Here is a 144,179-nt window from a genome sequence, read left to right as displayed (position 1 = left end):
GAAGTTTAGATATTTTCGAAGACTATACAATGTTTCCCTTGGTTTGCCGTGTTTCCTGATAACTCGGAAACACTGAAAACTGGGAAATTTAAAAGCTTCCAGCGGGGACTTGAATCGTAATCACCACTTTAAGGATGAGAATGGAGCCAGTTGAGGCCACCAGAAGAAAAAGAAGAGATGGCAGAACAAAGTAGGAGCGGAGTGGACACTCTGGGGAGCCTGGGGATGAGATTCTTGTACCTATGAATAGTGCAAAAAACCAATGTCCTCACAAAGGGAAACACATGTCCTTTCCACCCACCCTGCCTACATTCAGTTGGCTTTATTCTGTCAGGAGAAGCTTCATGTTTCCATTGCTTTACAGATAGTACTGTTGTTCCAGTTTAATCCTGAAGGGTGAACCTGGGCAAGGCAGCTAGATGCTTTCCACACACAAAACTCATGTATTTCCTTGTAAGGTTACAGAATGATGTCAGTGGAGTATAGATCAGCACACCATGAAAATTTCCACCACAGAGCCTTAAGTATAGCTTAGTAAATAAATATTCCCTTCTTGAAGAACTAACAATAATTTAAAATCCGGATGTTTCAAGGGAACCTCTGGGAAAAAATTCATGATGTTTTCTAATATGATTAAAAATAGCCATGAAGAAAACAGAAAGATCTTTTTTTTTTTTTTACTGTTGTGGATTAAGTTTTATGTTGTTAGGGTCTTTGAATGGTCGCCATGTCTTACTCTTATCTAAGGTTTTGTGAAAGTCCAGGTGACAACGTTGCTGCAGTGCTCATGGACAATAGCATCTGTCTCCTTAAGGTGCCTCCAGAACAGCTGCCTAGGAAAGCTCACAGCATCAGGCTTCAGCGGCCCTCTGGCCACGGTACCACAGAAGGACATAAGGTTTATAAGTTCCTGTCTCCATAGGATGAGGACCTGAACGTGAGTAAAAGACACTTTAACCATCCTGCATCCTGGGGACACTCGGGATTTGGAGGGCACTCAGAGTGTTTGCTGAGTTGCTGCCATGCAGGATGCTGGCCATGTTGCTCCTTCCCAGGGCTCTGGGGAGAGGCAGCAGGCACTCCTCGGAGATTCAACCCCACCCTGAGGGCCATTCAAATGCTAATTGAGGCTAATTAACAACCAGCATCTGCCCCACCCTAGGGAAATCCCCTTATGCTGAGCACTTGAGGGACTTTTTCAATCAATTTACAACCCAAAACTCTTCAAGTAACCTGGACTGCTAGCATCCAGGCAAAAAGCTAGAGGATAACAGTACCTTTCTGGGCTAGCAACTTAACCCAGAAAGTAAGACTTGACAGTGGCATTTAACATGGGTCCTCCCTCGTTCATCGAAACCCAGAAGAGGGAGCCACAAACAGCAAAACACCAACACCCACAGGGAAAACAGACAGGCTCCAAAGCCCACCGTGATAGCCAAAATGGGAAAACACAGAAAGAAAAGCCAAATGAAAGAACAAGAGACCTCCACCGAAGATGAAATCAATGTAGAGCAGTTAGGCAGGTTAACAGAGCTCGAATTCAGAGCTATGATCTTGAGGAAGCTGAACAGAATGAATAAGGACATAGAGATGCTGAAAATAAACCAAATGGAAATTAAAAACCACCAAGAAGAGATAAAAAATGACATATCAGAAATAAAGAACACACTGGAAGGTCTAAAAAGCAGAGTAGAGGAAGCTGAGGACCGGATCAGTGAATTAGAAGACAGGGTAGAAAAAATCAACCAATCAGAAAAATAAAAGGAAAAAACGATTAAAAAACAGGAAAACAGCTTAAGAGAACTGAGGGACAACTGGAAACATAATAATATTTGCATCATAGGAGTCCCCAAAGAAGAAGAAAATGAGCAAGGGATAGAGAATATATTCAAAGAAATAGTGAGAGAAAACTTCCCTAAATTGGTGAAAGAAGAAGGCATTCAAGTTCAAGAAGCACAGAGAGTCCCAAGTAAGAAGAACCCGAACAGGTCCACACCAAGACACATAGTAATTAAAAGGCCAAAAATTTAAGACAAAGACAGAATCCTAAAAGCAGCAAGAGATAAGCAACAGGTTACCTACAAAGGAAATCCATAAGGCTCTCAGCTGACTTCTCACAAGAAACACTACAGGCATGAAGTAATTAAGGTCATGAAAAACAAGGATCTGAATTCAAGACTACTCTACCCAGCAAGATTATCATTCAAATAGAAGGTCAAATAAAGAGCTTCCCAGAAAAAAAAAGCTAAGGGAATACGTTACCACCAAACAACCACTGCAAGAAATGTTAAAAGGACTACTGTAATTAGTAGTAGAAATAGGAAAAAATATATCACCCCACTAAACAAAAATGGCAATAAACAAGTACATATCAAAAATCACCTTAAATGTAAATGGACTGAATGCTCTGATAACAAGACACAGAGTAGCTGATTGGATAAGAAAGCATGACTCATCTATATTTGATTACAAGAGACCCACCTCAAAACAGAAGACCCACATAGGTTGAAAGTAAAGGGATGGAAAAAAAATCTTCCAAGCAAATGGAAAGCAAAAAAAAAGCTGGGGTAGCAATATTCATATCTGATAAAATAGATTTCAAAATGAAGGCCATAACTAGAGACAAAGAAGGCCACTACATAATATTGAAAGGATCTATTCAATAGGAAGATATAACCTTGATAAACATATATGCACCCAATATAGGAGCAACAAAATATATTAAAAATCTTTTGGAGGATATCCAAGGAGAAATCGACAGCAATACAATCATAGCAAGGGACTTCAAAACACTGTTGACACCACTGGATAGATACTCTAGACAAAAAATTAGCAAGGAAACAGAGACTATAAATGAAGCACTAGACCGAATGAATTTAATAGATATCTACAGAGAATTACACCGCAAAACTACAGAATTTACGTTCTTCTCAAGTGCACATGGGACATTCTCAAAGATACACCACATGAGAAGGCATAAATTAAATCTCTACAAGTTCAAGAAGACTGATATCATATCAAGCATCTTCTCAGATCACAATGGCATGAAATCAATTGCAACAAGAACAAGCAAAGACAATACAACACATGGAGGCTAAATACCATGTTATTAAACAATGAATGGGTTACCAAGGAAACCAAGAAAGAAATTAAAAACTTCCTGGAAACCAATGAAAATGAACACACAACAACACAAATTAATGGGATGCAGCAAAAGCAGTTCTGAAGGGAAGTTCATAGCACTACAGCCCTACCTCAAGATACAAGAAAAATATCTAATTGACTGTCTAACCTCACAACTTAAAGAACTAGAAAGAAAACAGAAAGAAAACCCCATAGCAAGTGAAAGGAAGGAAATAGTAAAGATCTGAGCAGAAATAAATGACACAGAGACCCAAAAAACAATTCAAAGGGTCAATGAAGCAAAGAGCTGGTTTTTCAAAAAAAATAAACAAGATTGATGAACCCTTAGCTACACTCACCAAGAAACAAAGAGAGAGAACCCAAATACACAAAATCAGAAATAAAAGAGGAAAAATAACCGACACAACAGAAATACAAAAGATCGTTAACAGCTACTATGAACAACTATATGGCAACAAATTAGACAATCTAAGCAAAATGGACAAATTTCTAGAAATACAGAGTCTCCCAAAACTAGACCGGGAAGAGATAGAAAACTTGAACAGACCAATAACAACTAAAGAAATTGAAGAGATAATCAAGACTCTCCCAGCAAACAAAAGCCCAGCCCCAGATGGCTTCACGGGGGAGTTTTACTGATCATTCAAAAAAGAACTAACACCCATTCTCCACAAACTATTTCAAAAAATTCAAGAAGAAGGAAGACTTCCAAACTCGTTCTATGAGGCCAGCATAATTCTAATTCCAAAACCAGAAAAAAGACACTACAAAGAAAGAAAATTACAGGCCAATATTCCTGATGAACATAGACGCCAAAATCCTGAACAAAATACTAGCAAATCGGATCCAGCAATGCATCAAAAAAATTATTCACCATGACCAAGTGTATTCTTTCCAGGGATGCAAATCTGGTACAATATTTGCAAATCAATAAATGTGATACACCACATAAACAAAATAAAAGATAAAAATCATATGATTATATCAATAAATACTGAAAAAGCATTTGACAAAATACAGCATCCATTTCTGATAAAAACGCTCAGCAATGTGGGAATAGAGGGATCATATCTCGACATAATAAAGGCCATGTACGAAAGACCTACAGCCAGCATCATACCCAATGGGCAGAAATTGAAAACATTTCCATTAAGAACAGGAACAAGACAGGGATATCCACTTTTGCCACTCTTATTCAACATAGTACTAGAAGTCTTAGCCTCAGCAATCAGACATGAGGAAAAAATAAAAGGAATCCAAATTGGAAAACAGGAAGTAAAACTGTCATTATTTGCAGATAACATGATATTATACATATAAAACCCTAAAGACTCCATCAAAAATCTACTTGACTTTATAAATGAATTAGGCAAAGAGCAGGATAAAAATTTATGTCCAGAAATTGATGGCGTTCGTATACACCAATGATGAACTCACAAAAAGAGAAACCGAAAAAACAATCCCATTTTCCATCTCAGCAAAAAAAATTAAGATACCTAGGAATAAACTTAACCAAAGAAGTAAAGGACCTATTTGTAGAAAACTACAGGACATTGAAAAAAGAAATAGAGGAAGATATAAAAAAGTGGAAGCACATACCCTGTTCATGGATTGGAAGAATTAACATCATTAAAATGTCCATACTACCCAAAGCAATCTATAGATTCAAAGCAATCCCCATCAAAATACCAATGACATATTTCACAGAACTAGAACAAATACTTCAAAAGTTCATATGGAACCAAAAAAGTCCCCAAATAGCCACACCAGTTTTGAAAAAGAAGGACAAAGGAGGTGGGATCACCATACCAGATATTAGGTTATACTACAAAGCGACTGTAATCCAAACAGCCTGGTACTGGCACAAGAACAGGCATATGGACCAGTGGAACAGAACAGAGAATCCAGAAATGGACCCAAGGCAATATGCTCAATTAATATTTGACAAAGTTGGCAAGAGCATGCAGTGGAGTCAAGACAGCCTCTTTAATAAGTGGTGTTTGGAAAATTGGACAGCTACATGCAAAAAAATGAAACTAGACCATCAACTTACACCATACACTAAAATAAACTCAAATGGATAAAAGACTTAAATATGACCCGTGAATCCATAAAAATTCTAGAAGAAAACGTAGGCATCAAAATTTGGACATGATCTGCAGCATAATTTTCTGTGATACATCATCTAAGGCAATAGAAACAAAGGAGAAAATGAACACATGGGACTACATCAAACTCAAAAGCTTCTGCAGAGCAAAAGAAACAATCATCAAAATGGAAAGGCAACCCACTGTATGGGAGAACATCATTGCCAATGATATATCAGATAAGGGATTAATTTCCAATACATATAGAGTGCTCATACAACTTAACAAAAGGAAGACAAAGAACCCAATTAAAAAATGGGCAGAGGAACTAAATAGACACCTCTCCAAACAGGATATACAAATGACCAAGAGACATTTGAAGAAATGCTCAACATCACCAATCATCAGAGAGATGCAAATTAAAACGACAATGAGGTATAACCTCACAACTGTCAGAATGGCCCCCATCCGCAAATCATCAAACAAGTGTTGGGGAGGGTGTGGAGAAAAGGGGACTCTAGTGCACTGCTGGTTGGAGTGCAGACTGGTGCAGCCACTATGGAAAACAATATGGTGTTACCTCAAAAAATTAAAAATTGAACTTCCATTTGACCCAGTGATTCCACTTCTAGGAATATACCCTAAGAAGCCTGATACACAAATCAGGAAGAATATATGTACCCCCATGTTAATAGCAGCACTATTTACAATAGCTAAGATCTGGAAACAGCCCAAGTGTCCCTCAGTAGATGAATGGATGAAATGCAGTGGTACATATACACAACGGAGTACTATGCAGCTGTAAGAAAGAAAGGTCTCTTATCCTTTGAGACGATATGGAGGGACTTGGAAAGTACTATCCTAAGTGAAATAAACCAAGCAGAAAAAGACAAATCCACTTGATCTCACTTATATACGGAATAAAATGAACATAACAGTCTGAGGAATAGGGTAGATCCAGAAACATGGAAGTAGGGCACAGACTGACAACCCTCAGAAGAGGGGGTGGAGGGTGGGAAGAGATAAACCACAGAACTTATATGCATGTATGCATGACCAATGGGCATGGACTACAAAGCCGGGGATGGTGTCCGGGGGATGTGGAGGTGGTGCCAATGGGGTAAAAAAGGAGAAACATCTGTAACAAAAAAAAAAAATTAAAAATTAAAAATAAAGAAAATATATATATATATTTTATTTTGTTTATTCTTCTCTTTATTTCCACATCTTTTATCTGGTTTTACATTATTTCCAATCTGAGAGGTACAAAATAGTTTAATTTTTAGTTTATCTGTTTTGTCTCTCTACTTCTGACTATTTTGTTATGCTAAGCAAAGGTGTTTAGTTGCTAAGTGGTAACTGTAATAGATGAACATTATCCTTCCATGTCCCCTCCAACATCCTTAATGTTTTATCAGAGGGTAGGATCCCATAATTTGTGTTTTCTCCTCACTTTGTATAAATGGGGAAAGGTAGGTTACATAAAAACATCTTAAGATTCATCAGATACTGGAACAATGACCTCACTCTTACCAAAAATTATCCTTCAAATATGCTATGTTTGTAGTTTTCCTCAGAGAATGGAAAACTCAAAATATCTGCCAAATTTAAACAATTACAGTAACAAAAAAATCTAACATAGCTGATGTGTTGATGAAAAGATAACCAAAGCGATAATAATCTGCTTTGGATGTGTATTCAGATATTATATTGTCAGGATATTCTTTCTTCAGATAGACACGTGCACACTTAAGATAATTACATACTCAGTGAAGCACATGTATGTTGAACCAAAGGCCCTTAGCTGAGGGCCATCATCAAAATGTATTGGTTGACCCTGGCCAAGTAGTGCAGTTGGTGAGAGCGTCATTTCCATAGGCCAAGGTAACAGGCTAATTCTCAGTCAGGGTACATACAAGAATCAACCAGTGAATGCATAAATAAGTGGAACAAGTCGATGTCTCTCTCTCTCTCTTTCAAATCGAGTAATCAATACATTTTTTAAATGACTTGGCTATATTTCCCAGTGTGAGGCCCAAAGACAGAAGTGTCTTTGCCTTCACTCAAGTAAACTCAGTCAAAGAGGTTCTAACTGAAGAGAAATGAAAAATAGTGCTCCTGTCACCCAACATCATCAAAAGGGTTTGCCGAACCCGCAGCCCTGTGCACAAAGTGGAGTGGATGGGACAGCTTTCCTTATCACAGTCACTGTCCTTACCACAGCACCCACTGTGGACATAACTTCCTGAGCTGCCACGGTTCATAGTTCACTTCTTGTTACTTATAACTGGGTATTTAATGACATTTAGTCATTGGCTTTCCAATATTTTCTCTCCACTAGCTTTATTCCACTTTGAGAACTTCTTATGATTTGAACATTCACCATGAAACTAAAGGTTCTAAGGCTGTATCTCCAGGTCCGAACTCTCTACCAGCTTCAAATGGGTTCAAAGACGCTCCTGACTTAGAATTTCCTTGGTAAATGCAAATGAACATTTGCACAAGTTAGATCCATACGCTTATAGTCTAAGTCCCTTACCTTAGATCAATTTGTTACATTGATAGTCATACAATCTCAGTATTTGAATTAATTTTTATCTTTACTGCATCACTCAAATAAAATGCATCATAAGACCTTGCTGGTGTTTACCTTGAAATGTGTCTCAGAAGCATTCTGCCTTCAGACTCTGATCATCATTCCTTGCAAGCTAATACTTGTACAGTATACTGTACTCCTACATGTTATTCATGATTCTTCTGCTCTCATTTTTGTATTGCCAAAGAGGACACAGGGTGCTTAGGACTGTGACTCTAAGGAAAGATGCCGGATTTCTACACAGCTTCACTTTTACAAATCTGTAGAGATTTGAACAAGTTAGTTAACATTTTAGCAGCTCAGTTTCTTTATTAAAACAGGGATGATGTTTTAGCTCATAAAATTATTTGAGAGTCTATCCACATAACTCACATATAGCAAAGCATAAAGCACAGACTTCTCTAGGAGTGATGGAAATGATAGGTATGTGATTCTAAAAAAAAACATAGAACAAAGTGCCATCTGATTTCCCTCAAAACCTGACATGGTTCCCTCTGCCAGCTGCCCAGACCTTCTATAAATTGGCTCCGTCTTACATTCAACTTCAAAAGTCAATGTTCTTGTCTCTGAGTTAATTAACTAAATTATTAAAAATCTAAAATAATTCTAACATTCTTATAGTGTGTTACATTAGCCAGCCTGCTTTTCATGTGTTCGTTTGTTTTTTGCGTAGTTTGTCTCATTTAACTCTCACTACAACATGAGCTCATGTTCAGAGAGGAAAAGGAGTTACGTATTATATCTAGTAAAGGAAAATTTAAGTTTAAATACAGAAACCCTAAGTGTTTGAGTTATTTTCTCTTATAAGGGCACTCTTTTTAGCCAAAGATTTTTAAAAAACACTATTATAAATTTTGAAACAAACGTATCATTAATAAAAACTTTCCTGGAGGCCCTATCAGGGTGTCGAAAAATAAATGAGGGTTGGAGTTTGAGTTTCATTAACTTTATAGTAAATCCCTTTTTGTTCTTTGCTGAAACACACTAATATAATTCTTAAGAACATGAGATGATACCTCTTTAAGGGAAAGAGGTGAGGTGCTTTCAAAATTTCAAAACAAGAAGAAGTCTAAAGGGAAACAGGAATAAATGGGAGAGGCTATTTCTGTATTCTAGGTTGAGAAGAATAAAAAAAATATGCACCCAAATAAGATAATTTTAACATGATATATTTATTAGTGACCATGTCACACACATATAAAATGTTTTTTTCCATTTGTTTGGCTATATACTCTTTGATTGCCTCTTTATATGACAGCTATTTGTAATTTATTTTCTATAGGGAGAATGGAAATGAAATTCAGTTTTCAACAATGATTTCCCTCAATTTATTTTTCAAATTTTAACTGCAAAAGTTTGGTGAAATTTTAATGTAAAATTGATGAAATAATTATATAAGTTTTCAGAGAAACTGCATCATTAAAAATTTTTAAATAAATAGGAAAAAAAGATGGGACCTTCTAGAAAATAGATTATATTTAGGATTTCTTTATCATCTAAAACATAATACAGTTTTCTGGAAGGATAGATCATAAAAATAATAGTTCAAAATTAGACTTCATTATGTATAAATAAATATAATGAAAGAAGCACCTCTAATAATGCAAAGTGCAACATTAGGCAAACAATTCTCTTTCAGGTAAAGTGATTTGAAAAAAATAGTTAAGTTAGACTCTCAATTTGCCTGGTAAATAAAAAGATATTACAGCTAAATTTGAATTAATTCTTATAAAAATATTGAAAAGCTATATAAAAGATCCTTCTAGAAACCATAAAGAAAATAAAAGAATCGATGATGAAAAGAGAAAAAGGAAGTCATGTCCAAATATATTTTACACAATCATAAGCAAAACAGAAAAACAAAGAACATATTGGAATGGCTACCTATAATGCAATCATGATAAAGATTTATTATTTTTATTGCAAAAAAATCAGGACTTTTGAGGTAAGCACAGTAGACTGAACACTTGTTCCAATGCTGCTCAGTCTATATACCCCACTAAATTGCAAAAATGCCTATAAGGGAATCAAAAAGAGTATAAAACCATAAGGGCAAAGTAGACAAAAGAGCACATTAAAAAAATACAAAAGAAGATAATAAAACTTAGCAACATGTGAAGTGGAGAGGTGACTCACAAGGAACTAATAGTTGGCTTACAGCGAGAGTAGGTAGAGAATGTGAACATTTTATTGAGAAAGAGTGTGGGAGAGATAGTGATAGACAAAGCACCAACTGAAGTGCCAGCAGAGTCCAGTCACCTGGTAGTTGTCTGCTTCCTGGATCCCACACCATTCTTTTCACAATATAATCCCTACATTTTGTGTGGTGCATACTCCAAATCCCCCTGAGGTACCAGCCTCCAAATCAAGGTTGAATGCTGTTGTTATATTTGTGTTCAAGCTCTGGTCCATACTATACATGCTGGTGTGTAATTTGGGGGCAGTCCTACTCAGTGGTATCTGAATGTTTGTAATACACTAGAAAAATATTACATATTTATTGTTTAAGTTTTCATTTTACCAGATGCCAAAAGTTAAAATAAATTAAAATTTTTTCTAAGAAAACATCTTCTAGGAGGCCAACATTGTGCTCTGAATTACGATGTCTTCTAAAACTAGAAATAGAATGCACGATCTTTGCTTTTATGAACACACATTTATCAGAAACAACTTGTATCCTGAGGGAGACTAAGTACTGAGAGATGAAGTCTAATTCTTAGATTTAATTCATGTTGACACTTTGTTCTCATATATATTTTTAACTCAAAGAAACATCATGTGAAATTTTAAACTAAAACTAAAATCAGATTATTCCAATTAATTTATACCTTTTGAATGTATCAGATAATATATGAAGTAAATTCCTATTCCCCAAACTGCGACAGCTGAGCAAGATGGACATTTCAGGAAAATAAAGTAGATAGGCAGAGATCACACGACATGAAAATCCTGCCTCAAGACAGATAAAAGCTAGAGAGATGTTAATTAACTTTAATAAAATGACATTAAGTGCTTTCCGTGATACATTCATTTAAACATACACCATTGAAAACATTTTTACCTGTCTTGTCTTGTTAAACAATAAATGCCAAAGAAAGGCCCCTTTCAAACTGACCTGTTACCAGTAACTCTGACTCAGTGGGGAGCACAAAATAACAAAAGAAAATTTTATTTCCCAAATGCTAAACAGAACACCTAGCAGTGAATGACTGTACACATCCATACAATTCAAAAATGAGAAGAAGAAATAAAAGTACTGTTATGGTGCTCCGAGTCACCCTCATCATGTGCCGTGGAATATGGCTTGCCCCAGTCCCAGACCGCGGCTGTGCCGTTAGTGTTTCTTTCAGGACAGCGATGGCTGAATTCTGAGCCTCCTGGAGGCCTGTGGATTGAGACACCTAAGAGCATCATTTACTCTCTCGTGGCTCCCAGACAAGGCTTCATAATTGGCCCTGAGTTCATTCCTTTGTACTTTGTATTCTCTTTCTCTCTGTCTCTCTGTCTCTCTGTCTCTCTTCCCTCCAGAAATTGGCTAGCTTCACAAGCTGTCATAATTTCATTTCTGGTTTGATCTCAAGGGGAGAAATGGCCTCATCACATCCTAACTTGTTTCCTGAGCATCAGATGGATAGAAGCAATAAGCAAGGCTATTTACCCCAAGGCTCCTCCTGGGAACTTTAGTCATTCTTAAAAAAATGTTATTTCAGAGCCCATTCAGACCTTGTTGTAGATAAACAAGCCAATCCTCTCGGTTTCCCTCTTAGTAAAGCCATGTGAACTCCACACTATGCCAACAGTTAACACTGAAAGTCTAAAACCACATTCAGTGTGGGAAAGTACATAAAAGTGCTTAACTTTGGTGGAAGAAGTGTCTTCTACTGCTCCCCGGAGTACACCTGGAGAATACCCTTCTCAATATTTATCATACACAATGACACATCGTGTTACAGAAAATGGTGTCTATAACTTGCTGTGTTTTAAAAAGCAATTTTATTCCCAGATTCATCTTTAAAGCTTAGTTTTTTGTTTTTGGGTTTTTGTTTTTTTTTTTTTTGCTTAAAATATTTCTGTGATTTCTCTTCTTTCTTAAGCAGGTTTCTGCATGTTTCTAGAAAACATTCATTATATCTGTAATACAGTGCTATAAATTATATATATTTATGACAAGCAAACAAAACAAAGTTTATTGTAACACATTATAATTTTACTATGCTTTCTTGCAATGTTTTCTACCATATAATCTTCAGTCATAACCTGATATTTTATAGAATTTTATACTTGAAAACAATCTGAAAGTTTAAAGTACATTGTTTTTTCTAAACTAATTTGAAGTACGTTTTTACTTTCTTTTATAAATTTCTTTTCAGAATTGATCCCAAGTTCAGTTGCTCTTTCACTGTTCCTTAACTTCCAACTTCACAGTATCTACAGTTGACCTTATAGGGGCAAGAATCTTACTATCCCACCTGAAGGACATTAACATGTGCCATAAACAACTTAATTGTATGTTATTTATTTATTTTCGCTATCCTCACCTAAGGATATTTTTTCAATGATGTCTTTTAGAGAATGGAAGGGAGGGAGGGAGCAAGAGAAACATTGATGTGAGAGAGACACATTGATTGGTTGCCTCCCACAGGGCTCTGATGGGTGTGGGAGATTGAACCTGCAACCCAGGTCCATGTCCTTGACCAGGAATCAAACTTACAACCCTTCAGTGTGTAGGCTGACCCACTAACCACTGAGCCAAACTGGCCAGGGCTAAACACCTTAATTTAGATCTTAAGCTTGAATGTCAAGGAGAATTAGTGAATTAACTTTGTTTCCTACTTGAAAGCTCTCTGCTAAAACCCTGGAGATTTATGTGGGACTGGTTATTATACTTCACTTACTAATCAGAACTCTTGTTCCCTTGGTAACCTGCATACTTTGTTTCCCCCACACTAGCATTCCTGAATCTCCTACCCCACCCCCATCCCCAAATGATTTATTTTCCTATTGCTACAGCCTATGGGCACATTACATATTTTAAAACAACACATTAATCTGTAGCTTTGCAACCCAGACAGCAGACACCGCCATCCTTCTTGATAACCACCTCTGGCTATTACAAAGAAAGCATTCCTGATTTCAGCTACAGTCAAGAAATCGGAGGGGATGACGTGTCTTGCACTGGTCTCCAAACTTACGTTTAGGCAAACTGCCAGGTGAAAGCCAAAGTCACAGCTGCAAATTTTCATTGAAAATGCCCTGCACAAGTTTCTGACGCCTAATTTGGACTACTTATGACTGACCTCCTTGAGGATAAATAAAAAAATAAAAGAACCAAAATGCATAATGGGCCGTGTTTATTAGCTGGAGAGATGGTATGATTTAATGATTGTCCCTCCCTTCCTCCCTCACTTCAGGTAGCATCAGTGAAGGAGATCTCTTATATTAATCTTCATAGCCTCACACCCCATTTATACTCACGGTACACCTCACGCTAAAAACTTAGAATTTACTTTCTAATTTCTATACATAAATTTGGAAAAAACAACTTTGCCAGCATAAGGGCAAATACAGCTGGCCTGCCCCAGAAGAAAAGCAGAGCCAGTCAGAGCTCAGAGTACTTCTATGCTTAAATCCTTCTTTGACCTGTTTTCCTCCGAATCATCCCAGTCCTAGAACATAAGATATATATTGAACAGGGTACACAATCCTCATTAAGCAGTGATTTATATTTGATTACAAGAATACAAAGCACTAAAAGAAGAAAACAAATTATTTTCACCTGTAAGATTTGTTCTCATCCAAATACAATGGCATGGACAATGAGTAAAAGTAGTGTATAAGTTCCATGATGCATTGCTTTCATTCTATTTTCATATATATCTATATTCTTTTAAGATTTCGGCAATGTGGCTCACTGGTCTTCTTATTTTTTATATATTTACATGTACATAGAGATATCTTTTAAGTGAAAAGTCACAATAAATAGCTAAAATGACATTGCTCATCTCTTTCACCTTTTCCTCCCTCTACCTGGAAATAATTACTATCCTAAAATTATTCTGAATATTTTCCTTTTTATTTTATGTTTGATATAGATAAATATACATATTTATACATATATATGTATATATGCATTTGCATTACATATATTTAATTTAAATGTTTTATTTGATATACTTTTTTTTGTTATTTTTCATGAAACACTAATTTTTTGTAAATTAAGCATTTAAATCAAAATGCATTTATTTTAATTTCTAAATAAGTGGTCCCAATGTCTGCCTCTGTAATCTTCATAAATAAAATTAATTTCAACAATTATCTAAAACTAAAACCCTAAAATGTTGGAGCTGACCTACTTTGGAAGATTAAGGGTTTTTAACCAGGCATCTAGAACTTCCAAGTTCTAATCATGTAAATCTAAATGTAATCCAATTAATTTAAATGCTCATGTAACCTAGATTGATGATCTAACACTAACCATTAACTCTAGGTGGCTGATTGTAAATGTTTAAGAAAAATGAGACACATAATTCACTTAAAATGTGTAATACTAGACCAGAAGGAATTTTCTTTCTGACCACACATACCCTAATTTTTCACAAAGCGTAAAGTGTGGGAACTTTCCTAGCAGTTCAAGACGGGGGCAACAATTGACTTAGATATTTTAGTGTTTAAGTCACTGCACGATAGTCATAGTTTTACTCTTACTATAATTTTCTTTATATAACTAAATTGCCCTTATACAAAATGGGCTTGTGTTAGTTTCTCGATACTTTCATCAGTTATGACCCATCTAAGAAATTTATAAAACTAATACTGTTTTAAAAGACCTAGACTCTGCAGCAAAAGTGCAATAACAGAGAAAATACCTTACACCAAATAACTGAAAAATGTTATCTCTGAAATGTGGGCTTTGCATAGTTTTCTCAAATTCTTCAGGTTGAATATGTTTGTAATTCCCTTTCCATTGAGAAATTGCTCACATAAACAAATATGCAAATTTATAAACACACAGACATCCCACATACTGCATGACATTAGAAAAACTGGGTTCGTAACAGGCTTACTGGTGAGTCATTGTGCGTGTGTGTATGTTTGTAGGTTCTACTCATTGGGAAACCAGCAAAAAAATCTTCCATGTGAACAATTAAATTTATTCATAATTTGATCTATTTCTAAACTTTGAACATTTATGATGTTTCACATCGATCCTACCTTAGGCTTCACGGTGAAGTATCAAATCCATGAAACCTTCCAAGGTTGGCTTCCAGCTCCACCTGATTTACCATTTTCTTTTTGAATGGTGCCCAGCAAAACATTTACCAAGTTTTTCTAATATCAATCCCTGTTCAGCCTCATTCCATCAAATGGCTTTATCATCAATGTGTTCCTCAGGCCAAAAAGAACATCTTTGATTCTGCTCCTTCCCCCCTCCAGCACCTGAAATTCATCTGGTAGGTCCCCTTCCAGTCCATTCATCTCTCTTCATGTCCTCTGCTAAAACCATGGCCTCAGACATGCTCATTTTTTACTTGGACTATTAAAATCTTCCTGACTCATCTCTGCTCTTCTTTCCTCAACCAAACACACACACACACACACACACACACACACACACACACACACACACACACACAGACTATATCCTGTAGACAGTGAGCTTTCACATCAGACCATATTAATTTCCTTCTGAAGAACTTCCAGCATTTTCCCATTGGGTTTAGAATAAAAATCCAACTTCCTTACATGGCCCATGTGATCAGGTTTCTACTGATATCTCTGGTGTTCACTCCCTTTCTCCTTTCTAACCACCAGTAATGCCATTTTTGCTGTTTGCTTAAACCTGATAGTTTGTTCTCCTTTGAGAATCTTTTATTTCCCTCCCGCTATAATCATCCGAAAGCAGAAGTTCACATTGTTGGTTCTTTTCATTCATGTCTTTTTACTGAGAGTCAAAAAAGAGTTTCCTAATGATTTAAAGAACTTCTTTCTGTTGTGACACAAACATATTACTCAGCTTTTTGCTCTCTGTAACCTTAGGACTCTGGAATATTGTCCTTTATGTATTGATTATATTTGTTTTTATATTCATTATTGTATACTGATATATCTCCCCCATCTACCTGGTATATATCATAGTTATATATTATTTATGTTATATGTCCTACCCCATTAAACTCCATGAGTGCAGTTACTTCACACTGTTTCCCTAGGGCCAGAGTATAGTAATCATTGACATATTTATTGTATGAATGCATTTTTTGAGTCTTGATGCCTTCATTTGTAAAATGTGGCATAATGCCCTTTATATTACAGTATGATTTATAAGAATTAGTCCTATCCCAGAAGCACCTACTACAATGAGAGATGCTACAGAAACTGGAACTATTATTTCTTATTCGTCTAGGTTCAGCACTCACCTTTAAAATGTATTTTGATCCCTGATCTTACCATCAATGTCTTTCTTTTTTTGAAGGACACAAAAATTTTGCAAATCAGATAAAATTTTAACAACATCAATTGTTATACAAATGATCAAATTAATATATAGGCAACTACAAAGACATTGATTTCTCTTGCCTCTGTCTTTGTAAAAGAAAAGAATTACAGGAACTACACATGGGTAATCATGATTAATTCTGAAAAAAAGAAAAGAACCTGACAGTTTTTCTAAATTTCTAAATTACTACATAATAGCAATGCCATATTTGTAAAAGCAACTTCCAATTTTTAAAGTCCTTTCCCATATAAGTCACAAGACACTGTGCGCAAGTAATGCCAAAGGATGTTATCCCCGTTGGGCTCCTGGGAGTATTCTACTTCACCTTGAGAAGAAGCTTTCTCAGGGTCTCCAGGTCTAGGGGGCTGGGACGTTCTGAGTAGATGCCCTGTTTGGTGAGGTCTACTTCAGTCCTTGCCCATTGCCCCAGACTGCATCAGGGCTGCCTTTTCTAGTCTCGATCATTCTCTTAATTCAATGTTTTTAGTGAGCTGCCCATTGCCTTTTCTCAGCATTTTTCTTTCTCATTTTTTTTCTTATAGCTACTATTTGATTAGTGGATTTACTGCCTTCTTCCAGGAGCTTTTGTCTTAGTTATTTGAGTTTGTTTTATTGCTATTCTTGATTTTCCTATAATTTTTGTACATTTCTTTTCTTTCCCCTGGTGGCATTAATAAGAGATTTGGAAATGGGGTAATCTTTCCCAAATGAAAGCCTGTTTAGTTTGCTAGCCATGTGAGCTTGACATCTATCTTATTTTTAAAAAAATATTTTATATAAATTTAATAATTTAATATGTGGAATTAAAGAAGCTGTTCACCTCAAACAATCACAATTATTGATTAGAAAATTCAAGCTTTATCACTGACAGATGGACTGTCAGCCTCTCAGCTGTTTAGGACAAATTACCAGGTGAGTGAATCCAATTTACCCTTGGGTCTCTTCATTCCTGGTCCATGCTGCTGTAAAAAGATGGGAACACAGAGTGCTTTGGGCTAGTTACTCCTGGGACGTGAGCAGGACACATTAAGAATAGCAAGTATTTACTCAACTTTTTTTCTGTTTTTGTGTACAGTATGTGTGAGACATACTTGTGTGCACTAGAGATATAATAGTAAACAGAATACATAAATTTCTACATTCATGGACATTTCATTCCAATAGAAGATGGAAAAGCAAATGAACCATATGCCAGAGGGACGACAGTTTGGGAATGATGCTGATGAAAGTAGGTACAAAACTGGATCAAATATCTTCAAATATCAGACTCAAACCCAAGGGGTTGTATATGCAAGAAGCTTAGAGCGTCTGCACAAGTACTAAATGTGAACAGAAAACTCTGTGGGAGTTAAGAGGGAGAGAAGCTAATTCTGACTTCAGTAGTCAAAGGAGAGTTAGATGTCAAAAGAAAGAGGCAAATTTCAGGTGGTCCTGTAAAAGATAAGTGGAGAGTTTTCTCAAATCTGAACTTTTCTTGTTCAGGCATCAGCTTTTTCTTACAATAACTTTTAATTACCTTTGCAAATGGCTGTGGATTTGAAAAGAAAGTTACATAGGCAAGAATATGCAAGATGTATTTGATGGGGAAAAAAAAATGGGTACATTGGCTGAGTAAAAGAAGATAATGTTCGTAAAGAGCATGAGTGTTAGAAAACATCTTCACATTTATCAGGCAGTCCATTTTCACAACAATCTTCTGAGACAGAAGATATCTGATGTGAAATGTTAGTAGATGAGATTATGTGCTTATTTGTTAATCAATAAAACACAACAGGGAAATGGTATCTTTACGTTGACATATGTCTAGACCTTCATTCTTACACAAGCCCCATTCTCTACCTCCAGTGTCTCTTCTCTGTACTCCTGGGTTCCACAGTCTTTAGCATAACATCTTTTACCAGAGGTCGAAAGAAATTGCCTAGTATTCCACAGGTTGAATTCGGTCTCCAGTTACGATTTCTGCATTTTGTCACCTCTGAGCTTTTTCTCATGGTTTCCTCAAAGACTTCCTCCTTGCCTCTCTTCTCCTCTTTTCTTAATCTGAGTTACTTTTTCTTATCCTATTTCTGTTTTATTTTTATTTACTGAACCTTACCTGATCATTATATTTCTTACACTGCATGATGAGCATATATGATTTGAGTGACAAAATTCAGACTATATTCCAGGTTTCTATTATTTTTGGTGTATTTTTTATTTATTTTTATCTCCCAGACTTAGCTCTAGGTTAACCTCACTGGTAGATGCCATAATTAATGTTGCCTAACACTTTTATTTTTACAGTCGAATGGAAAGTAAATTTTAAAAAATAAACATTTGCTTAATTTTTGAGAAAAAATACATGTATAAAACAAAAATTTGACATATGAAAAATTTTACCACAAGATTGTTTTAAAAGCCAGTTTTATTAGACTTGTTACTGTGAAAATATAGCAATGTAGTGATTCTTTAAACAAGATATATTTCTACTAAAATTTCCAACATAGATACTAGGTTCTTAGGAAACCAAGCTAAAAAGATTGTTGGACCATCAACAGGGCAGTTCAATCACTTAGAAACAAAATGGAAGTAATAAGTATGCACATTTCCTAAGGATTGAGAAGATTTAATCCAATAATTTATGTACAGTGCTTAGCATAGTGCTAGCTCATGGTAAGAAACCATAAATCCAGCAAGGTAATTAAATGAAATGAAAACCACCAAACAAATTAAATGCACATGTATGTGCATATATAAATGCTGTGATGATATTTTCTTGTGTTAACAAAATTTGATCTTCCATTTCTTCCTTGCACCCACCATTGTCTTTTACTCTTTTCAGATAGTACAGAAGCATTCCGTGTCTATTACTCCATGGAAAACAAAACAAAAGGTAATTGAGAATAAATATTTACATTTTGTTTTGTTTGTACATTAGGTGAATATTCCAAGTGACCATTAAAACTCATAACAAAGGCAGTACAAGCATTCTTGATGTGACAGATAAATTTGTGTTAGAGATCAGTCAGTTTCTCACTATATTTATCTCTCTTTTCTCCTGGGCACAGAGAGACAATTTTTTTCTTGCCTCCCTTGTTATTAAGCATGGCCAGGTGAGCGCTATGAACCACGTAGAAGCCTGTCCCATATATCCATCTCCACCCCATATCATGCAGTGAGCTGGATGCTGAATCCTGGGACAAACATGGAAATCACATGTTGAAGAAGGCAAAGCATCTGACAGCTGAGATCCTTGACTGTCTCCATGGTGTAGAGGCTACTTTTCTCTCACACCTCCCCACCCATCCTGATTAAACATGATATCAATTAGAAATAACTTTCTCTTTAAGTCATTGGGGTTTCTGGCTTTGATTGTCACTGGTGTTAGTGTTACCTTTGCAATGGGATATACAAAATAAGTTGTTGTTTGTTTGTTTATTTCCTGAGATAGCCAAGAATTTTGGAATGCAAACAGCAAAACCTGGAGCACACAGAGGAAGATGATGTTAGTAGGATGGGAAATTATGTGACTAGAACTCAAATACCAGTTGGATGAGAAAGACATAGTTTAGTTTTTCAACCTGAAGACTCGAGTTCAGAAAGGGGATAAGAATAAAATTACAGCAAATTTGGGTGATTCTAGAGCATAGAAAAACATTTGTTGACTTCTTAGGGTACAGTCTAAAGACACTGCAAGTGACTTCTAGGTGACTTGTTTCAGCATAGTCCTGAATGGTAGAGCATCAGTGACTGAGAACAAACTTTAGGCAGACCGGTCCTACCTGGAGCAGCTTCTCTGGGCCTCATGTCCTCCAGAACAGTGGGAGAAAGTGGTTGGAAGCATCCTGTGTCTTGAAAGAGGTGTGAAGGAAGAAGCATTGGCCAGAAATGGCCTTGCAGGAGGGATGGACAGAATGAAAAATTACTTTGGTGGAAGGATGGGGGTTGAATACTCCGCAGTACTTAGAAAATAAAGAAGGGCAGAAACTCCCTTTCAGATAAAGGAAAGAGTAGACTCGCACTGACATGAAGTGAGTAAATATTTAGCGTGTTTTAATTAAGCTAGTTAGGTAAGCTTTTTTGTATGATTTTCTTCTGATAGGCCAAACAATTGGAATAACCAAATTGTCATGCCCCCTTTTATTTGAATGTTTAATTAAGGCAGTGTCAGATTATTTTTTGTTTTATTTAAAAATCAGAGAACATCCGAGTGTCCTTTTATACCACATGTGTTTTTTACTTAACAGTTAATGGTGCACCTCTCACCCATTCACCTGAATGTCTATCATCACAGAAACATAAACTCAAGTATTCAGTCCCTTACTAAATAAACCACAGGCTTGAGCACACTGACATGGGAAACAGAGAGGCCCTAAATTAATCCAATATCTGTGGAACAGAAATCTTGTACCAAGCCCTAAGCTTGCACAATGTAGGCTCCTGCATATTGCCAGAAGGAAGAGTTGACATAATGTTGGGCCTTAGTCAAAGATACCTTTATCTTAATTTAGTAACTCTTGGCAAGTCTGAGTCAGTAGTTACTGGAAAAAATTCCCAGTGTAAGGCAGAGGTTTGTACATAAAAATTAGCTCTAAACCAAACAGTCACAGTCTCTTTCTCTACTGTTTATTTGTTGTTATCAATCTATCGTGAACTAGGTTTTCTAAGTAATTTAGAGGTAAATTTACCTCATTTAAAAAAAAATTCAAAAGTCCTTTTGTTTGTTGTTATGAGTGCATTTGAAAATATCTTTACTTAGTAAGAGTCTAAATTACATGGAGGCTTCTTTTTTATTGAAGTCATCTCAAAAATGAGATCCAAAAGAGTGGGGATACACATTGCTAGGAATAAGCACACGCAGACGGGTCGGTCTGATGGGTCAGTTGGCTGACCAGAGAAACTGGAGAGACATGTGGAAGACACTCATTAGAATAAATGATGGGTGAGAAAGGAGACGAATATGTATGCCTGGATTTTGAAGACAAAGAAGATATTTCTCATGAGAGAAATAAGAGACAAAATAGTGATTTGCTACCAAAGAAAATAAACTACATATGTAGTCACTTTGTTTTTAAGGCCAAAACATAAATGTCCTTTGTGTGAGTACCTCTTGGAGAGAGAAGATAATTCCTTTTTCATATTGAAAGAAGCAATATTTTGCATACTTCTAATAAAAATGTATATGTGCTGGCTTTTAAAGTTTAATTTACTTACAAGTTCTATGTTGATTCTTTACTGTGACTTCCTAAATAGTAATAGCAGGTTATCATAGTGAAAATAAAGGTGATAAATGAAATATATAAACTGGGTAGAGTTGTGTCTGGCACAGAGTCGATGATAAATTAATGGTTGCTTTCTTCTCTCCACTAGGTGATGTGTTTGTAATTCTTGATAAATATACCAATAGCAATTTTCCAACAGGCCAAATCAAAATTTAAAGTTCACTTATTTCATGTGGTCAAGAAATTATATAAAGACTTTTCTAAACTACACTTGATGTTAGCCACTTAGGTTTACTGAGTCTTGTCTAAATTGAAGCCTGCTGTATTAAAACTTGATGAAATGAAAAGAACAGTTCATCTATAGGTTGAGTGAGTCACTCTTCCTCATTGAAGAAGTTACTATGTGGGAGTTGTTAAGCTTTTGGGGAAATTTTATCTACCACCTACCTTAAGATTTTAATAATACAATGTACTAATTTCTTTTTTAAATATGCAGCAAATCTGAGAAATTTGGGTAGAATTTTTAACAAGATTGTAAGGATGTATTTAATCTGATATTAAAGGGTGAGAGTAAGCTCCATAATATATTTTAAATGATTGACTCCCCAATTGTTAATTAAAGCAACAAATTCTAACCAACATAATAAAATAAGGTCAATTTTTACTAAATCTGGAAAAGACCCCTAGACTTCTCCAAACACCTCCTTAATCCCTGAAAATGTCCATAGATCTCACATAGCCAATGACTGCAGAAATAATACTTCTAGGAGGTTTTTTCCTGATGAATTCATTTTTTTTTCTGAGTATCAAAAATTAAATATTTACAGAGCTTAGAGTTTAATCAAAGGACAATGAGGCCAAATCAGATGTATAACAACGGAGATAGATCCCTGAATCGTACTATGTTTCTCTCTTTATATAGATTTGAATATATCCAAAGTAATTTGTGTAATGGTTTCTGGAGAATTTTTGTTTTTATTTTCAAAATTTTATTATGATTATTATTATTATTATTAATTTTGTTAATCCTCACCTGAGAATATTTTTCCATTGATTTTTAAGTAGAGTAGACAGGAGGAAAGGTGGCAGGGAGAGAGAGAGAAACATCGATGTGAGAGAGACACATCAATTGGTTGCCTCCCACATGACTCTGACCAGGGCCTGGGATCAAACCTGCAACCCAGGGATGTGCTGTGACTGGAATCAAACCTACCACCCTTCATTCTGTGGGCCGATGCTCCAACTGCTGAGCCAAACCAGCCAGGGCAAGAATTTTTGTTTTTAAATAAATAACAAAGGACAAAGCGGTGAAAGAAGAGGTCTTGAAATAGTTCATTGTCTTTATGTTAGCTACATAACTGAATCAGAAGACTGTTTGATAAAAATTCAGTGTGTACCATATTAATAGTAACCAGAAAAATGTTGATAAAATTATTTGTTTATTTTGAATATTTTTCAAAATCTTGTTGCATTTTACACATGCCTTTTTCTTTATTTGCAGTCTTAGCTGATCATTCTGGATATTTTTATATCATAAAAAAAAAAAAAGAGGAGGGAGAGAATTTAAAGTGCTCGGCAGGCAGGGAGTTCACACAGCGATGTCTCGCTTCATCCACTTCTTTACGTAATTTTTAAGTTAGTCTCCTGCTGATCCCATAAGTGTTTCTACTTTAGAATTCTTGCCAACACAGACAGACTATTGACAAGGAAATGTAAGAGCATTGCTTTTTAGTTTATTTTCTGATAACTGGATTCAGTATAAAGGCTGGACAAGGGGGAGAGAGAGAAAGAGAAAGAGAAATAGTGTCCAGTAGAAAAAGAAATGAAAGAAAACTTTTTTTTTTTTTGCTGTTCTCTAGCTTTCTTTCATTATACATGTAGCCTTTTTAGGCATATCCTGGCTATATTTGGCAAATGTGGACCTGTTGATCATAGCAGGAAGATACTAAGATGGAGTTTGTCTTTATATCTTCCTGGGAAATTCCCTAACTTGGTTTTTACTATTGAAACAATGGGGTTATTTATTTACTCCATGGGGGTGCGGTAGGCATTATTAGGTATACCTGCAAGGCATTGTATAGTTATTATTCTAAAATCCTTCATTAATTCCCAAAGTTAAACCAAAAGCGTAATGGAATACTATTTTTTATCCCCTGATATTTAATACACTATAGTTCTTTCTACTCTTAAGTCTAAAATTGATATGACAGCAAATTAAAAGTAAGGTCATTTGAGAACATACACACATGAAAGGGCATTTCTAATTTGCCAGCAGTTTGGGTTCTGTAGCTCAATTATTTGGAAGTTGGAACATACAATTTTGAAATGCAGTAATGATATTTTATAAGAATTTATCTTTTCTCTCATAAATTGAAGTATATACCCAAAAGGGAATCTAATAAAAAAAATGTTTTTAAATGTTAACTCAGAAATACCCTATGCCATTTCAGTGTGGAAATGGGGCCCCAGTCTGACATAAACCTCTGTGACAGGTTCTGGGTGATGCGATGAGGCATTTCGGTGCTCTGTGGATGGGAACCAGAGCTGCCCGCTGGTGGGAGTTGGAGAAAATCCACACCTGTTCTGTGGAGGAAGGGGCAGCACGGCCTTGCCTGGTGACTCCCTTCTCTTTCCTTCCTCCTTTCTCTTTTATGCTTAAACAAAGGTTCACTAGTTTTCTATTGCTGTTGCAACAAATAACCACAAATTCAGGGCTTAAGACAACACCCGTTTATAGTCTTGCAGTCTGCAGGTCAGAAGTCCAGAACAGTGTGCCCGGGTTCTGCGCGGAGGACCTCAGGAGGCTGAAAGCAAGGGCCAGCTGGCTGTCTCCCACCTGGAGCTCCCAGTCCTCATCTAGATTAGCCCTGTCACTGGTGGAACTCAGTTTCATACAATTAAAGAATTGAGATGCCTGTATCCTTGCTGGTTGTCAGCCGGGGCTGCTCCGCATTTCTGAGATCACCTGTTATACTGGGAGACAAGTAAGTCCTCAGGTCAAATCTCCTCACCCTTCCAATCCCTCTGACCTCTGCAACCAGCTTGTGAAAATCTCTACTAGTCAAGGGCTCACCTGACTGGACCATGTTCCCAAGGGTAGTCTCCACACCTTAAAGTGAGCTCCCTTGGGACATTACTCACTTCTGTAAAATCTCCGCCTAGCAGTAACTAGATTGGTGTTTGATTGAATAATCGTGGTGAGAATCTTGGAGGCCATCTTGGGAATCTTCCTACCACAGAAGATTAGTGCCCCCCTGTGGGCAATAGTTGCTTTAACTGCTGACCTTTCAATTGTCCCTCCTTGTTATTTTCCTTTGACCTCCTGTTAAACATTAAATTAAATTAAGTAAACATTATTTTCTTTCTCCTCTAAATAAAAAAATATTAAATATATATACTTGTCTTAGTGATATCTTCAAGATTATTTTTGAAAAAAGTATAAAAGCATGTGAAAAAATTAATGTCTCCTAAGAAAGGTTGTTGTTGATATATTTTAGGATGTATAGGCTCCTCTTCCAATGACTAGAACTCGCAGTTTCTCCGAGAGCAGCTCCTCTTATTTCATTTTGCATTGTCTTTCCTTTTTTTTTTCTCCAAAATACCTTGTATTCAATAGGCTGGGCCCAAAATCTCTATTTTTATTTTTTTTTTTATCATAGCTTTTCTAATTATTTCTTGTTACGTTTCAGGGTTTCTCCTGGGAGTGCATGTGGGAGAAGGGACACAGAAATAGTTTTTCAAGCCATGTAGCAGCTGGACAGATTGTGTAACTACTCTCCGCCTATCTTTTTCTCTTGGACTTTCATTTGCAGACTCCTCCCCTTTTCTCTTGCTGAAACTGAGAATTCAAACAAGAAGAAAAGGCCCAATTCCTGCAGGGACCAATGCAGCAATGATTACATAGGCATGCACAGACTTTGTGTGGAGGGTAGATGGATGCATTTTTTTTTTTTTAATTGTCAAATATGATTTTTTTAAATTAATTAATTTTTTTACAGATGTTTCTTCTTTTTCCTCCACTGATTTGATCCTCCCCCTCCCTCCCGCCCTGTCCCCAGCTTTGTTGTCCATGTCCATTGGTCATGCATACATGCATATAAGTTCTGTGGTTTATCTCTCTTTCACCACCCCCTCTTCTGGGGATTGTCAGACTGTACCTCATTTCCACGTCTCTGGGACTACCACATTCCTCAGACTGTTATGTTCATTATATTCCACAAATAAGTGAGATCATATGATACTTGTCTTTCTCTTTTTGGCTTGTTTCGCTTAGGATAATACTTTCCAGGTCCCTCCATGTCATCTCAAAGGATAAGAGATCTTTCTTTCTTACAGATGCGTAGTACTCCATTGTGTATATGTACCACTGCTTTTTTATCCATTTGTCTACTGATGGATCTTTGGGCTGTTTCCAGATCTTAGCTATTGTAAATAGTGCTGTTACAAACATGGGGGTACATATATTCTTTCTGATTGGTGTTTCAGGTTTCTTAGGGTATATTCTTAGAAGTGAGATCAATAGGTCAAATGGCAGTTCAATTTTTAATTTTTTGAGGTAACACCATACTGTTTTCCATAGTGGCTGCACCAGTCTGCATTCCCACCAGCAGTGTACCAGAGTCCCCTTCTCTCCACACCCTCGCCAACACTTGCTGTTTGATGATTTGCAGATGGTGGCCATTCTGACAGGTGTGAGGTGATACCTCATTGTCGTTTTAATTTGCATCTCTCTGATGATTAGTGATGTTGAGCATTTCTTCATATGTCTCTTAGCCATTTGTATGTCCTGTTTGGAGAGGTGTCTATTTAGTTCCTCTGCCCAGTTTTTAATGGGATTCTCTGTCTTCAAAAGGAAGACAATGGACGCATTTGATTGCAGTTTTGGCCCCTGGGTTGCCCACCGTCATTTTGGAGGCTTCTCATTGGCAGCTGTTTATTAATCCGGGTATTTTACTCAGTACTCTTTGTATTCAAACATGAGGCATGTTCACGGCTTGAGGAATCATACATCCCCACCTACACCCCACCAAAAGCAACACAACCTCTTCCAGCACATTCCCCTGCACGCACACCCAGCACGAGGGCAGGACAATAAAGGGAGTTACTGCAATCGTCACACAACCACTGGAGCCAAATGCAACACAGCCGATGATATTCCTTCAAAAAGTGAACTACACTGGTTTAACAGTTTTTAAATGACGGCATATTATTATTCCATACACTCATGTTTTTTCTTTGATTTTGAATTCCTTTATTTCCTTCCTGTTCTAAGTAAAAAAAAAAAAAAAGCCCTGTGAATTCTGATATTTGTGTACAGTTTGAGGAGACAAGCTTCTTGAACTAGAAAAGGATGGAAGATACAGGGAAAAACAGTCTTTCTAACATGAAGAATGAAGAAGGGGTGTGTGGGCCTTTGAGTGGCCTCGATCTGCATAAAACCTTCTGGGAGAGCTTCTGTAGCTCTAAAGAGCAAGGGCCAGTTTGGAGGAGTTTGAGGAAGACCTTTTAGTTAGCTTTGTGTGTATTTGTCTCAGGAGACTGTCATTATCACGGACCCTGCTCTGCTCCTTTTGTTGGCAATAACAACACCTTCTGAATGTTTTCTCTGCTTCTTTTAATGCTTTAAAATCACATAGGGCACACACACACACACACACACACACACACACACACAGCGCACAAACCTTCTGCATTCTGCAGACATCTGCACAGTCACGTCCCTTCAGATATTCATTGTACGGTAGGTTGACTCTGGGAAAGAACTAGGTAAGGAGCTCCCACTGGTGGTGGAGGACACTTCATCATGCATGGGACATGTCTTTCCTTATTAGTACTCTGAGTCACAGATAAAAAGTGTGCCAATATTGCTCTTACCATGAAACAAAAAAATGCCATTGTTCTTTCTCTTCAGTGCTTATGGGCATTAGTCACAGCCAATAATAACAGGAGGTGTGCGCTGTGTTGCCAGGACCGTGATAATAGTTACAAGTCTGGGTGGGCTCCACATGCACCATTGTCAAGTAGCTTGGTGCCTTTGCAGGGTTGTTGTTTGCGTTCAAGCATTCAAACTTTGAGGGATTCCAAAGCTAATGGCACAAACCCTGCCTTCTCTCAGTCTAGAAGGAAGTTCATTGCCTTTATTGCTAGTTTTACATTTAACCAGAGAAAGCATGGCTTTTCCAATTTAAGCGTCTCTGAACTGCTTTTGAGGAAGAACAGAGATTCTTTGCATCCATGGGAAATAAACTGTCAGATACTCAGTTTCACAATGGAGATGAGTCACATGAGTTGGCAGTGTGTCACCAAGGCTGACATCCGTGCCTCCTTTGTTAGAGGTTCCTCCCTCTGGATCATACAGTCCCACAAAAAATATTTCAGCAACCATGCTACATGTGACCATCTTTTATCAAAATCACCAAGAATGTTAACAAATTTAGTGTCTGTTGAAATGTAACAGATGGGGAAAATGTTGGATTTATGTGGGAGAAAAACATAGGTTCTTCTCTTAGCTGGTGTCTTAGAGTACGATATTTTGATATACCTGTTGAAACAAATATTATTGAGAAAGGAAAATATGTGGCTGGTATAGATTCAAAGTAACAGGAGCAGTTTCAAAGAAAGGAGCAAGGTTTTCGGGTAATAAAGCTAATACTGAATATTTCTATACATTGAATTTACTTATAAATCCTGAGCTTAGGTTTTTTTGTAATCAGAACTCAATACAAAATTTTAGTTGGATATCCTATGGGTTAGATAAACCTCCTGGCATTTTACAAACAACTGAATGACTTGAATTCTACCCTGTAGGTCACACCTTGTCAGCATATGATGGCACCTACAATTAAATGTACAAGAGAGTCTTGCTCTGAGAATCTAAAAGTTATAGAACTAAATTGCATAGTTATGGCTTAATTAAATTAAGGTATAGGTTTAAGAGAAACTTCATCATGCCTGGCCGGTGTGGCTCAGTGTTTGAGAGTCGACCCATGCACTTAGAGGTCCCCAGTTTGATTCCTGGTCAGGGCACATGCCCAGGGTGGGCCTAATCCCCAGTGAGGAGCACACAAGAGCTGGCCAATCTTTCCCTCTCCCTTCCTCTCTCTCTACAATCAATAAAGAAAAAAAAAAGATGCACTGCACCAGCCTCCTTAATGATCACTAGTAATTTGAGTTCCCACATCCAGTACCCATTTTTATCAACACACTGTCTATATCCTTAAATTACTTAAATTCAAAAGGGAAAATCAGGAAGACAGGAAGGGCATTGAATGTCATGGCTGGAAAAGAGCTGTTGGGAAGACTTAATTTTAAAAATAACTTGTTTTCTGAGCATATAAGTTAGTACTGCCTAGAGTTCTAAAAACACCAACGTATGAGCTTGACGCCCTTCTCTCTTCTTCACTTGGCTCGTTTGTTCATTGCTTAGTTCAGACTTCATGTGATAAGTACAATGCTAAGAGTGTACCTGCTCATGCTCATCATGCACCGCACGCAACTGACAAGGCAATTCTGAAGAAGATCCCGCAGGACTGGATATGGAGCCTATAAAGGATCACAGGGGACAAAAATAATAATTTCATAGTCTTGAAACTTGGTGTATTTCATGAAGGAGAAAGCAAACAACAGCCCTGCAAAGGCACCAACATCTTTTCCCTGGTGGACCTGCTGCTAGTGTGGTAACTGTCAGCACAGCCCTCCCCAGGGTTCTTCCTGCAGGTGAAATATGGGACTGAAGCATACAGTCTGGGGAAGAGGCTCGCAGTGCAGGCTGGCTTTCCCGTGCACCTAGCTTCGCTCATAAGAGTGTCTTCTGTGAGCCCCAACGTTGGCATGGCGGCAACTTCAGTGAAAACTGCTTATTGTGATGGAGGGCCATGATTACAGGTGCCTTTTTATAGAATGCCACATTTTCCAAAGAGTTCACAATATACTAAAACTTAATTAAACAGAAATTGATGCTCCTGCACACACATGTACACATTCACACACATAACTTGTATATATGCTATTTTAATAGCTGTCCTTGTTTAGGCAAATGCGTTGCCAAGCACTTAGAATTTAGAAAGAGTGATTCTAAAGTGAAGGGCTTATGGGAGACAACAGAGATAGTTAAATTGAACAGAAATGAGGTGGAGCCAGAGAGAGAAGTCAGAAAATGTGGTAGGCGATACGGCAGGGGACTGGAATCCCACAGCCCGGTGCCCAGAAATGATGTCCCCATAGGGGAACAGGGAGTGGGGTTTATGAACAGTGAACTCTGCTACATCCACACATGACTTGTACAGAATGTTGCATGCAAACAAGTTTATAATGTTATCAAATTTCCAAATTGGTTTGAAAGGACTTATTTGTTCTGCCTTTGAGGCAATGGAGAGAAAGAGGCTAACTTGGGTTGCTGGGCTCTGAAAGACAAGAAAAGCATTGGAGAGAAACTTGGAACCAGAGGTCACCTCGCATGCGTCAGCTTCCAGGAAATGACAGAATTCTTGGGCAAGGCAATGAACTTTTTCCAAAAATTGAAGTAGTAGCTGGTTGAATTTTAATTTGAAGGACCAGGAAGCCACTGCTAATATCTGGATGATTAGTGATTTACAAATACAGACAGTATAAATTTTTCATTTATTTTTAATTTTTTAATTTTATATTTAGAGAGAGAGGAAGGGGGAGAGAGCGATAGAAACATCAATGAGAGAAACATTGGTCAGCTGCTTCCTGCACAACCCCCACTGGGGATCAAGCCTATAACCTGGGCATGTGTCTTGACCAGGAATCGAACCAGCGACTTCTTTGTGCATGGGTCAACACTCAACCACTGAGCCACTACTGGCTGGGCATTTTTAAAAATATTTTTAATAAAATCAGAAACCAATTTATCATTTTATTGATCATAAAAGCCATTCCTATCTTCCTTCAAAGAAAACCTCACACAACTCTACACTAAGCTGACGGAGAGCGGGGTGCTCCTCCCACCTGGGATAGGGATGAGATGGCCCATATGGGGTTTCTCCTTTGCTTCCTGCTGGAGCCCAGGACCGGGCAGATCCTGGGACACCGCAGTGTCAGAACCAGCAAGCGGGTTGCCAGAGAGGAATGGTCTCTACACAGCACTTGGAAATTTGTTTCCAAAGAATTCTGTGAGATGGGGAAAGTCTCTGTAACACCTTTTTCTGTTTTACTGGAGAGGACCAACATATTATTTTCCTGAAGTTCTTGTTATACATAGCCAAACACGTCAAGAAAAATGGAAACGTACTTAAGAAATCATGTGGCCCAACCTCCTCACTTCAAACAAAAGAAAGCAAAGGCCCAGAGAAGTCGCCTTAACCAGTCTGTACACGTTTGAGAGTTTGACGTGATTGTAAAGTTAGACACATGGCTTGCTTTAAATGGATCGTGATTTGTCATTTTTCTGCTTTAAATTAGTTTGTGAAATACAATGTAGACATTTAACATTAAACTTATTTGAAATTGCAGATGAAATGGAATGATTTCTCACTAATGTGTAGATGTTGATGTGAACAAAATGGACTCCATCTTTGTCTCCCTGCTGTTGTTTCTCTGCAAGTTTCCCAGATAAGGACTGTAACTTAAACAGTCTCGTCTCAGCATCAGAATCTCATAGTTAATGATTAGCTGTGCCCTATTAGCTTTCACAATGCAACCACAAAGATTCCGGTCAGTAAATGGCCAGAGTGGTATAGCAACCGAGATAAGTATCAAACTGGGTGTTAGCATCAGTTCTGTGCGATTACCAGTCAGAAGACCACTGTGAGGTGTGGTCCTTGCCTCACACTGCATTCTTTGTCTCTCTGTCTTGTCAAGCATTTATAGTTCAGCTCTACTATAAAACATTAACTTTGACAATTATTTAGCCATAGAAAATATTCTGCACGGACAGCTGTACTACCTTTTGCAATCCAACACAATCTTCCTATAAATAAATTACCCTAAAATAAATTGTTTTAAATTCAAATAATTTACTGCTTCATTTTTCAGTCTTAAGATACCTTTATCATTTGGGGGTCACCATACCTCTGCTCCACCATATGAGAATTGTTTACCTTTCAGTAGGTTCTGTTCTCTAAGTAATGTAGGGAACGAGCATTTATATGAGCTCACACCTACCCACAACACACCTGTATTCCATCTCCCCTGTCCAAGTAGCATCATCTCATCAGAGTAACATCAAAAGAACAACTTAGAGAAGATTGCAGTCGGGGCAGGTAGGAGGGACATTTTTTCTGCCAAAGGCCATTTAGATATTTAATAACATCATTTGTGGGCTATACAAAATTGTCAAGTTAAAAACTAGCCTGCTGTATTTGGTCAGGCTAATTTGGTGAGGCGAATGATGTTGGCCGCTATTGATTTCATTGGCCTTATATGGCCCGGGGGCTGGATGTTCTGTTCCCTACCCCTGTGAGATAAATTGTGATAGATAAAATTTCAAGGACCTACAAAATAACTGGAAAAAAAATAACTAAAAGCTTTGTGAAAGTATTCTAGAGTTTTAGTAGTAAATAAAACCAAAGGTAACTTTTACTATTTCCCATTTTAATGTGTCCTCTTTCCATTGACCTTGCTTTTGTTCACGCCACCATGATTTTTACAAGAGCTGGTCTTTAAACTCCTATGTCTGTCCTTTGTATTTCCCCCATACTAACTTCCTATGTAAATCATTTGTCAAATACTGTTATTTCTATAAAACCAAACAAACAAACAAAAACCCAAAACTAAACAAAGCCCTCGTTCTTTTTTTAAACCAAGCCCTCCTTCTTTAAACCTGGACCATCACAGCAGATTTCTCACCGGAACATTGACCTCTAGATTCTTCTTTTCTTAGCTATTCTATTTGTGCATAGGGATCCTGTTGTCTTATTCACTAGTAGTTTCTGGGCTAAGTACAGAATCTGGAACAAAGAACAAATAATTCTTTTCCTAGCATGATTTTGCATGCAATCTCCTGGTTAAATCACCTAAATTTCCACAATATCACCTTGGTGCTTAAAAATCTTTCATGGTTTCCCATCATGGTTATCATAAACTACAACTATTTTTATCTTATTTCACTGTCCTCTCCCCTGTTCTGTCAATATGGTCTCAACTTACTTTTGTTGTTTTCCCTAATCTTACACATGCCCTTAATCCTTGTTTGCATTTATCCCTTTGCTGGTGTCACCTTTGTGGATGAGGAATGCACTCCTATGCTCTGGGTGCCTTGGCCAAGGTCTGGTGACACCAGCTCCATCAACCCTTTCTTATCCATGGCACCCTTACTCTCTCCCTCACATCCTTTTGTGCCCACCCCCTTCCTCAGTCATGGCACCACTCCTTCCCACCACAGCCTGTGAGGGCACCTGCTCCTTGCATTTCTCCTCCTCAGCCCAAGTCTCCAATGCTGCTTATGCTAGGTGTGCTGCCTTCACCATCCCTTTCTAAATGCTTACATCAATGCCTCTCTAACTCAGGGACTCATCCTGTGCTACCTGAAACATCAGACTATATTTAAGCTTTGCTCACCCAGAGCCCTTTCCCTCTTGGCTGCTTGGCACTAGGAAACAAAGGGAAGAAAGAAAAGCATGGCTCTGCCCATCAGCATCATAGCAGCTTTCATCAGAGAAGAGAGTCAAGCCTGGAGTGGACGTTGTTAATAACCTGTTCAACACCATCTGCTCTGATGTACCTCCTATCCTAGCAGAGTCTTGATTCCCCTCCATCAATAGTCTCTGAATGATAAATGTGTCATTCTCTGCAGAAGTGGTGGAGGGTGGATAGTCACCATTTTACAGTATGATATCTAATTCAAACTAGATCATAATGGATGCATTTTTAAATCAATAATTCTTATGTGGATAATCATTACAATTTTGACACCTAGAGGCAAAGATTTTATAATATAATGCAAAAACAAGACTTGGAAATGCCTCCCCTGCCTCAGGGAAATTTTAGTTAGATTATACACCCCAAAGGTGTGTTCCTCACAAAAAAGCTTCAGTGACTTATAAAAATTAGACAGGACTTGTACATTCTTTAATCCTGAAATTGTTTTAAAACAATCATTAATATAATTATTGCCATTTGTTTTATTCTCTTCTTATTACACAATGAAATACTATGCAGCTGTAAAAAAGAAGGATCTATCACCCTTTGAGACAGCATGGAGGAACCTGGAGATGCTTATGCTAAGTGAAATAAGCCAGACAGAGAAAAACAAATATTACATTATCTCACTTATATGTGGAATCTAATAAACAAAATAAACTGATGAATAATATAGAACCAGAGGCATGGAAACATGGAATAGATTGACATATCTCAGAGGGGAGGGATGGGACAAGACGAAATTAACCAAAGAATGTATATGCATATATTCTGCCCATGGACATAGACAATAGGATGGTGAAGGCTTTGGACAGGATGGGAAATGGGTGGAGGGGAGCAATGGGGGAAAAGCGGGGGACATATGTAATACTCTCAATAATAAAGATTTTTTTAAAAACTGTTTCATTAAAATATGCTTTTTCATACTTTCAGGAAAAAATCTAAAAGATGCAAACATGATTTACTTTTATTTGATCCAATATCTCTCCTGGAAAGGTATGGCTAGGAATCTATATCAACTGACAGAATTCTTTTTAAAATATAAAAGAAAATGGGAATGAGAGGAGGAATGACATGATATCTCAGGTCAAGAGTTCAGGCACAGGGCTCTGCAGCCTTACACCAGGAGTTTAAATATGAGAAGACTCACAGTGTGGAATGCGCTCAAAAACGTGCCAATACGAACAAACAAAACTTTGTATTTCTTGATCCTGAAAGGGCACAGAGGTTATACTTAATCAATATGCTCTGAACTGCTGTGATTTACCAAATATTTAGATCCCACTTGAAGCTATTAAAAGACAAACAAAACCTGGTCAGTGGGTGTAAAACCAGAACTAGAAGGCAGTGAAGAAGCTTTTATTTGTCAAATGAAACATTTTTCTAGTAGAGGTTTTGCAATTTTGGATACCGAGGTTGACCAAAACATGAATATATATGTAGGATATTCTTCTATTCTCCTTTAGTTAAAAAAAAAAAAAAAAAAAAAAAGACTTTCTCATATATGCAAACTAAAGCACTAGCTCCTGTGTGTGGGGAGGGAAATTTTAACAATAGACGAATGCTTCAGAAACAGATTTTATCTAGGAGCAAAAGCTTAGTAAAAATAGATCACTGATTACCACAAGAAAGGATACTCTATAGTAACCAAGACAAAAACAGAAATAAGTTGATCTGCAAGCCCAAGAGGAAGAGGATCAGACTGGCCTGGCTATGGTTGCAGACAAGGTCCACAGTGTCACTAGGTGTTGCTTTGCCATGAACTCAGCCCCGTGTCTGTAACTTCTGTCTGATCTCATGGCTAGCGCTACAGAAGTTTGGGGGAAGGGGATAGGACTAACTGACTCTTTTCAACACCTTGGAACCCCCTTCCATGCCCGTTTTTAATACGCCACCATTTCACTGGCACTGAATCCCATGAAAAGAAAGGGAAGGTTGAAGGAGAAATAAGGAAAGATCCAGGGACCTTGGCTCCAGCCTCAATTTGATCAAATATTAACTATGTAACAATATAACTTTTATGGAATCATAGCATTTTAAAACTCATCATGTCTATGAGATAATCGCTTCTATCTGACGTCAATATTTCACAGGTAAGCACTGGATACGGATGAGGGTGTGGAGACAGCCCAGCTCACCCAGCCAGTGTACACTGGAACTGGACTGTCTCCCAGCTCGGTGAGTTGGATGTGCACCTGACTGACCTGGCTCTGGGTCCCTGTCCCAGGAGCTGTGAAAGTCACATGTGTCAATCTATACCTACAGGTAGAAACATGTAGCAGAGCTCCTTTGAGAGCTCCCATCCAAGTAAGCAGGTATAAAAAGCAACGAGTACACATGATCTCACTTATTTGTGGAATAGAATGAACATAACTGTCTGAGGAACAGGGTAGACCCAGAGACGTGGAAGTAGGGTACAGACTGACAACCTTCAGAAGAGGGGGAAAGGGGAAGGGAAGAGAAAAACCACAGAACTTATATGCATGTTCGCATAAGCGATGGACATGGACAACAAAGCTGGGGATGGGGTGGAGGAATGAGGAGGAGGGTGTCAATGGGAATAAAAGGAGAAACATCTGTAATAAAAATAAATGAATAAAAAATAAAATAAAAATAAGAGTAAAAAAAAAAAGCAGACTGGTTTGAGGCATCAAGTTGATGGCACAAATAAAAATTAAAACCCGATTAAAAATTCAAGGAGTCAGCAGTAAAAAGCACTTATATACAATGGAAATTACAATACTTGTATTTGGATATGTCACCCACTTATTGTGAGATCAAATCCAATCCAGTCACACCTAAGGAGAAATTTCTGAAGCTTAAAAATATACTGAGGATAAAGCAATGCTGTTAACTCTGAAACAACTAGTAATAATTGTCACATCCCCTTAAATTTGGTAAAATTTGAAACAGAGTCACATTGTTCTGTATGAAAATGTTACATTTTATCTTATCCTTTTATTCAAGCCTAACATCCTTAAAGGAAAGAGGCCCCCAGGAAACTCATAATATATAGGAATTTTATATCAGAAAATACAATATAACAGAAAAATTGGCTTTATGTATTACATAGTATTTTTATATTATTTCTCTATTTCAGGAGGATTTTTTAAATCAACATTTCTCTAACACAGCATTCTCTATGTGGAATTTTCTCATGTAAAAACAGGGTCCAAATACACTTCCAGTCACATCTTTCTATTTTTAATGTGTGTAACAGAGGCAGTACTTGAAAGCCATAAAAATATAGTCAAAGAAAAATATTTGTAAAAGTTTTAACAGAAAAGAAAGAGATTAACACCTGAAGTTTGATAAATAGGAAAGGAAAGGAAGTTTGTTTTAATGAAATCAGCTGGAACATTGGAGTGCTCCAGCACGCTTATTGATTCCCTGACCTAGAATAAATACCAGGCTCTTTGGATGTTGTTTTTTTAAAACAGAGACAATGGCAGTAAAATGACTTCCTGCTCTCCTTCCTGTTGCTTTTTCCCTTTAGTAATGGTAGGAGTTAGCTCAGTATGGATTAACTGCTTAAAGAACGTGATGCACTTGAATCCAGTCTTCCGATTTTCCTCTGAGACCTCTTGTCACTTAAATATCTGCTACCGTGAAATAAAAGCGAAAAGTAAGTAGATAATTCTTCATGCTGATTCGAAATAAATCATAATTTTCTCCCTATTTTATGAATGAATTCATGTGAAGATAAGATTATTATATGTAAGAGGAAGTTTAGTCTAGAAAGAAGATGATAAATCTAACAATAGATTTGCCACTACTTGCAGAAGTTGGCATTTCCCCTGGTTGTAGTGGTTGGCAGTATGGAGTGGTTCCAGGGCGGAGGATAGAAAACTACAGGGAATTATTTCAGGTCCTATGATAACAGTCTTATATCCTCTGGTTATTTTTCAATAAAAAAGAGTAGGTACCTTTTAATATTATGTAAACTATCCATTCTATTTGAGGATGCAAATGAATTGTCACTATTTAAATAACATTATCTAATATTGTACTGAGTCTTAAATAAATAATAATATAATCTCAAATTATTAAATAAGCACCACGTGTCAACCACTGAGCTATCTATGTGTGCTGCACAAACCTTCTCACTTCTTTTGCAAAAGAAACCTGAGTGCCAGGCAATCTTGTCATCCTCTTTATACAAATGCACAAATTGATATTTAGAGAGTTCATTAGCTGGAGAAGCCAGAGAGCCAGAATTTTAACAGAGGCCGTCTAAATCTGAAGCCCACCCAACTAGCCATTAGACACAGTATTGTAATTTATTTTCAGTCTTTTGCTTCAAGTGTAAATTGGTGTTAATGAGAGGTGCACTACAAGGCAAACTTGAGATGTATAAAAGACTTCATTTACAGTTTTACTTAAATTTACAGTGACAAACATATTTAAGGGTAGTGTAAGAGAAAAGCACAAAAGATGTCCTTTTGTGGGGGACATTCTATAATATGGATACTTCCTAAAACATCCATTTTAAGCAGGCTGATTTGGTATTTCATTCATTGAGTGGGTGATACTTAAGTGATTATTTCAGTTGATTAAAGCAGTGTTATAAGAAATTCAGGTTGTCAATATCTAGACTCTGATTATGTCTGCCCAAATGTAAGCGATGAGTTACACAGAACTGTTGTGTCTGCTTGTACAGCTGTGCACAGCGCAAGGGCTCTTGACCTATAGAGCTAGCAGGGCTGAAATCTAGTCATCTCTTTGCTCACCAAGCCTATGACTAAGATTCTACATCCATCCCCAAAAGGTGCCTTTTGTTGTGGCAAGAGAACTGGTTTTGCTATTAGCCTCCTCAAGTCACAAAACAGCAAGGCTAAGGCTCAGTGGCAAGATATAGGGATAGTGATAACATACAAGAAAGGTCTCCAGTGAGCCCATTGGTGGGTCAGCCAGAAATAGATTTTAAGACTACCAAGCATAAGAAAATGCACAAATATGAGCAGAGTCAAAGAGATTGGGTTAGCAAATTTAGAGAACACTGTGTCAAATTGAAGCAAGGGTATTCCACAGTTAGATTCAGAGACTAGTTGGAACAGAACATTGCCTACGGTTCAGCCTACCTACCGCAGAGTTGCATTATTGGAATAGCTTTCTCAGAAGCCAAAACTGGAGAAAAATTGGGTTTTATTATGTGTATATACATATATATATATATTCTCATAGCATTAAATTAACAGCCTTAAATATTGAAATTCATTTATGAAGTCATCTCTGTTTCCTCAAATTGAATTTGTAGGTTAAAAAAAGTGCTCTAGATGCATTTATAGTGATTTTCTACACTTAAATGTAGTCTTTATAGTCATATTTAAATAAATCCTTACTAGCTCTATAAAAAGGACAATACAGAAGCAGCCAGTAACATAAGATAATAATACTTTCATCTCCTAATTTTCCACCTTAAGTCAAGTCGAGAAAAAAGTATTATATAGCAAGGGTAGAGAATAAAATTATTCAAATACCTTTCCAAATCCTCTGTTTAAAATAAAGGATTATGACTATTCCTTAAATTAAATAATAATAACTGATAGGCTCCAAGGGGACTTCAATTTGAAAATGTGCACAAGGTAAATAATTGTCCATTAATTTTTATTACAGTGACTTCCCAGTGGACTGGTGGCTAGGATTTCTTCTTATTATTAAAAACTACAGGATATTTGAGTTCCAAAACATGACTCTCACCAAATAACAGTAGTTGTATGGAGAAGCAAAACCAGTGATCTTAAAAAGTTAAGCACGTTGTGTTTGTGCTTCACTTTGAGCAATATCGCTATGCATATAATTTTTTCCTTTGATCTTATTACAAAATCAGCTTAGTTTCTTTAATGAAATTGGTACTATTTGGGTTCCCATAGGGAAGGTTACTTTTCTCTCTAAATTTTCATGATTCTTTTTCCTGTAAAGAGAGAAACAACAGAGTTTTGGATATATATTTACACTAATTATGGCTTACAGATTCAATTCCAACTGTGGCCCAGCTGAATTGGAAACAATGTGTGATTTTGTTAGATTATAGTTGGCATTTCCACATTACTTCCATGTAAAGCCAAGTATCATCGTACTTGGTTCCACATGGATGTTTTCATTAAATGAATAAGCAGATACAGGTCATTAGGAAGTTACCAACTCAACTATTTTATGCATTTTAATAGCTAAAGAGTTCATCAGCTTCAAAGGGTTACTTTTTTTATTAACACTAACCTTTGTATAAACATCAATAAAGCCTAGATTTCCTTGACTTGAAAAAAAAAAGTGTATAATCTGGAATAAAAAGTCCCATTAACCTTTTTACAAGTCATATCATGTATCTTAAAAGAAAAATAGTCAGCTATATAAAACTTCTAATATTAACTAAGAACTTAAATATATATTCTTTAAATATGCTAAATTTCTAATAATAACTAATATAAATGGGAAATTTAATATTAATAGGGCTCATTTAATGTAGTTTTATGCTTTAAGTCATTTCTTATAAGAATCTCCTGAGATAGTGGGTTTTTTAAAATATAATTTTAGTCAGTGGATTAGGATACTGAGTCACAGGTAAACCAAGGGAGTCATTCAAATTACACAATTAGTCAATGATTGAACTGGATTTAGTTCACAATCCACCTGAGTCTGGAAGAGAAACCCTTATTCACTGTACCTCGACAGCCTCTCATAAGGCAAAGGTTTTTCAACAAACTTTAGAGAAGTCAAATTCCAGTCCTTTATGGTTTTGGCAGCATGAATAACATTAAATAGTAAAAAACTGATCCCCCAAAAATGTAAACACCAAATGTATGAACAGAGAGAAAACATAAATTATTTATTTATTTACAGAGCATTCAACATTTATTGAACAAATCTGAAAAGAGTGATTCCACTTAAATTCTAGTAGAAAGACATAAAATAATCAGTCAATCACTCAATCCATGACAAGTGCAACGTAGAAAATAAGGGAGTTGGAGATCTAAGGGAGAGACCTTAGAGATGGGATAGTGATGAGATGGAATTAATTAGGGTAGGGAATTTCAACATCGTGCCATCTGAGTTTAGAATTGATAAAAAGCAGAACCTCAAGGCCCCGAGTGGGGTACATGCACTTGAGCAGTGGGAAGAAGAAGAAGCTTGGAGTATTACAGGACAAGGCATGTGTGATAGGAATAAGTTGGAAAGGAGCTCTAGGTCAGATCGTCTGGACCTTGTAGATTATGGCTAAGGGGAGATATAGGCTGGGAAGGAGCTCAATGGTTTGATGCTTTTAAATACTACCCTGGTTGCTGGTTATGAAATGGGCGGGGCTGGGGCAAGATCAAAGAGCCAGGCTGGGAGCCAGTGCAGAGGAAGAGAAGCAATGGAGTCAGCACACATTGGGATGCAGAATACAGCATCTGGACAGCACTTGGCAATTTTTAAAGAACACTTACATCTTATGAGGCCAGCAGTAGAGCCAACAATTAAGCTGTAAGAAAAAGAAAAGTTTCATTGACTTTTTAAAAGTGCGAGACAACACACTGAATATGTCTGATTGAATCCAAACACTACCTAAATATGACAAGCAAACATTGCCTAGATTTTGATTTATAGTGGAGTGGAAGCATAATGGAGTAGGTGCATTGCTGTTTTTCAGTGCTCAACCTCTGAAACCAGAGAGTCCGAGTCCAGGAAAAGTGATGCACCCATAAGGACAGCTTTTGCTACAGAGCACACTTTATTTTCCTCTTTGTAAACAGCAGGTCACTGTTACAGTGGCCTTTTGAGCATATGAAGAAAATCAAGGCTCTGAAGCTTCTCCCCAGGTTAAAGTATGGACCAGACTATGTAGCCTGCACCATAAATGAACAGAGAAGGGAAAAATCACAGTGTACTTTGCCAGGACGTGGACGTGATCTTCCCTATTAAGCCCAACCTGCACCTTAAAACATTTATCTTCATTGCCTCCTAGTTCTTTGATTTCTGGCAATAAATGTTATCAATTTATTTTTTGCCTCCCTATTATAAACAACGTCATATGTTAAGTAGGCTCTAGATATAGAAAAGGTAATGATAACAAAGGTAGTGCCTTCAAAGATGTGATAGAATGTTGCATGGCAGATACGGAAAGAAAAAAATACATATATATGACCAAGAAGAAAGTTTTATAAGGGTGGTGCTTACAAATGCTATCAATATTCTAAACAACAAAACCCAAGCTGGAAAAAGAATCAATAATTTTTTTGAAAGGTCTTTGAAGGATAGGTTGGATTTTAGGAGACGTTTGGAGAAACCAGATAATCTAGGTAATGAGAGCATCTACCTTGCTCCTCTTGTGAAATTCTCTTATTGAAAATGTATCTTCAGATTAATCAGGTAAAAACACACAGAAGAAGTAGAAGTAATCCCTTATCACTTCTATGCCTATATGCAAATACCTTACCATATTTGTTGGTTTTCAACTTTAAGCAGCTTGTTTAAAGACACATCAGTAGATGTTATGATCAATCTTTCTCTTAGCTTTTATTGCATGGTGCTTTAAATGTCCCTGTTCTGCCAATGTCCCTTCCTTCCTTATCAAATGCTACTCTATCCATAAACATCACTTCCATTTCCTCAGATGAAATCTGGTCTCTTCTTTTATACATTCATACATTTTGGTTGAAGTGTTACTTAAATTTGTGTTTTAATACAGTTCTCATACTAGATTGCAAGTCTGTTCCCTACAACCACTAAAAAACCTGTTATCATATTGTTCACAAGATTATTCCTCGATAGATGTCTGTTAAATCAGTGCTTAACTCAGCGTCCATCACTTCAGTAAGGGATACCTATTATTATTGAATGAATTGATGGTTGGCTGGATAAATATTTTGTAGAGAAATGTGTTTCATGTATATTTAATAAAACAAGAATCCTTGCTTTGACCAGCAATAACCTGTGAAAGAAACACACAATATAGAAAGAGGGCTTTTGCCTGTTTGGTGTGGCTCAGGTATTAAACATCCACCCATGCACCAGGAGGTCCCTGGTTCCATTCCTGGTTAGGGTACATGCCTGGGTAAAAGGGTTTTTGACTTCAAGATTCTACCAGGGACACTGGTGTTGTAACTGCAAGAGAACTAGAAAAGAGAGAGTTGTTCCCTGGGAAAGAGACTTGGATAGGAGACTGAGACTGGAAGGGTGGATATAAAAAACACTGGTCTGTGCTTGGCAAAAAAAAAAAAATGGTTGTAAGGAAACTCTTGTCAATTGAAATTTTTCTCTGCACTTAGAAGAATTTCTCTGCACTTCATTGAATTTTATTAAATTGTGAGGTTTTTCCGAGTTGTAGAAACCATGTGTTTACACATTATAGGGAAAAATAAAAAGCCTTTCTTTTAAACATGAGTTTGGGACTACTTGCTCAGAGTATAGGTCGAGTGGGCATAGAGCTAAAATAAAAGGAACAAGACTCGAGCAGCTGGATGGGTTATGCCTTGGACTAGTCAGTACTTCACTCTGCACTTTTAATTTGGCCATTTGATTGAGGGTATTACACTATAATTCTGACATTAGAGTAAAATAGTTTACAGGACTCTCTTAATGTTTATTTAAGTCATGCAGTGTGAACAAATAATTGAGGAGACGCTAGGGGTCAGGTCTGTGTTCCCAAGGCAGGAGTTGCTATTATAGAAAATCCCTAATAGGACCCACACTCTATGCTTATTTTTAGTCTTTTTGTCTTTATTGATTTTAGCAAGAGGAAGGGGGGGGGGGAGACGGAAACATCGATAAGAGAGAACATCGATTGGCTGCCTCCTGTATGCCCCCCACTGGGTATTGGATCCACAACCTAGGCACGTGCCCTGACTAGGAATCGAACCAGCAACCTCCTGGTGCATGGGTCAATGCTCACCACTGAGCCACACTGGCCAGGCCACACTGTACACTTGACATACATTTAATAAAACCCTTGAAAGTTTGCTATATGGCAACCATTGATGTCAATGGCCGTCCTGTGGTGAAATGTGCACGTGTTGCTTTGAAAATCCACAGGAGCACCCTAAATGCTGTATTCTAGCTTTGAGATGTCAGGTGCTGATTTCACGGACCTGGAGTAAACAATTTCAGGAAGAAACCATTTCTGTTTCAAGCCCTCCATTTCATATATCAAGGATTAATGCCAACAGAAGATTGTGGTGAACTTGGCATTCTGAAAGAATTCTCACCTTCAAATTTGGAAAGCCACAATATATTTCCTTTAGAAGCCTTCATAACCTCTACAAGAACTTCTGAAACACCAAAACCCCTCAAGTCCCTACACATTGCAAAGGAATATGTGCCTTCCAGCAGTAGTTAGGTTTTGCCAGGACTGTAAATATGATAGGCTTTAGAGCTATCCCACATTTTAATTCAAATTCAAATAAAGTCTATGTCTAGGCTTCTCTGTAAATAGAACTTTCTCACAGGGGAATACAAAATAGAAGTTATTGGAAAAGAAACCTTTGTTATTTTTGAAAATCGACTCTTGAAGTAAAATTGAACACCAGGATCTTATTTTCTCACCTAAGCTCTGGATCCTAAGCAAAAATTTAAAACCAGTCATGTAACAGGTGGTTGTTACTATTGCTGATCGTGGTGGTTTCTTCAGCTTGGCTTATCTTTAACCTAAATTGACTGGTTGTTGGAGCTGGCTGAACCTACCACATATTTTATTGTCGTTTAGTTCCAGCTTTTCCAAATTGACCCAAATGACAGGCTAACTTTGTGGAAAATAATTCTAAGGAAGAAAGATAAAGTGTGATGGCTCAGTGTGGTCATTTGTGCTGAGATCTTTGCACACAAACATTTTGCTAAGAACACCTGAATTAATTTTTAAAATTATATATATATATATATATATATACACATATATATAACGTCATGTGGAAAATATTTTAAGCAAATTGGAAATCAGAGAATAAGATGATTATAAATATACCAATAGATCTTATACATATAAGACCTTTCAATACCCTAAGTTTTAAACAGGTAGGACCCATTAAAACAATCAAGTGTTTTGGTGACTTCAAGTTGCCCTCTTCAGAATTCAGTTAGCAGTGGAGAATTTAAGAGAAAGGTGGAGGCAGACAGAAGGATTTGAATGAAAGAATACTGGAAAAAGAAAAGGTATGAAAAGATAAAATTAGCAACGATTGAGATACTAAGATATATTTCTATCACATGAAAGGTAGTCTTCATTAACAGGATAGTTTTGAGGTTTTGTTTCAGAACCACTTTTTTTCCTCCTTTAGACTTTTTCTAAAGGAAAGTACTCAAAAGTCAGAAAAACGGGAGTGTGTATCAGGAAAAAATGGAATCTGTAATTTGGTTTTGGGCAAGTTAGATATCTTTACTGGATTTTATTCCATCTTTAGTAAAAACATAAGAGAAAAGGTTTATGTCGTCTCTATTCTCCTCTCTCTATTCAGTTGATACCACATTAATGCAATTGACCATACCACCTTACATGTGTCTGGCACTTTTTTTTTAGTTTTTTTAAATTGATTCTGGGGGGTGGAGAGGGGAAAGAGAGAGAGAGAGAGAGATGACAGAGCGATACATCAATGGCAGCCTCTTGCATGCTGCCTACTGAGAATTGGGACCACAGCCCACGCATGATACAGGCAAACTTTTGGTGCACCAAACGACACCCAACCCACTGAACCACACTGGTCAGGGTACCATCTCACTTGTGTAGTTGCAAAGTCCTTCTAACCCTGCTTGCAGACTTATGCTTTTAGTCCATTTCCTTCACGGAAACCAGAGTAAATTTTCATCAAATGATATCCTACTACTCACTTATGCGGGGATAGCTCTGCACTGGATCCAGGATGAATCCTAGTTTCTTAGCTTAAAGTGTGTCCCTACCATAGACTATCATGTTCCTTTTTCAGCTCCATTTCTTTTCTCCTCCCCTTTCCTCACTCTGACAGAGCTTCCCTGCTTTCTCTGCTTGAATTTGACCCACCATGGGGTCTCAATCTCAAGTCTTTTGCCAGCTTATGAAAGACTTCCATGACCTCAGACTGGATCCGGCCCTCTCCCACAGCTTTCTTCAACACCCTTTACCTCCCCTCATATTTCCTTCTCTCCATTTTATTGTAATAATTGCTTAGTGTCTGAGTTCCCGGAAGTTTTATTGGAGTCAAGGCTTGTCTGTGTCACTCACTGTCAGTCCCATGCTTAGTACAGGCCTTGACATCCATAAAGCATTCAATATTTTTTGGTTGAACATACAAACAAATGAATAGATAAATGAGATGACTTCTATTCAAGCATAAAGAATGTGGACTGATCTGTATTATTTTCTTGTTGCTAAAAACAAGAGTGCCTTTCTCATTTTGCATACCAAATAGTAATAAGAAGATTTTTTTTCCTTTATTGATTTCAGAGAGAGAGGGGACTTGCGGGAGAGAGAGACAGAAACATTGATGAGAGAGAATATCAATTGTTCGTCTCCTGCATGCCCCTCACTGGGGATCTGGCCCACAACCTGGGCATGTGCCCTGACCGGGAATTGACCCGGCAGCCTCTTGGTGCATGGGTCAGTGCTCAACCACTGAGCCACACTGGCCAGCCATCATAGTAAGATTTTGTAATCCCTTACTTTGTTTTTTTTCCAACAAGAGTCCTCTGACTTATAGAATCTGAATTTAAATAAATTTGCAACTTGAACATTGTATCAAACCCAAGTAAAATCAGTGCCTGTGAGAGCCAAAGCTCTATGTGTAATGGCCTAGTAATCTGATAGGGAAAAGTGTGACAGTTGATCATAGATCTACTTAGATTTCTTCAAGATATCAGCAAATACTAAAATCATTTAAGCTAATTTTAATAATTAGTTAAAGAAATTGATATAATTGAATAATTAAATTTATCAAGCAACCAGTCAATAAATTCATAATATGTATGAAAAATTTGATTTCTTTAAAATTATATGTTTGCTAAATATTTCTAATTTTTCAAGTTGGGTGATAGGGCTCCATTAAACTGTTAGCTTTACTTTTCATATGTTTGAAATTTTCTATAATAAAAACTTAAATAACACATGACAAAAATTTAAAATAAGGCAGGAATGTAGGAAGTTTGGAAACTAAAATAACCTTTGTTATATTTATATTCGTCCTAAAACATGTATCTCCATATGGGCAACCAAAATTTTGTAGCAACTCATTTATATTCAATGGTCTTTTAATATGAGGTCAACTAGGTAGGGATGGATTAGAGTAAAACACGTTCATGATATTCTTCAGTACTTTGACAGCAGAACAAGACTGTCCGAATGCCATCAGCTTGAAGGTACGTTAATTCTTGCTGTGTGACTAGAAGAGGTCAGCGTACTTTCGAAGTGCCCGACTCACTACTAGCATGTGGCTTGCCTGCTGGTGAGAGTTTGGCACTTAAACTATAATTACTTTAGCTTTTAGCAATACATTCCTTAAATTTATTTTTACAGAAGAAAAATGTCAACACCAAGAGATTACACATACAATGCATTGGAATCTATGGCATATTTTGCATGTCTGCTTAAAAGATAAAGCAAACAAAACACATGCAGTAACTTGACATGTAACTTTGCTGAATGACAAAAAATGTGCTCTTATCCATAATACATATGAGAGTGTTTGTGTAAGATATGCACAGCCCAAGTAACATCTCTCTCCGACAAATAACTTTACTTCCCATAATAGCTGCTCGCTTGAGGCATATATCAAGAAAAATATGCTTCCTGGATCAATTTAGATATGGTAAAACAAGTTTGCACACACATTTCTGTGAGGAAGGAACTCAGCCTGCATAAACCACATAGCATCGTAGAATGATTATTGTGCCGCAATGCAAAGTTGGTGAGGAAACATTTATTGAGGAGCCCTTATTTGTAGGGCACAATCCCAGATGCTGGGTACCAAAATAAATTAAGGAACAGACATTGCCCTTTGGCACCTTTTAATCTATTTCAGAGATGCCATACGTAAACTAAATAGCCTTCATAAAACAAAATAGACTTAAGTAGAAATAAAGTAACTTACTGCACTAAAATTGTGCTTTTACTATAATATAGCATCAGTAAATGCACAGGAAAAAAATGGTTTAAGAGTCAAGGATAATTAACCAAAAATGAAGTTTTTGTAATTTATTTTGTTTCAGTGGAAGTAAGATTTTAGTTTTTCAGACATATAATATTAACGAAAAGATGGAGACTAGGAATGAGAGATAAGGGGGTCATATTTTAGTGAAAAAGGTATGCAAAAAAATAAGCAATTTCAATATGTAAAATAAAGCAAGTTAAGTTAATTGTTATAAGTATCACATTGAGATAGATCATATAGAAGAGACCTTAGATTACATGCACTTAAGTTTATTATTTCTTCCTGTTATTTTCATTTATGAGTTATCTTTCTAAATTCTACAAACACAAACATACCCATCAGATATTAGAACTGGGTTAAATCCTTGAACAAAAGAAAACAGACCTCTTGTTTGGCCAGCATAGCTCAGTGGTTGAGCATTGACCCATGCACCAAGAGGTCACTGGTTCGATTCTTGGTCAGGACACATGCCCAGGTTATGGGCCAATCCCTAGTGAGGGACATGCAGGAGGCAGCCAATAGATATTGTCCCTCATCGATGTTTCTATCTCTCTCTCCCTCTCATTTCCTCTCTCTGTAAAATCAATAAAAGGAAAAAAAAGAAAAGAGACCTCTTGTCCCGTGTGCATTTATTATTGGTTGACTTTGCCCCTCCTCAATTGAGATGTTAAAGCCCTAACCCACAATACCAAGCACATGAATGTATTTGAATAGAGGGTCTACAAAGGAGTAATTACATTAAAATAAGGTCATTAAAGTGGACCTAAATTCAATATGATTGGTAATTTTATAAGAAATTGGGGCACAGACATGGAAAGATGTTGTGAAGATGCAGGGAGGCCAGCTATCTATCTACAAGTCGAGGAGAAAGGTCTGACAGATCCCCCATTATGGCCCTCAGGAGAAATCAGCCGCCAACACTAAGACTTCTAACTCTATAAACGTGAGAAAATAAATTCCAGTTATTTAAGCCACTCAGTCTGTGCTACATTGTTATGGCAGCCCACACAAATGAATTAAGTAGTTAAAATACGTCTATCTTGCCCTGGCCAGTTTGGCTCAGCAGTTAGAGTGTTGGCCCACGGACTAGGGAGACAGGGATTCGGTTCCTGCTAAGGGCACGTTCCTCAGTTGCAGTTTGTCCCAGGTCCCTGTTGGGGTCGTGTGGGTGGCAACAAGTCGATTTGTCTCTCTCACATCGATGTTTCTCTCTGTCTCTTCCTCCCTCTCTCTCTCCTGCTCTATCTGAAGATGAATGCAAAAATGTCCTCTGGTGAGGATAAAAAAAAAGTATACTGTATCTTAAAACAACTGAAAAACATTGTAAAATCTTTGATAATATATCAAACTTTTCTTTTTTAATATATCTATATCATTGAAAGTGTTACAGGTGTCCCTCCTTTTTCTCCCCAACTGACTCCCTCCTCCCCACTCCATCCACACCAGGCCTTCACAGCACTACTGTCTAGGCCCATGGGCAAAGCATACATGCATATAAGTTCTTTGGTTAGTTTCTTCCTGTCCTCCCACCACCCCCCTTCCTCTGAGGTTTGTCACTCTGTTCCCTGCTTCAATGTTTCTGGATCTATTTGTCAGTTTATTTTGTTCATTAAATTCCACATATAAGTGAGATCATTGCTCAGCTCAGCATGGGAGAATAAACTAAAAATGACCCATCTATATCTGTATATTTTGCTGATGTAGTGATTCTACTAAATACTGAAGAGTAGATTCTTAGACATATTGCACTAATAATTAACAAAAAAAAGTTCAGTGCAGGATGGAGTACAGCGTTGGGCTACTTGAGAGTTATACTGTCACTAATTGACTAAAGTATATTAAAAACACTAAGAAATATTTATGTTTTCTACAGTAAATAGATATTTACTCAGTGGACAAAACCCAAAGAGCTTGATTGTACAATCTTTAAACATTACAGTTTTTTGGGTTTTTTTCATGCTCTTGGCTAAAAAAAAGTGAAAACAATATCTGCTAGGTAAATTCAGCATACTAGATTGGATTCTCAAAAATACCAAATTTGATTACAAACTGAAGAGCTTGGAGGACATGTTTATTGGAGAAATTTTATCCTTCTATTTATACTTATTGTAAATGATTTTTTTTTTAAATCGGATGGGACATCTGCAAATTTTTAGGCACTAATTTTCAAAGACCATAAAGCCCTCTAGGTGACTTTTTCATTTCCTTAACAGATAGTTTAGTTTAAAACTACATACTTTCCCTTGGCAGAGTGAGAGATGAAAAGCGTACTATAAAATTGATTTGGCATCTACATAAAAGAAAGCTTTATAAGGAGCAGTACTAACCAAGACGCTTTCTTCACAAGCATAGGTCCAAACATTAAAATGTCACTCAAACCTGAGGAGCAGTCCCTGCCCAACATCCTCAGCAAAATCACATTTATCCTTTTCATTGTCATATTTTAAAGAGAAAAATGGTTTGCTTTTACTTATGGCATTTTTTTCAAGAATTCAAGTCCCTCAAATTATATGTTGGGATATATTTAACATAGTAGAACATGTAGATTTAAAAAATAATTTAAAGATAAGTTTTGGCTATTCAAAAAATAACCAGGGATATGCCTTCATAATTTTTATAAAAATAAAGAAGTGGTGAAATATTTGTTCACATGTCCCTACTCTTATTCTTTATCTACAAGATACTAATTTTTTTTTAATCCTCACCTGAGGACATTTTTCCTTTTTTTGTTCAGATAGAGTGGGAGGGAGAGAGAGAGGAAGAAAGAGAGAAACATTGATGTGAAAGGGACACATCAGGTGGCCACCACCCACACAACCCAACCAGGGCCGGGGACAAATTGCAACCAAGGCACAACATCCTTAGCGGGAACTGAACCTGGGTCTCTCTGGACCACAGGCCGATGCTCTAACCGTTGAACCAAACTGTCCAGGGCCGAGATACTAAACATTTTAATCAACTAGATGATTTGTTAAAAATTAGCTAGTATAATTAGTGTTATTTACATTAAACTCGAACCGAAGCATCTCCCCCTATAATATGTGTAGACAGCATCTATATATCTAATGGTGAAAAATGAGACAACTCTTTAGATAGTATAGTGCAAGATATTCTTCGAGGAACTCAAATATTTCAAGAAAAATTGCTGTTTTACTTTTTAGAATTAGAATTAGAATGTTTTAATTAAAATTTAGTTAAAGTAAAACAAAAAGTACCTAGAAAGCATATAATGCAATATTTTATTCTATCTCCTCTAAAATGTTTGAGCCAATAGTGTTTAACCTATAGGTTTAAACTACTCCAAGAGCCCACTAAAATGTCTTGATTAAACAATGATGGTTTAAGGGTATACTGGGAGAAAAAAAGACACCTAAAGAAACAAATCCCATAAATATGAACTTCATGATTTGCTTACAAGTATTTGCTTCACTGGATGATGTTTAAATGGGAGTTTCATACATTGTGAGCAATAACGAGATTTAGCAAGGAGGAAAACTGTCACTGAAGAACATTTTAAGCCAGTGTCTGATGACCAAAAAAACAAGCTTAATTCAAATGTCCAGCTAGTGACAACTTTTTAACTATCAGACTAGCCAAGATTTGACTACGTGTGTGCAATTACAAAGCCTGGAATGCTTTATGGTCTTTCCATTACATACTGAACAAATTCAACCAGGCATTTTTACGTGGTGTGAAAAAAGCATATTTTATTCTTCTCAATTTTTTTTTTCTTCTAGTCACTCTTCTAGAACTTGATTACATTGGCTTTTTAAAAAATCTTGACAATCTCATGATATTTTTAATTGGCAGTATTTGTTACATATTTCAATACTAGTATCTATTACAACAGTGCTAATATATCAATATTTTAATTTGATATTTTCAATTGACTCAAAGATGTTCAGATTTTGATAAAATTAATAATAATAAAATCAATCTGCTTATAATCATAGACCCTTAGGTTTGGAAAAATGGCCCTACATAGGTACGAATCCTAACCTCCTACTTGATTGCAGTGATCTGGTCTGTGACACCTTGGTAGAGGGTCCTTCTGGCGCTGGCTGAATTTTTCTCCTGCACTCAGTCTCTCTGCACCCACGATATGCCTCGTGGAGTAATCTCCGTACTACAGAGCATTTCCTTACATGAAGTTAAACTCCGTCTTCCTGTAACTTTTGCTCTTGGTCTAATTTCTGAACCTTACGACTGCACAGAGTAGATCTAATCTTCCTTCCACACTTCAGCTATGCAAACTGATAATATATTTTTCCACTAGCTGTGAACTCTAAAGGCCAGAGTCTACTTTGAAATAGAATGTGAGGCTCACACTATTCAGAGAATAGTGGAAATTATACCTTTGGATTGGTGAACTACTCAGATCAAATGGGAATGCTTGATTGAGATTTGCTCTGGAAGCTCAGATGGACACTTGTGTAGAGTTTGAAAGAGACAGAAATCTCAAATGGAAATTTGCAAAGAGTTTCTATGCTTTAGGAAGTAGCATGAAGTTATTTTTTTCTAGTTTTATTGAGAAATAATTAACATAGATCACCATAAATTTAAGGCATATGGCATGATCGTTTGATTCACACATATTGTGAAATGATTACTACAATTTGTTTAACTAACATCTATCATCTCAAATCACAAGGAGAAAAAAGAAAAAAAATATATCCTCATGATGTGAACACTTAGGAATAATTTTCTTAACAACTTTCCTATGTGTCACGCAGTAGTGTTAACCAGAGTCATCATGATGTACATTACATCCCTAGTGTCTATTTTCTCTATAACTGGAAGTTTTTACCCTTTACCATTTGTGTTTCATTCTCCTTCACACTCTGCACCTCTGGTAACCACAAATCTGATCTCTTTTTCTGTGAGTTTGTTTTTTGTTTGTTTGTTTGTTTGTTTTTAGATTCCACATGTGAGATCATACAGTATTTGTTTTCTCCGCTGACTTATTTTACCTAGCATAATACCTTCAAGGCCTATTCATATTGTTGCAAATTATATTCCATCCATCCATCCATAGACACTTAGGTGTCATGGTTATTGTAAATAATGTTGCTATGAACATGGGGGTGCAGATATACTTTGAGCAGTATTTTTATAACCTTTGGACATATACCCAGTGCAATAGCTAACACTAAGTTCTATTAAATAACTTGAGAGTTTCTGCTGGATGAAATCGTTTTCTTTTTCATCAAACTTTTTGACATTCTGTCTTAATACATCCATTTCTCTCATGTTTCTGTGGTACCATAGTAACATTCCCTTTTGATTGCCTTGTCATTTTATTTTAATTTTTAAAAACAAAAACAAATACTCTGATATGAATTGTGTTTACCTTCAATATTGTTTTCCTGCATTTTCAAATTATGTTTCCATCTATTCAAAAACAATGAATCTAAAAGGCATCATCATAAATAGCATAGACTCAGAGTCTCCTAAAGATTGTTATCAGTAGAAGAATTATAATGTGATTCTTGCAATAATCTTATAGAAAAATTATATCAAAATTATTTGGGAAGGAATCATGTACCTTAAACAAATAATCTTCCATAGAAATATGTATAGCCACATGCATACACTAATTTATAGATGAATGCTTATTCAACATGTGATATATATCATATACCCTAATGTATGTATGTAGTATGTGCATACATATTATCTATATATGTGTTTTTGTTTGTTTCTCCATTTCAACACTTTTTTTATATATGTTCTTATCTCTGGTTATGACCATATAATATTACAATTAATTATAGAGTAAAATTTCAGTTGTTTGATGCATTATTTGGCACACAATATTAACACATTACAGATGTTTCCATTTCATTAGATTTAATTGATCTATTCTTGTAGCACTGTGCACCCAATGTTTTTTTCTGAGATTTCAGCTTAATTGATTAGGATGCTTACTGTATGTAGTATTAGTAGCTCCCTCTGTTTTTAAGATATTTAATTTCTGCTTAGACTTTTAGAAAATGAAAAATGGAAATTCAGGATGTTCTTCTTTATCACAAGCTATGTCAACAATCCTTTGTTCTTTCTAGCAGAGTCACATAATCACAAGATGAATTAATTAATTTATCAAGTCCTATGAAAACAGCAGATTCTGTGACTGCCTGCACAGTCTCTGGCTGTTAATCATGGATTTGTTCATTCAGCAGCAGCTGAGACTGGCTGATGAATAGGTCCACACATTTTTAGAATTATTTTCTAGAAGCTGACATTCTGTTTTCTAAACATAAACTAGATAGTATATAACCATGACAGCGTTTAACAAGTCATGATAAGGGTATACAGCATATGGAAAATTGTTTTTACCTGCAGTGATAAGATAAAATAGACTATTTCATTAATGGAGCACAAACAAGATTTAGTACAGCTTGATAGCAAAAACCGTGACTTATGTGCAATCCCAAGTGGGATGGATGGACCAATGCCCAAGGAGCCTAGGAAGGGTGAAATATTAACATGAAGATATGTTGGAGGTATCAAGTAAAGAGGAGAAAGCTCAGAAGATGAAAAAAAAAAGGTGAATATGGAAAACACATCTCAGCTCTTCTTTTCTTCTGCTATATAATTCAACATATTCATATTATGGTAAAAAAAAATACTTGTGAAAAAATAAGGAAATGTAGCTTGGATAACACATAAATTATTCTTTGGGCCCTCGGGGAAAATACAGAAGTCCCTCTTTTTAATCTGCTCTTACATTACCACGGAGAGAAAATCAAAACTGTTAGTGCTGGCAAGTAGCATTGAGGGTTGTCGATGCAAGAACCTCTTTAGAAAGAAAGAGTACAAATTAGTGTAACTTCATGACATTCTAATCAACCCAAAATGATAGCTAGACATAAGTGGCAGAGAGCAGACATGATACCAATAATATCTTCCCTAAAAAAAGTCATATGAAAAATCTAAAACCCTATACTCTCTAAGTCTCTAAGATTGAATCTATCCTTTGCCTGTCTGTTCTGCCTTTTTTCCTTTTACTTTGCCCTTTACCCACCAAGATTTCCAAACGCAAAAGCCACCTAGACTGGAGTTTGCTGATATCTCTGCCTGGAGAAGACTTCCTTCAGCCCTCTGCATGACAGGCCAACTAAGTCTCCACAGAGAAAGTTTCTGACCAATTTTTCATTCCTCACCACCTGTACACTGCAATAATATTACCCTGTTCAAATGTTTTCCTTATCAGGCTTACAACTCTCTGAGATAATAGTTACATCGGTTTCTTAGATTATGGCCTATTTTCTTCCACACAAAAAGTCCAAGTTCCATGAGTACAGGGACATCATACATTTGTTTTTGTCCATCTGCATTGCCCATGTCTAGAACAATGCTCTGTAGCAGGCATTCAGTAAAGATGCGATGAATGAATAGACCTAAGAAGTAATTCACTACAAACACAAATTGTGCTTCTGTCTTTTTTTCCTAATTTTGAGTATCTTAAGAGCAAAAAGAGTAAGTTGTTTACTTTTTCAAAGTAACAGGTACATACTTCACTACACCTGGATATATTGCCAATATAGCATGTTCTTACTATTAGCAAAAGTTAAATTTTATCACAGAGTGTAATCAGTGCATGTACGGTACTCCAAATACCTAAGTGCATGAAAACATAATTTTAAAATTAATTGCATACCACAGGTTGAAGCTCAGCAAACGGTAGTCACTAGAGATTACATTACACATCATTTTATTATTCAGGCTTTGAATTCAAGAGTAGGGATGGCTTAGATGTGTAATCCTGTCGCTGCATTTTAGTGAAAGACTACTCTCTTAAGCAGAAAAATGGTCACAAAGCCAGCACTTTCTTAACAACGGGTTTTCATAAGCACTGCTACCCATTCATTCAGTCAGAAGATGGGAAGGCAGAATAACGTTTAGATTCCTCCTACAAAGGCCTCCTACAGAGACACAGAAGTAGTGGAAGAGTATTCATGATATTTCCTCCCTCCACCAACTGTGTCTGATTCAAGTGGGCCCCAAACTCTCTCCCCAGCTGCAAAGGCCATTTTCTTTAGTTTGAAAGTTAATTCCAGTCACAGCTGGAACTCAAAACAAGAAGTAAACATTGGGCATTAAAAAAAAAAAAAACTTCCTTGGATCTGATCTTGTAGTTGTTACAATAACAAAAAGTAATATTCCTCAAGCCTAGAGGAGCCTCATTATTTCAGGTGGCAGGCTTTAGAGCAGTGGTCTGAGGAATAATAGTGTGTTAATTCATGCATGAGCATCAGCTGGCTAAGGTGGAGTCCCAGCTGTGCCAGAGTGGTGTGTCATTTTACAAATACACTGCCCCCTTCCTGGCATAAAAGATAAAATATGGTGAGATCTAACCAGGGTCAGGAGCTTGCTCCACGTGTTGTGGCCAGTTTTCCAGCCATGAACACGTGTGAGGGTTTAAGGCTGCAGTTAAAGAGCACAGATGTGGCTGCAGGTTGAGCAGAGTTCTGGCTTTAGCAAGTGCCATGCATTGCATACTTTGCTCCTAGAATGTATGAGGGCGAACAAGAAGTAATAAATACAAGTAACATTCTGAAATTAATATTCTCTAAAATCCTCAAAGGGTAATTCCCATTGTTAGCTTTTTCAGAAGAAGCGATTCTGTTTGCTTCCAATTATATTCCTCAAAAACTCTGATAAATTTGTTTATGCAGTAAGTAGGTATGGAGCAGTCCCCAAGCACTGCCTAATTCTTCTCCTTCGATGCTTTGGGAGAGAATTAGGATTGTGTATTATTATTACTTTTAATATTTTAGAATTTCATCTTGTCTTTCTCTCATATTAATACGGTTTAGCATGTGTCTGAATTTCAACTCCTTACTATAAAAATGACCGCAGACTTAGTACTGTAAAACAACACAAATGGATTCATTTACAGTTCCTGAGGTCAGAAATCTAATAAGAGTTTAAGGGTTTGGGGGGGGGGGGGTTAATCCTCAACTGAGGATCTTTTTCCATTTATCTTCAGATAGAAGGAAGGAGAGAAATAGAGAGAGAGAGAGAGAAACGTGGACGCGAGAGGGACGCATCCACTGTCTGCCTCCCGTTCGACCCCAAACAGGGCTGGGGAAGAACCACAACCGCGCCCTTGACGGGAATCGAACCCGCGACTCTTTGATTCATGGGCCGACACTCTAACCGCTGAACAAACCAGCCAGAGCAGATTTTAAGGGGTTTATAATTAAGGTGGTAACTATTGTTAACAGACCTAATTCATAGGCCTCAGGAGAGAACAACTCTCCCGTCTCTTCCAGCTCTAACCGCTGCCACATCCCCCGTCTTAGGGCTCCGTCATTCAGACGTCGCATGGCCTTCTCATCTCTGACCGCCTGCTTTCCTCTTTGACTTCATCAGGTTCATCCAGGACAGTCCAGGACACTGCCCCATAACAAGACCTTTAGTTTAATGAAATCTACCAGACCCCTTGACCATGCATGGTCACCTGGTCACAAGTCCTGGGCAGGAAGGTATGGACATCTTTTAGGAGAGAGTTTTTCAGTCAACCACAGCATGTAAACTATAAACATAAAATATAGTGTACCAAGAAAATCAGCAGTACTGAGGTTGTCATCATTAACTATGACTTTGAAAATATATTACTGGGATAAAGTAACATCCAATTCCATCAATAAGTTTATCGTTATGTACATGCTATCAGTATTATTGACTAATACTCATCAAATTTCGAAATGCTGATAAGAATGCTAAATAATGAGCTCTATTCTAAACATTAGCATAAAAATATATTTTATTTCTTTGGGAACAATTGTATTCTTAAAATTTTTTTAAGTATTATGTTATATTTTCATTAATATTAAAATTCAGCATTTATAATCTTCCCAAAGAAAGCTATAGTACACAATTAAGTATTTATGAAAAGAAAATATTAAATCATAGGTTTGTATATACACATACAACCAATACAATTATATTGTTTATCTTTCATAAGGTAGATTTGAAAAGAGAATCTTAGCACCATGCTCATGGTAATAGTAAAATAACATAAAATGAACATAGCAATTAAACTTTTCTGTCAGCACTTAAAATGTATGTGTAGATTGAGAAGGAAGCATACTCCTACAACTAAGCTTTTAGGTATACCTTTAGGTGGTTATTCACAAGATTTTTGCATGATGAGATTGGATCAGATCGCTATCTTTCCGTTAGACTTATTCGTGTAGAGACGTCTACAGATCTCTTTTTATTGCTCATTACAATAAAAACAAACCCAAATTGTTAATAGTACTGAGATAAATGCAATTTATATACACTTAGTTTCATAGTCATGATCTCTTATTTTAGATATTTGTTTGTTTGTGAATATAGGTTTTCAAGAATTATCTCTCTTATATTCATTTTCAAACAATACTTGTTTTAATGTACCCTGGTTTTATCTTTTTCCTAGCACTTCTCACTTCTGAAGTGACATTTTTACACTGCTCATTTTACGTCCTCCTAACCAGAATATAAGGTCCAGGAAAGCAAGGACATGACGGCTTATTTCATTGCCCTGTCCCAACTTCTAAAACAGTCCTTAGCATGCAGTGGACACTGAATAAATATAGCTTTTAATAATAATTTTATATTTCATCAACAAGCTCTCCTTCTTTACTAAGCACGGGTAGAGTAGCTAGCAAGCTGCTGAATGTGTTCTGGAAAGCATACTGTGCAACAAGGTCTTAAATAGTTCTCAAAGCAGAGAATGCCTATCACTTCTTTCCTTGAAGTTGTCCTTCCAATTGTTTTACAATAGGTAGAAATATTTTATCATATTTGTAACTAGAACATAAAAATTTATGAAAATATTACATGAAGATATATAATTTAAACAACCTTCAATCTACTCTATTCATATTATTATTTAAAATTTATTATTAATTTTTTCTCATCTTTAGGTTACCAGAATAAAGGCAGATCATTACCCCATCATCAAATGAGAATTACATGACTCAGTCTGTCCTTCTTACCCTCACCAAAAAAACAAACTAACAAACAAAAAACCAAAATGAGTCTATCTGAAAGATTTGATTATTTCAATGACAGACACATTTATGAGAGAAGTGGAGTACAGCATTACTCTAGGAGATATGTAGGCATTTGAAATAATGAAGAAATAAACAGAGTATGAAAGGTACGTTAACCGATAATAATCTATACCATTCCATTCAATAAATAAAGTGTTATTATAAGCAGCATACTTGATATTTACTAGGCAATATCTTTGTGTTCCTTCCTCTACTTTGACTTGTATAAAGCAGATGACAGTGCTACCTTTACCTCGGTTGAATGAGAGCTCATGAACTTGCTGCAGACAGAGACTTGACCTCAGAGGTGCGCTAACACTCTGCAACCAGGGAAAATGACCTCTCTCTCTGTGAGCTCTCAAAGCACCAGCATTGCATTTCATTACTACAGTTCAAGGTTGTGATAGACAGATAGGTAGACAGCCCTGCAGTTTCAGTGGGATGACGCATGCATCTTGACAATGGTTCAGCTATTTCCCTCAAATTGCAAGGGAAGTAATTAACCATGAAAATTTATCTATTTTTCTGTAAGTAAATTTGAATCATCTTTCTTTCCTAAAACTTTATTTGAAAGCAATGATCTATTATGACCCCTCCAAAAAGGGGAAAAATCATATTAGTGCTTCGATAGTGTTTGGATTTAAACTCTTCTTTATTAAGTTATTTGAAAATGTATAAAATGAGCACTGAGAAACAACATTGGTTAAGAATTTTGAATTTTTTAAGGTTTTTTGTTTGCTCTGCACTAATAAAACGGTCCAGGAATAAAACTATCTAAACAGTGCAAGAAAGAAAACCTAATAAAAAAAAGAAGCAGAAAATTAATTTTTAGGCTACCCACAAAGAGAAGTATAATCACCTTCTGAATGTCACATACAAAATTTGAGACATTAACTTTAGAAATTTCTCTCCACTATGAATCTCAGTTTTATTAAGTTTTCAGTAGCAGATGAAAGTTTCACATTTTATTAAGTCTTCAAAAAATACCCCAGGAAACACTACACTTTTCTGAGTATCAAACAGAGGCCCATGTGAACACTCACACTGTGCATATAAGGCAAATTAATTTCATTTTAAAATACAGCTTCCTTCAGTGCTACTTGAAAAAGATATAGTTTTCATTTACCAGAAATTATATATGAGTCTTTAGAAAATAAGGGATAAGTATCTCTTAATACCACAACATACACACTGAGCTGGAGAGAAATATTTCTTATACTGGGAAGAATCATAAAGAGTATCTGACACTTGCAGATGCCTTCATTGATTTGGTGCTTATAGTACATAAATAAAGATCTTTAAGAGGTTCGCATGTATGTGTTGCAACTGTGAAAGACTTCAGATGTCATTTTTGCTAGATCTTCCATAATCCCTGATTACAGTTTTTGTCCATGCACGTAACTGTTTGTATTACAATCTTTATCTTCGTTTTACAAGGTACTAAGAACACATGAAAAAGGACAGTCTCAGGGTGGTGTCTGTATTTGGATGGGAGGTGCACTGAAAGGAAGGGAAATGATAACAAATGATAGATTCTTCTTTACAAGTACCAAGTGTGGTAACTTCTCATTATCAGTTGAGCCATAAATTCCAATACAAATGCAGTCATTATTATTGACTAAAAAATTTTTTAAAAAAGATGAAATTGTAGCAGTTAACAGTGGTTTTCTCACAACCCATTTTTTTGTCAAACCAAATCCTTAAAAATCTGATTAAAGTAGCAAATAATAAATATTCTTGCTTTGAAGAAACAGAGGACCAGTACTCAAATATTTTGTCCCCAAGTAATAGAACAATTTGGAAGCAGGTGTACAACATGACAAAATGCTGTATTCTTCAATGCTGGATCAGATTACTCTATTTTTAAGAAATGATCTGGGTACCTGCATCATCATTTATACAAATTAAGGTAATCATGACGTAATAATTTCTTAGCTTTCTTTTTATATGGATGACAATAAGAAGATATATAAAGTGTGACGTCTCACGTCTTAGAGTCATGAATATCTTGACATTATCCTGGGAACATCTTCCCACCTCCATGCTGAGTTTCACACATGGAAGTCAGCAAAAAGTTCAATGTACCTGGGGAATGCTAACCTCATAAAACGGTGGTTCTCAACCTTCTGAATGCCGCGACCCTTTAATATAGATCCTCATGTTGTATGTGGGCGTATCTGCACGTGGGCGGACCTGCCTGGAGACAGATAGAGGACAGGTGTCTTGGTTCCTAAGACCATCGGAAATATGTGTTTTCTGACGGTCTTAGGCAACCCCTGTGAAAGGGTCGTTCGACCCCCAAAGGGGTCACGCCCCACAGGTTGAGAACTGCCGTGACATAAAGGTTGCCTTAGACTCTGCATTTGGGCTGCGTCCAGGGAAGCATCGTATTTAAACAGTCTCCATATCCCTCACAATCCCTCAAGGGCCCTAATGCAGACCTGGAATAAAAGGACTGTCCTCCATAACCATCTGGAAAATGATAAATTTCATCAAGTGCATTAATATGTATGCGTTTCAGAAAGAAATGTTCTTATTCCATTCTCTCATACCTACAAATTCTAAGTTTAAGCCTATGGGACAATAAGTATTTCAAGTGAGTTCATTTCTTCTAACCAGACTTAACAAAGAAAATTCATGTAAAACAACACTATCATCACCAAGTATTGTAAGCACTATGCATGAAAACCAAAGCTATAATTACTAAAATATCTGTCTTCAAGATTTCAGCCAATAAACACTTATTTTTTGTGTGTTTGGGCAGGAAAGTTATACTCAGCGATGATTCTGTCTTTGCCAGCAATTTATTTAGCCAAGACTTGCTGTGGGAATTGTCAAAATTTCACAAGAGGTTAACATCTTTTAATTTACTAATAAAGAAATAACATACTAACAAGCAATGATAGATTAACTTACGTGATAGTTTCAAGCAAGAGTCAATGAAAGGACGGGTCCAGATTTTACAGATGCGTATTTTTTCTGTAAGTAGGCACTTGGGAAGGAAGCACTTTGCTGGGGAACTAAGGTGCCAGTATTAGCTGGAAGGCTGGTCATTTTCACTGGCCCCTGTGTGGTCCCTCTCCACTGCCCACCAAAAAGTTGTCATGACTTTAGCAGAGCAGGTGCTAATGCCCAAAAGGTCTTTAAAGAACTTTTAGGTTAGCAAAAAGTCACCTTGCCCAAACCAACACTTTGGAATAGTTCTACAAATTCTCAGTATTCCTGGTCTAAATGTCCCCTTGGTACAGTTGCTTCTCCACAAGTTCTCACAGAGAAGCCCCAGAAAGTGCCCCTCGGCAGCCGGGTTGCTGAGGTGCTTATCAATGGCATCAGATGAGATGCAATGTATTTCATTGTTATACCAAAACAATGTTACTTCTAAAAACAACTTTATTTTTACAAAAATATGAATTAAAACAATTTTACTTAAGTCCTAAACAAGTGGGTTTGAAATCATTTTAAACCAACACACAACAAATACCTACCAACGTATAACAAATTCAAGTCAATCTCCGTTTTAAAAACCACATACCAGCCATGATTTAATAAAAATCACATATCTCAGAGCCAATTATGTGTGCTTTACTCTGACAGTTTATTTTCACAACGGTTTCCTTTTAGTTATTCTATGAAATCAAATATTAAGTCTGATTTGCCACCACATTTTGTACTTAGCTACTTTTATTTCATACGTTTTGAGCGCTTGCGTTTATAAAAGTCACATTTTCTCACATATTTCAGAAAGCGTGTGGAAATTCACAAATAAGAATGCTTGATGCCTGGGTCTTAGTATTTAAAGTGTCTATTTCTCTTAAAAAAATGTTACCAAGAAAACATCAGATATTTCAGCTTGAAAAGAAATGAAAACTATCTGCCTCGCATTATTCACAGCCAATCCAAATAGGCTACTGTGGTATTCATGAATCCCTCCGAATTAAGTCAAACATGCATAAAATCAGGCTTCCTTTGTGGTAAAAATTTCTTCCAGCTGAGTCCAAGAAGGAAGGAAAAAGTTATCCAAATACCTATTATTAAGCTGAGGATGACTTTTAAAAGTAAATGCCAAACCTCTGCTGGAGTCTTCCTGATAATTTCCTAATTTTAATAAATTGCCTGTGAGAATTCTCATCAACCTTGATTCCATTGAGAAATAAGAAACATGGCTGAAAATGTAATGGTATTAACTTAAAGTAGTCACTGTGTTTGGTGTTGAAGCAGGGGTCTATTTGCTTCATTATAACTCGGGTAACTCACTTTGAAGTAAACAAACGGCACGCCTTCTCAAAACAGCCTTGTTGTTTCCTTGGAAGAAAAGAGTACACTTTATTATGCTTCCGTAAACAGAAGAAAATTGCGTTTTGCCAAAACAAGGTCTTTTCCCCAAAATATAAAATGAACAATATTGTAAAGCTCTCTAGGGTTTGATCATTGAAGGGAAAGTAATATTTTAATTTTAGATTGGGTTTAGTATGAGAAAATAAAGGCTCTTCTTAATATTACATTTAGGAATGGGGACAGAATTACTCGTAATGGCAAAAACAATAAAATAGACACAGTGCTTATATTCAGGAAGCCCTATGTCAATTGCAAGCAAACGGTCACCAAACTTCCTGCAATAGCTGGGGATCCATAGACCTAATTCGTTTTCTACTTCCAGACAGTGCGCTATCTGAACACACGGCTTAGCTGATGACACCGAAGGCAGCAGAATTTGCCCCTCTAAAATATGCCTCTTTGGCATCAGGATTATTTTTGGCTGATTACTTTTAAGAAATAGTAGACACAGGAGAAGTTCTGGAAACTGAGAAGTTACTCTCTTGTAAAAAAACATTTATATTTATAAGGAAAATCTCCATTTGTAAGGCTGCCTTCTTCTTTGTACCAGGAAGAGAAAGGTGACTAAATCTCTAGAAACTCTTGTCAATGGAGAAGGCAAAGACTTAGATCTGTGTAACAACCACATACTTGATATTGTAATTTGCCTGATAACCTACCATAAGCCTCCGTGGCGTCCCTGCCCGTCGACATCTTCATCTTTAGCTTGAGCTAGTACTTGGTGGCTTGTGCCATTTCTGGGGGTTACTCAGTTTTCCTGGGTATCTCCCACGTGTACAGCAGGTACCCATGTTATTAAGCTTCTGGTTATTTTCCTCCTGTTTATCTGTCTTCTATTGTGGGGAGGGGGTTCCCAATCAAGAGCCTAAAAATGTAGAGGGAGAATTATTTCCCTCCCTTATAACACTGATGAAATCTTAACATATCCCTGAGCTATAGCAGGAAAATAAATGACAACTCAAATGTAATTTTTGACCAAATCCACTGAGTTTGGTATTTGTAGAGGCAGCCTCCTCTTGTCAGATATACAGAACACTATCAACTCCAAAAGTTTTGGCCCGTGTACCCTCTGGTAATTTCAGACACTGAAATTACTGTAGTTGAATAATAAACTTCAGTCTCATTCATTTTTACTCTACCCATCAACATGTTAATTTGGGGAAAAAGATTTTTTCAGTACAAAAAAAAAAATACTGTCATCTTTTTTAGAGGTAGCACTGTGCTAAAAGTTAGCAACAGGCCTTCCTAAAAGATTTAAATTATATTTTAAGTTATGGTAGCCTTGTTTCCACTTTGTGGGTAACATTCTTTTAATACTGAATAAGCTTTAGGGGAGTGGGATGATCTGTAGCAGAACAATAAGAATAATTTTCCAGTATTTGTTCATGTTATCAAGATGACACATAAACTTATAAATCAGAGGTTCAGATTTTACATAATGTTGCAAACTCCAATGTGGGTAATGTAATGAAGGGGATTAACTCACAGGTGGAGGAAACCCCTGCTAACATGGCAGTTCCTTTTATACAAATTCCCTTCATAGTCTAAAATATATGCTACCGGCACACAACGTTAAATTGTGTGAAGTACACAAATAAATCGAAAAATTGAAATACAGACTTGAGCCATTAACAAAAGTTGCTGAGTGTTTAAAGTTCCAGGGAATACTGTACTACTTCAGATAAGGATTCATTAGGCTCATGTATTAAGGGATGAATATTAAGAAACTCTCCCAAATTTCAGAACTCTATTGAGTTGATTTAAAATATAGTGGTACCTTCTTGACCTATGCATTAAAAGACTGAGTAATGTAATTAAAGGATGGTGTATTGAACAATTAATATGTGCATTGTCTCGAGCAAGAAACAGATAATAACTAGTAAATCTGTCTTCTGGAAGTTTGTAACATAAGGTAGGAGACAAATGCATAAATCATTCTGATCTAAGAAACACTGTTAAGTGGTGAATGGAGATTTAAACAAAGACTGCTCTCAGCTCTGAGATTCAAAGATGCATTGGGTTGCTTGTAATAAGTGCAGGTAAACTGAGTGCCTGAAAACAGGGAGCATGTTCAAAACAAATACAAAATACCTTAATGGGGTGGGGTGGTTCTTACAATTCTAAAACTATCCTTAGGTCTCTTTGTGTTCTTTCCTATCATCTTCAGCATTCAGTCCCCAGTTCTTTGGGTTTAAATACTGCCAGTATATAATAAATTGTATTAATTAATTTTTAAAGTTTATGATAAGTCATGTCATATAGGGAATCAAGGGTACAACTTAGGATGTCTCTGGCCATAATACCCTGAATGCGCCTGATCTCGTCTGTATTCAGAGGATAAAAAGTTTTGTGTCATTAAGGCTAAAAGTTAACTCTACGGTATTAAAGATGGTATTAGAAGAGGTTCTGGGAAAGTGGGGGCATTAAAAGATATATTTCAGTGTTTGGAACTTATTCTGAGGGAATGGGTAATAGTCAGAGTTTTTATAAATAGGGTGATGTCATAACCACATATATATTTGGAACTTAGGTCTTGATAAAGCAGATGAGAGATTTAAGGAAAGGAACTGGAGACAAGAAGTTCACTTTTAAAAGGACTGCAGTCATTCTGAGGTGCCTGAGCCAGGGCAGAGGCAGCAGTAGCAGGACACAAAGAAGTAGCACCTTGTGCCACTGACCTCTACATGAAAACAGCAGAGCTAGGCTGCTGAAGAGAACGGTAAGTTCGCGTTAGGAAACATCGAGTTTGTAGAGCAGATAGGCTTTTGGAAATTTAAGTCTACAGATTAGGAAGGCTGCAATGCTGCATACAACAGATTTTGTTCTTATAAGTGTATAAATGGTGGTTAAAAATCATGGGTGTATAGTCAATGTTTTGAAGGGATGAGGCAGGGTTGTACAGAGAAAATGCCAAAGAAGGAAATTTGAAAAACACATTTAAAGGACAGAACCAGAGATAGGTAGGTATGTAAGTAGAGAGGTAGGTAGATGATAGATAGATGATAGATAGATAGATAGATAGATAGATAGATAGATAGATAGATGATAGATAGATAGATAGATAGATAGATAGATAGATAGATAGATAGATGATAGATAGATTCACAGAATCCAAAAGAGGAGACTATCATTGTGCAGGATCATACACCCTGGATTATGCATAGGTGTTTAAAGAAAGACATTTTCAGGGCCTGCCCATGAAAAGGCAATAGCCTAATATGGGCTGAGATATACTTATAACCCACTATATTATGGGACAGTCATTCTCAACTCTAGCTGCATGTTAGACACAACTTGGTAACTTTATTTTTAATTTATTGAATTTATTGGGGTGACATTAGTTAATACAATTATAAGGGTTGCGGGTGTACACTTCTATAATACATCATCCGTACATCGTATTGTGTGTTCACCACCCCACGCCAAGACTCCTTTCATGACTGTTCATTTCCTTCTTCACCCTCTCCTACCTCCCCACACCCTCTTTCCATCTGGTAATCAGCACACTGTTGTCTTTGTCTATGACTTTGTTTGCTTTAGGTTAATCCTTTCACTCTTTTCACCTGACATCCAACCCCCACCCCATCCTCTGACAGCTGTCAGTCTGTTCCCTGTATCTATGCGTAGCTTTAAAATGACAATACTGAAGATAAATTTTAAGAGATCATCTGTGAGACATATGGACATTTCATATGTTTGAAAAGCTTTCTATATGCTTCAAATGTACAGTCAAAATGAGACCCAGTGATTTTAAGATAATATTCTAACATGAAAATCATATGCTGATTGTTGTGTGTTAATTGGAGTTAATAACTTTCTGGAAGCACGAGGGAACACTTTAGAAAGTAACTAAACTTTGAAGTCTCTGTTTAATTCAAAAAGGGGTAGGACAAAAAGACTAGGTAATGGTTTTTAGTTTTTCAAGGATTCAAAATTATAACCTGTAAAATAATTTGATGACATAAAGACTTGTAGAAAAATGGATTAATTTAAAACTGAACCTGTGAAATAGTGCACAAATATGTCCTCCAAGAATGAGTGGGGTTGGGAAGTATGAAGAGAATATTTTTCCTGATCTCCAAATATCTCCAACCCTTGGTCCCAACATGCCTGCTGACCTTATCTTACCAAGTTAGCATGCTTTAGTGGTTAGAATCTAGCTAACAAACACTAATACAGAACCCACAAACATCTCTTGGATTCAGTCTTAGCTCCACTTAGTTGCTTTTTGATTTTAGACAACTTAATTCACATACCTTATTCTGAATTTTATCATCTGTGAAATCACAATGACTGTACATAAAATCATTACCATGTCTGAAAAGGTAATTTATATAAAATTACTTGTACATATTAGAAACTCAATATAGAGTTATCTTTTCAGTCATTTGTTTTCCACTAGAAAAAAAGCACTTTGCCCCTTTAATTCACTAGTGATTTCTTGAGCACAAACTGTACATTTTCATGTCCTCAATTTCATGTATTTTATTTCCACCTCCTTCTTCTCTAAATGACCTCCTTCTAATCAACACAAAAGATGCCTTTTGTATCCCCCAAAGACCCAAATGAGGTGTTACCTTCCCTGACTATGCCAAAATGTCGCTACAGGTAGACATACAAATTTTTAAAAATGTTATTTTCTGCACAATACCCATTTGGTAAATTCTTATTGAATAAAATGTTAACTTTTCTTATTCATGTTTGACTATCCTAAAATTAAAAAATAAGTGTGTATAAAACTATGCACTATAAAATATTTAGATAAAAAGATTTCATAAAAGATAAAATAATACTATATAATTTTGCAGCATCAGCTTATAGCGGGAAATAAAAACAAAAACAATAAAAGAGAATAATGAACATCCACCATAAAACTTCTCATAATAAATAGAATTTATCAATTTTTCCTTTAAAGGAATTTTAAGGATTTATTTTAAAAGATTTATTTTAAAAGAGAGAGCAAAGGAAATTAAGTTAATAAACGTGTTTGAAACACTCCTTCCAAGGCCACCCACCGGTCTTCTAACCTCTAACTGACTAATTAGGTCCACTTGCTTTATGGGCATGTGCTTGGAGAACTAGCCTACTTTTCAATAACATAGCCAGGAAAAACAACAGAAGTATAAAAATATTTCTAGAGTTAAAAAACTTGGCACCCATTTCACTGCAACTGAGAACATATTTTATGAATGTCTGGGAAGACAAAAAGAATTAAGATGCACACAAAAGGTTTTCAAAACCAACCTTTAAATAATTTGCATATCAGCACAGAAATGAAAGCATATTCTTGACTGCTAATTTAAATAATCAAACATATACAGCATTATAAAAAATGAAGGATGAACCTTGGGGGATATATAATGTAGCATAAAATTAAAAGGAGGTTGACCTGACTGACATTAAATTTGGTTAACAAGAAACTTCTCTCAAAAGAGCACCTGCCCTTTCAATCTTACCTAACAACTTATAGGTCAAATGAATTCACTACAGTATTAGTAGAAGGTTTCCATGGCAGGAAGAATCCACAATCCCTGAGACAGTTCCCAAACCCATTTATTTATTTGAATTGAATTAAAACCTAAAAGACTATGATTATGCTCATATTCCATACCATTAGTACGTAATCTTAAATTACTCTGCATTTTACTTAAAGTCACAATTATTATGAAGTTTGTTGGTATTGGGCAAATCATTGAATGAGATGAGGGTGAGATTTAGATTCTAATTAATCTCTTCTTTTAATTTTTAAGACTATAACCCTTAGCAATATAGAAAATAAGACATTATATTCTACTTTTATTGTCAAAGCATATTGTTAAATTGAAAATGCATCCACTATTTAATATATATACATTATATATTAATGTATAATACACAAAGTAGATATATAGATTTCTAAAAATGTTATTTTTCTCACAGTAATGTAGTACCCATTTGATAAAATTTCATCGAATAAATGTTAAATATCTTATTTACATTGTCTATCCTAAAACCATAGAACAGATGTGTGTAAAACAATGATCCATGGAGTATTTGTGTAAATAAAGATTTCAAATAAAACATATACATTATTAATATGTATTATGAGATATGCATAATATATACATTGATGTACATACTGTGTTTTATGTACATCTATTATATGTATATTATATAATATAGAGGGTGGGACAGAAGTAGTTTACAGTTGTGAGTACACAAAATACAGTTTATTCTTGTATTATTATTTATTAATTATTGCATTATTTTCCATACAACAAATGTAAACCTAGTTTTGTCCCACCCCGTGTTATGAACATAATGTGTAATACATAAAATATTATATATATATACACTCACTCATCTATATATAGACACACAAACACACTGTGCACAGTGTGTGTACCTATGAGAGAGACAGACAGAGACAGAGACCTTGTATAGAATCTGATTCATCGGTTGGAGGATGTTGTTTTAACCACAGATGATCAGGGCATAGGGGAGAGACAATTGGATTTGGGCTGCCTCTATCAGCATGGAAATGATCTCCAGTGGCACATGGGCGACAGCAGAAAACATGGGGGCTCAGAGAAGGGGAGAGCTGGTGGGAAGAGCACAGTCAGCACCGTTTGAGAACATATGGGAGAGAGTTCGGAAACACCCTGGAGTACTAAATGGGGAGGAGGCCATAAAGGAGGGCGCTGCAGCCCATTCGTTATGACGATCAAGGATATCGAGCTGCCAAAATCTGAGAGTTATCTCTAACCATTGACTGATGTATGCAGGAAACATACGAATCGCTTTAGCAACCAAGTCCCTAAAGGAAGACGTGAAAATCCTGGATGGGACTGCATTAAAGCAAAACTTCTTGGAACAGAAAAACATCTGGACAGGATTAGAACAGCCGCTATTCCCTGAGCTACTTGGATGAAGAATTACTATCATTATCTTAGTGATGAGAACCTTGAAATCAATATTGCAACTCAGAACCCACCTGCTTTGTGTTCAGCTCTAACTGGTATTAAACTGTGCATAGATAGCATGCTTTCCAAAGGCTTTCTTTCCTTCTTTCTCTCTCTCTCTCTTTCTCTATCTCTCTCTTTCTTTCTTTCTCTCTCTCTCTCTCTCTCTCTCTTTCCTTTTCTTTCTTTCATCTTTCTTTAGTCTTTCTTTTTCTTTCTCTCTCTCTTTCCTTTTTTGTCTCGGATCTTTGCCTGTTTCATTAAATGTAAAAGTGTCTCAGTCCGCACATCTTCACAATTAATATATTTTTGCCTCTGAGTACCATTCTTTAACAAATAGATGTATAAAATAAAACCTATCCAAAAGCTGTTTCCATTCTTTTACATATTTGGCCAAATTTAAATTTCATCAACAAGTTTCATAAAAAAGATGTATCCATAGTTTGAAAGAGTCTAAATAGCAATGTTAGAATAAAAAAATAAATATTCAATATTCTTTAAGCTCTCATAATTTAATTAGTTCAGTTTATTTCTTGCTTTTTAATTACAAATTTATATTTTTTTTTGCAAGTTTTGTTTTTATTAATAGGAATTAATTAATATTACATGCTCATATAGTCATCTTTGGCAACTCTTTTGTGAAATTAGAACTAACTTTTGGAGAAGGTATATTACAAGGAATATCCTTGTGTAGTGGTCACAAGGCAGGCGGGACTTCATGTCTAAAGTTGGTTTTGATACGAAGACTAATGATACCTCATGCGCACCAAAAGGGTATAAATAGATTACTCACATGATGAAGCTTTCTGGAGATATCAAAGTCATTTTAACACTAAGAAGATAAATAAGCATGTACTTATTTATTTTTATTATATTGTATATATTATTAATTTATTATGTTCCATATATGATTTTATATAATAATATAACTTATTTTTATTTATTATATATTTTTTCCATCACCATTTGTCTCCACTATATCCTCTTCTACCTCCAGCACCCTGCAATCACTTTTATATATTTATATTTACATTTATAATGTTATAACATAATTATGTATAAATAATATTTATAATGATATTATTTATGCAATAATTTTATATATTATATTATTATATAATATAATATTTCTATTATAATAGTTTTGGCTTTGACCCAAGGAAGGCACATTAGGCCTATCTGTTGTTAAAATTGTCCATTGTTTTTGCTTTATTTTATTTTTTTTATTTTTGGAGTCCAATGTCTTCCACAGCATCCTATATGTCCAGGGGTCTTCACCAATATTTGGTCTGGGAACCTCCTGCAATCAACTTTTTTTTGCCCATTACTAGGAATGGCTTTAAAATAATAAGATGGCATTGGTAATAACCAACCAAAGGACAAATTGTCCACAAAAATTGTATGTTCTTACAGATGTTAGAGCATGTATAATTGAATGTTGAATCTGCAAATGTCCACCAGAGGTAACCTTCTTACCACTCTCTCTACATTTTTTTTGCTGTGCACACATGTTATTTACTGTATTTCTGACAATTGTGACCAAATTTATGCAAATCCCATAAACATTTTTAAGCATTATTGCTATTCCTCAAAAATATGACATTGAACTAAAATTTCTCTAAAGTTTCCTGATATTGTTTGATTCAACTTTGCTATCAGGACCTGATTTATGCATAAATTGCTTATTCGGAATTACCCCAGAAAGAGAGCTACAGGAAATAGGAAGACCAAAGTAGGAAGGAGCAAACTCAACATGGTTGCATTATTATGCTGCATTCTGCTCTGGGTGATTGGACTTCATTCCACTAAGAATGACTCTTCTGTCCACTTGAGGATAGATAGTAAAGCTGAGAGACTGGAAGACAGGACAATTGGCAATTTCATGCAATCCCTGTGCTCTAGAACCCTCCTTGGAAAGAAAAGTTTGTGTGTGCAGGCTTTCTGTCATGACTCAGCACATTCTGTTGATGGCTACCTCTGCCTAGGTATAACATGGTTAGTAGAAGACACTGTTGATTCTTCATCTATGATTATTTTTTCAATAACAAGTATCTACGCTCCTTTTTCCTTCAGCAGTGAGATAATTTTTATCTCCAACAGATAAAAAGTATGTTAAAAAAAAAAAAAGCACATTAAAAATGTGATGTGATACGGGAATAGTGTCTTTCTCACCATGAGGACTTGAATTTCAGTCCTTACACAAGAAAACATACCACAAGTTCTTGATTCTTATCTTAATTCTGTTTTGATTCTATTTGTTGCCTCATAGGGACAGTTTGACAATTTTTTAAGGGCACTGCAACATCAAAATTGTAGCTTTTTAGAATCCATCTGTCTTTGCTCCCACCCCATAATAACACAACTGGGACCTCTTTTGAATGTTACTGACAGTTTGAGATATCTGGTGTATTATTTTGGAAATTATTGCTAATTTATGTCACCAAAATTACTGATTTGAGACTGAAGATTTGCCCACAGGCATGCATAATTAACTTTTTATCAATTATTTATTGAATATGTACATTGAACTTGTTTTTTCCTAATAAATTCTGAGACATATTATTGACAATTAATCATAATCCCTTTAAAATATAGTACAATGGTATAGAAACATTGTGGTTTAAGACTAATATATCTCTGACTTTAATTTTCAGGGTTAGCAAAATAAAGTTTTACACAAATGATTGATATGGAGGTTAGAAAATTTATATCAATTTATATTGGTCGGCTATATCTAAGCAATGTTAAAACATGATAACTTATTTTTTTATAACTTAAGTTAAATAACATATTTTTGTTTTTTTTGCCTTAAGAAATAATATTTGAAACTTAGTTACATATATAAATCTTTCAGGTAGGATCTTCATGAATGGGTTTATAATACAAGTATTAACTAAAAGTTAGACTTTGTTGATATCTAGCCTTCTCCTTCTTGGCACACGGCATAGCATTGTTTGATGCATTAGTCTCTCAAATAATCTGAATATAATGATAGAACCTACATCATCTGGGTTTTGTTAAGATCAAATAAGATATTGCATGCAAAGTATGCAATAAAAATTGTAATGATCACGTTTCTTATAATACGCCATTTAAGGTATTGTGGCACAAATAATTAGATATCAAGGTTTTAAGTGAATGCACTGATAGCTAGATAATTCTGAACCAAACTTCAATGTAAGCAAGATGAGTATAAATAGCCTTAATAAAATATAGCTTAAATGCTAAGGGTAACTCTGAGTGGAGAGCTAGAGCTTCCGTATAGCTAAATGCCTCTGTGATGCCCTGTGGCACGAAGTCAGGACAAAGTTACAGCACAGGGGGAGGAAGCATAACTGAGTTTTTAGGAAACAATTCTTGGAGTTGATTATATTTGAGTAGGATATTAAGATATGAACATTATTTGAGCTATTTTATTTTTTTCTAAAATTTTGCAGAGTGAAAATGGGCAGCGTAATGCAGTTTTACAAGTTATATGTATATACACATAGACATTGAGAAAGATAAAGATAGAATTTAGATACATGTATTTTAACATATTGTATACTCTTTGAACTCTATGGAAGTAGTTTACATCATAATTTCATAAATATTAAAAACAGCATTTTTAGATAATTGTGCAATGTTAACATAACTAAAAAAGTAAGTTCACATAACTTAAAAAATTAAGTTGAAGAAGTACTGCCTTTATGGCTCTATGATAAAGTAATATATTATTTTCTTGAACTAGGAAAAAATGTGTATCTGCTACAAATATTTATTTTTATGTGACTGGTTCAGTCCCAACTGTAAACATTTTTAAAGCAGCTTTTGTCAGAGAATATTTTAGATAATATTTAGAAAATATTATAAGCATTGATGTTAATTATGTGGAAAATAAAATTAATTTGCTATATATCAGTAATTTTGTGTTACTTTCTACAGTGAATCAGTATTAATAGTACTTTTAAAGCATTTAATGATAATATAAATTGTAATAATTTTGACGGTATATTATTTATGTGCTCTCTATGCCATTTTATATACTGAATTTAATAAATAGTAAGCTTGATATAATTATAGGCACATATTACATATTTTAAAATAAATAACAGATACATTAATTGGAAACATATTTTATAAACTAAATGATACATTTTCTCATGAGTCCAGGGTTGCAAAAACTACAGTATTATTTGATGTATTGTGGTTGCTTCTAGTAGAATTTAGTTTATTCAGTGCATATCTTTTGAACCAAATTGAATTTTTAATTGAAACTTTGTTGTAGAGTTAGAAAATAAAACAATGTTATAGTCCAAGACACTCAGGCTTATAGTCTGGCTCAGTCCCAACAACTAAAATGGTGTCGTCTAATTATAAAAGAAATTTTTTTTTCCTACATGAGTCTCCTGTTTTTTTCTGGTGAAAAAAAAAAAAATGTTCTTTCTATTTTTCTTCCAATAATAAAACATATTGTTCAAGGAAATTAAAATGATTTGCAATTGCTACATGCAAAACTAAAAATACACTAGAAATTTTCTCATCTTGGTTTTATTCTAAATCAACTTTCTTTAATAAAGATATTCATATTTGAAGAATAGAAGTCATACCATTTTATTCTCAATATAATTAAATATTTGGAATATGTCTTTATCTCAAAAAGGGTATAATAGAAATTTATAAAACACAAGTTTAAAAAATAAAACCCATTAAACACCATAGGATCCATTAAGTATCAACAAATGACCCAGTAATTAGTATCTTTGTCTATGCTAGCTATATAACATTAAACAAAATGGAAAGGAAAAGATTTATACCAATCTTGTCATGGACTTTTTCAAAGTTAGTATTCACATTATAAATGATCATCACAACTGACAGTTTTGTTATGATCTTAGCATAAAGCACTTCATTTACTGCAGCAAGAAGTTTATATATATATATTTCTGTAAGAAATTATATCAAAGTATACTTGGGAAATTAAAACTTGATATTCCAAAAATAGAGTCACTTAGAATTTCACAAGATACAGACCAGACACTGAGAGTGTCTAGAATAGTCTTTAATTATTTAGAAACTTAAGAATCAAATTTAATTCTTTTTAAAGAAATAATTTCTAAATTTATTATCAAGCAAAAAACAATGACATATCTTTTTATCTATATGGTTGTGTGTGTATGTTTTTTGTTTTTTTTTACCTGCACCCAAGTCACCCAGAAAAATTAACAGCAGATTTTGACTTCAACCTTTTTATATACACAATGTGGTGTGTTTTCCTGAATGTCTACAAGAGAAAACTAATGTTTTTCCTCTGGTTTTTGAAAGCATTCTAAATTAAAATGAGACATTTTACATGACAAACAGCAGATTAAAAACATTAAGTACATTTAACATTTCACTTGTGGCTCCAACTGAATGAAGTCCTGTCAGGTCATCCCCATGACTGGGAGTGACTGGAGGTTTTAACTGAAGGTTCTTCCCCTACCAGCTTTATAGTGAATAATGACTTTTCTCAGGTTGCCTAGGCAATTATCTAGCATTTGGCTTATTGACTCTGAACTGGTCAAAAAGCCAATTTAATAAACTACAAAAATGCCTTTGGCTAAATTATGGCCTTTGATGAAGGCAATGAGAACTACTCAAGTGTATCTGATAACAGCCGTGGTTCAAAGTGCTTCCTTCATTCCAGTCCAACACACATGCCCTCTGGCCAGCAGCTTCAGGTCAGCCAGAAACAAGACCTTGACTTCAAAAATGGTCGATATTTACTGAACAGTAAGGCTGAAAGCATTGGAAGTATAACTATTTTTGTAGCCTTAAAAATGTAAAAATAAACACAAAAGATCCCCACTTTTTCTGCATGTAATCACATAATGGTCCAAGGGAGGTGCCTATGCAATAAATAACTCTTATTCCGATAAGTTAAAAATTATTGCAAGCCAATCAAATGTAGCACGTCAAGATAGCAATACATAGTATTTAATGAGTTTCTAGAATGATTGTTTTCAATTGAAGCTATTTTAAGTAAAGTAAATCTGCTAAGTTTAGGTGCTTTAGTTAGTCATTACTGTATAAAATTACACTCCCGTTTGTAGTAGTTTAAAACGGCAATGATTTGTAACTTCTCAATGTTTAGCGAATTTGTGGGTATTCCTGTGCTGCTATCACCTGGCCTTACACATGCAGTTGCAAGGTGACTGGGCTGAAAGCCAATGTGCCTTTCTGACAGGTCTGGCAGTCTTCGGTTCACTTCTCCATGGCCTCTCCTCCTCCAGGAGGCCAGCCCAGTTTCATCTACTGGCTAAGGGTAGTGTTGCAAGAGTATGAAAAACTGCAAAGCTTCTTGATACATGGGCTCTGTCACTTTCGGTGGGTAGAGCAAAACACTTGCCCAGGCCATATTCAAGAAATTAAATGTATCCCATCTTCCATGGGAAGAGTAGCAAAATCCCATTGTAAAACATGGAAGCAATTGCACCCATTTGAAAATAGCATCGTCTGCCTAAATTTCCTCATACACGGAGAAATATACACACCTGATACTGTCCCAAGTATTAGTCTAATTTTCACAATGCTCATAATGTTGAATGATATCCATTATGTCTTGGAAATATTTCATGTAATTGCATAGAGTGGGAGGCTTTGCAATACATAAGTATATTATGTAAAAAGTAAATAATAATTCTTATATTCATATTTGACCTTTCTGTAGCACGTCAAAGAAGACAATCATTTAATTAGTTAATTTGTTGTGCCATGAGCACTGACTGTGGCCACTAATAAATGAAAATGCATATGGACTTCAATAGTTATTTATTATCCTCATTATCAAAGTTGTATGTTAGCTAATGTGATTAAGCTTCATGATGCTAAAAATTCATAATATAACTTAAAATGAAGAAAATGGATAGATTTATTATCTATGAATTATTTATGCATTTTTTATGTATTTGTTTATTTATTATGCCTTTGCTCTATTTTTTCCGTAGCATCATCTGCAACATAATATTGCACTACATCTAAAATCTGTGGTCCCGCCCTGGCCAGTGTGGCTCAGTAGTTAGAGTGTCGGCCTAGGGACCATAGAGTCTCGGGTTCGGTTCCCGCTAAGGGCATGTACCTCAGTTGCAGTTTGGCCCCAGCCCCGGTTGGGGTCATGTGGATGGCAACTAGTCAATGTGTCTCTCTAACATTGATGTTTCTCTCTCTCCCCACCCCCCCAGCTCTATCTGAAGATAAATGCAAAAAAATGTTCTTGGGTGAGGATTAAAAAAAATATATATATATATATGAAATTTGTGGTCCAGAAAAGCAGCAATGGTTGGGAAATCCCCTTACCCATTTTTTTTTTTCCCTCTTAACCTGCTAAAGTCAAAGGATAATACTGCTTTAGAATATTCTGATATAAGTACCCACTTCTACTCTTTTACAGTGCATTAGTCAAAACTGTCTTTATCCTTCCTCATAACTTCTGTAGACTCATAGATGACTCTCTTGTTGGACTTCCTCAAAGCCCTCAGACCCTCCTCTGTTTCTGTGTTTAGTTCCTCATTAGTGGTCTCCCTAGGGCAATCATCTTCCTGACTGTCCAGAGCACTTCGTCTTACATGTAGCTTAAGTCATTATGAGAAAAACAACAACAAAAAAAGTTTATTTCAACACAATTCAAAGTACAAACTTTCTAAATTTAAGCCTTTCAGTCCATTTTAAATCTCTTAATGTTCCACATCATAAGTATAATCTTCAGTAAATCCAAAATTTACTTGTATTGTCCTTTTCTTATCCATTGTTTGAAAGCCTTTACTCTTGACCAAATTAAATATGGGCTCCCTGACATTCATAAAGAATATATTCTAGGATTCCTATAAGAGTAAAAATTATGAAAGCATTCTGGAAAGTTAACAGAGTGGCAAAGAAGAAGTGTGATTTTTATAAATTATCTATTTTGTTGTTGTTCTAAATGGGAACATTGGTCTGCCACTGCCTACTTTATCTTACTCCTTGACAAAACTTTAACAACCATTTTGAATCATTTATTTCTACTGCTTGTTAAGTCTCTAAACCTTTAGTTTTGAAGAAAAAAAAATAGGAGGGGCTGTATTTGTGTTTAGTGGGAAAGGAAGGTAGTGTAGAAGGTGCCATCATGTGGAAGGAGGAAAAGCCAGCTACCTATGTCTTCAAATCATTATCAGGGGTCTGCTAACTTTTCCTTTAAAGAAGTGTGTAGGAAATGTTTTCAGTTTTGCAGGACACAGAGTCTTTCATCTATTCCTCACCTCTTTTAACCACACAGACCCAAGCATGAACAATGAGTATGGCCATGTTCCATCAAAATGTATTTATAAAAACAGGTGACTGGCCAGATTTGGAGTTTGCCAACCCCTGACCTAGGTTATTGGATTAATATGAGATGGACAAATGGAAACTATTATAGAACTATCATTGTGTGAATGTGTGTGTGTGTGGTTTTAGTTAATATCACTCTTTCAGACTCTTCAATTGGATGACATTGAGAAGGAGACTCTGAGAAATAGATACTATATGGACTATTTGTCTTAATCTATAGAGCTCTAATCAGACAATGAGTTCAAATTATGCTACAATATATATCATCTAGTTTCTAGCATTTTTTTTAAAAGTTAAGTCAGTGTTCTCTCATCTTAGGTGACTTACTAGAGTTTAAACAATGATATATCAGACATTAAATTAATCCCGTGTGATCATCTTCATACATAATAATTCATTCTGTCTGGTCTACATTTGCTTATAAAATTACTAGTTAAACATAGGTAAAAAGCCAATGGAAGAATAATGACAAAGCTAAATGCTCGTTTTGGAAATTGATATATCACAGTCTATGGTCTAAAGTTCATTAAAAGCTTGTTCTAACCAGCTGAAATAAATAACCAAAGATAATCACTTACGGAATGGTATCGTGTACCTCCCATGAGAGGAAATTTCACATTTCTATCCAGTGAGATAATTGGTTCAAGGTATAGATTTTCCATTTTACCCCAAATTAAAAATGGCATCATATTAGAAAACAAACCAGGTAAATTAAATCATAAAACCAATTGTGCTGGATGTCAGTAAAACCTACCATACAAGGCAAAAAAGAATATGTAATCATCTTTCCTCCCTGAGAATTGTGCTTTATTGCCAAACTGTATCCAAGGAGATCCCTCAAAGACATCTTTTATGTTTCAGGTACAAGACATAGAACACAATTACTTCTGCCTATGCACAATCCAGAAACGTGGCTCAGGTATATGCACTGTGTTCACGCCATGTGTTCATGGTCTGTTAAACCATTTATCTTCCCCACACACACAAAAATTCAGGTAAGAACTCAGTAAAAATTATCCCTTGAGATAATTTTACTTTATTATTATTTGTGTTTCATTTGAATCAAAAGTTTTCAACATTATATTGTAGATACTGAGCTAAACCTCGTTTTCAAAGTATAAATGGTTGTCTTTTTTCTAACTTATCTAAATCATTTTATCTACTTCTTTTATTAAGCCCTTGAGTCTAATATTTATAAGAGGTTCACAATCTCTGGGGACATAGGTATGTATTTGGTAGAGTTTCGAGAAATGAACTGTACATCCTTCTCTTTTGCTCATAGATGTGCTCATGCCTTGAAGTCATTTCATAGAGGAAATGGCCACTGTTTCCCCAGTATGCTACTAAATAAGAGGACAGATTTTATTTACCTGGAAACATTAAATGTTTTACTGTGGATCATTTCATCGAAATAAATAAATTGACTTTCAGACTCACTGACTATTTAAGAAATTTATTTACACTTCTTAAAATATGGTATATAAAATATATTTTTTTAAAAGAACTCTATCAGTGCCTGTGGACCTAGATTTAATTACCACTCAACATAGATAACTGGTTAAAGTGAAAGTTATTTGACTTAAAATAAAGAAATTTTATATATATTTATCACTTTACATAATTGATTCCATCTATTCCTTGAGTGTTGTTTTTAAATAAAATGTATTTTTTTTAATTAAGTGATTATTTTAAGTGACAATAAAATCTGTTTTCTCCCAGCCAAAAGCAAAGGAACAGTGACAATAGATATTCCCACATTTGTGAATTTTTTGTACAGTTCTCTTCTGTAATGTTTTGAAACAGCTATTATTATTTAAGAGCACATAAAGTCATAGAAGATTACCCATAAATTTAGTTTGACAAGTGTTATTATTTACTTTACATTGTTAATAGTCTCCTGTAAATTTTAGATTCATAGCCGGAAATATTTAGTAGCTTCAAATAAAGAGTGCTATTTTTTTTTATAGTAAATAGACATTTTGTCTTCAATTGGGAATGGTTGTCTTAATACTTCAGTTCTAATAATTCATTCTAGGGGTTGTTTCCTTTAGTCTGCATCTCAGCCTTGTTTCTCTGCCTCACACACACTACCGAAGATCAGAATTTGCTGTCTTTTCTCAAGGGATTCCACAGTTTCCAGGCTGTCCCTGAACTTGTCTTCACAACAAAGGCATCATCACCTGTTGCCACTAAGTGTTTATCTGAGCTGCTGGACTCCTTGGACTTGATCTATTATTTTCTGCAGGTTTCTCTTGATTCTATATATTCTTTAATTGCTGAAACAGCTCTCAGTTTACTCTAATTCTGAACTCTCTGACACCTCCCTTATCTGTCTGACCCTCCCATACAACCATGGGTTGATATGATCCAATAATAGTAATAACAAAGAAATCAGTATTCAAGATTAATAGTAATGACTTGTCTGTAAGTGGTATAATAAAGATTTGTAAAGTCTTCTCATTGCATTTCATCCAGCCCCACCTTGCCTTTGTGATACAAATAAAACATTACTAAGGCTGGTTCACATAAAAGTAAACTCTCAAACAAAAGTAAAGTCTCAAACAGTTAAAGGGATATACCTGGTATCACAGAACAAAGAAGTGGAAGAAAGGTACTCCACTGAAATTTTCAGACTGGTTTTTCCATTCTAGAATCTATGGCCATGCTGTCATGCTGATTTAGAGAGGCAAGAGAGACACGGAGTCAGAGGCAGAGAAATTTCAATCCGGCTGACTCTCTTATTAGTCATCTTTCACTATCACTTACATGTGCACGCGCACACACACATGCTAGCTCATGTCTTTGACAAATGTTTGGTTACTTCACTTCCCTCACTTGTTTCTTCCCTCTCATTCTTTTCTTCCCTTGCTTTCTCCCTGTTTCAAAGAGATTTCTTTGGCAATCTCTTTACGTTTTTATTTTGGGTCTCCCAAACATGAACTATGGAGCTATGGACAACTTGGGCCAGATATTCTTTGTTTTATGGGTCTGTCCTGTGCATTATGAAGTATTTAGCTGCACCCTTGGTTTCTGCTAACTAGATACCAGTAGCTCTATTCCCAGTTAGGACAACCAAACATGTGACCAGATATTGTCAAAAGTTCCATGGAGGTAAGGGAGAAATCTCCTCAGGGTGAAAATAACTACTTTATGGCTCAATGTTAGTTGCTTCACCAAGTGACAAAATATGGTGGTCTTCATGGCAGAAACAAAACAAAACAAAACAAAACAAAACAAAACAAAACAAAACAAAACAAAACAAAACAAAACAAAGGAAGGTAGAACATGAAGCAGAGAGACCTGGGTGTCCAGTTGTCTTATTTCTTGGAGTGTGTAGCTGAAGGTTATTTGTAATATTTAGACGATGAGACAAGGATACAGACATAGTGCATCACTTTTCATCAGTACAAACAGTGCCTTCCTCCATTCTTACTTTGGTGGAAAATATTGAGTTTACACAAACCAAGGTAAGGCCATCAAACACTGAACCTGTTGATTGTTCTCAGGAAAGAGAAAGAGAGAGCCTTTGAAAAATAGTCAGTGGAGAAAAAACAAAAGATGGTATTTGCCCCTTATTATTCTTGCTTACACTATGGCATCCTTCTATAACAAAGTTACTCAGCACTACTCAAAGGTCCACAAAGCATCCTAATGGCCATGTGATTCTGAGAATATTTCTGCTCTCTCATGGAGATCCATTAAATTAAATTTTACTTAACTTGAGAAGTCTTTTGTGGCAAAATTTACACCTAAGAATCTTTGCTAAATATGTATTAGATACCACTGGAATATTTAATCTACCAATTTATTCTCTTGAGTCACTTTCTGGAATATTCCTATACATTCTGGATAAAATATATTGTATTTTGCTTTCAAGAAAAATCTTTACATGATGTCTCCTGTGAAGGAAAGACAGATAATTGTCTATATTCAACCCAATCTTGTATGAAAAATTGCATTTCATGTTTTAAAGGTCCTGCATAAATCAATGGGTGATGTATGTATGACTCAGAGGAATTAATTCACCTAAAACAGTGAAGTCTGTATATATTGAGATTTATTTTTAGGTTATAAAAATCAAATTTCCTTATTGGTAATTAAGGTAATTGGTAATTAAGATTTTATAAAGTTACAATTTGTGTGTGTTTGTATTGCTGTGTGTATAATTTATACATGTATACTTATAAATATTATTATTTTTTTTTTATCCTCACTCGAGGATATTTTTCCTTTTTTTTTGGTACAGATAGAGTGGGAGGGAGAGAGAGGAAGGGAGAGAGAGAGAGAAACATCGACGTGAAGGGACACATCGAGTGGCTGCCACCTGCACGACCAACCAGGGCCGGGGACAAACTGCAACCAAAGTACGTGCCCTTAGTGGGAACCGAACCCGGGTCTCTCCGGACCACAGGCCGACGCTCTAACCTCTGAGCCAAACTGGCCAGGGCTATAAATATTATTATTACTATTCAGATTTAATGAAAATAGCAAAACTATACTTAAATGTACATAAATTCAGTATGCTTAAAAAATATTGAAGTTTATTTTAGACTTTTCTCAGAATTAAATGAAAATATTTTCCCTGCCACTGTTTTGAAATACAGGAAAAATAAGATTATTTAATCAGACATGCCACTGCTAGAGAATAGGAAAGCTTTACTTGAAGAAAAGTATCCTAATTAAAATAGCCAAAGAATATATTATGTTTACACAATTAATAAATTGTTATTTTTCTTTTTCTGATCAGCACTTCTTACATTAGAACTTTGCATGCAGCATATCAAATGTAATAAGCAGTTTTTCATTTCTGTTGGAAAAAAATCTATGTAGTATTTTTTTTTTAATGAATAGTATAGCATTAGCAATCCTATCATTACCTCTAGAGGACAGGTAAACAGATTGATGGAGGATGATTTAAAGAAAAGAAAAAAAATGTTTTCTCAATCTTACCTGGCAACGGTGAACTGAATAAGTCTTCTATTTTCCACTGAATGCACCTGGCTTTTCCACCAAAGAATTTCCTATCTAGCAGTGTAAATCATTATTTCACATTACTTCCTTCACTACAAGATTCAGATTTCAGGCTCCATGCACCTAGAATGATGACATATATTTGCTGAGATTTATATTTATTTTAAAAATGTATCTGTCAACATCTGAGAATCATTTTGACTACATATCTGGCTTGAGAGTTTGTATCTTTTTTTAAATAAAAGTGCCTACGGCAAGTCAAGGCATCCAGCATTTTACCAAGTTGAATACATAATTGTACTTCCTTTTGCTTTGGAAGTCTTAGATGTTTTGTTTTTTGTTTGGGGGATGTTTTTCAAAGGGTGTGTGTGTGTATAAAGTCAGTGGAACAAAAATGGACTAGGCAAAAATTAAAGTGTATAATAATTATCTAATTAGAACCGATGATAATTTTTTTATTTGAAAAAAGGTATAGCTATCATTAAGACTATTTTTATTTAAGGGAATAGTAATTATTTAATAAACCCAAGAATAGTGTCACTCAGGTGTTTCATAAAGACTACTATGTGAATTTTTTAAATAAAAAAAAAAAAAAAAAGAAGATACTAGGTTTTTTGTAAAAAAAAAAAAATACTAGGCCAAAAAATAACCTTGTAGATCTTATATGTTATGCAGCATAGCTGAAGTTTTGGCAGCTCTTATCTAATTTATAACATGTATTTGAATTAACATTTATAAAGTTCTTTATTTCTTCAAATTTTGTTAGCCTTATCAGTGCTGCTACAGTTTTCAAAGATTCCTTTCTATAGCTCCCGTTGGCTGGCATTTGGCCATTTGGAAGTGAGAGTGAAATCTTTCAGTGAAAAAATAAAGATGCCTTGCGTCGGCGATGTCTGCAGCAGTAGAGGGCCTTTTACATCTCATTCGGGTGGACGTAATTGATGGGATTATCTGAAAGTATTTTATCTTAGAATGTTGAAAATCAGTAACTAAAATTTAATGAGTAGAAAAGAAGTAAGTTCCCATTATTTGTTCTCAACATATGATATGACCATATTAAAGATGATATTTGCTCATTTGAAACAATTACAAATATTTTCAGCCCTTTTTGTAAAAAAAGTTGTTGTTTTTAATTTCATAATTTGAATAAATTAGAAAGAAGTTTTTGTTCTTTTTTTCTTTTGAGAAAAAAGTTGAAAGAAAAAGAAAAGAAAAAACCCGGGAAGGTCCATGATAGAATATTCTTTTCAGACTGCAATTAAATTGTACCAACATAATATAAAGGAACAAATATTCAGACATAGAAGTCTTTTAAGAAAGGCAAAATTATTTTTAAATAACAGTAGCTAAAATTCAAAATAATAGATCAACTGATTTCATTTAAAAATATGCTTTTATTGATTTTTTAGAGAGAGAGGAAGAGAGAGATAAAAACATTGATGTGAGAGAGATACATCAATCTGCTGCCTCCTGCATGCCACCTGCTGGGGATCAAGCCTGCAAACCAGGCATGGGCCCTGACCAGGAATCAACCAGGACCTCTCAGTCCATTGGACAAGGCTCAATCCACTGAGACACACTGGCCTGGCAATCAACTGATATTTCTATGGGATTTACTTAAGTGACACAATTTCCTTTAATATGTCACCCTAAGCTGATTAATGGTTGAAAACATTTAAAAAAATTCATAAAGGTGCCATTACAAATGAACCAAATAGGGTAAGTGCATTTATTAGGTATCAGACACGGAAATCCACAAAATAGAATTTAATTATTTTATAATTAAAACATTTTTATTGTATACTTTAAGAAGACTGGGAGACTTAATAAATATTTATAGTACCCAAACAGTCCATTTTAAGCTCTAGATGGAGAGGTGACTTTTAAATAAAGACATCCTGGAAGATAGAGAAATGTTCTAACATCCACAAAGACATTAGGGGAGATAGGGAATCACTAACAAGGAAATTCCCTTATACCCCAGCCTCAGATCTCTGACTATTCTTGTCGAAAACTGACATGAGGTGGGATACCATATAAGCATCAATTAAGTTCAAAGACTACTTTTAACCATTGGTGTAGTTTACCTAACCAAATATACTTTTAATTTTCAGCTACTTCTTTCTTTGTAATATATCTAAAAAGATGAATTTTCCTATAGTAACATTGATTTAAATGCTTGAGTGCTGATTGCATATTACATTGAAGAACATCTTTAATGGTGAGTCTGGTCTTGACGTACTGATTGGAATTTAAGTGCAACTGTGAAAAAAATAATATGGTATATTAAAAAATAAAATTTGAGAACACTTTATAGATTAAATGGTTGGCTACGTACTTCTTGACCCTCAATTTGTGAACACAATATGGAAACACTGATTTTTTGGGGCCCATAATCAGTCTGTTTCATTTTTTCCAGAAGAGAATTAAGAAAAGTTATGAAACTGAGTGATCAGATGAGTAAATAACATATGGCACTATCTTAATTTTTATAATTCGTACTTACATATACTTATCTATTTATCATTAATATCTACTTATTATATATTTATTATTTATTTATTTATCAAATTCATTCAACAATTCTTTCCTGAATTTCCCTCACTAACTACACACCAAGCTCTGTGCTAGTTGCAGCTTGGCACATTTTCGGTCACTACAAACTCACTGTCTGCTGGTAAAAAAGAAATTTGAATGTGTGAGTCCAGTAAAGTACAATGAATTATTAACAGAGGAGGGGCATGAATTACTTTAATCAGTACTAGAAAAGAGCTAGTTTCTTGCAATCTAATAACAACTACCATTCACTGAGAGCCTGCTTTATGCTATAGTTGTGATAAATCATTTTATTTTAGAATAAGTAAGCAAAAACACATTCAGGGCTGTATTATCATTTTTCCTAGTTAACAGATGAGAGAAGTGAAGTTCAAGACCCCAAGCAACTTTACCAAAGTGACAAAACAACAAAATGGGGGTGCAAGAACTATAAACTCAAAGTGATAGCACATCCTAAACTCATAGTTATGGTTCAATAATTGCCTGCAGTTAACGTTTATGAGTTTGTCTCTAAAAATAGAACCATCAGACTTCCTAATTCCATTGTTGTTTCACAGTGAGTTAAGTTTATTACTCATTATTATTTACTTATTAAACTTATATATCAGCTGTTGATAAAAATATCATATTGTGTAACCCTGGCCGGTTTTGCTCAGCAGATTAACGTGTTGGTCCACAGACCGAAGGGTCGAATGTTTGATTGCAGTCAAGGGCAGGTACCTGGGTTGCAAGTTCAATCCCCGGCTCCCATCGGGGTCTTGTAGGAGGCAAACAATCGATGTGTCTCTCTCACACCAATGTTCCTGTTTGTCTGTCTCTCTTTCTCTCTCTTCTACTCAATCTAAAAAAAAAAAAAAAAAAATTCAATGGAAAAATATTCTTGGGTGAGGATGAACAACAACATGTGTGTGTGTGTGTGTGTGTGTGTTGTGTAAATTTCTTAACTCAGGACGAAAACCTTTTCTGAACTCATAAGTACTTAGTAAAAATCCTGAGTATTTGCTTTCCTACATTTCCATTTATTTTGTCATTTACACACATACATAAATATACATACATATACATACATGCATATTCATAAATTGCTATGACAGCAAAAATTGCTGGTGGGTTTGACAGGGTGTTAGAAACATGCAGTAGACCTAATAAAGAAAAGACAATTAAATCTACCCAGAACATGAATATGGCATTATGGAAGAAGTGACTTGGGTAGAATTTGGACAGACGAAAATTGCATGGAAGTTTACTGAGGCATATTTAACAGCCCAGGTAAATGCACAAGGTCATGACAAGAGACAGAGTGTTGAGAGAATGACTTTTGAAAGTAGAACAGCAGTCGAGGTGATAAACCAATGGAAGTGAGGGTCCTCTAAAAACTCAATCCTGGCCTAATGACCAAGTATTGGTTGCAAGAAAGAAATGAGGTAATCAGAAAGTCATTAGATAGGTTTGGAGAATATAATGTGTTTTATTTTTACCCATGTTGACTTGAAGTTGAAGAAACAGATAAGAGAGAGGCTAGGTGATGGAGGTAAGTGTTATTTACCTACAAAGTTGCATATAAAGCCACAGGAATAGACAGGAATGCTCAACAAATTACATTAGGTAAGGTGATCAAAGTGATATTTTAGGGAAGAACCTTTAAGAAGTAAAGAAAATATTACTAGTAGGAAACATGTAGTCAAAATTTTGAATCTTAGAATAATATATCATAGGGACTAGGGATAAAAACATTTCAATAAGGAAAGTACATGCAGATTGATCAAGAAAAATGAGAGCTAATGGGGAAAAATTATATTTTTGTGATTAGGTTATTAGTATTGTTTGAGAGTAATTTCAGTAGAATTATAGAACCAAATGCTGGCCTAGAAGTAATAATGGAATGTTTCTATAGAACATAAAGAAAAAATTAAATATTTAAATAGTAAATTTATTAAATGTACTTATTCCATAATTTTGCATGTAAAATTTTTTTCCTTTGAAAATTGTCTTTCTAGGAAAAGGACCATGCTTTTCTAATTCAATTTTATGGTGTCTTTAAACCAACCACATTGAACTACAAGGTGCTGTGGATAATCATGATAACTGACATTAGAAAAAAATTAATATGTTTATAGAAATTTCTGTGGAATTATTGTGTTGGGTATCTTATGGGTTTAGGGTTTAAAACCAGCTGTTTGGCAACAGCCAGAGCCAACCAACTATGAGTTAGGGTTTAGAATTTGCATTGCAAATAACCACCTGGTAATGAGAGTTACCATTTGCCATTGCTTACACATTACGCATAATAGATTACCTTGGAAAGGCCAAGCATTCAACAGGCAGGCAGCTAAAACTGTGTCTGAAATTTTGTGCCAAGGGGAATAACGTGCCCATATTTTCAATATGATTTTAAATTATGGAAATCTTCTTTCTATCAAATTTTTAAATATTTTTAACCTTAAATTTAAACATTTTTGAGAAATTTTCCAAATGTCTGTTAATGCCCTTTAATAAAAAAAATGTTGCTTTTAATCATTCAAATTAGGCTTTTCTTTCTAATTATCCCCATGCCAAGGAATCCAAACAAAATTAATTTCCCCTGAAAATCTCCCTCTCTGTCTTCACTTGTCAAATTTAACTTTGAAATGATTAACAGATGCCAATTAGGGAAGTTCTTCCCAAATGAAATTTTGGATGCATTTTAAAATAAATGAGAAGAATTACTTCTCAACTTAGTAAAAACAAATACTGACACTTGTTTTCACATCTTTAAAAGAGACTTTTTATTAAGGGTAGTAATGAAACCAGTTTGGAAGGCAAGGGAAACCAAACCCTGATCTATCCAATTGTCTATTTAAAATTTTTATGATGTGATTGAACTTAAAAGTGAAAGAAAAAAAAAAGGACTATCTTGAGCTATCTCAGGATTTTACTGATAAATCTACAGGATGTTGTGTATGCCTCTGAATCAGTGATTCAAAACAACATAGGTAATACAAACTGTTTCTATTCTCAATCCCTATGTTAAAGGTCCTTTCTGATGATCTTTAATACATTTTATGTTAATTAACAGTATTTAGCTACTTAATAATATGTATAGTGAATCTGAAGAAGCCTAGTAGGCAATGTAAGCATGCTATTTTGTAGAAATGTGATAGTCTTCCCCATTTTTACTCTAAGATTATTTGAGATTCTGTCATATATGATTTTCCTAGTAAGTTTAAGTAAATTTTATTTAAAGAGATGATAAACTCATATGTGTCAAACAAATCCTCTGAGAAACAAAGGAGATTTCAGAATTCAACTTTAGTATTACCTGGCTATTACTAGGAAAAAAAAAAAAAATATATATATATATATATAGTTCTTTTATTTTATGAAAATGTCAAAATATAAGAAGAAAGCCCTGGCTGGTTTGGTTCAGTAGTTAGCATCAGCCTGTAGACTGAAGGGTCTCAGGTTCAATTCCCAGTCAAGGTCACATGCCTGAGTTGTGAGTTTGATCCTTGGCCCCCATTGATGCTGTTCGGTAGGCAACCAATTAATAATTTATGTATCTCTCTCTCTCCCTCCCTCCTTCCATTTTATCTAAAAATCAATGAAAAAAATCCTCTAGTGAGGATTAACAAAAAACAAAACTATACACACACACTCACACACACACACATACCCACACAATTAGATTGTTGACAAATTGAATTATATAGAAAGAACAAACTAAAACAGAATTTTTTAAAAACCAGAATTTTGATTACTTACAACTAAGATGAAACCAAGCAGTGGTGATTTGGTTCAGGTTTGTTGTCTGGCAAAATCAGAGTATTGCCCCTTGACAAAGGGGCAAGCGAAAGCAAAGTTTATTTGAAAAATAGACTCCCTGCAGCATGGAAGGGAGTAGGTTGCTGGTGAGGTCCATTTGTCCAGGGGTAGATATATGCCTTGCTAGCCTCCAATTGGTCTTTTCAAGGAATTCTGCCTTAGCAACAGCCATACATTTTTTTTTTTTTTTTGTCTTTTTAAATCCTCACCCAAAGATATTTTTTTACCATTTATCTTCAGATACAGTGGGAGGGAGAAAGAGAGAGAAAAACATCGATACGAAAGGGACAAAATAATTTTTTTCCATTTATCTTCAGATACAGTGGGAGGGAGAAAGAGAGAGAAAAAAACATTGATGTGAAAGGGACACATCGAGTGGCTGCCTTCCACATGACCCAACCACCCAACCAGGGCCGGGGATAAACTGCAACTGAGGTACGTGCCCTTGGCAGGAACCAAACCCGGGCCTCTTTGGACCCTGGGCCGTTGCTCTAACCACTGAGCAAAACCAGCCAGAACAACAGCCATACATTTTAAAGCTTGTGTTTCCCACCTGAATGGGTTTAGCCCTGGGTCATCTAGCTCTAAATTCATATTACCCTTCTGGAAAAAACATATTTGGGCATCACTGATTTAAAAAAGCTCACCCTATCAGGTGAATTGGGGAAGATTTGATTAGCCAAGATATATATTGTCCCATAACATTCTCTAATTGGAAGTGGACAGGTTCTTATTTAAAAACAGACATCGAGAAGATACTCCTGACATTTGCAAAGAAGCTTTACTCTCAGGGAAGAGATACCTTGGTTGGGTATGGTTAAGAACAAATAAAGTAGCCCCAGGCATCTACAGGGGCCTTAGTGACTTCCCTTTTTTTGATAATTTCAAATTCTCTGAGACTATTAGTGAGGAAGAGGGAAAAAGCCATTGGAGAAACCCTATGCTTGCTTTTGGTTTCTTTTCTAAATTCAATTTTGGTTTACTATAATCCTTTTAAAGATAATCTGGCTTTCTGCAATAGAAACACACTCTATAGTTTTGCAGCAGAACTCATTCAGCAATTCTGTTGCCTTGCTCCCAGAAACCAGTAGGTGTGTTAATTGGAATAGGTCAGAATCACCAGCACTATATTCTTTAACAGTAAACAAAATTAATTTGCAAACCCCTCAGAGTCCCAGAAAAAGGAACTACTGTATACAATTTGTTCCCCTCTTGCTTAAAATCAGCCTTTCAGTTTTGTTGATGTTGTTGTTATGAAATTGACCTGTGCTTCTTCCAGGAGATTCTAATTTGCATTTCTATAAATGGGGGCTGGGAGTTTCTGGACTTGGAGGCATAATTTCCCATGTTGATTTTAGTTTTGTTTTGAAATCTGTAGAGTCCAAATAAAGCTCCATATCTACTATATACTGATCTGAGGTGTGCCACCTGTGTGCTGAGTTCCAAGTCATCTCAAACTTCCTCAGGTGTCTCAGCCTTCCTTCCCATGGTCCAATCCCTCACTGCCTAATCTGCCTCTATCTCCTCATAGCCATTGTCCTGATGTAATGCCCAAAGACTAGGAGAAATAAGTTACATACATTTAGAACTAGGAGAAGTATTTTTATAAAAAATGTTATTAGCTTTTTAGGCAAAACCATTGATTTATATAACTTTAACTTAAAAGGCAATTAGTTAATTTACACAAATTATCAATTGGGAGGCCCACAGAGCATTTAATTAACTTGCCTTATTAAATGTTTTTGTTTCCATAAAAATGTTTATTAGAATATTTCAGTTTAGGGAAGTTAAAAATACACTTATTCAACAAATATTTATTGATAATTTTTAATATATCAGCACTTTGATATATGCAGAAGAGAAAAACGGTAAAAGATTGAGAGTAGTCTGGGGGAAGACAACAGGAAGAAAGCAAGGGAGACTATAGTAAAAACCACAATATAGCTCATTGGGAATGCAGACAAAGAAAAGATCTCCTTTTGAAAAACTAGACTTTATGGCTTCTGTGCACTTTCCCAAGTATACTTTCTTAAAGATTCCTCAACTATTCATTGTTTTTTTTATGTTTGTTGGTTTTTGCTGTTCTATGAGTTAGGGTGTTCCTATGAAATCAAAAATCAAAAGAGCAACCATGGGCATAAGAGGCAACCTGAAGTTTATTGATTTGTCTAAGATGCTACTAAACAAAAGGAGAAGGTGATGATGTTCCTGGAGTCCAGAAGCTACCATCACCAGTGAATGATAAAAGATGGCATCATGGTGGACCTGACCACAAATTTATGAAATGATACCAAAGCCGATAGAGTAGAGTAGAAATTTCTGGATTTTCTCCTTTTCTTACTCCAATTTTTAACAGTACTTTTAATTTACTGAACTCCCCAGGCAATCTGAAGGAAAGGGGAAAGGACGAAAACATAGGGGTGGGCAAGGAATCAATGAACTTGAATACAAACAGACCAATACCTCCGCATTTAAATTTATGAGGTGATTTTTGTATAAGGAATTGATCCATAATAAACTCCATTTTCTAATGATTACGCAAGTGAAGAATGTTTTCTAGTACTAATTTATTTTTTAATTTGTTGTTTCTTTTTTTTTTTAAGAGTTATTAGTGATTTTTTTTAAATACCCCCTCTTTTTTTTCCCCCAGAGTAGTTTTAGGTTCACAGAAAAATTTACAGAAAGGTACAGAGATTTTCTATATGCTCTCTGCTCCCAACAATATATCCCACTAGAGTGAGACATTTGTTATAATTGATGAACCTACAATGAGGACACATCATAGTCACCCAAGGTCCATAGTTTACATAAGGGTTATGATTAGTGTTGCATATTCTAGGGGTTTAGACAGAAGTATAATTACTTATATTATCATACAGAGTATTTTCACCTTGCCTATTTATCCCTTCCTGTCCTCTAAACTATGGCAAACATTGATTTTTTTTTTATTGTCCCCATAATTTTACCTTTTCCATAATATCACATAGTTAGCATCCTACAGCATGAAGATTGGCATCCTACAGAATAAAACATTTATTAGCTAATAAAGATTAGCTTATTTCCTGTAGTAATATGCATTCAAATTTCCATCATGTTTTTCTCACGGTAGAATAAGTCTAAATTTTTTAAGCATTGATTAACATTGTGCTGTTTGGTTGTACCACAGTTTATTTATCCATTCAGCAACTGATGGATAACTGGTTTCCTCCAAGTTCTCACAGTTATGAATAATGCTGCCATAAATATTGGCATGCAAGTTTTTGTGTGGACACACGTTATCAACTCGTTTGGGTAGATGTACAGGAGAGTAATTGCTGGATTTATGCTATGAGTAGGTCTAGTTTTGTAAGAAATCGCCAAATTCTTTCACAGTGGCTATACCATTTTGCATTTTGCTAGCATAGGATGAGAATTCCTGTTGTTCCACATTCTCACAAGCATTTGGTGTTCTCAGTGTTTTAAAACCTATTAGAATGGATTTTAGCCTTTCTAATAGGTATATAGTGCTATCTGACTATGATTTTAATGTTCATTTCCCTAATGACATAGACATGGAACATCCTTTCATAATGCATGTTTGCCATCTGCATATCTTCTTTGATGAAGTATCTGTTAATGTCTTTGACCCATTTTTAAATCAAGCTGTGGGTTTTTTTTTTAATTGAATTTATTGGGATGATATTGGTTAATAAAATTATATAGGTTTCAGGCATACAGTTCTACAATACAGTTCTACAATACATCATCTATATTTTGTATTGTGTGTTTACTGCCCCTAGTCAAGTCTCTTTCAATCATCATTTATCCCTCCTTTAACCTCTCCTACCTCCCCCCATTTCCTCTTCCTTCTGGCAATCATCATACTGTTGTCTGTGTCCACAAGTCTTTCTTGTTTTTTACTTTGCTTAATCCCTTCACCCTTCTCCTATTGTTGAGTTTTCAGAGTTTTTTGTATATTTTGGATACAGATGTGTCTTTTGCAAATATTTCCTCCAGTCTATGGCTTATCTTTTCATTCTTTTGCTATTATCTTTCACAGAAGAAAAAATTTTAATTTTAATAAAGTCCATATTATAAATTAAATCTTTCCTGGATCATGCATTTGTTGTTATATCTAAAATCTTATCACTGTATTTAAGGCCATCTAGGTCTTCTCCTGTTATCTTCTAGGGATTTTATAGTTCTGCATTTTAGATTTAATTCTATAATCTATTTTGAGTTAATTTTTGTGAAGTGTATAAAGTCTGTGTCTGGATTCGTTTCTTTGTATTTGAAAGTCCATTTGTTCCAGCATCATTTGTTGAAAAGACTAACTGTACTCCATTATACTGCCTTTGCTCTCTTGTCAAGGATCAATTGATTATATTTATGTAGATCTACTTCCGGACTCTCAATTCTGTTTTATTGATCTATTTGCTTATTCTTTTGCCAATACCACACTGTCATATGATTATTGTAGCTTTATAGTAAGTTTTATATTGGGTAGTATCTGACCTCCAACTTTGTTCTTCTTTTTCAGCATTCTGTTGGTTGTTCTGGGTCTTTTGAAATACCATATAAACTTTAGAATCAGTTTGTCAATATTCATGAAATAACTTGGTGAGGTTGGATTGAGATTGCACTGAAAGTATAGATCAACTTGGGAAGAACTGACATATTGACAAAATTGTGTCTTTTTATCTATGAACATTAACTATCTCTCCATTTATTTAATTTATATAATTTGTTCATTTGAGTTTTATAGTTTTCCTCAAATAAAACTTTTACATATTTTATTAGATTTGTATATAGGTACTTTTTTGGGTGATTAATATAAATGGTCTTTTAATGTCATATTCTACTTGTTCACTACTGTTATATAGGAAAGCAAATTACTTTTACATATTAACTTTCTATCCTGTAACCTTGTTTATTAGTTCCCAGAGCTTTCGTGTCAATTCTTTTGAATTTTCTACATAGTTAACTGTGTCACGTGTGGACAAAGACAGTTTATTTCTTCCTTGTCAACCTTTTACTCCCTTTTCTTGTCCTACTGTATTAACTTGAACTTCCTTTACTATGTTGAATATTCCAGCATGTTAGGCTCTGGTTAAGTAGTTTCACTTGAGGGAAGGTCCTATTAAGAAGAAAAGGGTACTCTGATGTATTTTTTTAATTTAATAAATATGTTTTTATTGATTTTTTTTTTTTTTTTTTTTTTTTTTTTTTTTTTAGAGAGAGAGAAGAAGGAGAGATAGAAAGATCGATGTGAGAGGGAAACATTGATCTGTTGCCTCCTCCTTGCCCCATACTGGGGATCAAGCCTGAAATCCAGGCATGTGCCCCAATCTGGAATCAAACAAGGACCTCTCAGTTCATGGGATGACACTCAATCCACTGAGCCACACTGACTGGGCTACTCTGATGTATTTAAAAAATGGGTGTTTTTTTCTCTTCTTCCTGCGAGAAGGCTGAGGTGATTTTTCTCTAACATCTACTTTGGGATTCTAATCACGCTCCTGAAAATGAACTTCACAATTTTGTGGGGGCCCTTATGACTATATCTCCCAGGAGTTTTTACTTTCAGACATATCCATGCTGCGCCTCCGGCAATTTGTCAACTGCAGTTCAAGTTTTCTTGTCCCTGCTCTGGTTCCTATGGCAGTTTCACATGCAGAGTCTCTGTTCAGGTAACCCATGACCCCCTGAACTTACCTTTCTCTCCAGTCTTGGTTGCTAAGACTTACCTTGTATCCTCAATTTTGTTACAGGTCCAAGAAGAGGTGTTTTTTAGCTTTTACTTGTTAGAATGGAGTGGAAATTTCCAAATTCCTTATAGTGAAATCTAAAACTCCAACTAATTTATTTTTAACTAAACTTTTTTAAATTATTAATTAATTAATTTATTTTTGTTACAGATGTTTCTCTATTTTCCCCCACTCATTTCTCCCTCCCCCACCCTCCCCACCCTGTCCCCAGCTTTGTTGTCCATGTCCATTATTCATGCATACATGCATATAAGTTCTGTTGTTTATCTCTCCTCCATGACCCCCTCTTCTAGGGATTATCATTCTGTACCCCACTTCCATGTCTCTGGGACTACCCCATTCCTCAGACTGTTATGTTCATTATATTCCACAGATAAGTGAGATCATATGATACTTGTCTTTCTCTATTTGGAATGTTTTGCTTAGGATAATACTTTCCAGGTCCCTCCATGTTGTCTCAAAGGATAAGAAATCTTTCTTTCTTATAGCTGCATAGTACTCCATTGTGTATATGTACCACAGCTGTTTTATCCATTGTGCTTCTTGAACTTGAATGCCTTCTTCCTTCACCACATTAGTGAAGTTTTCTGTCACTATTTCTTCAAATATATTATCTAACCTTTGCTCATTTTCTTCTTCTTCAGGGACTCCTATGATGCGAATATTATTACGTTTCCAGTTGTCCCACAGTTCTCTTAAGCTGTCTTCCTGTTTTTTAATTGTTTTTTTCTTTTGGTTTTCTGATTGGTTGATTTTTCTACCCTGTCTTCTACTTCACTGATCCGATTCTCAGCTTCTTCTACTCTGCTGTTTAGACCTTCCAATGTGTTCTTTATTTCTGTTATGTCGTTCTTCATTTCTTCTTGGTGGTTTTTAATTTCCAACTGCTTGATTTTCAACATTTTTATGTCTTTACTTATGGTGCTCATGTACTTACACATGCTGTTGAGCTTCCTCAAGATCATGGCTCTGAATTCTAGCTCGGTTAACTTGCTTAACTGCACCTCATATGTCTCATCTTCTGTAGAGGTCTCTGGTTCTTTCATTTGGCTTTTGTTTCTGTATTTCACCATTTTGGCTATCACAGTGGGCTTTGGAGCCTGCCAAATTTTCCCTGTGGGTGCTGGTGTTCTGCTGTTTGTGGCTCCCTCTCCTGGGTTTGGATGAGCGAGGGAGGACCCACATTAAACAGCACTGTCAAGTCTTACTTTCCTGGCTAGAGCTGCAAGCCCAGGAATGGTATATATCCTCTAGCTTTTTGCCTGGAAGCTATCAGTAGAAGTTACTTGAAAAGCCTTGGCTTCTCAGTTGAATGAAAAACTCTCTCAGGTGTTCAGCATAAGGGGATTTCCCGAGGGTAGGGCAGATGCTGGTTGTTAATGGGCCTCAATTTGTATTTCAGTGGCCACCCGAGTAGGGGGAATCTCCAAGGGAGGGGTTGTTGCCTCTCCCCAGAGCCTTGGGAAGGAGTAAGATGACCACAATCTTGTGTGGCTGCAACTCAGCAAAAGCTCTGAGGGCCCTCCAAATCCCGAGTGACCCCACAGAATTCCAGTCCAGTCCTCCCTCCCTCTGTCGGAGCCCAAAGTAAGTGGCTGTGGTTATTTTAGCATCTGTCTTGGCTCTGCACTGTGGAGCCGCTTGGGATTGTACCCCCAAGGGCACTGCTCACAGCTAAGGCTGCTGCTGTCTGTGGGCTCCCAACCCCCCTCTCACGCCTTCACAATCCTACCAGGATCCAGTCAGTGTCCCTGGTTATATGGTTCTCCAAGCTGCTTTTCTGTTGCTTTTTCCTGACAATTTGTCTTTATCTTTGTTGTAATTTCAGTTTGGTCCTGGGAGATGGTCTGTGTAGCTTCCATTCACTCCACCGCCATTTTGGAATCTCTGACCTTCTATTTTGAATGACAGCCTTGCTGGATAGAGTAGTCTTGGATTCAGATCCTTGTTTTTCATGACCTTGATTACTTCATGTCACTCCCTTCTGGCCTGTAGTGTTTCTGTTGAGAAGTCAGCTGAGAGCCTTATGAGGTTTCCTTAGTAGGTAACCTGTTGCTTATCTCTTGCTGCTTTTAGGATTCTCTCTTTGTCTTTAATTTTTGGCATTTTAATTACTATGTGTCTTGGTGTGGGCCTGTTTGGGTTCTCCTTACTTGGGGCTCTCTGTGCTTCTGGAACTTGAATGCCTTCTTCCTTCAAGTTAGGAAAGTTTTCTGTCACTATTTCTTCAAATATATTCTCTAACCCTTGCCCATTTTCTTCCTTGTCGGGGATTCCTATGATGCAAATGTTATTACGTTTCCAGTTGTCCCACAGTTCTCTTAAGCTATCCTCCTGTTTTTTAATTGTTTTCCCCATTTGGTTTTCTGATTGGTTGATATTTTTCTACCCTGTCTTCTAATTCACTGATCCAGTCCTCAGCTTCCTCTACTCTGCTGGTTAGTTCTTCCAGTGTGTTTTTAATTTCCGCTATGTCATTTTTCATTTCCACTTGGTTGGTTTTCAATGTTTCTATATCTTTACTCATGATGCTGATGTCCTTACTCATGCTGTTGAGCTTCCTCAAAATCATGGCTCTGAACTCTACCTCTGATAATTAGCTTAGCTGCATTTCATTGATCTCATCTTGGATAGAGTTCTCTTGTTCTTACATTTGGGATTTGTTTCTTTGTTTCAACATTTTGGCTATCTCAGTGGGTTCTTGAGCCTGCCAAATTTTCTCTGTGGGTTTTGGTGTTCTGCTGTTTGTGGCTCCCTCTACTGGTTTTGGATGAGCCTGGGTGGGCCCACGTTAAACACCGGCCAAGTGTATACCTTAGTAAACTCACTTGCTTTGTTTCAACACTGCTTTCAGTCACTGGTCTGAATTCTTCTCATGAGCATGACAAGATCTGAGGAGGGGAGAGCTCTGTTCGACTCTGGCAGCTTTCCTGTACCAGCAGTACATTTACTTTTACATTGTTGTCCCTTTCCTTTGCTCCACTTTAGCTATATTGCTCTTCCATACTTAGACTCTCTTCTAGGACAATTTGGGACAATGATCAAGATAACAGAGTCTCCAGCATCTCATGATCTATTTACTTAAAAAAAATATATATGTAGGTATATGTAGGTATATATATATACACATATATATATGTACAGTGATACCTCGGTTCTCGAACGCCTCGAATTTCGACCAAATCGGTATTCGACCAGGAGATTCGAGAAACTTTTGTCTTGGAATCCGAACAAATATTTGGAACTCGAACTTCTGAGATGAGCCGAGTTGAGCCGAATGGCGTTCATTCGGCCCAGCGCACCTTGCTTGCTTCTTCAGTGTGAGTGCAGAGAGAGTCACGCTTTGTGGAGAGAGTCACGCTTTGTGGAGAGAGTCATGCTTTACACTGAATTTAACCCTTAGACATACTGTACACTTTTATTTCTTGTTGAGACTTATGTTTTTCTACATATTATATACAAATTAGGCCAGTAAATAGGCATTTTCTGGGGCTTGGAACGAATTAATCCAGTTTCCATTATTTCCTATTGGGGTTTCATTGCTTCGGTTCTCGAACAATTTGGTTCTCGACCGTCCTCCTGGAACGAATTATGTTCGAGAACCGAGGTATCACTGTATATGATCATATGATCATATCAGGGCCACATGATCTTTGTATAAAGCCTGTGTCTGGGCTTAATTAAAATAACTTCAACTGCTAGAACCTTACATGGTACATGATGAGGGCTCGAGGAATCTTTGTTTAATATATAATCATATTATTATTCAGTCCACAAATGTCCAATCATATAGGAACAGGAAAAAGTAGGTTTACAGTTTGAATACATGAAACACAGAGTTTATTGTATTATTATCTATTAATTATTATATTATTTTTCATATGAAAAACTTTAAACTTACTTTTGTCTACCGCTATATATGATTTATATCAGAATAGTCATGTATCTCCATCATTTTTAATATTATTTTTGCAATTGATGAAGAGACTCTTTTGATACTAAATAATTCAGTACAAAATTATCACAAAACAAAGTATTATATAATTATCAATTTTAATTGTATTTTTTGTAATTCATTATTAATATTTTATGATTTATTATTTTTAGTATTTCATTAGTGAAACAACTCAAACTATATGATACTATATTCTGTATATTTGCAGAGTGCTCATATGAACAAAATATATTCTTCCTAAGTGTGTGTGCACATTTATTTTCATGTTCATATGTGTATTATTGACACATGCATTGATATTAAATGCATAGATTGCAATTCTTATATTAGAAAAATATTTAGTAATTCTATATGCCACTTGCAAATTTTTTGTTAACTTACATCATTCTTTAACTTTAACTTTCAGAGTTGGCGTGTCTTACTTTCAGGGAATTCCACAAATTTTTATTAGTGATGATTATGTTCTAGGAAGATTTTGAGCACATAGTCTTAGTGTAATTTTCAAAAAATTTTGTCATGATTTGCTTTAAAGTTTAGTTAACATTTCTGTCTGCATAGGTAATAAGTATATAATGTTTATTTGATGATACATGGAACTTCAAATATAAAAAGGTCTTCTCACTGTAGTTAGATTTTTAAAACATAATTCTGTTGACTAATTATCAAAAAAGTATACTTGAAAATAACAGTATTTTACACAAGATAATAAGAGTCATGGTAAAAATTATCTTTGCTGATAATTTCTTCAAGTTGTTCTTCATGGATATTTTTGCTCCTGATGAGGGAGAAAAAGGCTTTAACAGCTTGTCATTTATTATAATAAGATAATGAATTCCCTTTCATTTAAATGTGTGCCCTTCTCCTCTCCATATATAAGCAAGGTGTTCCAGCCTAGAGTGACAGATATAAATTCTTTGAAGTTTTGTGATTCTTTCCATCTTAATGTTCCTTCTGGGAATAACGTGAGTGAACCTCATGTAGGAATCAGGCGTGAATTCACTTCATAGTATCCCAAGGCCACCTGATATAAATGACATTCTCACAAACTAAATGTATGTAGAAAGCAATTTTGAAGCCTGAAAGCAAAGGTTGTAAAGAATTTAAGCTAACAGCCCTGGCCAGCTTGGCTCAGCGGTTAGAGCGTTGGCCTGCGGTCCAGAGAGACCCAGGTTCAGTTCCTGCTAAGGGCATGTACCTCAGCTGCAGTTTGTCCCTGGCCCTGGTTGGGGTCATATGGATGGCAACCAGTCAATGTGTCTCTCTCACATCGATGTTTCTCTCTCTCTCTCTTTCTTCCTCTCTCCCTCCCGCTCTGTCTGAAGATAAATGCAAAAATGTCCTCTAGTGAGGCTAAAAAAAAAGTAAAGAAAAAAAAGAGAATTTAACCTAACAGATTTATATGGGGGTGAAATTAATCAAAAATTATATGCCAGAAATAATTATCCTTGGATTTTTACTACTACCCACTACCTCTCATGAGCAAATTTGATCATCCGAGGCAAACCCCTTATTTTCTTTATTCAACTTTCTTTTTATTCAACTATAATATTACAGGAATTCTGTGAGAGTGTATAAAATTTGTTTCTGCTTCCATATTTTATTTTTCTTTTTGATTAAATATCTTTTAATGTTTTCCAAGAAGCTATCCTATATATTTCGTCACCTATCTCACATTAGAATATTTTGGAATTTTTTTTTTTCCTAAGGATTAACACAAGTTCCTGGAGAGTAGGGGCTGTGTCTTTTCCCAGAGGTACAACACTATCCTCAGAAAATGGTATATTTAAATCAATGTCTACTTGTTTTGAAGTTTTTTTATTTTTTATTTTTAGAGAGAGCAAAAGGGAGAGGGAGAGATAAATAGAAACATCAATGAGAGAGAACATCAATTGGCTACCTTTTGTATGCTCCCCCCTGGGGATTGGGCCCACAGCACGGGCGTGGACCTAACGGGGAATTGAACCGGCAACCTCTGGGTGCATGGGTTGATGCTCAACCACTGAGCTACACAAGCCTGGCAATAAATGTCTACTTTTAAGCTGAATCTTATATCAACAGTTTCAGCAACTACACATTTGTTTTTGTTTTCTTTCAGGGTGAAAGGCAAATGTAATTGGTATATCATGGATATAGGAAGAAACAGACAAGTTCTAAAGATGTGTCACACACACAAAAAAAAAGTAGGTAAAGGAAGATAAACAGAAGTTGTGCCATTTTAAATGTTTTGTACACTTTTTATATATAGCAATACAAAGGTTATATGATTATAGCAAAAAATATGAAGTAGCATTTAGAAAAAATGCTATAGGCTTCCAAATGAATTTAAAATGTTATAAAATTTGGATATACAAATATTAAGATTTATTTATTGCTTTATAACACATTTTACAGTAATTCTAAAACTATGGATTATATACTAGGTCATATGTTCACCAGCTTAAACAGCAAGGATGAGTGAAAACACTGCTGAATTTGGACTCTACTCAAACCTAATGCATTTTATATGTCAAATGGATTCAATGCTTTCAAGGAGAGAATGCAATTTATTTTCTGGCAAATATCTGAGTTCCTGGTTTAAAGCAAAGACTATTGGAAAATTTTTTTCAAAATAATATTTTGATGAGTGCGTATAAATCAACCAACCCAGTGTTTGATTTAAACCAAATTTTTTAAAAAACGACTTTGAAAAGCAGTTGTGTACAATGCATTTAGGTTTGACATTCTTGTTTTTCATAATTTCTAAAAATGTTCAGCTAGATTTTCTTCTAGCAGATTTTTTCTTTTCAGCCTTCTTCTAGATTTTGCTATTATATTGAAAGAATAACTAATGTAATTAGAGTTTTGAAAAAACGTTGTGGTTGTTGAGAGTAATATCATGCTCCTTGCCAGAGTGATAAATTTAGGTATGGACAGAAAGGCAAGTCTGTGCAATGAATCCCTGGCCATGGTTTAATCAAAATTGTCAGGTGCTGAGTTTCAAAAAGACCACTGTGCTATCTGTTGATCAGGAAAGCGGATTTTATTCCTGTAATGCCAAAGACTGCACCATGTTCATAGAGTCTCAGAATAGGAAAGTCAGAATAGGGTTCACGCTCTGGGTTTGAGTAATTTAAATCAGGGCTTTCAATAATGGAATCTGAGTAAGATGAGGCAAAGTATATGATATCATACTATGATATAAACTAGTGTGCAGAGTGAGGTGAGAACCTTGAAATAAGACAGCACAAGGAACAATGTTTTGATAAGTGTGTTGTTTGCTAAGTTAAGTGATCTATTGTCCTGAGAAACAGTTTGAGCAATCTGTCCCAATAACATCATTGATTGTTTTACAGAGTTATCTTCTTGGACAAAAAAATTCCTGGATCAAAGAAACTCCTGTCTAGTGGAGGCAACTCCTAAATTCTGAGAGTTAAGCTCTGTAAAGACAGGGTCTCTCCATTCTCAAAATGGAGATTGAAATCATTTTTGATGGCTGGAGGAGCACTCTCTTGCTCTGGAAACCATCATGAGGTGAGGCCTGTTTAGTGCTCTGTGTTTTTGCCATATTTTCAAGGGGTGTGTGGTGGGGAGGGGATAGCCTGAGGTCAACACATAATGAAGTGTGGAGATGGGAGAATCACATAGAAGAGCAGGAGCCCTGACAAAATCATGGCCTAAGTCCTACCATGACACTTGACTTTTTATCTGCACAAATCAATACATTGCCTTTATTGCTTTGGACATCTTATTTGAGGCATCTGGTATTTGCATCTGAGAGCACAGTGACTGAGAGATACACTTAACTGTTGATCATAGTTTCTTTGGCAGGTTGAATTGAAAGAGTGGAGAAGGAGTGGAGTATTTCCTTAAAATACTGGCTGTGAAGAACACTGGGAAAATCCTTGCAGTGGTTCTCAACCTTCCTAATGCCGCGACCCTTTAATACAGTTCCTCATGTTGTATGTGGGAGTATCTGCATGTGGGTGGACCCGCCTGGAGATGGATAGAGGAGCCTGTCACAGTTCCTAGGACCATTGGAAATATGTGTTTTCTGATGGTCTTAGGCCACCCCCATGAAAGGGTCGTTCGACCCCCAAAAGTGTTGCAACCCACAGGTTGAGAACTGCTGCTTTAGAGCATAACTTGAGGGAAATAATGAACAAGCAAAACTTACTTTTATTAATTCAACAAATTTTGCTGATCACCTATTATGTGTCCAATGTGGTTCCAAGTGCTAGAGGTATGTACAAAAATAAAACAGAAAAAAGTCCCTGCTCTTAAAATTCCACTTTATTTTTAAATATATTCATACTAAGAAAGGAAGTTCAAGGGAGTATTACCAGTAGTTACCTATAAGTGTTGAGATCATGCTGATTTTTCTTTTTTATATTATATTTTTTAAAAATTATATTTAAGAAAATGTACACATTAAACCCACATTATATATATCCATGAGATAATTGTTCTAAAATATACTAAAAAAAATGCAGAGATATTGAAAATTTGGAAAGAGATCTGACTTTAACCTCAATCTATATATATTTAAAAAGCATCTGAGGCCACCCAAAAAAAAAAAAAACTGACTAAAAATAACAATTAGGAATTTCTAATTGACATTTATCTTAATTGACATTATGTAATGACATTATCTAATTGACAATTATCTTAACCTTGCCCAATACAGCACTCAAGGAGATCTAGGTAAATAAAACACAAAATTGAAGTATAGGTCTTGAAAAGTTATTAAAAGTGAGCCACAACTCTTTATTTTCTAAATATAGTCTGGTATAAAATTTGTTTGCCATGTTATTTTATAATTTTAAACACAACACTTCTGACTTCCGGTCAAGATGGCGGCGTAGGTAAATGCGGTATCGCGTCCTCCCACAACCACATCAAAGTTACAACTAAACTACAGAACAACCATCATTCAAAACCGCCTGAAATCAAGCTGAATGGAAGTCGTACAACTACGGAACTAAGAAAAAAAAAGCAGCTACATCCAGACCGGTAGGACAAGCGGCGGCTCGAGGGGGGGCGGCGGCGCGGCGGCGAGGCGGGCTGGTCCCACACCCAAGCGTGGTGGATAAAAATCAGGAGGCTCCCCCGGCTGGGAAGGTCCTTCCTGAGGACTGAGGGGTCCCTGTCCCACACCAGGTGCCCCGTTCAGGGTTCCAGTGCCAGGAAGAGAAGTCCCCATAACTTCTGGCTGGAAAAACCAGCGGAAACTGAGGCTCAGGGAAGCTGACCTGGCTGGAGCCCCAGGCAGCTCCTTAAAGGGCCCGCGCACGGACTTACCGGACTCTCTCCCTCTAAGCTCGGAGGGGAGGAGGCTCGAGGGGCGCCAGAGACACACAGGGAAGAACTGAGCTGTTTGGCACTGGAGCAAGGGCTGGAGAGGGGGCTTCCTCGGGAACAGACGTGCTGTAAGAGGCCTTTGTTCCTTTGGTGAGCCCTTCCCGGGGGCGGCAGACAGAAGCCATATCTGGGGCTCCAGCAACCTGGCTCACACTGGTAGCCCCGCCCTGCTGACTCCCTGAGGCCCTGCCCCATTCCACACAACTTTCAAGTCCACCCAAGCTGTTGCCACTTGCTTAACCATAGGATTGGCCGGTCTTGGATCCTGCTTCAGGTTTTTCCTAAATTCTTTCAAAGGAGCAGCATTGGGTCTCAGCGAGCCCCATACCCCTCATTAAGTAATACACAGAAACAAACACAGGGAGGCAGCTAAAATGAGGATACAAAGAAACAGGTCCCAAATGAAAGAACAGAACAAAACCCCAATAAAAGAACTAAGCGAAAGGGAGATAAGCAACCTAACAGATACTGAGTTCAAAATACTGCTTATAAGGATGCTCAATGAACTTAGTGAGAACCTCAGTGAACTTAGGGAGGGCCTCAAGAGCATAAAAAAGGACCAGTTAGAAATCATGGATGCACAGTTAGAATTAAAGGAGGCATTAACTAAAATAAAGAATAATTTACACAGCTTCAATAATAGAGTATGTAAATCCAAGGAGCAAACCATCGATTTGGAATATAAGGAAGCAAAAAATCCCCAATCAGAACAGCAAAAAGAAAAAAGAATCCAAAAAAATGAGGATAGTGTAAGGAGCCTCTGGGACAACTTCAAGCATGCCAACATTCGCATCTTGGGGGTGCCAGAAGGAGAAGAGAGAGAACAAGAAATCGAAAACCTGTTTGAAACAATAATGGCAGAAAACTTCCCTAACTTGGTGAAGGAAACAGACATACAAGTGCAGGAAGCACAGAGAGTCCCAAACAAGATGAATCCCAAGAGGCCCACACCAAGACACATCATCATCAAAATGCAAAAGGTTCAAGACAAAGAGAGAATCTTAAAAGCAGCAAGAGAAAGGCAGCTAGTTACCTACAAGGGAGTACCCATTAGGCTGTCAGCTGATTTCTCAAAAGAAACTTTGCAGGCCAGAAGGGAGTGGCAAGAAATATTCAGAGTGATGAAAACCAAGAACCTACAACCAAAATTACTCTGTCCTGCAAAGCTGTCATTTAGAATCAATGGCCATATAAAAACTTTCCCAGACAAGAAAAAGTTAAAGGAGTTCATCACTACCAAACCATTATTATATGAAATGATGAAGGGTCTTTTTGAAGAAAAAGATAAAATGTATGAACAAACAAAATGGCAATGAATACATATCTATCAACAATGGAATCTACAAACAAAATGAACAGGAAAAACAGAAACATTCTCATAGATACAGAGAACATTTTGTTGGTTGCCAGTTGGGAAGGGGGTTGGGGGAATGGGTGAAAAAGGTGAAGGGATTAAGAAGCACAAATTCATTGCTAGACTGACAAACCTCAAAGGGAAAGGGGTTGGGGGGGTGGGAAGAAATAAACCAAAGAACTTATATGCATAACCAATGGACACAGACAATAGTGTGGGAAAAGGTGGGAGGGGGGCGGGAATGGGGAGGAGGGGGTCAATGGGGGGAAAATGTGGAACATCTGTAATACATTTTACATCCAAAAATAAAGATTTGAAGAAAAATAAATAAATAAAAAATAAAAAAAAATAAAAAATAAAAATTAACACAACACTTATGCCCAGCTGGTATGGTTCAATGGATTGAGCATTGTTTCATGGACTGAGAGGTCCTGGTTCAATTCCCAGTCAGGGCACATGTCCAGGTTGTGGACTCGATCCCCAGTGGGAGGCATGCAGGAGGCAGCCGATTGATGTTCCTCTCTCACATCAATGTTCTATCTCTCTCTCCCTTCCTCTCTCTCTCTAAAAAAGTCAGTAAAAACATATTTAAAAAGTAATAATAAATAAATATAACACTTATTTACCACAGAAAACTTAGGGCACATATGAAAACAAATGTCGAAAAAAATAAAAATATCACAGCTCAGGGATAATAATTATAAGCTTTATCTGTTTCCATTTTTTATATCCTAGATTTTATTATGTTTAGATATATGTAAATACATATAAAACAACTATAGCAATTTATTTAAAAACTTTGTTAAAATATTATTCTGTACACACTCTTTTTAGGTCTGCCTTTTATCCTAGATTTTATTACCCATATTTTTACAAATTTTACATTAATATAGATATTTTGCTTTGCATGATTTCAAAGAAAATTACAATTTTTAAATTTATCTTTTGTCCATAACTGAAGGTACATTTCTTTTTTAGAAATCTTTTACATATTAAAGTTTCTTTACTGAAAATATAATTAATATCTCAAATATTATAAATGAATCTTAAGGTGCATTTATAGTAAGAATAAAAAACCATGTAGCCATCATAAAATCAAAGATTGCCTTTTCAAACAATACACATAGTTTGAGAAAACAGTACATAACTTGACAATTATACATATATATATAGATAGAAGCAAAAGGTCAATAAGTCCATTACACGTCTAAAGTTTTAAATGGTTTCACGTTTTTTACAGGTTACATATTAATTTTCAGACAGCAAATACAATTTTTTGACAAGTGACCTTATCCCTGTCAGTAAGAGATGTATCTTTGAGCTGTAAATCAACCCCAAATATATTATTATTCTTATACTCTTACAGGAACAAGAAAACACATCTTCATTGAATGCTGTGTTTATCTTATGAGATTTAGAGTTTATAAAAATATGGTAGAACACTGTCTCACAATAATTGATTTAACACTGTATAAGTTTATATTTTAGGAAAATAACTCATAATATAAAATGTGGTATCAGACAGTTTTTTAGCATTTTGAAAAAACTGCTAACAGAAGTTTTCCTTGTCCACATAGAATAATGGAAACAAAACAATATACATTTATGTTACATGAGAACTCATTTTGAAAATATTTTTCTGCATGTTGGTTATATATAAATATATTCCGTTGTCAAAAGAAGGAATGAGAAAATATGTCATTTTTTTCCCCAGCCATCTTTCTTTAGTCTAGTAAAACAGTTTGTTCAAAATCCAATCATTTGGTTTTATATTCAAGTTCATGTTGCATATTCTCCGATTTTACTAATATGCTAGTCAATGCCCATCTTTCCTGATTGTATGAAAGATTTAGGTGGACAAGCATCAGAAACTTTTCAGTCAGATTTTGTTTAAATAATGTAGAGAGAATTAAAGTCAAACTATTATAAAATGTGTTTTTTGCACTTAAATGAAACTCTTTGAGAGATTAGAATATAAGAAGTCTAATAAGTATAAGTAACTAATATACAGAATAAATCTTGGACTGAGAATCCAAAAATGGAAATGGATTAAATGGAATGCTATTTTTAGGTAAAACTTCCTATTTTTATTTTTTTCTTCTTCTTCTCTCCTCTTCTTCCTCCTCCTCCTCCTCCTCCTCCTCCTCCTCCTCCTCCTCCTCCTCCTCCTCCTCCTCCTCCTCCTCCTCCACCTCCACCTCCACCTTCACCTCCTCTAATTTACTTTAATCTTAGTGGTAGGGAAAGACTGGTAGGAAGCAGTGGCAGCAACATTCACTTGAATTCTCTAGCTCATCTTTTGATTTAGAACTGAGGCAGGAAAGTTAGAATGGAACAAAGGCCTCAAGCTCTACCCCTCCCCTTTTCTGTCTTGACTGGAACATCACAGATACGACCTTCAATGACCAGCTGTTCCTCCACTCCCCCCTCCCAATTTCCTGTAATTGAGACAAACAAAACTGATCTCAACCAGATTTGGCAGCCATACTAATCTGAAAGTGACCAACAAGGCCACTGTAGTATCTTAATATCAATTTGCAGCCAGGCAGTGTTGCTCAGTGGTTGAGCCATCACCCATGCACCAAGAGGTCACAGGTTCAATTCCTAGTCAGGGCATATGCCCAGGTTGTGGGCCAAATCGCCAGTGGGGGGCATGCAGAAGGCGGCCAATCCATGTTCTTCCTCATCAATGTTCCTAGCTCTCTCTCTTTCTCTCTCTCCCCCTTCTCTCTCATTAAAATCAATAAAGAAAAAAAATTTGCGTTATGGTTTTGGAACTCTCCCTTCTCCCCACCAAATTTCCATGACAGTACCCAGAGGACCATAAAATAAATTGCTATCTGGAGAGGAGTCACAAGGACCAGCAGCACCAACAGTCACCCCACCAGTGTCAGAAGCCTAGGACAACCCTGTCCCCCATCTTGCCTACATTTAATAAAACTCTTCTATCCAGACCCAAGGGGCCTCTAGTTCTCTGAGGTCACCTGCTCTCACTTCTTGAGTGTGTGCAATCACTTTACTAAATGTACTGTGCTTGTTAAATCTTTCTGTCACCCTCTCAAATTCTTCCTTGTTTGGTGATGAGAACCTAGACCCCAGTATTGGGTTGAGGCCTCCCTTGGCCTCTCTGGGTGCTGCTGGGCATCAGAACCATATTCAAGTTATAATTAGATATTAAGAATCATTATGGATATAAATTCTTAAATGACTTCCAGTGGATTATCTGCAAAGCTTGGATTCATTGGCAATCCACATTATTGCTTTATTACCTTATTTATTGAAATCAAATGATGGATAAAGCTTTCAAGCTTTTATTGTTCTTTTTAAAGCATATTCCATATCAATATTTCTTAAAATTGATATATGTATTTTCTTTAGAACAAAAAACACTTTTTGCTGCCAATATTTATTGTTTACTATGAATTATTGCTAGAAGGAAATATCTGATGTCTGTGAAAGAATATTAAATTTTGTCTAACTTTTCATGAGTGAAACAAATATTTCCTTTTTTTTTTTCATATTGTTTTAATACTCAAGTGACTTCTATAGGTAGGGAAGACATAAAGACTGAACGCAGGAGCTAGACTCTCTATAAATCTACTTTTTCATGTTTCTTTTTCTAATCATTAGTTCCTTAGACAAACTTAAAAAATATTGATATTTGAGTTGTTTCATGTTTTCTTTCATTCCAATTGCTGGCCCTACCAATTTATTTTTTTACTTTCTACTAGACCAGTGGTTCTCAACCTTCCTAATGCCGTGACCCTTTAATACAGTTCCTCATGTTCTGCTGACCCCCAACCATAAAATTATTTTTGTTGCTACTTCATAACTGTAATTTTGCTACTGTTATGTCTTAGGCAACCCCTGTGAAAGGGTCGTTTGATCCCCCCCAGAAGGGTCATGACCCTAGGTTGAGAACCACTGTACTAGACCCTATGCTAAAAATTTAAAACTCATTAAGTCATTTAAACATAAGTCTCTATAAAATTGGCTATATTTTTTATGATAAAAATTATATCTCCATATTTTTTTCTAAATGTGTTCTATTGATACTTATTTAGAGAGAGATGAAGGGAAAGAAAGATAGAAATATCAATATGAGAGAGAAACATTGATTGGCTGCCTCCTGCACGACTCCACTGGGGATCGAGCCTACAACACTGGGCATGTGCCCTGACCAGGAATCGAACTGGACCTTTCAGTCCATGGGATGAAGCTCAATTCACTGAGCCACACTGGCTGGGCTTCCACATACTTTATAAAAATATTGAAACCAAAAGAATAATCAAGCGATATGCCCAAAGTCAAGCAACTGGAAAGGGGTAGATTTTGGTTATGACCTCAGACAGTCTTGCCCAAGAGTTCATGTTCTTCTCCAACTGGCCCTCTGTAAGCATCCAGTAGTTCTAATAGTTAATATGCCTGTGAATGAGTTTTCCATTGCTGCTGTAATAAAGAACCTAAAGCTTAGTGGCTTTAACAAACAAAGGTTCATTATCTTATAGTTATGCAGGTTAGAAGTTTCAAATGGATTGGCAGGGTTGTGTTCCTTCTGGACATCAGACAATCTTGTTCTTTCCTTTTCTAGTTTCTAGAGGCTGTCTTCTTGCCTTGGCTCATGGCCTTCCATCCCTCCAGCCACTGCTTCTGTTGTCTCATCTTCTCTGACTCTCCCGCCTCCTTTGTTTTATAAGGACTCTTGTGATTAGATTGCACCCACCTGAATAATCCAAGATAATCTCCCAGTCTCAAAGCCCTGAATTTAAAACATTTGTAAAGTCTCTTTTGCAATATAAGTTAACATGTTTATAGATTTTGAAGATTAGTATTTGGACATTTTGGTGTGGGAGGGGTATTACTCTGTCTATCATAGCCTGAAATACCAAATTTGTAATCCATTACCTAGGTACATAAATATCTTAAACTGAATCGACCCAAATTAGTTTACTGGTTTATTTTATAAATTAGAGAGCCAAATTATTACAAATAAAAAATATTGCAGAATTAACATAATAAAATGTGGATATACATTCAATTAATTCATATCTTCCAAAAGAAAATAAAAAATCCACAAATATTTCTTGAGTGTCTACCATTGTTGTAACCCAGGAGATCGACCAAACTCAGACGCCGAGATGGGGTTTAATAAAAGGAGTTTATTGAGCTAAGTCCGCAGGCACCTGCAGTATGTCCCACACAGGAGTAACTGCGGCCCCGGAGAACTAAAATGGTTCCTTTTTATAGGATTTTGTCCCGGAGAACTAAAATGGTTCCTTTTTATAGGATTTTGTAAGGGGGTTGCTACATGTAAGCAAGAATGTTACAGAAGCGGAATTTAGCAGTTAGTTAATTACCTGTTACTCAGTTTCCCAGACATCTCAAAGGTCAAGATGTTTTCAATATATTATCCCTGGTGCTGCCCAGGATTACTCAAGGGTTAGTTATTACCCCAGGGTTAGCGATTCCTTAGGGATTAGTTAGTGAAGAATGTTCTTCATTAAATGAGTAAACTGACAACCCCTTTGGTTGTCGTGAAGGCTTCTGGGAGTTTAGGTCAATGGCACTGAGTTACAACATCATATGTATGATACCATAGAAACTGAAATTTGAGTAGAAAAAGCACATCATGTACTACATTACTCCTGGGGGAAGCAATTGCCACACCTGATAGCACTACAAAAAAAAAAAAAAGTTGCAGGAGAGAGTAGCATATTTAGATATGAAAACAAATAACTTGGGAATTTAATTCTAGCTATTTTTGCTAGCACTATATAATTTAAACATTTCATTTATGTACAGAAAAATAAAAGAATCCTTTTATTTGAATTAGAGTTAGATACAATATATATATTTTTTTACCTCTGGGGGAGTTAATTCATTGAATGCCCACCTTACATAAATCACCAGTTACCCTTGAAAATTAAACATGTCAGCAAAGGCTGAAACATTGGGAAGAGATATGGTGATGCTGAAATAAACATTTTGTTTATACTTCACTAATTTGGAAATGGTGTACAACATTTTATAACGTTATTGAAACCTGTTTATTGAGATTTAGTCTGTTCTCTGCTTTATTTTTGTTTCATAATAGTGAATCTTTTGTTCCTTACCATGCTTTCTGCAACATCATGTTTGTAATTAGCTAACTCGTCTCCTATGCTTCCCAACCATCTCTTTATCCTTCTATCACAGGAGAGAAACTTGATGACAGTATTTTTATCACAACTACTCAGGTGAAAATTATTTCTATTCCTCTGATATCTAGGATGATTATCCATCCCAATTTCCCTAGATTAGTCCTGGTTTATATTCATTTTCCTGACATAATCATACTACTGATTTCTACATTAAAAGAGGTGATTCCTCTGTTTATATATTCAGTATTTCAAGCCAGCTGTAAAGGTGTGTCCTCACCTATATTAACTCTCAGCATAATTTTACCAACTTTTAAGAACCTCCCTAATCCTGGGACAATGGCCAGATAGCATGACTACGTCTTTAATCGCCAGCACTTACTGATCTCCTTCCCCAATCTTTGCATTTCAAAAAAAAAGGCATCGACCACTATCAACAAAAAACTTAATGAGAATTTTAGATTATAACTATATTAATTTATCAAGGCTGACATAAGAAAGTGCCACAGACTAAGTGATTTAAACAGTAGAAATTTATTTCTTTACAGTTTTGGAGGCCAGAAATCCAAGATCAAGGACTGGTTTCTTCGGAGGTCCCTGTTTAGTTTGCAGATGGCAGGTGGCTTCTTCTTCTCTCTGAGTCTTCCCATGATCTCCCCTTTATCTGTGTCTGTGTCCTAATCTCCACTTCTTATCACAGGACCAGTCATATTGGACTACAGCCTATTCATAGGAATCATTTCACTTAATTACCTCTTTAAAGACTCCATTTCCAAATTTTCACACTCTGAAGTACTGGGGTTAAAACTTCAATACCTAAATTTTGGGAATACACAATTTATCTCATAACAATAACAGAATAAAATAAGATAAATGTGAGTCTATATTGTTACAGATATAGATATGAACAAATATATAACTTGGGGAGAAAAAGTGATAACTAAAGTTGACTTTATCAATATTATGACAGAACATAGGGGGTAGAATTTAAATAATGCTATTATAAGGGGAATTAAAGAGGATTAGAGCATCCTTGGCAAGAGTCATTCACTAGCCACACATAGCTGGAAAACAGAAATCATATTTTCTGATTTGACTTGTGGGAGTCCATTCAAACTGACTGTGTCTGAGAAAAGAGGTTATTAAAAGGGGCACTATTAAAGTTTCCTTTAAACTTTTTGAAACATCGTATTAGGATAACTGAAGTGTGTGTGTGTGTGTGTGTGTGTGTGTTTATTTGGTATGTATATTATATCTGACATGCAGAGGAGTGATTAACATATGAGTAAGGTTTAAGGACTGATTAATAAGTAACACCCATGTAGTCATTTAAATTAGAAATCTAACTGTATCAGCACCTGAGATATCCCATCTATATCACATGCTCAGCCCAGCCAAAATGTCCCCTCACTCTCTACTGAGGTAGACATTTTCCTGCCTTTTTGATATTCTTTCCCTTGCTTTAGTTAAAATTGTTATCACATGTGTGTGTGACTATTTTTTAGTTTTATTTATTTTTAATCATTATATAAATGAAACACACCTATGCATTCTGTTTTACTTCCTTGATTAATATTTGGCTTGTATGAGACCTCCATATTAATGTATTTGTTTTATTCCTTTTTCTAGCTGTGCAACATTCTGAAATAATTAATGTCCTCATTTATCCTATGTTTAACTGAACCTCAAGTTCTCTGAGTTTGGAAGTAGAACAAACACAGCTTCATTCTCACTTATTTCTGGGTTGTTAGACTCAAATATAATCTGGTTTGGGGAATCTTTACTATTCTAGGAAATCTTGCTTGCTTTTCAGAGTTTTGTTTTAATAGATTACACTATGAATTCAAATAATTAAAGTGAAAACATTTGGTCCTCAGTTTTTTTGTTTGTTTTTGACCATATAAATAATAAATCAAGCACAGATGCAAAAATAAACTAACTTGGACATGGAATTCTGAATTCTGAATGTTTTTCATCTACAAAACACTCAGAATATACTACTCAATGAATTGTACTCCAGGAAAAAGTAAATTAGAGACATGAGATAAAGTAAATATTGATAATAACTGCATATTTTCCCTACTGCTGCTATAACTAATTGCCACAAATGTAGTGGCTTAAAAGAAAACAAACAAATATTTTCTCTTATCAGTTTGGAGATCAGAAGCTCAAAATACATTTTAAGGGGCTAAATTCAAGGTATTGGCAGGGCTGGTTTGTTGTGGAAGTTGCAAAGGAGTTTGTTCCTTTTTGTTTCAGCATCTACAGGCTCCAACATTCCATGGCTCCTGCATGTGTCACTCCAATCTCTGTTCCCATCCTTATAATGCCCCTCCCACCACCTTTGACCTTCTTTTCTCTCTCTTTCCAGAACTGTGCTTACATTTAAACCACTAGATAATCCAGAACCATCTTTCCAATCTCAAGGTTCTTAACTTGATCACATGTGAATAGGTTTTGCCATTAAGAGTAATAGTCACAGGTTCCAAGGATTAAAATGCAGACATTATTGGGGGAACATTATTCAGTCTACCACAATAACATATGATCCAGAAGAAACAAAAGTAAACTAAAATGAAAATAAAGATCCCAGCCCCCTTGATATTTATAATGATATTTGAATAGTGGTGTTCATGTTATTTGGGATTATATCTTTCAAAATGGCTAAATCCATGTTACTTGGTACTACAAGAAACAGTAGCAAATTTTCAGTCATATAAGTGCTGTGTGTTTGGTTTTTATTTTAATGAATCGTCAACAGAAGATAGAACACATAATTAAAGTTATTAAATAATAGGATACACTTTTCACATGAAAATGATGCCTTCACAAAATAAAAGCTATCAAATATTTTTAGAGAGGAGAAAAGGAAAAAATAGGGCAAATATTACATTTTTTAACTTTCAGGGTCAAAAAGTAGATTGCTTTCTCTAAAACTTTTCAGTCAAGATATTTAGATAAACATATAAGATATAAGTTATTAAACACAGCTCTAGAAAGAAGAAAAAAATCACAAAACATGAAGGTTGTTGGGGAAAGGTTCTAGTGAATTAGCTCATGACCTCATCTGTTATAGTGGTAAGGAACATATGTTTCCTAAAGATGATGAATCTAGGAGAAAAATCGACATTACATAAAGTCATAATGGCTACTCTGCTGTTTGTTTTTCAATGTAAATCTCAGATTGATTTCTGATTTTTCCTCTGCTCCATCTTATCCTGCAGGGCTCTGGCCCTCCTAGGACTCATTTCTCAGGCTCCCTTGTCAGCTGGATTCAGGGAAAGGGAAGCAGGGAGCGTGGGGTAAGGACAAAGGAAGCAGCTCTGCCCAGTACCCCCTTCCCCAGACCATCTAAAGTTTGCCTATTCGATACAATATGCACTTTGCCCCTCAGAAAGACCTCGGGCTCTTAGGACCAATTAGCACTATGGTATCTGGAATCTAGTATTACTTGCTGCCCTGCTATTAATTATTTGCAGTGATGTTCTATTTTTAAAAGTCACAATTCTAGTTAAAAACAGACAAGTAAATTAAACAAAAATGTCTATTTTTTATTTTATTATTTTTAAACGTATCTTTATTGTTGAAAGTATTACAAATGTTCCTCCTATTCCCCCTCATTCAGCTCCTCTACCCCACTCCCACCCCACCCCAACTTTCACCAAAAAAGTCTATTTTCAGAGTGGGGACATATATGATCACCTTATTTGCCCCTGTTTTGTAGAGTGATCAGTGATCATTAACAAACATTTTTTTAGTACTTGAGGTGTGCAGGGAAGTACATGAGACACTTGGGATATTTAGGTAAATAAGATAAAATATTGTCTAGAAAACTTACACATGCCATATGCAGATACATGTAATAAATATATCTATACACAGAAATAGTGATAAAGGCAATTGGGACAGAAACTCAAGTAAGCATGTACAGAATTTTAACTATGAAAAATATAACTAGTCAAAATAACAAGTATAGCTACAACACCACATTTAAAAGTTGTATTATATCACATGTATTTTACATTATGTTGTAATGTATATTTATTTTACTTTTCTACAGGCACAGTTTGGCAGTAACTTTCTCAGACTCTCAAAGAGTTTGGATTAAACTGACAGGCAAATTAAGTAAAACAAACTATCAATTTAGCTAAATAATTGTTCAAAAGTCAATTCTGTCAAGAAATTGTTTTGACTAAAATGGCTTGTTGTTTGAAGAAGCTAACTTTTCAATTTAGTCAATGCATTTAAAGAAATTTTGTGTGTATAGTAACAGCTTTTTGGAGGGCTAAGTTATTCTATTTCCAGTCTGAAGTAACCATCATTAATGGAAATCTCTTTGATAGCATTGCCTTATATTCAGAAAAATCAGTGATATTCCAAATAAGAAATAGTAAACATAGCAACATGTTTTTGAAGCATGAGGTAGAATAAATTTAAGAGGCTAAAAGCCCAGGTACAAATAATTATACCTAAAATTGGTTAATTACAACTCAGAGATAAGTGGAAAGTGTCCAATTGCAACTGAAATTGCTCAATTGCCTGAACAATTATCCAATTGCAGCAGTAATTATTGGCTGCTAATTTTTTTCTCTCTAAAATATATTCATTACTCATATATGTATTTTAAATCTCAAGTACAAATCATTACACTTTTAAAATTTAGTTCAAAGCATTGCTAGTTTCTATCTTGTTGATTTGCTTGAAAACATTTCTAAGAGCACTCTCTAAAATTATGATTAAAACAAAATTAACAATCAATGGACTCCACATTATACAAGCACAATTAATTCTCTTCACTTATATATTATTTTCTTGAGGAAGTTTATAGAATAGTTTTAGGTAAAAAACAAAACAAAAACTGTCTCTAAAAGTTTATTCATTTTAATGAGCTGAACCAGCATTATCAAATTCTATTAGGTAAAGTTATTTTTGAAAAAATAAGTTGTTAATATTATATATATTGATCCTAGTATAAGACAATGTAGTGGCTGAGTTATTTAAAAATAAGGGATAATAAATTCCAAAGTTTGATATATAAATAATGTACTCTTTTTCCATAGTAGTTGTTCAAAATAGGTGATGTATTGTAGTTAAATTCCAAAAGACAAGGATACATGTGTAATAATTTAAAGTTAATGACTCCACAAAAGCATACATTTCAGACACATATTTTGACATTAACTGTGACTCTACTTCTCATTGTGTCTCCCCCATCTATTTTGCCCTAAATATTTTGGGCATCATATTTTAGATCTAAGGAATAAAAACAGTTTGAAGAGAGATTATTGTTAAAGAAGAGTGTTATGAGAGATATCTGTCAAAGGAAAAAAAAAATAAACAAATTTTTAAAAATAAATAGAAAAGGGAAGAGGAACAAAGGAAAAGTTTTGCTGAGGCAGTTGAAAGGATATTTCAAAGTGAGCACTATAGGTTTTAGGTTTGTATTTACCATAGTAACTTACAGTGTCTACTAAAATGCATTCTATTCTGAAAATATATTGAAGAAAATAATCCTAACATTACCCATTAATGTCTAGTTGCAACTTGGCAATTTTAAAAAATTTAGTTTTATTTAATCACAGCCACCAAACTGCTTTTAGTGAAAATACAGATGCTGTTGTACCCCTATTTTTAATTGTGGAAGTCACCTACTGTATCAGAGAGTGTGAAAATGTTTTTTGTATAAGCAGTTGTCCACTTTAAATCTGGAAACTTGGTTGAGTGATTTAACCCTTCTAGCGTTGACTCCCTAATCTATGAATTCAGGGAATTGTTTTATCAAGGTTTGAATTGTATCCACCCAAATTTATATGTTGGTGTTCTAATCCCTACACCTCAGAATCTGACCATATTTGGAAATAAGATCTATGCTATGTAATCAGTTAAGTGTCACACGAGAGTAAAGTAGGCTTATTAATGCAGTATGACTAGTGTCCCCACAAAAGGAGAAATTTGCTGACAGTCATGCACAAGAGAAGAATGCCATGTGAAAGTGAGGATGGATATTGGGGTGATGCAGCAGCAACCAAGAAATGCCAAAGATTGCTGACAACTCACCGGAAGCTAAAACAGGGGCATGAAACAGCAAGTCGACTACAGGCTGATGCATCAAGAAGGCCATCAGACATGGGTTTAGCATGTAGTATTTTTAATTTTTCTATCTGCAAGTATAAATTTTAGAAAGGTCTTCTTACCTATGTCTCCAGCAGAGAGGAGAAAAACTTTAATCTGTGAAATTCCTAGTAATGAAGGGTCTGTTTGAACAGCAGACATTTCTATGGATTTGGCTTATTGTTTCACTGATTTTTGTTACTTAGTTTGTATATGTAATTCATTTATTTTCAATAGGTCAATTACACAAAACATTAAGTTTAGAAAGAAAAATATTGTAGAAGAAAATTTTCTGAAGGAATCATCTCCCAAAGCATTCTCACCATCTTTTTGCCCATGGGCCCAGCCCACTAGTGCTTCTATTTCTCAAAAAAAAAAGGAATAATGTGTAGGAAAAAATTTTGCTTAATTTCATAATGCTCAAATAGCAAAAAGAACAAAATGTTGCCTTAAATCTAAAATATATGATCAAAAATCATAACAAAACAATTCTTCATTTCTCAGTTCAAAACTAATAGTCGACACTATCCTAAAAAGCTTTCCTTTGGAAAGATGGAAATTCTGTGATTCCAATACTTTCATTGAAGATAATTATATTTCAGAACATAAACAAAATTTATACTTATTTGATTTAATTTACTGGATTTATTTTTTATTCATATTTTAATTTTATTTGTTAATAGTTTGGTTCAGGGTTTCATAGTTTATTTAATGCAATACTTAAATTCAAGTTTCTGAAAATTAGTTGGTTTCATTGTGCTTTTGATTCATAGTTATTCTCAGTGCCATTAGTAAATCATGAGAACAAGTTGGTTATTTCCTTACAGAGGACAACCATGGTACCCACTAGAGGGCAAACTCTCAGACTAAGACACGCTAGTACTCACTTCCTGATATAACTGCATTGAATAAACCAATTTGCTTATAGAAAATAAGAGAAGGAAAACCTGTTTTTTCCAGGAAACATTATTTCAAAGCCACCACTTATCAATTTATTGCCACAAATTGTTGACACTGTCAGTCTGACCATCCAAAAGACATTACCACTATCCACTGTCAGGAGAAAAGCGTCAGCAGTATTGATTGCAAATATATCTATGTCAAGGAAAAGGCGAACACTGAGTTTGAGACACCAAAAAGCCCTAAAGTGAGTGGTTCCAAAGGTGCACTGCAATCTTCTAAGTTGCTTGAAAAAAAGACATGAACTAGTTAATTCAACTCAAGTTATTTCTTTAAATATTTGTTGACCCTTGTTTGTCAGGAGCAAAGATTACAAGAGGAAAGACTTATCTTTACTGCCAAATAATTCAATCTTAATATAATTGCTTGGAGAGATTTTTGGAAATCTAAATAGAAAAAAATAATAAATGAAAATTCACATATCCAATTTTGACTAATTTATATATATGTATACATATATATACACATATGTATATGTATATATATTTCTCTATTATTAATAATGGAGGTAGTTTAACCATTTTGTAAGCAACTATTCTAATGGGTATAAAACGTTTATAATCTTTCACCAAATATCCTAAATAAAGTATCTACAAGATGACAGGAGGCATATACTAAATCTAGAGATGTTCACTGCACTGTAATAGAAATAGTGTGGTTTGACTCAATTGTATAACAACGGCAAATGTTAAAAGTATTTTTAGAAATCCTTTTGAGAGAAAACCTACACAACTCAGTTTATCTTTAATATTTTAAATATTAACATGATGTTATACTAGAAAATACAAGAGTAGAAGTGAAATTATCAGTTTATACTGTTCCAAATGAATGCACATGGTTCTTAAAATAATATGCTATGATCTTTTATTCATTAGTACAATGATTATATAATATGATAGAAGAAAGAAAACATGAAAATTATATAATATGGACAAAACTGGGAAGGTTGAGTTCTTGTGATTTATTTTAGAAATTTTCATTTCTTTAGGGATGATGTTTTATAATTTGTATAATGTTGACACAGAAACTACTAGTTTGAAACTCCAGTTTAATTCATGGTTATTCATTCATTCAGCTAATATTTATACAGCACGTCCTCTTCTAGCAGTGTATTAGGTGCTGGGAACATATGAGGTAAAAAGTCATATTTCAAAAAAAAAAGTCAGTTTTCTTTTTCAAGGCCTAGTAAATAAATGAATTTTAATTCAGAGTGATACATTTTTTAATTAATTTAAATAAAGGGTACTATAGGAGGTCATTAAAAGGCACTTTATCCCAGTTACTGTTGCCTTGGAGAGGTTTTCTAGAGGAGGTAATCTGAACAAATAATTTTATAATATACTTGACTTTGGTTAGCTTCTTGCTTTACTAAATAATTTTGGTTAATTATTTTTTATATTTAAATTTCAGGTGCTTTAATGTATTTATACCAGTCTCTCCATGTTGATTATTCTTACTATGGAACTTTACTTTCTTCTTCTTCTTCTTTTATTTACTTTATTATATTTTATTTTTTATTGAATGTATTGAGGAGACACTGCTTAACAAATCTGTAGAGTTAATTCTTATTTAAGGCTTTTATTTTAGTTAAACTTATTTTAAAACATACTTCTAGTTAAAAATCTATTCCTCTTTCATACCATTAATCTACAATACTCATCATCATGAACCACATGCATCTATATGATATCCTCTTTGTAAAGGTAATGGAATAAACAATAGGATACAAAATGTTTTATCACTATGTATTTTGACTTGGAAATTACCTTGAAATACTTACTAGTGGATTAACTGATAAATAGCAACACCATATATAATTGTAATGATATAAAATAAAAAATTAATAATAGCAATAATAAAGAGTTGCAAGAATTCCATTTAGGGGTTGCTTGAGTGATTGTGAAAGAACACGAAATTTAAATAGCCTTATTATTGCAATAATTAAGCAAGTAAAGAAGAATGTTGAGATATTTCTAGGGATTGTGTAATAAAGTTAAATATACAATTTTAGCAATGTTTGTTTATTTGGATAGAAACAGATTCAGATCAGAGTGAAATGGAAGCAGGGACAGACTGCAAACAACCTTAAATAATGAAACATGGGTTTGAACTTCATTATAGATAGCAATATTATTCAGACTTCCACTTTTCCTTAGAGGAATCAGGTGTTAAGAAATTGTATTATACTTCTTTTTTTTTTTTTTTTTTTTTTTAATCCTCACCCAAGGACATTTTTCCATTTTTTGTTCAGATAGAGTGGGAGGGAGAGAGAGAGAGAGAAACATCGACGTGAAAGGGACACATCGAGTGGTTGCCACCCACACGACCCAACCAGGGCCAGGGACAAACTGCAACCAAGTTACATGCCCTTAGCGGGAACCGAACCCGGGTCTCTCCGGACCGCAGGCTAATGCTCTAACCGCTGAGCCAAACCGGCCAGGGCTGTATTATACTTCTAAAATCATACTTAGAAGTCTAGCATATGAAGCAAATAAAATCAAAGCTACTTTTTGGAAGCAGCAATGAGGTGATCATAGTCTTACTACTTGACTCCTCCCTTCCCTAAGCATTCTAAGAAGAACAATTTGAATATCGCTGTCTATGAAGACTGAAATGGGCATTGAAATATTAGAATATATTTGTGTTTATTTGATGTGATTTGGAGTGACCTCCAAAGAAGTTTTTAGAAATAATATTATACATATGGATTAAAGATGCTTTGGAACAGTGATGGTAATAGGGATTCCAATTAGTCACAAAACTTTATTAAAATATTCTGAGGGTGCTGACAATGAGAAATTGAGAAGAAAGTCATAAATTTTTCATAGTTACTTAGTTTTAACAGTAGTGATTAGTAAAATAAATATTAAGATTTAAAATTGTGATACATTATTATTTGGGAATAAATAACATATCCAATCAGTCTTTAAATCTTAAAGAATGGTGATGGAGAACTCCACTGAAGGAAGCTGAATATAATAAAAATAATAAGAAGACTGTAAGGAAGGTTCCATCATGGTATAAAATGCCTAAAAAAATATTGATCATTAATGTTGCAAATAAGTCAACTCAATGAATGGAAGAAAATGTTTAGAGAAACAGCATAGCAATCAACATTCTCTAAACTACAAAATTATAATTGCATTTTCAAGAGGAAAATAATTTTCTGAGTGCTTTGAAATGTTTTCATATCTACACCAAATAGCTTTTATCTTGAATATTTTCTAAATACAAAAAGTGTCTGATAGAATGCAAAATAGATGTAGGAGGAAATGTTTTTATTAAAATAATTTATATGGTTATTTTTATATAATTTATTTTAAATCTTATAATTTATAGGATAACATAATAATTATAGCATGTTATTTTCTTAAAATTTTTATTTAAAATATAGCTAAACTCAGAGTTGTTAGTAAATATGGAATTTCAGGGACATTCACCTGCATGAAACACAAGATTGTAGATTATGCCCACTTATATTTAATGCAAAACTCCAATTTTTAAGAAATTATTGTCAACAACAAATCAAAAATAAACTAAAATAATTTTTAAAAATTGATTTTCCATAAAGGCAAAACATTAATAATGAATGCTGCAAAATACATATTGGCCAAAATTCAGACTTCACAAAGGAAATACCAGAGAACCACATTTGAACAGTTCAGTCTGATAAAGTATATAAAACTTGGTAACAAAGAGACTATTTCATTTTATTTATTTATTTTTTAAATTTGAGTTTTTTTTATTTTATTTTATTTTTTTTCCAAATCTTTATTGTTGGATGTAAAATGTATTACAGATGTTCCACATTTTTCCCCCATTGACCCCCTCCTCCCCACTCCCACCCCCCTCCCAACTTTTCCCACACTATTGTCTGTGTCCATTGGTTATGCATATAAGTTCTTTGGTTTATTTCTTCCCACCCCCCCAACCCCTTTCCCTTTGAGGTTTGTCAGTCTAGCAATGAATTTGTGCTTCTTAATCCCTTCACCTTTTTCACCCATTCCCCCAAACCCCTTCCCAACTGGCAACCAACAAAATGTTCTCTGTATCTATGAGAATGTTTCTGTTCTTCCTGTTCATTTTGTTTGTAGATTCCATTGTTGATAGATATGTATTCATTGCCATTTTGTTTGTTCATACATTTTATCTTTTTCTTCAAAAAGACACTTCATCATTTCATATAATAACGGTTTGGTAGTGATGAACTCCTTTAACTTTTTCTTGTCTGGGAAAGTTTTTATATGTCCATCAATTCTAAATGACAGCTTTGCAGGATAGAGTAATTTTGGTTGTAGGTTCTTGGTTTTCATCACTCTGAATATTTCTTGCCACTCCCTTCGGGCCTGCAAAGTTTCTTTTGAGAAATCAGCTGACAGCCTAATGGGAACTCCCTTGTAGGTAACTAGCTGCCTTTCTCTTGCTGCTTTTAAGATTCTCTCTTTGTCTTGAACCTTTTGCATTTTGATGATGATGTGTCTTGGTGTGTGCCTCTTGGGATTCATCTTGTTTGGGACTCTCTGTGCTTCCTGGACTTGTATGTCTGTTTCCTTCACCAAGTTAGGGAAGTTTTCTGCCATTATTGTTTCAAACAGGTTTTCGATTTCTTGTTCTCTCTCTTCTCCTTCCGGCACCCCCAAGATGCGAATGTTGGCACGCTTGAAGTTGTCCCAGAGGCTCCTTACACTATCCTCATTTTTTTGGATTCTTTTTTCTTTTTGCTGTTCTGATTGGGGATTTTTTGCTTCCTTATATTCCAAATTGATGGTTTGCTCCTTGGATGTACATACTCTATTATTGAAGCTGTGTAAATTATTCTTTATTTCAGTTAATGCTTCCTTTAATTCTAACTGTGCATCCATGATTTCTAACTGGTCCTTTTTTATGCTCTTGAGGCCCTCCCTAAGTTCACTGAGCATCCTTATAGGCAGTATTTTGAACTCAGTATCTGTTAGGTTGCTTATCTCCCTTTCGTTTAGTTCTTTTATTGGGGTTTTGTTCTGTTCTTTCATTTGGGACCTGTTTCTTTGTATCCTCATTTTGGCTGCCTCCTTGTGTTTGTTTCTGTGTATTACTTAATGAGAGGTATGGGGCTCGCTGAGACCCGGTGCTGCTCGTTTGAAAGAATTTAGGAAAAACCTGAAGCAGGATCCAAGACAGGTCAATCCTATGGTTAAGCAAGTGGCTACAGCTTGGGTGGGCTTGAAAGTTGTGTGGGGCGGGGCGGGGCCTCAGGGAGTCAGCAGGGCGGGGCTACCAGTGTGAGCCAGGTTGCTGGAGTCCCAGATATGGCTTCTGTCTGCCGCCCCTGGGAAGGGCTCACCAAAGGAACAAAGGCCTCTTACAGCACGTTTGTCCCCGAGGAAGCTCCCTCTCCAGCGCTCGCTCCAGTGCCAAACAGCTCAGTTCTTCCCTGTATGTCTCTGGCGCCCCTTGAGCTGCCTCCCCTCCGAGCTTAGAGGGAGAGAGTCCGACAAGTCCGTGCGCGGCCCTTTAGGGAGCTGCCTGGGGCTCCAGCCGCTTCAGGTTCCCTGAGCCTCAGTTTCCGCTGGTTTTTCCAGCCAGAAGTTATGGGGACTTCTCTTCCTGGCACTGGAACCCTGAACGGGACACCTGGTGTGGGACGGGGACCCCTCAGTCCTCAGGAAGGACCTTCCCAGCCGTGGGAGCCTCCTGATTTTTATCCACCACGCTTGGGTGTGGGACCAGCCCGTCTCGCTGCCGCCGCTGCCTGTCCTACCAGTGTGGATGTAGCTGCTTTTTTTTTCTTAGTTCCGTAGTTGTACGACTTCCATTCAGCTTGATTTCAGGTGGTTTTGAATGATGGTTGTTCTGTAGTTTAGTTGTAACTTTGATGTGGTTGTGGGAGGACGCGATACCACGTTTACCTACGCCGCCATCTTGACCGGAAGTCCAAAGAGACTATTTTAAAGAGACACAATGTTTTTGCAATTCTGTGCTTTGACTCTCAACCCTTATTTAAAGAAACTCATTTAATATGACTACTTGGAGAGATTAAATGTGATCAAAGTAGCTGAAACGATTTCAATTTACCCCAAAGCAACCAAGATGGTGAACGACAGCTGAACAATTGTTTTGATAAAAGAACCAGAGGATTTACTGCTGGGCTGAATTGGACAAAACTCCTAGAATTTGTCAGGATTAAGGATACGTTGTGTTCCCCCAAAGAACAGAACTGACATGGGATCCCCTGGGTTCTGTTAGTAGGGCCATCTGGAAAGGGGAGGAACTACAATAGGAAGAAGCTGGAGACTAATGCTGGATGCTTGGAACAGGAGAAAGTGATAAATTGCCAATGGAATGGAGTTGCAAGGACAAAGTCAAGGAAACTGTGTTTGAGAAATCCGGAATAATGAGAATTGCTAGAAAACACACAAAGGCACCTGTGAGAGAAGAAAACCAGTTTACCACTTTCTAGATCCAGAGCAGATAAAACCCACTCACAAAACATCAAAAATAACTTCTTATTCCTCTATTGTACTCAGTCCTTCACGAGTTCCAGTATCCGTTAAGTACCTGAAGTCCACATAGGGATTAATGAAATAAGGAGTGGAAAGGGGAGTTGAACCAGCACCGTCCCCTTCCCTGAAGCAGAGGATTTTCTGAAATATATCCTAGCAGAGAAGGGAGTGTACATCGAGTATGGAGTTACAGTTGTTCATTATTATGATCTAATTTTAATGAAGTAACTGAATATTTGTTAAGCCTCACCAATATTGTATACATAGACATTACTATATGGAACGATATTGGACTTGCAAAATCTGGCATAAACACATGGTCTAACTATTATGCAATAATCGTGATTAAAATTAAAATTATACTGTTTAAATTCAGTAGTGATTAATAATCTGGTTCTTATGGCTCAATTTTGTGACTTATAAGCTGAATAAAAAAATATTTTGAAACTAATAAAAAATTATATCATGAAGCACCATCAACTTTAAAGATAAAAACATAGTTTTGTTTCAACTACTTAAACCTTTCTTATAAAATTATATTTTAAATTAGAATTATCAGGGTTAGAGTTAATCTGATCTATTTTATCTAGTCACTGAGATCCAGATCTCTTTATTGGTTAAATTCCACTTCTCATGGTGTTATCTCATTCTAAAAATCATATTATATCAGTACTGATTCTACGATTTCATAAAGGAAATATTTTCATTTGATAGATTCAGAATTCATTTCTATTTTTTATTCATTCAATTAATTATTAAACAGATAGTTATGTAGCACTTAGTAAACATAAGGACTATTCTCTCTAGGCACTGAGGTTAAAGCAAATGATATAGACAAAATCTATCTCATCATGAGCCTGAGAGTATAGTGGGGAAAATTGTCAAGTAGTGACACAACTAAAAACACAAACTAACAAACAAAAATTTAATTTCACAATTTTAGATCTGGTAGTATTAATTGATATTGGAGCAGAAACCACAAAAATTTGGAAAACATCATACTGATATGTAAGGAACAACACTCCAGGAAGAGATACAAGTGCCAATCATGAGGCAGGAGCAAGCATGAACTGCCTAAGAAAAGACCAAGAGGTCTGTGTGTCTGGAGCAAAGCAAATTGGGAGAAGAAAAGCAGTCAAAAATAAGACAAGAGTTGGTCAAAAGCAGGGGTCAGATCATGTGAAACAGAAGGTGTCCTGATAAGGGCTGCATTTGTTCTAAGCGAGGAAGGAAATCAGGCAAGGAAAGCTGGGACACCAGTCCTAGTCAAGGAGTGACCTGCACTTTTAAGCTCATTCTGGCTTTTGTGTAAAGAGTGGACCATCAGGAGAAGCCTGGAAACAGCTAGACCACCTAGAACACTGAAGGGAGTGATTAAGTGACTGGGCTCAATTTGGCTCTGATGTAGATGTTGAGAATATGGTCACCCGGCTGGTGTGACTCAGTGGTTGAGCATTGAATTATGCACCAAGAGGTCACCGGTTCAATTCCCGGTCAGGGTACATGTCCAGGCTGTGGGCCAGATCCCCAGTGAGGGGCATGCAGGAGGCGGTCAGTCGATGTTCTCTCTCATCGATGTTTCTATCTCTCTCTCTCCCCCTCCACTTTCCTCTCTCTCTAAAATCAATAAAGAAAAAATTTTTTTTAAAAAAGTAGGGTCAAAGGGGAAGCAAAAGACTGTTTTTTTGAATAGAGGAATTACTTATGAGAAGAAAATTATGTGACAAGCAGGTCTGAGGAGAAAAAGCAAAAACACAGTCTGGACTTAATATATTTATGTTTATTTCATGTCCAGGAGCAGCTAGAAGATATACAATTTTTCTATTTTAATTTCTTTTTGAGAAACAAGTTCACCTATATTAGTAACAATATATGTCAGTTTTATTAATAAATAAAGTCAACTGATGCAAAATAATTTTAGATTCCATGACTAAATAGAAAGAGCTTTAAAAATTTTAAAACTGTGGGGGAAACTAGAATATACATTCATGTGCTTTCCTGTGTTACTTAATAGATAGGCATAGACTAGTATCTACATGTGTTTTGTTGTTTGTTTGTTCCTTGAAGCTCAATACAGACAATTTAAGTAATCCACAAATATACTCTTTCACAGACACTATAGATCTTAGTTCACATGTGGAAGACACACTGAGATGTAATTGGTGACACAGAAATAAGGGAAGATGATAATTACTGCAACTCTACAGGAGACCAAACCTACATGCAATATGACTGTGGAGGTTGACATTAAAAGCCATGGGAAACATGCCCATTTTCTGCCACTCAACCATTCAGTGACTGCTATTTTCTGTCCCCCAATGAGCAGATGTCAAGACAGGACTAATTGAGCAAAGGTTTTATTAGGGCAAGTGCCTGTGAGAGAGTTAACAGGGTGAGTGCTGTCAGACCTTGAATGAAGGAGAGACAAAGGGAAGATGGGTTATGTGCCATCCATAGAAGTTTCAGCAAGGCCCTCGTAAAGTGCTTGAGCCACAGTCATCTGTCTAAATTGTCTTCTTTCTCCCAGAAATAGGTTCCCCTCAGTATCCTTGGATTACTCCATGTTTGGGTGAAAGCTGCCACAGGAGTTGTGGCCTCAGCACAAAAGCAGTGACGAATTTCAAAGCCCAGTACCCTAGGCCCTTGGCCAATCATCTCCTCCAAGTGAAAACCAAAGCATTATATGACTAGAGGCTTATTCTGTGAGGTATTGTTTGTAGGCTAGGTGGATTGTCCACTGGAAAGATGCTTGTGAAAAACTGATAGCTCCCATCATCATATAAGAATTAATTGTGAGGAACTAATATTAGAAATCAAGTATTTTAAATAAGCCCACCATTTTAGTTTGCTCAGGCTGATATAACAAAATACCATAAACTGTGTGGCTTGCAAACAACAAACATTTATTTTCCACAGTCTGGGACATCCAAGATCAAGGCACCAGCAGGTTTAGTGTCTGGTGAGGCTTGCTTCCTCATTTAGAGCTGACTTTTTAAATGTAATTTCACATGGTGGATGGGAACCAAGGAGCTTTCTAGATCTTCTTTTATAAGTACACTTAACCCACAGATAAGGGTTTGACCTTCCCTCATGACCTAATCACTTCAAATGTCCCACCTCCTAATTCCATCACTTGGAGGACAAGGATTTCTACATATGAATTTTGGGGGATACAACATTCAGTCTATAACTTATTTATATGGATTAATTTGAATGTATCTATGATACCCAGAAACCCAGGCCAATTGGTACAGGGACTTTATAATGTAAAACTATAACCATTTTTGTTCAAAGATAATAATAATAATAATAAATGATATAGAACCAATATAGGTTTTTTATATTGGAAGATATGTATATTTCTTAAGAATTAATATGTTTAACTTGTTTATGGGGTAAGTGCTGTTATTATTATAAATATTTTACAAAGGAGACAGCTGAGGCACAGAGAAGTTATGTAACTTCTCTAAATTAATATAGTTAGCAAATTGAGAGGTCAGTTTTCCAAACAAAGCATTCTGGGCCCAAAGACCAGACTCTTAACCACTATAGTGATATGGTTATCCTTTGGGTTTTAGATGATGAAGAAATGATTTACAGAAACTATCTGCTTAAAATGTGTCCTTAAATGACTACATATATCTTTTTTTTTTGGTACGTGCCCCTAGCGGGAACCAAATCCGGGACTCTCTGGTCCACAGGCTGATGCTCCAACTGCTGAGCCAAACTGGCCAGGGCCATATATCATTTTAACAATAGCAAATAAAATGAATTATTACTCTAATTGCAAAATCTATAATCTCATAGCAAACCATCCTCAATATATTAAACACCATATTTCTAAGAAGAATAAAAATCACATGTTCCAGTATCCATAGTTGATTCTAGGTGAAAACAAGATTTTTGGAGGGGCTGCCTAACATAGACTTGGTTTTGGCATGTCATTTAGGCATAACTTTGAAAATACTTTATCAATAGCCACACACACTGACTGCAATGAGTGATAATTACAAGGGTTTCTGAAAATCTGAATCATACCTTGTCAATCTATTAACAAAGTGACAATAACAACACTATACCCAAAAAGCTTTTTATATTCTAGATAATTATAATGCTTTTTATACTGGGAGTATCAAGTAGAATTGATTTTTGCCTTGAAAGCATTACTAAATCTTAAGAAGTTTGTGAAAGGGTGTAAGTATGATATTGTGAAGCGCAGTGTATAACAGTTTGTTGAGGACCTTCTACTATAATAGAAAAAGATAGCTAGAAATATTGCCAACTCAAATATTTTTAGGAAAAAGCATCATCCTACCCTGGCCGGCTTGGCTAAGCGGTTAGAACGTTGGCCTGTGGTCCAGAGAGACCTGGGTTCAGTTCCTGCTAAGGCACATACCTCAGCTGCAATTTGTCCCCGGCCCTGGTTGGGTTGTGCGGGTGGCAACCACTCAATGTGTCCCTTTCATGTTGATGTTTCTCTCTCTTTCTCTCTTCCTCCCACTCTATCTGAACAAAAAATGGAAAAATGTCCTCGGGGATGATTAAAAAATAAATAAAAGAAAAAGCATCATCCTGTTACTGATAACATTGAAAAGTATGGGGACTTATAAAAGCAGGATTTTCCTGAATCTGTTCATGTAGTAAAAAATTCTTCTTAATATGGTGTTTCATTCCGATTCATTAATTGATATTCATCTATATAATAACTTGAATCCAAAAATTACTATCAATCAATCATAGAGTTATGAAAATAAACCAAGTTCAGTGCTCAAACTACATGCATGTGGGGAAGTAGGTGTTTTTCTCTGCCTACTAGTCAGGAGATCCTGCATCTCTTGGTCACAATGACATCCCCAGTTTGTATATACAGAAGATACTCAATGTACTTTTGTTGAATGAAGATAGACTTACACATTTTTTCCTTGTTTCTATAAGATGGAAAGAATCACAGGGCTAAAAATTCTCTTTTTAAAAAAAGATAATTGTCAGCCTCTGAAAATATTCCACATAAAATAGTTGCAGAAAATATTAATAAGGATAAGGAGTAAAAGAAGGACAAGGATGCTGCTGATTCTGGGAATGTACTCCATAAATATCTGGGTCTAATAATGTCAAAGAAACATGCTACGGGTTGAATTGTGTTCCTCCAGAAAGGCATATTGAAGTCCTAAATTAATCTTAGTACCTCAGAATGTAACATCAATAAGAAATAGAGCTTTTAATGAGGTAATCAAGTTAAAATGAGGTCATTAGGGTGGGCCTTAATCCAGTATGACTGGTATCCTTATTAAAGGAATAATTGAACCACAAAGACAAACATGCAGAGGGAGAATCATGTGAAGACACAGGGGAAATGTTGCCTATAAGCCAAGGACCTCCTGAGACTGTCAGAACCTAGAAGGACAGCATGGAAACATTGCTTTTCACAACTATCTGAAAGAGCCAACTCTTTGGAGACTTTGATTTTGGACTTCTAGCACCAGAACTGTGAGACAACCCATTCTGTTATTTAAGTCACGCATTGTGTGGTACTTGGTTAGGGAAGCCCTGGGTAACAAACACACATGTCACTGGGAACATAATAATAATCCTCTCCTCCCTGTTTTGAGATACTGAATAATAATTATTTCCCTCAGGCCAAGTTGGTGTCACAGAGCTTCAGCCATTGTGTGCTGAATTGAAGTTCTTTAAAGAGAAGGGAAAAAAAATTGTATCTGTTTGTATTTTTCTGTTTCTTTTTGGGTGCTTACATATTATTATTCCTTTACACTAGAGCTTCAAAAGAACTCACCTTATATTTATCCAAACAAAACAAATAGTTGGACACTTCATTCAAATGGCCATTTTGAGGGAAAGAAATAAGACATTGTTTGGCTGCACTTTTTTTTCTTTTAAGTGAATGTTTGAAAAAATAAATTAATCATGTAGCCTTGTGAGAACTCAACTTATTTGAGAAAATTCTTAAGAAAAGTTTATTAATAGTATTATGATGCCTTCTTTTAAATAAATTGCATGTTCCACTAAAAAATACAAGTCATAATACAATAAAGAAATAAATAAAGTAATCCAACATGGTGGCTATTTGAATAATGATCATCTTTTCCCACCCATGCGTGTAAGCCTTTGTCTCATAAATCCTAGCTGTAGCTTCTTGGAAAATTGTAGCTAGAGAAAACATTGATAAAAACAAGTTGCCAACATGAACAGCAACACGCTATATAATAAAAAGAAAATGCTTTTCAAAAGCTGATGATAATTATTCTTTTCCTTACATGCCCTGTAATGGTATTGCTGAAGTGCTAGGACTTTTTAAGTGGGAACCAAATTAATCTTTATTAATCCTTGTCATTGTGATTGCATAATGTCTAGATTTGAATGTCTGATGTGTGACACCCTCTTTCCTCTTCCTCTGGCAATCAGAAGTGTGAAAATAAACCTTAGGCTTTAAAAGAAACACTGAGTCTAAAAAAAAAAAAATAGTTATAATCATCTGAATTGAAAAGAAAAAAATGCTTTACAGAAGAAAAAATATACACTATGTCAGAGACGTGTTCTTTTATGTTAATATATGCACTGTTACATGTCAGGGCTGTGAAAATAGGCAGCAAAACAAGGAGGCAGGTGGCCAAAGGCATGCAGAGAAATTTTGAAAATTCGTTCATTTGCATTTTTTGAGAATCTCTATTTAGAGCGTAATTAATACCTTTAAAATTACTTCCTCTAATGATCTGTATGTAGTCCCAATTGAAATTGCCATTAGGTGCTAATTAGTGAGTAAGGTCAAGTTCCATAATAAATAAATAAATGCAAACAGAAACACTCAGGACTCATGAAGCAGCTTCCCAACAACTGGTTCCTGCCATTCTTGGTTAGTCTGGATCACGTCGGAATGGATTCTCTGCCCACAGGACCACAAATAGTCCAATGCTGAGTTCAATTTATGGCGTCAAATCAGACAAACCCCACAGTGTTGACTTGTGCTTCTTCAAATTTTGATTCTATTCTCATCTCAGAATCCCAGACCTTACATATGGACAGGCTTGGGCTGGCTTGCCTGGTCTCACTCTGAACTGGCTCCCAGCACAGATTTTTAAAAGGCTCCATGCATATTCCCAACAACCTAACATCATCTTTAAAGATTATGGGTCTGTTTATTTCTGTATTTTTTTTTCTGCTGTCATATTACTTTTGAATTTATATAGCATCTTTACCTTTTGCATATATAGGAGAAAGAGTGACTTATTATGCCATACTATTTGTCCAAATTCCCTAAGTCTAATATTACATTAAAAAGTAAATAAAGAGCCCGGCCGGTGTGACTCAGTGGTTGAATGTCGACCCATGCACCAAGAGGTCACTGCTCCAATTCCTGGTCAGTGCACATGCCCAGGTTATGGGCCCAATCCCCAGTGGGGGGCATGCAGGAGGCAGCCAATCGATGTTCTCTCTCATCAATGTTTCTATCCTTCGCTCCCTTTGTTCCTCTCTCTGTAAAATCAATAAAGAAAAAAAGGTTAAAACAAACAAAAATAAATAAATAAATAAATGTGTTACTAGCCTGGAGACCAAATAAGGTCACAGTACAGTTCTGGGGAGAAGAGCTGAATGATGAAGTTGTCTGAAAAAGAACATAAAATTGTAACAAGTAATAGATTTTTGCAACAGGGATGTTGGCATATTCACCATCCACCAGAAACTGCTGGTTTGGCATTACGGGCAGGGTCTTAATTGAGTCCCAGTGGTCAGTGTGTGGTCAGCAACAAAACTGGGGTAACAGGCCAGCTGTGTGATGATACTCTCTCACTCCCTGTTCCAGAAGTGGGCACTTTAATTAGAGAGTTTAGAGGTAAAGTGAGGGTGCACATTTGTTTTCATTACACTGGGCCGGGTGTGACAGAGAGGCTGATTGAGGTAGAACTGTACCTTTTGGGTATAACTGTATGAATAATTTGTAATATGGCATATGCTCTGCATCACATTTATATAACAAACATTTCTGAATTCAGAAATACATCTAGCTCCCAGAATGTTGGCTACCGAACTGAAGAGCTCTATCCCACTACCCAGGTCTCCTATCCATCTTCCACCCTGTACCTCTCCTTCCCTTCACATACAAACTTCTTCAAACTCTAAATAACTGGAAATCTCCCAGTTTTCTTCTCCAGCTCATCTTCACCTCACTCTTACTATGTTTTTATTTTTATCAAAGCAGCTAATGGTTTGACAATATCACCAATGTCATTGTTTTGTAGGTTCATACCTTACCCTTATCATGATGTAATGCATGAAATTCTATGTTCATGTTTAGCTCCCAGGCCTCTCAACTTGCTACAACTTGTATTTCAGACTAGGTGATCTGTCTATTCGAGACTTCAAACTCTGCCTGACAGCTCCCTGATTAACAGCTCCATTGTCATAAATCAAAACAAAACAACTGACAAACCTTTAGATGCAACCATTTTTCCAATACCTCCCTAGGAATATAACAGAGGAGTATTCAAATATCAAGCTCATGATCTTGCCTCCAAACTGGCTCTCATCATGTGTATTATTATTCAAGAAATGTAACCATAACCTTTCCAGCTCTACAAGCTGTTAATACCTCTGAGCACTTATTGCCCCTCACCTCCCATAGTTTACATATCACTGGTTTGACTTTATCCCCTAAACATTGTTTATGTCCATATATGTCTCTACATTTTCACGACCACCACCTAATTAGTAAAGATTATGCTTATTGAAAGCTTATAAGGTGCCAAGTTCTGAGATAATTTCTTTATATAAATTGTGTTATTATATTCTCACACAACCTTATCAAACAGATATTATTAAATCCATTTTACACGTTAGAGAAATGGGATTTGGTGATGTTTTGTAATTTCCCATAGGCACACAGCAACGTGGAGACAACTCTAACTCCTATAAACCTAGAGAGTGCCACTCTTCCAAGCACTTGTTGAACTTTACTTATTACATCTATATCTGTATTGAATTTCTAGTTGGTCTTCCTGAAACACTCTTAGTTTATTTCTTTTGAATTAGTCTCCTCATTCCTTCATTCAAATCTTATGCAGATTTCCTCTGGCTCCTGTGTCAAAGCCAAAGTTCTGATCAGAAACCTGCAAGTGCCTGTTTGAGCATCTTTGGCCCTTCTCCGTCTCCAGAGAAACCTGACCCAGTGTTTCTGTCTTTTCCCCTACTCTGCTCACTCTTGAGCACCGTCCACTTAGTCCTTTCCATACCTTACATTAATGTCAGTTTCTGAAATATTTACTGATTTTCTTAAAATAGCACAAATTCTTATCTATATGACCTCATTTCTATTTTTATATTTATCAATACCTGTGTGATCTGTGTATTTAGATATGTTAGTCTATATAGTGATCTAATATGGAGCTATTCATTTCATAAATATTATTAGATATCAATTTAGATATCTATATTTATATAATTGTATATATGTGGCTATTGTCTTATATATAGATCTAGAGGTTGACAAAGATACAGAAATGGATATAAATATAGATATATCCAATGAACCAGGAAGTGTACTGGGTTCTGAAAATACAGAAGTGAATTTTAGATAGTAATGGCAGTAACCGGTACTAAATAATATTGCTACATAGGACTTTGCTGTTTTCCATAATATCACATTTAAGGCATATGGACTAAAGTATTATAAAAAAAAATCCAGGAGTTTTTTTTTTTAATCTTTTTCTTCCTTACTTAGTGTTTCTCATAATTTTATTTAAGTTGTATTCCGTGTGAATCTAGGCTAGAGACCACACCTGGTATGTTTTTCCTTTAGACACAAAGTGGTCTGTAATAATATCTTGGCACATTTGGAGTAAAATGAAGGGATTCTGTTCCATCTGAAGACCTCCGATTTGAATACTGCCAGTCCATTGTAACATTTTTGAAATGCACTTTACTTGCAGTTCATTATTAGCTTTGTCAAAAGAATCACATTTTGTGAAATACCTCTCTATAGTACTATAGTTTGCGTGGAAAACTCATTTAACAGCTATGCTTTTTCTAATTTTCTGGAAGGCCCTTAATATTTAAATTCAGATTAAGATTTTCTCTTTATTTTAAGGTTCTTCCTACAGATTAAATCAAGTAACCTTTGAACCATTAATGTGGTTTCTCTGTTTTATATTAAGTATTTAACACACATGTTTGACTGTGGGATTTTTTTCTTTAGTACTGTTGTATTGAAAATATAAGTGCTTTATAATGAGACTGAGGATGTTAAACTTATTGGATTTGTTCACAATTTTGTTGTCAGTGAATCTCATGTTGCCCCAAGAGCAGGTATAAACCATTTACTTCATATTTTTTCACAGTGATTGATCTATTATCCTAGAACTTTGAATTTCATGATGAGACTGTGGATTACCACTGAGTCTCAAATCAAGTCCTATGGACAAGTCACTGATTCAACTGAAATGAAAAACTGCCCTGTAGCCAAAGTCTAATCACTCCCAAACATGTCAGGATTTTCAGCATGTTTTCATGAAGAAATAAACAGCTTCAAAAAAGATCAAAGAGCTTTTCATGACTGTGTCACATACCTAAGAACTCAGTTGCTTACTCTTTGGTTGAAATGAGAAAATGCTAATGTTTACAAAAATTATGTCTTTCTAAGTAAAATGATAAGCAGTAGTTAACAAAATCACTAAAATGAGTAGTCTTTCTATGTTTTAACTTCCTACCGATATAAAAAACATTGTTATAGTATTATCTTGCTATTGGGACCTAAAAACAAAATTTTACATGAATTTTATACAAATTTAAATAGGCAGGAAGTTAATTCACACTTCATCCTGACCCAGGTTTTGACCTGCAGGAGTTACATATTAAATTCTTCCCTAACTTACATCCTTATCTAATTTGAAAAATAAAATCTAAACTCCAACAAACTTCTCTTTATATCTTATAGGTAGTATTATTACGTCACTCTATGTAAATTAAGATATATATGTACATCTTACACATATTACATATAATACATATGCTATTTAAATGCAAAAAATTCAATCTATCAAATGTGAGGGATATATTATTTAATAAATAAGGTCGTTTTAATTTTTAAAAAATTAACCCATATATCTCTATTTCTCAATGTCAAGGTAGAGACATAGATTTGGAGAATATAATTCATAAAGGAGTTATATATAGCCCTGGCCAGTTTAGCGCATTTGGTGTATGTAGTTCCATACACTGAAAGGTTGTAGGTTCTATTCCCTATCAGGGCACATACCTAGGTTATGTGTTCTATTCTCAGTTGGGGCGCATACCGGGGGCAGCCGATAGATGTCTCTCTCTCTCTCTCTTCCTCTTTCTCTCTCTCTCCCTCTCTAAAATATAAAACATATAAAATAGATATAATAAATTTAAGAACTATACATTCGAATAAGTTTGAGAATTATGAAGACTATATATTATTTACATATTATATATGTGTGTATATATATACATATATGTATATATATAATCATGTCTTTCTCATGACTCTTTTCTTAGAATTTGAAGAAATTAGCATTATTTTTTCTTTCTCATCATGTGTTGTTATTCAACTGTTGTTCCATTTCACAGTGTCTCTTCCAAACTTATGGAAAGGAGGTAAATTATATATGAGTATAAAGAATTTTAAAGAATAAAGATTGTCAAAATTAAGTAACTGGTGTTCTTTAGAGCATGGCTATTCAATGTTTTGGGGTTAAAAACAAACAAAAAACCAAAAACCTTCTAAAATTAGTGTTAACTATCTTTATAGAATTACCTACCTAAGTATTACGTTTTACTGTTCTTTCTTATGGTTCTAAATAATAGAAATTGTAGATTTGAAATATAATTTCTCCCTGTAATTTTTTGTATGATTCTTAAGAAGTTAAGATGTAGAAAAATGTAGAAAAGCCAATAGGTAAAGTTATTAATACCTTACTTTGAACAATATATTGTAAAGAAAATAAAAATACAATGAAATTAAAAGATAAGAAATAGCCCTGGCCGGTTTGGCTCAGCGGTTAGAGCGTCAGCCTGCGGTCCGGAGAGACCCAGGTTCGGTTCCCGCTAAGGGCACGTAACTTGGTTGCAGTTTGTCCCCAGCCCGGGTTGGGTTGTGTGGGTGGCAACCACTCGATGTGTCGCTTTCACGTCGATGTTTCACGCTCTCTCTCTCTCCCTCTCACTCTATCTGAACAAAATATCGAAAAATGTCCTCGGGTGAGGATAAAAAAAAAAAAAAGATAAGAAATAATCTTAACCCTTATTTTATAAGCATGCACTTTGTGAATAGCTGTTTGAATTAAAATGAACTAACATTAATTCGGAAACTACTATGGAATCGGCACGGTAAGTACTGAAAATGGTTCATGCGTAATATGGTTGCCATTCCCAAACCCCTGGTTTCTGTTCTAGTGGGAGATTCTCATAAATGAAGTTGATAAAAGCAACAAAAGGGAAAAATGTTGAAATGGATTTATATACAGGAGCAATAGAACTTAAATACAGCACAGGTCAACACACCTGAGAGGTTAATAATATAAAACCATGAAAAGAGATAAAACTTAAGCTCTGTCTTAAAAAACTAATAAAAATTATAACAATGATTTTGCCAGTGAAAGCAAAAGGATATTCCAACCAAATGGAAAAAAATAATTGATCCTTATACTTTCTTAAATTAACATTTTCAGTGCAATGTGCAAAATGCTTTTAGCAGTTTTATTTAACCACATAATTAATTAACCACATAATTTTAATATAGTCATTAATACCTCTTGATATAATAGATAAATGTCTTGTTTACATAAAAAATAAGAAAATTTACATAATGCTCCAATAATCTAAGCTCTTGCTAAGTCAACTTTATAATTATTTGTTTAGACAATTCTAGTTCTTGAGCAGTGATGTTTTTATTTTTTGTTTTTCTTTTACACACAACTCCTGATTCACAGAAAAAGGGGGGACTCTAGAGGCGGACTTAAGGGTTTGAGTAAAACTCTGCCACTTACTGTGCGGTGAATATTCTACTCATCTCTCTGAGTAAGTGACAACCTCTACACCCTCGCCTGCTTATTAAAATGGGGATAATCATGGTGTCTCTTGGTTTCTGGGAGTTTCTATGCAAAGTTCTTGGCCAGTGTTAAGCCACCAATTACCATTGTTAGCTTTCTTATTATCATCATTATCTCTATCATTGTCATCACCACCACCACCATCATTACTTTCAAGATAATTCATTTAGTAAGAAAGTGTTAAATTATACTAATGAATGACAAAAAAAGTTCATATTTTGAAAACCAGAAAAATCAACTTAATATTTTTTTCTTGAAGAAATCAATGCTGAAAGAATAAGAAAAGAATCTGTTGTTTTATTTTTTTAAATTTTTTAAAGTAAATTTTATTTTTACATAAAAATTTCATTCAAACATCCTTTTTTACTTTCAGGCTCTTATTTAAACATCTATAAAACTTTGCTAAATATCTTTATTTTATAAGTAAATGACTCATTGTTTGCGATTATTACATTATTTTTCTAATTTACATAACTATTCTTGCACAAAGGCCATCAACATTTTCTGTAAGTTCTGATTGATGCCACGTTTTGTTTGTTTTGCTTTGCTAATTACCACTATCTCTTATTTTTAACATCATTGCCACACAATACTAAGTGCACACACATGGAATAATGTTTTCTTAAGTATTTGGGATGTAGTTTTGGTTTGAGAGAAAGAACAGTGAACTTTGTGCTAGATGACTTATTTAAACCCCAAATCTGTCTCTTACACAGATCTTCAGTCAGTCACCAAATTTCTTTGGAGACTGTTTTCCCCAATTGAAATAGAAATGATAAAACCAATGTTTTACTTTTGTTGCAAGAATGAGTTGAGATAAAATATTTTGCTGACTTTTCCCTCAACTGAATATCCAATATATTATTACTAATTAATATAGATGTTATACTTTAACAAAAAATGCCTCTTGGTCAATTTAATATAAGAATACATGTTCTAGCAACTAGAAACTTTTTTTTCTTCACCCTCCAGAAACAATATCTAATTCGGAATAATTATGTAAAATGTCTGTATCCAAAGCCACTGTTTCCTAGAAATTAAACTGGTGTGTGTATGTGCACGTGTGTGTGTGTGTATGTAGAGAGAGAGAGAGAGTCCTGGATTTCTCAAGAATTTTTTGTTATTTAACTGCTTTCATTTTCTACATGGTATCGATATTTGCTATTAATGACATTAAAAAACTATCAAACCAAACCTTACAGTTCTTTTATTTTAGCCTTTCTCTGACTTAGTGGACACAATACCGTTAGGACTTAAACGTGGTTCTCGGAATTCTCTTGCAATGAGAGCTTCTTTCATCTTCTGTCCCATCTGTAGCGTCTCACCTTCCACCTTTTCAGGCACTGGGTAATTATCATGTCCATGGACTACTTTTCTTTCCGCCATCAGCTTTGACAAGAAGATGGATCCTCTCTCCACAGAGTGCATGTCATTGTTCATGAAGCACTTGCCCAACAGGAACTCGAAAAATATTAATTGTGAGAAAAAACGGCATGGGGTAAGGATCTTTGATGAACTGAAATTACTGCTGTTCCATGATGTAAAGGGCCTTTAATTTTGCCATCTGGATCAAATTGACAGGGAATGACTAGGATTGTAGTTTGGAGGACTGGTGAACTTTGTGTATGGACAATTAACTAGAAAAAGAACAATCTAGTTTGGAAAATTGTGAGGATTTCTGAAAACAAGGTGTCTGAATACTTTCAGATTATGTAGCCATTTTTTCCATCAAAGAGACACATCTCTTGCACTGAACAGTAGCCTACACTGCAACTAAGGTTAGAGTCAGGGCACGTGGACCTAACGAAAGATTTCAGCATTCTGTAGAAATCATTTCCCATGTCACATGATCTCTCTCAAGCGTTTGCCCTGTCTCCCTGCTCCCCTAACATTTTCTATTACTACAAAGATACCATTTTGCCAGATCTATAACAGGAGATATAAATATCTCATCCAGGTTATTTAGTAAATATTCATCTCTAACAAAAAAGGAGGAAAAAAAGAACAATCAAGAGTGTTTCAATTTTTAAATTGTAATTATTCACAAGATCAGTTTTTACTTGTTCAAAAGAGCACAAAGAAGAACTAAATTGAATTAAATTAATACTTTTTTTAAAACAATCAACTCATTAAAACTATTAAGAAAAGTTGTTAACTTGCTATTATCAAATAATAATCTGATTACCAACTTTATTCTTTTAACTGATCTTTTTTCTTTCAAATCTGCTTACTTGAACAAATATACAACATAAATCTCTTGTTTCTGAAATCATGTTTTATGAGTATAATAAAATAATTATTTACTTAAATTTGTTTTAATTAAAAATCAATGAAAACAAATTTGTTTTTCTTATGAACATTACTTGTATAGATGTGACTTTTACAAAAATTAGTAATTGAGATTTTTTTTAACATTACATTAAAAAGTAAAGTTTAAGTTTACATTTTGTTTCAGTACTTAAACATGGATGGTCGGTAAATATATTTTGCTTGACATTTCAAATTAGATGCATTGAATATTATCATTTTAGTTAAAGCAGATACCTTAGATATCATCTATCTTAAATTCCTTCTTCATAAAGTTAAAGGAACCGAGACCCAGATTGTTCTGAAACTTTACTAGCTGGTATCACAGCTGCTTCCAGAGTCTCCTCTTACTGACCTCAGTCTAATACACTCAGCTCACTACAGGGAATGAGGCAATCCCAATGTTACCCATGGCTTCAAGATCAAGATCAAGGGCATTTCCTGGGCAAAAATAATTATAGACCGACTATATGAAAACTCAGGTTGCAGCCTTCAAAAATCTGCTGATATTGACATTACAAATTTTAATGGGGTAAGAAAAAAAAAAGGCAACAAATTCTAGAGGAAATATATTGGTGTTTCCTATTACAAATAGCTAAGAAGACTGGTTTCATTATTCCTTATGAAGCCTCACAGTATATGAGTGAGCATAGCTGAGTGTGGCAAGTATCTCGATAGCTAAATCGTTTTTACTTCTTATCCACCTCTTTCGGCATCTTATGGCATTGCTCATTATACATACATGTTAGTAAAAGATACATTTCTGTGATATATTTTATGAGCTCTGTGTTTCCATTCAACTGTTAAGATGGTGTTAGCATTGAGTTTTTTAGAAGAAAAAGAAAGCTTTAAGTGGAACTATATGACATGCTATTGTCTCTTTCTAGTCAGAATAATGGTTTTCATGTGTTTAAAATAGTCATTTTAAAAATAATAGAAGGATTTTCCCTTGCCGGTTTTGCTCCGTGGTTAGAGCATTGGCCTGCATTGTGGAAAGACCTGGGTTCGGTTTCCACTAAAGGCATGTACCTCGGTTGCAGTTTGTCCCCGGCTCTGGTTGGGTCGGCAGGTGGCAGCCACTCAATGTGTCCCTTTCACATCAATGTTTCTCTCTCTCTCTCACCCTCTCTCTTCCTCCCACTCTATCTGAACAAAAAATGGAAAAATGTTCTCAGGTGAGGATAAAAAATAATAAATAAATACATAAATAAAAAATAATTGAAAGTTTTTAAAATATACTCAGGTTGCCTAAGAATAATGTTAACACTTATTTCCTCTCCGTCATTCCAGGACATGCAAACCAAGCACTTTCACAAAGTCTCTCCACTTTGGACAGCTAAGAGCTTACTGAAATTTTCCCCTTGGGTTGGTATGTATAAAACAAACATGCCAATATCCATTCATCTGCATCACAAGTAGTCAATTAGAATAAAGTATATCTTGGAAGAAGAAGTGCTATCCTATCCATGGAATATGCTCCTACCCCCTTGAAGAGTCATCCAAGTGAAGGCAATAGATTGAGCATATAAATTAATGAATGCTTTTCCAATCTTATTTTTGCTGGGGGTGGGGGAGGGGAAGAGCTAAATACAGCTCCCCATGTGTCTTCTGTACACTGCTATTAACCAGTAATAAGATATTCCATACACTGATATCAAGGCTTCTATTTCTCTTCATGCCTGCCAAAACATCCTCTTTTAATAATACCCTAAAACAGGTCTTTCCTGTCCTTTCTTTTATATAAATGTATTCTTGTTCCTCTGTCTCCTAGGTAAAAGATTAATTACTTGGCTGTGATTCACAGAAATGGATCAGTAACTAAATTACTGAGGGAATATATCAGAAAATCCATCATTGTTATATCACAGCTCAAATTCTTTAAAAGAGGAAATAAAGAAACACTCTTCAATCTACTAACATGGCCATATGTCAGGGAAAAGGTCTCAAACCTATTTTACAAGTGGCTTGGTAAGCAGAAGCGCATCCACAGGCAGCAACCAATGCCTACTTCAGGCTGAAGAACGGGCCTGAGTTGATCACAGTGCCGACTCTTCAGTGAATATCTCTTTGTTCTTGTTCATTAAGCTTGGGTCAGCTATATTTCTGTGAACCCCCAATAACTGGTAAGTGCTAGAGGAGAATCAAAAACTCACTTCTAATTAAAGTTTTAATTATGATTTGTAGTCTTGGAAGTTCTTTTAAATGCTGTGCCTGAGATCATGTTTTGTTTTTTAGCTTTTTTTCCAGAAATCTATAACTCTCAAATACCATTATACAGCAAAGAATTATCAAAGCATACTAGACCATTAATAGTGATAACTTTTGACTAAACAGTAATTCTTGCCCAGTTGGTGTGGCTAGGGGGTTGAGCATTGACCCATGCATCAAGAGGTTGCCAGTCAGGGCACATGCCCAGGTTGTGGGCCTGATCCTCAATCAGGGGCATGCAGGAGGCAGCCAATCAATGTTTCTATCTTTCTCTCCCTCTCCCGTCCTCTCTCTCTAAAATCAATAAAGATAAATCATAAAAATAAAAAAAAAATTAAGAATAATCCAATATTGATCACCTGAGGGCCAGATTACAAACACAATAATGATAATAATAACCACGATAACAATAAAACTGGAGAACGTTAGCATAAACAGTAATCAGAGCTCTGTGACTTGATTAGCATCTCTCTCCCTTGCTCTCTCTCTCTTTTTTTAATTTTACTATCTCTCCCTTTGCAACTCTTCATCCTAGGCCCCAGCCCCTATTTGATTATGGTCTCAGTGAAACTGACTGTCAGTTTATCTCAAATTTTCTCTGCACATATATCAGTGTGATCTTTTTTTTTTTTTAATTAAAGTTGCTCCTTCACTGAGTGTGGTGGTTACCAGATATACAGATCAGGAAAATTGTGAGATTGTGGCATCCCAAAAGTGATGGGTTTAGGAAAAACTTCTATGTCTATTCATTGTCTTTTAAGATTATGGAACAGTTGTCCTCAAGTGGGTCAAGATACTGGCTAGCCAGAAAGAACTGAATCCATTACAGTAGTATCTTTAATCACATAAAGGAAGATAGAGAGAATGACTGAGGATTCATGTTTGAATGCACCAGGAACATTATAGTCACAACCTGCATTGAGCCAGGATGGACACCAATGCTTTCATTACTAGTAATGATTAAGGGTTGTGGGAAACGCTGCAGTTATCCTTTTGATTCATTTCTATTGTACTTGTTTGAAGCTTTTGGTTTGCTTCACTTTTTTTGTGTGATAAAAGTTGTTTGGTTTTTATTTTAATCATTTTTCATCAATGTTAACTTTTTTCACTGAAAATTTTAGATAATTGTAGATTGATGTGCAGTTATAAGACATAATGCAGAGAGATCTCATGTGCCCTTTACCCAGTTTCCTCAAGGTTAACATCTTGAAAACTATAGTGCAAAGTCACAACCAGATTACTGATATTGCTCAGCCAATATTATTAACATTTCTCTTTGTTTATGTGTGTATATGAGTGTGTGTGTGTACTT

This window comes from Molossus molossus, unplaced genomic scaffold, assembly GCF_014108415.1.
Source record: "Molossus molossus isolate mMolMol1 unplaced genomic scaffold, mMolMol1.p scaffold_m16_p_9, whole genome shotgun sequence".
Lineage (NCBI taxonomy): Eukaryota > Metazoa > Chordata > Mammalia > Chiroptera > Molossidae > Molossus > Molossus molossus.
This window is presented reverse-complemented; position numbering follows the sequence as displayed.